The sequence below is a fragment of the Eptesicus fuscus genome, chromosome 15, assembly GCF_027574615.1.
Source record: "Eptesicus fuscus isolate TK198812 chromosome 15, DD_ASM_mEF_20220401, whole genome shotgun sequence".
NCBI classification, from domain to species: Eukaryota; Metazoa; Chordata; class Mammalia; order Chiroptera; family Vespertilionidae; genus Eptesicus; species Eptesicus fuscus.
In genome coordinates this window covers 50,655,110-50,760,143 of record NC_072487.1, presented here as the reverse complement: position 1 = coordinate 50,760,143, position 105,034 = coordinate 50,655,110, and the positions used below count along the sequence as shown (strand labels likewise).

The 105,034-nt window shown below is 46.4% G+C and overlaps 4 protein-coding genes and 1 pseudogene across 8 annotated transcripts; 1 reads left to right on the top strand and 4 right to left on the bottom strand.

Moving 5' to 3' along the window:
* The first annotated feature begins 240 nt into the window (after positions 1-240).
* Positions 241-36,650, top strand: GNE (glucosamine (UDP-N-acetyl)-2-epimerase/N-acetylmannosamine kinase). The gene is made up of 12 exons (XM_054727001.1): positions 241-394; positions 7,520-7,725; positions 12,798-13,249; positions 17,153-17,305; positions 19,851-20,063; positions 24,362-24,449; positions 25,697-25,907; positions 28,406-28,535; positions 28,874-29,095; positions 30,935-31,117; positions 34,026-34,142; positions 34,953-36,650. Exons 2-12 carry the CDS (start codon positions 7,562-7,564, stop codon positions 35,186-35,188), a joined length of 2,169 nt encoding a protein of 722 aa, XP_054582976.1. The 5' UTR covers positions 241-394; positions 7,520-7,561; the 3' UTR covers positions 35,189-36,650.
* LOC103286430 (zinc finger protein 42 homolog) lies at positions 8,120-9,053 on the bottom strand (annotated as a pseudogene).
* A 6,054-nt stretch (positions 36,651-42,704) lies between the features above and the next one.
* Positions 42,705-65,179, bottom strand: CLTA (clathrin light chain A). 4 transcript variants are annotated; one of them, XM_008141906.3, is made up of 7 exons: positions 64,849-65,179; positions 57,164-57,201; positions 54,994-55,111; positions 49,957-50,068; positions 45,268-45,321; positions 44,096-44,131; positions 42,705-43,152 (listed from the first exon to the last, which is right to left on the bottom strand). In XM_008141906.3, the coding sequence occupies exons 1-7, from the start codon at positions 65,057-65,059 to the stop codon at positions 42,981-42,983; spliced, it is 741 nt and encodes a 246-aa protein (XP_008140128.1). In that variant the 5' UTR covers positions 65,060-65,179; the 3' UTR covers positions 42,705-42,980. The 4 variants fall into 4 exon arrangements, with proteins under 4 accessions (XP_008140128.1, XP_008140129.1, XP_008140131.1 ...); XM_008141907.3 differs by lacking the exon at positions 44,096-44,131; XM_008141909.3 differs by lacking the exon at positions 45,268-45,321.
* Positions 65,180-74,965: 9,786 nt separating this feature from the next.
* CCIN (calicin) lies at positions 74,966-76,918 on the bottom strand. The gene has a single exon (XM_008141913.3). It carries the CDS (start codon positions 76,802-76,804, stop codon positions 75,038-75,040), a length of 1,767 nt encoding a protein of 588 aa, XP_008140135.1. The 5' UTR covers positions 76,805-76,918; the 3' UTR covers positions 74,966-75,037.
* A 7,924-nt stretch (positions 76,919-84,842) lies between these two features.
* GLIPR2 (GLI pathogenesis related 2) lies at positions 84,843-104,503 on the bottom strand. 2 transcript variants are annotated; one of them, XM_054727525.1, is made up of 5 exons: positions 104,396-104,503; positions 93,950-94,058; positions 93,542-93,645; positions 91,644-91,721; positions 84,843-85,502 (listed from the first exon to the last, which is right to left on the bottom strand). In XM_054727525.1, exons 1-5 carry the CDS (start codon positions 104,406-104,408, stop codon positions 85,342-85,344), a joined length of 465 nt encoding a protein of 154 aa, XP_054583500.1. In that variant the 5' UTR covers positions 104,409-104,503; the 3' UTR covers positions 84,843-85,341. The 2 variants fall into 2 exon arrangements, with proteins under 2 accessions (XP_054583500.1, XP_028001865.1); XM_028146064.2 differs by lacking the exon at positions 104,396-104,503 and adding an exon at positions 96,739-96,769.
* Positions 104,504-105,034: the final 531 nt, after the last annotated feature.

The window sequence follows — 105,034 nt, the reverse complement described above, 5'->3', positions numbered from 1 at the left end:
CGAGGACTCGGACGCCCAGACGTTCGGGGGGCCGGCGGGGCGAGAGCAGGGGCTGGCGGCTCCCACAGCGCCACGACCGCGGAAGGCCGGCCGCCCCGCCTCCCCAGAAACCTTTAGCGAAGGGGGTGGGGCGTCGGAGGGCCCAGCCAATCACGGGATCGCTCTCAGGTGACGTCAGGGCGCGCTCGCCGATTCGCGCCGGGGTGGGTGTGCAGGGGGTGCGAGGTGGGGTCCGGCGACGCGTCAGCGACCCGTGGGGCCCCGTGGCGGAAGCCGACGGCGGGCCGTGCACAGCCTGCGGGCGGGCGCTGCCTCTGGCTCTCCGCCTCGAGGCGCGGCGGCGGCGGCGGCGGCGGCGAAGGCGGCGCGGGAGGGAGCCGCGGACCAGCGACTGGTGAGAGCCACGCATCCGCCGGGGACGCGGGGCGCGGGCTCGGGAAGAGCATCCTCCCGGCTTCTAGGGCCTCCTCCTCCGGTCCCCAGCCCGCGGCTTCGCAGCCTTCCCCCCACTCTCCGGCCCACACCGGCCCGGGCTCGGCCCCTCGCCCGCGGGGCCTACGCGCCCGCGCCCCTCTTCAGTCCCGTTATAGGCCCCACCTGGCGGCGGCGGACGCAGGCAGGCAGGTTCCGCGCGGCCCCGGGCGAGGAGCCGTCCGGGAAGCTGTGAGTGTGGTGTGGGGATGGCGGCGGTGAGAGGGAGGCCCGCACGGCTGTCCCGGGGCCGTGCTGCCCAGTCAGAACACGGGCTGTCCTGGAAGACAATGCCCCGTTAACGGCGTCGGAGGGCGGAGAGCCGCTGGATAGGCACGTTGCCCTGGGTGTAAAGGTTGAAGTAAAAGATGCCTTGGAAGGTCGGCGCCCAGCCCTGACCGCATTCTGAGCCTGGGCTTCCTGGGAAGTTTGATAAGCGTTGTCACACACACCCGTGCACGCACAGACGCACGCCCCGTCCTGAGCACACTTTGTAAACTGGTTACGGCACGGAAAAGTGTGCCTTGCTCCTCTGATAGAGAGGGCCGGGGCGGGGTGCAGCTTAGCATTATAGACAACCGATGGACCGCACTGTAGAAGCTCTGGAAGAAGCCAAACAGAATTATGGCTCAGGAATAGGGTTCTGAATGTCAGAACACTTTTAGATAGCCCCGTCCCTTTTATTTCCGTGAGTCTCATCCTCTCTGCACTGAGGAAAGAGTAGTCTCCCCCTTATCCTTGGGGGACAGGTTCCAAGATCCTCAGCGGATGCCTGAAACCAGCCGTTAGCACGGAACCCTGTTTTTTCCCCTGTGTATACATATCTATGACGTTTAATGCCTTTACCATTGAACTAAGCACTTACGCACTGTGCCTTTACCTTTTGCAGTTTGAAGTGCGACAGCAAAGCTAGCATGAATTTTTTTTTTTCCTTCACCCACGGAAGATTCATTCTTATTGTAGATTTTAGCAACCGCAGTATGTATCTTCTTACTGAGTTGAGAACTTGCACGTTTTCCTTTAGAGGAAGCACTTGACTGCTTCTCTTGGGCATATTTGTACTGCCAGCATCACCACTCTTACTCTTTGGGACCAGTATTAAGTAAAATAAAGTTTATTTGAAGGGGAGCAGTGGGATGCCATGACAGTCAGTTAGGTAACCTAGACTGCTACTAAGTGCCTAAGGTTGGGGAGCATATATATCATGGATTCAGCACTGAACAAAGGGATGAGTCACGCTGGGACGGAGAGGGGTGAGGTGAGTTTTCATCACCCTACTGAGAGCATCGTGACATTTAAAATTTTAGAAAAAATAGTTTCTTTCCGGAATTTTCCATTTAATAGTCGCAGGTAACTGAAACCGGAAAAAGTGAAACCTGGGTGAGAGGTGCGCCTACAGTATCACGTTCTCTTGGCAGGAAGTTCTCACTCATAGATGTTTATGAAATGAACAGACACAAGGCAAACACTGGATGTGGGCAATGCTCTGAATGCTGGGTTTGATTGATTGATTTGAATGAGAGAGGAACATCGATTTGTCGTTCCACTTATTTATACATTCATTGGTTGATTCTTGTATGTGCCCTCACTGAGGATCGAACTTGCAACCTTGTCGTATCAGGATGATTCTCTAACCCGGCCAGGGCCTATTATTATTTTCTTTTTAAGGTTTAACTTCTTCCCTTAAAAAAGCTTTGACCTAAGTAACTTTTTTCCCCCAGGAAGTTATCTTTAATGTCTATGCTAAATAAATAACATTTACACACAAGACAAAACCATCATGGGCTTTTGTATGAATCCAAAGTATAAGAATCCAAGGTAGTGGGCACACGGGGCAATATTCAGGTTTTGTAACATAGAAACACACACCTGAAATCTATATGTTCGTGTTGACCAGTATCACCTCAATAAATTTAAAACACACACAAAAGAATCCAAGGTAAATGTGGAGGAGCATCAAGTATTTCAAAATCTAGAATCAAACATCTGCATATAAGAAATCACCTTGATTAGATTTTTCAAGCTTATTTATTCCTCAATTTTAAATTCTGCATTGGACAAAATGGATATGAATGTATTTGTGCAAATTAACTTTAAAAATATAGTATGGCTTAAAAATCATCAATTATTCCTGCAGCAACACACTAGATAAGCACACCTGAGCATTGCTCTACTTTAGCCATCATTCTTAAGTGAACACACTTTATACAGCTACAGGCAATAGCAACCTAATTACTTTGTCCCAAATAGTAATAAAGGATTAAAATGCTATTAAAACAAGTTAATTTCTAGGGATTTGGGTAAAGACAATAAACTTTAATGTAATTCAAGAAATAAGATTTGTACGTCTTATCTATTCCCTTTATATGCTAGACATTTCTTGTAGAAACCTTATCGGATTGGCCTAAGTAACTTTGTATTTTTCATAGTTTATTTATATAGCTAGTTTACTCTCAGTTTTGGTAGAATAACCTTTGAGTTACCTGGTAAATACTAAGCATCTTAGTGTTGCCAGATGTTTATTGTTCTTTTAAAATAAATACAAATTGACCAACCATGAACGATTTGCTTTGCCTCACCCAGCAAAGTAAATATCACCAACAGTGTACTCATCTTAAATGTAACGAGTAGAAAAGGATTATGTATAAGAACACCTAAGACAACCAGTTTTAGAAAAATATGTTTGTCTCTAATTATGAGGCAGTGCTTAGGTCTTATTAATACGGCAGCATTGTTTTCTTATAATGTTGATGAGATGCCATAGGCCAGTGATTTTCCACTGGTGTGTTGCAGGAATCTTTAAAACTTGAAATACCTGAGTAAATAAAAATTATACCAATTTTTTGTCAAATCGGCAAAAAATATATTTTTTTGTTGTGTTGCAGAATTTTAGTAGTTTATGTGTGCCATGAGTTGAAAATTGCTGGCCCATGGTAAAATTGGTTTTGTTTCACTTAGCCACAGAAACTATTGACAATATTAACTGTACAATTCTTGACAGAATGCTCATTATCTTATAAACTAGAGGCCCGGTGCATGACATTCGTGCATGGTGGGGGGTGTCCCTCAGCCCAGCCTGCACCCTCTCCAATCTGGGACCCCTCAAGGGATGTCCGACTGCCCATTTAGGCACAATCCCAGTGGGTGCACATCCCTCTCACAATCCAGGACTGCTGGCTCCCAACTGCTCGCCTGCCTACCTTCCTGATTGCCCCTAACCGCTTCTGCCTGCCAGCCTGATCACCCCCTAACCACTACCCTGCCAGCCTGATTGATGCCTAACTGCTCCCCTGCCAGCCTGGTCACCCCTAACTGCCCTCCCCTGAAGGCCTGGCCCCCCCCCCCCCCCACACACACACAAATGCTCTCCCCTGCAGGCCTGGGTCCCTCCCAACTGCCCTTCCCTGCAGGCCTGGTTGCCCCTAACTTCCCTCCTCTGCCAGCTTGGTCACCCCTAACTGCCCTCCCCTGCAGGCTTGATCACCCCCAACTGCCCTCCCTTGCAGGCCTGGTCCCTCCCAACTGCCCTCCCCTGCTGGCCATCTTGTGGTGGCCATGTTGTGTCCACATGGGGGAAGGATCTTTGACCACATGAGGGCAGCCATCTTGTATGTTGGAGTGATGGTCAATCTGCGTATTACTCTTTTATTAGATAGGATAGAGGCCTGGTGCACAGGTGGGGGCCGGCTGGTTTGCCCTGAAGGATGTCCCGGATCAGGGTGGGGGTTCCCTTGGGGTGTGGGGCGGCCTTGGCGAGGGGCCTGTGGTGGTTTGCAGGCCGGCCATGCCCCCTGGCGACCCAAGCGGAGGCCCTGGTATCTGGGGTTTATTTGTCTTCTACAATTGAAACTTTGTAGCCTGGAGCGGAGCCAAGCCTTCTGCTTGCTCCCTGGCGGCAGCCATTTCTGTTGGGATTTATGTAGCTTCTATAATTGAAACTTTGTAGCCTTACGCGGAGGCCTGGGCCGGCCAGGGTGTGCGGGAAGCTTGGCTTCCTCCATCGCTGGGGGCAACCCTAGCCTCCTGCTCTTTCCAACTCCGTGGCTGCCGCCATTTCTGTTTTGATTTATGTATCTTCTATCATTGAAACTTTGTAGCCTTGAGTGGAGGCCTAGGCCAGCAAGGGCAGGTGGAAAGCTTGGCTTACTCCATTGCCGGGGAAACCCAAGCCTCCCTCCTGCTCTCTGTGGCTGCAGCCATTTTGGTTGGGGTTAATTTGCATAATTGCTCCTGATTGGCTGGTGGGCGTGGCCTGTGGGGATGGCTGAGTGATGGTTAATTTGCATATTACCCTTTTATTAGATAGGATGCTTTCTATTAGGTGGAATTAGCTTTTACTGAGATTATAAATTCAGAATGGCCCAGTGATGGGCAATTTGTGTGATCACAGAAGTTCTAGCCTAAGAGAGATAAGATACCAACAACAGAGGGCTACTGATAGGATTTCCACTGAATTTCAGAGTTTTCCCTGATCTGAAGGGAGCTCCCTTTAAAAAAAATTTTTTTTATTGGTTTCAGAGAGGAAGGGAGATAGAAACATTAATGATGAGAGAAAATCATTGATCAGCTGTCTCCTGCACACTCCCCACTAGGGATTGAGCCCGCAACCAGGGCATGTGCCCTGACTAGGAATTGAACTGTGACCTCCTGGTTCATAGGTCAACGCTCAACCACTGAGCCACTCTGGCCAGTCATTTAATAGGTAGCTCCCTTTTTATTGGCATCTTTACTCAAGCTTTTCTGGATTCCTAAGTGCAAATTCTAAACATTGGTACACTTCCTGAAAGATCAACATTGAGATCAATCTGTGAAGTGAAATTTTATCCCTTGTCCCTGGTTTTTACTTTTTGAATGAAGGGTATAGAGTGGTAGGGAGACAGGAAGGCAGAGGACTAAAACGATAGTGTGTATCTGTATGGGAGGGCCACAGTGCTTGGAGGCAGGCAGCAACTAAAAGGGCTGGGGTGAGGAGGAGTGAGGTGTATGCGAAAGCTTTTCAGAGGAAGTGACACTTAGGCTGTTTTGAGGTATGAGGAAGAGTTCAGTCAAGAGGGAAAGGAAGTTTTAGGGAGAGGTACTTGCATCTAGAAAAGCACAGATACGGAGACCCACTGGCTGAACTTCAGGCTCTTCAGCCCAGAGTAAGGGCATTTGAAATGGATGGAAGGATGGGCTAGGTCAGGCATCCTCAAACTACAGCCCACAGGCCACATGCGGGTGTTTTTGCCGTTTTTTTTTTTTTTTGTGTGTTGTTTTTTTCAAAATAAGATATGTGCATTGTGCATAGGAATTTTTTCATAGTTTTTTTTTAACTATAGTCCGGCCCTCCAACGGTCTGAGGGACAGTGAACTGGCCCCCTGTTTAAAAAGTTTGAGGACCCCTGGGCTAGGTCCAAATTAGAAAATTGGGCTTTGTCCATAGGTGATGTATCCTGGTTAGCATGATGATCAGATTTATGAACTTTAGAAAGATCACTTGGAAAGTCTGTGGGAGGCAGGGCAAAGCTAGAGACAGGCAAACTACTTTGATAGCTGTTACCATAGTTCAGACCTAAGATGAGAGATTGGGATGGAGAGGAGAGAGATTTGAAAGATATTCAGGAGGTGTAATTGTTTGGGCTTTAGGAGGCACACTGTGACGAACAGAGGAGCCAAGAATATCAAAGCATTTGGATGAATGGAAGGCTCATAACTGAGTGAGAGAACAAGGAAGGAGAAACAAGTTTAGAAAAGAAAATGAGTTTGGTTTGTGCCAGTGACTTTGAGGTGCCTGTGGGACAGAAAATTCTGGTGGCCTTTGGAGTTGTGAAGTTTGTAATCACTGGCTACAGGTGCTAATTAGGCCTTAAAGGTAGTGTTGTTTTTTTCTTTTGTTGTTGTGTTTTAATCTTTGTCTTATTCATCTTTCTATTCCTCAGCACTGATCACAGTGCTTTGTATATCCAGGGGTGTATGGTGTGAAGTTGAATAGATATCATCCTATATAATAAAACCCTAATATGCAAATTGACTGAACACGATATGACCGGTCACTATGATGCACACTGACCACCAGGGGGCAGACACTCAATGCAGGAGCTGCCCCCCAGTGGTCAGTGCGCTCCCATTGGGTGAGCGCCACTCAGCCAGAAGCCAGGCTCACGGCTGATGAGTGCAGCGGTGGCGAGAGCCTCTCCTGCCTCTGTGGCAGCACTAAGGACCTCTCAGCAGATGCGGCAGTGCTAAGGACCCCACGGGGAGTGCACCTAAGCCAGCAGTCGGACATCCCCCGAGGGGTCCCAGACTGTGAGAGGGCGCAGGCTGGGCTGAGGGACCCTCCCCCCAGTGCACGAATGTTGTGCACCGGGGCTCTAGTCCCTTATAAGATGTGATACTGAATCTTGGGGAAGTAATTTCCCTCTCAAAACCTGTGTTTTCATTTTTGTTAGTGAAAGAGTTGAACTAGATCAGTAATTCTCAAAGTTTTGCAATAGTCTGGTATGTTGGGATTAATTGTGAGGTATGGCAAGTAATTTTTAACTACTAAAGAGCTGATGTTTGCTTGCCTTTTAAATATTTGATTTATGTCACTTTTTAAATTGCATTCTAGTATTTTTTCTTTTTTTTAATCCTCACCTGAGGACATGCTTAGAGGGAGGGAAAGAGGGAGAGAGATAAAGAAAGAGAAACATTGTTGGTTGCCTTCTCTATGCTCCCTGACTGGGGATCTGATGGAGCTCCCAACCCAGCTATGTGCCCTGACCGGGAATTGACTGGCAATCTTTCAGTGCATGGTGCACAGGATGATGCTCAACCAATTGAACCACTCTGGCCAGGTGTTTTCCAGTGTATTTTCTTAATTGTGAGAGAAAGGGGTGGAGTTATAATTAGTCAGCTGGAATTTCATAACTCTGGATATACCAGTGGCTGTGTCACACACAGTACGGTGGGAAGAAAGGTTAAAAATCACCATGCTAAACAGTGGATAAGGACTTACAATCGTAAAATTCTGTTTATATCTAGGACCTTTCATTCTGATCATAAATCGTTTTTATTTTTGTAACTTTAGGAACTCTATTTTAAGAACCTTTCAAAAAGAAAAAATCAAGTCATGGAGAAGAATGGGAATAATCGGAAGCTGCGGGTTTGTGTTGCTACTTGCAACCGTGCTGATTATTCTAAACTTGCACCGATCATGTTTGGCATTAAAACGGAACCTGAGTTCTTTGACCTGGACGTCGTGGTGCTTGGCTCTCACCTGATCGATGACTATGGGTAAGATGAAAGCATTTTCTTATGATACTCTTCGTTGCAGCATTGTGTACTGGAGAGAGCTTGGATCCAGGAACTACTATGTGGATCTAGCTTCAAATCCTAGTTCTACCACTTAGGTTTTTTGTTTTGTTTTGTTCTGTTTTACTCTTTTGAAATAAGTTTGTTACTGACCTTCCTGTTGGAAGCACACTATCATTTTGTACACAATGTTCTTAGAATGGTATCAAAATTAATAGGAGCATCTTAGTAACATTTAAAAATATGCCTTATAGGGTTGCAACATTGATTCAAATATTCTTTCCTGAAAATAATCAGTGAGGCATATTTGTCCCCAATCACTCTTTTGTTAAAATGCTTCCCCTGTTTAAAGATTTTTCCCCCATCTTTTTATTGATTATTTTTGTCTTGCATGAGTTAAGATGTGAGATTTCAGATTATTTGACTGGACAAAGCTCCTGTGACAGCCTTCATAGGAATACACAAAAGCCCTCTCCCCGGTGTGGATGCGCACATGTATATGCAAGTTGAAGGCTAGAGAAAAGCGTTTCCTGCACCCTTTAAAAGTGCACTGAAAAGGCCTCCTCCAGTATGAACCATAAAATGCCTTTTTAGTTTGGAGCTCTCAGGAAATGCTTTCCCACACATGTGGTTGCAGGGGCCATGAACCAGGTGGAGATGCTTTCTCAGGGAATTTCTCGTCTTCAACTCTCTTGCTCATCCACTCTGAGGACAAACAGATTTTTCTGGAGCATCACATTCTCTATTTTTTCTTGGCTTATTTCTAGCAAATTCTACAATCCGGGTAGGATCTACCAGGCCTAGTGTTGGGTGTTTCTCCAGGAGGAGGCTTCTTGCCTGTCATGTTGAGGAAATTCTTGTTTTGCCCCTTTTTCCATGTAATGCAAGGAACATTCAAAAAGTGAGTTTGCATTATCAAAAACCTGTTTAGAAAACTCTTGCTCTGACCCCTCCGCTCAGGAAGTTGAAGGACTTGAGAAATATGTCCTCTTCCAGGGTGGGTTCGGAAAACTCTCCTCGTATGATGCACTCTATGTAACAGTCAGAGGAGGGATCCTCTTCACCAACCTGATAGCTAATCTCGTGGTCCCCATCTTCATCCCACAAGGCCCTCATCACGATGAGGGGCTCCTGCTGGGCTGGCTCTGGTGTGGCTGGATTTGGCTTATTCCCACCGAGGGCCCTTCTGCCCTTGGTCCACGAGTCTTTGCCCTTGTGTGCAGTTGCTGCTCCATGCTGTCCTGTGGTTCCTCCTCCAAGGTTTGCACCAGGATATATCAACCACTTCCAGGTAGCAGTGATCTGGTAAGTCTTCAGCAGGCACCTGCAGAGTCAGAATATGAGAGCAAGGTCCTCTTCTGTCCTAGTCACAGGTCCCAGCACTTAGTACAGTTGTCCCTTGATACTGTGTCACTCACTCTACTTCCTGTTCCATTTCCTTTCAGAGCAAAGACGAGGAGGAAGGTACTTGTGCTCCCAACAGCATTTAAAATCTCTACCACTTAGTTTTTACGTGGCCTTAGAGAAGTAGCTTAGCATCTCTGAGCCTCAGATTCCTCAATTACAAAATGAAGTGAAAACTTGTGATGTAGGTTATTGTGAAGAATGGAGATAGTGATATACAGAATTCATCACAATGATGCTGCTTAATGGATGCTTGATAAATAGTTATTAATATTTGTTATTATATTAAGGAGAAATGGCACTTATATATTGTGTGACATAATAATGTGATTCCATGTTATATGTTTTGTGAGTTCTAATGGTAATTCGACATTAAAACTGGTATATAGATCAACAGCATATAAAGTAGTAGATATGGAACTAGATTTTAAAAATCTAATTTAATTACTAGGCTAAATAAAATGTTATATTACCATTACCATTGATACTTATTTTGATGACATTAGGTTTGTTGTTGATCAGAGGTGAAATATGAAAAATGAAAATTGGGGAATTTTTGAAGGAGCAGAGTATATAAACCAAAGGTGAACATTCATTTTGTTATATGCAATAAAGTAGCAGTTAGTGCACCCTTGTGGCATGAAAATGTTAATGCAATCTCCAAAGATGGTCAGAAATACAATATTAAATATGAAAACAGCTTGTGTTAAAGTAAAATTGTTTTTTTTTTCAGACTGTTCTTTAAAAACAAGATAATAACAATAGCAAAAACAAATAAATAAAAACCTGCCCGCAAAAACCAATTTAGCAATTTTCTCTAAGAACTTAGAGTAGAGAAGAAATTTATGGATGGCTCAAAATTTCATAGCTTTTAAAAATATGAAACTCTGCCTAAGAAAACCCACGTTAGGGTTCAATTTGGTGGTATAAATTATGTGGGTTTGGACAAATCTATAATGACATGACCCCATTGATACAGTATCATACAGAGTTGTTTCATTGCCTTAAAAATCTGCTCTACATATCCACCCTTCTTTACCCTCACCCCAGGAAACCACTGACTTTTTCTTTGCCATCTCCATAGATTTGCCTTTTCCAGGATGTCATAGAATTAGAATCATACAATATGTAGCCTTTACAGATTGGCTTCTTTCATTTAGCAATAAGCATTTAAGTTTCCTTTGTGTATTTTAATAGCTTGATAGTAATTTCTTTTTAGCGCTAAAGAAGATTACTATAAACATCTGTATTGCAGCTTTTTGGGTGGATTGTGGACATAAGTTTTCAGCTTCTTTGGGTAAACAGGAGCACGATTGCTGGGTTGTATGACTGGAGTACCTTTAGTTTTGTAAGGAACTGCCAAGCTGTCTTCCAAAGTGGCTGAATCGTTTTGTTTTCCCCCAACAACGAATGAGAGTTCCTGTTGCTCCAATTCCTCATCAGCATTTGGTGGTGTCAGTGTTCTGGATTTTGGCTAATATAATAGGTGTGTAGTGGTATCTCATTGTTTTAATTTGCATTTTCCTGACGACATAAGGTGTGAAGCATCTTTTCATATGCTTTTTTTTGGCCATCTTTATAACATCTTTGGTGAAGGGTCTGTTAAGATTTTTAGCCCTTGTTTTAATTGGTTGTTTTATTTGAGTTTTAAGCCATGGGCTAAATAAGAAATCCTAAGGGAAATTAGAAAATATTTTGGCTCTAGCCGGTTTGGCTCAGTGGATAGAGCGTCAGCCCTGGGGACTGAAGGGTTTCGATTCTGGTCAAGGACATGTACCTTGGATGCAGGTTTGATCCCCGGCCCTGGTCAGGGTGCATGTGGGAGGCAACCAATCAATGTTTCTTTCTCTCTGTCTCTCCCCCTCCCTTCCTCTCTCTTCTAAAAATCAGTGGAAAAATATCCTCAGGTGAGGATTAACAAAAATTAAAAATAAATGTTAAAAAAAGAAAATATTTTGAACTGTATAATAAATATTACAATATACCAAATCTGTGGTTGTAAATGAAGCAGTGCTTACAGGGAAATTTATAGCTTTAAATACTATATTAAAAAGAAGACAAGTTTAGAGTCAATGATCTGTTTCCACTGTAGTAAACAAGAAGGAAATAATAAAGAGTGGAAATCAATGAAATATAAAAATAGATTAAACAATAGAGAAAATTAACAGTCAAAAGTTATTTCTTTCAAAATATTACAGCCTTTAAAAGAATAAAAGAGGGGACATATGTAATACTTCCAATAATAAAGATTTAAGAAAGAGAATAAAAGGGGAATATTAGGCTAAGAAAATTGACAATCAATTTAGATGAAGTAGCAAACCGATAATACATTACCACCAAGTGGACTTATCTCAGAAATTTTAACATCTGAAAATCAATTATTATAATTCACATCTCAACAGAATAAAGGGGAAAACCCATACAGTCATATCAATACATATTAAAAAATATTTGATGAAATTAAACAGTTAGGATAAAAACTTGTAGTAAGCTTGGATAGAATGGATAAAGGGCACCTGTGAAAAACCTACAGCTAACATAAAATTTATGCTTTCCTCCTAAAATTGGGAACAAGGTAAGGACTTCCACTTTCACCACTTCTCTTCAACTGTACTAGATGTAACAGCCAGTACAATAAAGCAAGATATATAAAGACATAAAGATTGTCTTTATTTACAGGCAACATAGCTTTATAGGAAAATCAAAGGAATCTATGAAATGACTACTAGATGTCCATATATAATGTACAATGATGTATGTAAAGAAGCAGTTATGATCTGAGAAAATTAGTATTACATGAATACAAAATTGTATGTAATCTCAACCAGATTAAAATATTATGCATAAAATGGCTAGAAAGAAAATCAAAATGATAACACTGAGTGTAGGTTTATGAATGATAATTTTTAGTATTTTCCAATTTTTAAATAATAAATGTATTATATACTTAGAAAAAAAAAAAAGCCGTATCTTTTAGAATCTTACCATAACAGACAGGAAACGTTAAGGCATTGAGAATTACTGTTGTTACTGAAGCCTGAAACAAACTGAAACTGCATTTCACAGCCAGTTTAATGCTGTGAAACTTACATTTTTACTCCAGTCAGAACTATACTGCATTAATAGTACCATACAAGGAAAATTCAAGTGATAATTTCCATCATTCAGAAATTGGTATTGTTGTGATATGTCTGGTGTCCTGGATTCCTACTATATTTTTAAAATGAGCTTTGCTTTTATAAGTAACATTTTTTCCTATTAAGTAGCATATTTGTTTTTAAAAATTTATAAATATAGAAAAAAAAAAAAGAAAAAAGAAAATGTAATGACCAGTGTAAATTTTGGTCTCTTTTTTCCTAATAAAAAAAAATTCTCCCTCAGATAGTTTTCCCTCCAGGTACTCACTGAGAGGGGCACAAGTGAGATTTCCAAGATGCTGGATGGTTATGTCTTAATCTGGGTGGTGGCTACAGGGTAATGCAGGTAAAAAAATTAATCAAGTGATGAATGCATTTATGGTCTGTTTTTAATTTTTTGTAAGTTATACTTCAATTTATTTAACAAGGAAATTTTATAAAATATTTCTCCCTTCAGAGTTGATTTTAGATAGCTTTTCTCATGTTTTTGTCTTTATTTCTCTCTTGCTTCAGAAATACGTACCGCATGATTGAACAAGATGACTTTGACATTAACACCAGGCTACACACGATTGTTAGAGGGGAAGATGAGGCAGCTATGGTTGAGTCAGTAGGCCTGGCCCTAGTGAAGCTACCAGATGTCCTTAATCGCCTGAAGCCTGACATCATGATTGTCCATGGAGACAGGTTTGATGCCCTGGCACTGGCAACATCTGCTGCCTTGATGAACATCCGAATCCTTCACATTGAAGGCGGGGAAGTCAGTGGGACCATTGACGATTCCATTAGACATGCCATAACAAAACTGGCTCACTATCATGTGTGCTGCACCCGAAGCGCAGAGCAACACCTGATATCCATGTGTGAGGACCATGACCGCATCCTGCTGGCAGGCTGTCCTTCCTATGACAAACTTCTCTGTGCCAAGAACAAAGACTACATGAGCATCATTCGCATGTGGTTAGGTATGTATCAGTCTTAATGGTTATATTTGTCAGTATTGGGTATGTTTTAGCCCTTCCAGAAACTATCGTGGGTGGAATATTCCATTAGCAATCAGAAGGCTAAGGTTTTAGTTCATAGATCTTACTCTATGATATGACTTCACCTCTTGAGACTCACCTTTTCTATAAAATAGGCTTAATGGGTTGAATCTATGATATGTTTATACAATGGAATGTTTTTAATCCATTAGATATAATGTGATGGGTGAATATTTAGTTACAGAGATAGATCCTGACATAGCAAAAGGGGGGGAAGCAAGCTACAAAAGTTATGTATAATATGCCATTTTTATGAAAACAGTAACATAATGGAAAGTTCAAGAAAGTATGTACACCAAGTCATTTATAATATTTATTTTTGGTTAGTAGCATTATGGGTGTTTTTATTTTTGTTTTCCTTTATTTTGTTTTTTAGTACAATGAAAAATGTGTTATTTTTATTTCTAATGTCTTTGTTACATGATTGTTGGAATACTCATATGAGATAATGAATGTTGAAAGCAGTTACTAAGCCATAAGTACTTATGAAAAAGGATTATGGCCAAAACCGGTTTGGCTCAGTGGATAGAGTGTCGGCCTTTGGACTGAAAGGTCCCAGGTTCGATTCCGGTCAAGGGCATGTACCTTGGTTGCAGGCACATCCCCAGTAGGGAGTGTGCAGGAGGCAGCTGATCGATGTTTCTCTCTCATAGATGTTTCTAACTCTCTCTCCCTCTCTCTCCTTTTCTGTAAAAAATCAATAAAATATATTTTTAAAAAAGAAAAAGAAAAAGAATTATGATGATGATTAAAAGCAAAAGTCATAGTTGTACCACCAGTTTGTTATATCTGTAAATAACCATTAAGGTCTGAAGTCTTCAATGTTCATTGATCTAGCCTCCTGGAAATTACCTTTTGCTAATCAGAGGCAAAGAAAATAGGGTTACAAACAGAATTTCATTTGGTTAATTTATAGAGTACTATCTAGAGAACAAATCAGGATTAATTATCTGTTGAGATACTTAGGACTCTCCTTTTTAAAGAGGTAGAACTATTGAAAAATGAAGTTAATGAATAATAGGTGATTGTGTACTTAAAGTGATTATGTATATTTTAAATCATGTCATATTAAAACAGGAAAAGGATCAGGCTTTCCTTTATAGAAGTTAATCCATTCTATATATTTCTTATTCTTGGACAGATTTGTAGTTATCAAGGAACCTGTCTAGATAATGCTAGTGGAAGAAACTTGTCTCTTTAGTCTCTCCTTTTTATATGTTTCTAAGCAAACATTTTTTCATTCTGTTCTGATTACATTGTTAGCTCTTATATGTATTCTGACACACTTTGGATTTTTGAAAAACTTATAATAGAAAATAATCCTTATACAGCAGAATGTAGCAAGCTTGTACTTGTAGGGCTTAAGGTTCTATTTGGAACCACTTGAGCAGTTTATGAAAAGAAAGACGACAAAAGAGCCAAAACGATTAAAAAACAACAGTGTGTGTTTTGGGATAGGGGTGAGTGGTAAGACAATGAGCCCAAGCCACCTACCCCTAGCAATGATACCTTGTGCAATGTCTACACCTGCTTCTTCTGATGTCTGTCACCTTACTTACAGGAAAAAATAGTGTTGCAACTTTGTAACCAGAACATTAATAAATAACAGTCCTAATAAAAATTTAGCAAAGTTAAAAAGACATGTTAAATTCCCAATATTGAAAGAAATGCCACAGTAAATATAGAACTTGAACACAAAACAATATGATGGTACCTTAATGGAAAGGGTTGTGTGGAAGGATTGAAGCTGCTGACTGAGTTCTGTGGATAAAGGCAGAGTGAGAATGTCAGAAGTTGTGTGTTGAGAAGCTTTGCACAGAATGTATTATTGCCAGAGATGGGTAGCTCCAGCTTATTGTCCTGTGTTTTCTTTTTCACTAGTTTTTGCTCTGTAGCTATCCTTCTTTTATAAAGAAACTAGCTCCAGATAGAGTCTGGAGTTACAAAGTGCAATTTCGCATTATATGGTTATTTTCTATATAGTGCAGATGTTTCTTAATCACACTTAAAGGAGAAAATACTAGTAAATGAGAAATGGAAGCTTTCCTGGGGTTAACTGCTGGAATTTTTCTTCATCTCCCACTTGCCCCTTAGCAGTAAGTTGTAGCCATAAGTTATATAGAATGATCCTCTGCATGGGACCACAGAACCTCTCTAACATCTGCACTCTCAAAGTAAAATTGCCACACACACACACACACACACACACACACACACACACAGCCATGGTCAGAGACACTTGCCCCCAAAGTGTTCTCAAGACAGAGTACCTGGGCACACTGAACCAAGAGAAAGAATGTGGGGTGAAGGGGCCCTCTGACAGGTGCTGTCTTTCTCCTAACAAAAATATGAGCAATATTGTGTACATTTACATTAAGGTTCTTTGTATCCAGCCATGGGGAATCATGTATGAATAACTAAACTATACATTAAAGGCTGACATCATTCCTTTATTTACCAACCACAGATGAGCTAATTCACATTATAGAAATGTGCATTTTAGCGGGACCAACTTGTGCCATATCTTTTATCTTTCATTGCTGTTTCTCTTCCCATAGTTTGTTTTTTATTTATTTTTTTATTGATTTCAGAGAGGAAGGGAGAGGGAGAGAAAGATAGAAACATCAATGATGAGAGAGAATTGATTGGCTGCCTCATGCATGCCTCCCACTGGGGATTGAGCTTGCAACTTGGGCATGTGATCTGACCGAGAATTGAACCATGACCTCCTGGTTCATAGGTGGACGCTCAACCACTGAGCCACGCTGGTCCAGCTCTCCCCATAGTTTCTAAAGGCCCTGATCTATATCTAGCGAATTACTTAAATTTATGTTGACCTCATCTTCCTAGACTTGATTCTGATAGATTCTCTTAGACCTTTGCACACAAAAATTTCTACTTGCACAAAAATTTAATAATTATATCCTCCTAACCCTATTTTGGAACATAATATAGGATCAATAATTTTTTAAATATAATTTGGGAACCTATAGTCTTTTAAATCAGTTACTACTGAAAATTCTTAGTAAAAATTCTGTTACCATTAAATCATAAAAATAACTGCTATTTGAATTTGGAAATTAATAATAAATATATAATGCATTATAAAATTGATATTAAAATTAATATCACAAAGAAATGTACTCTCATTAAAAAATAAGTGACTGGAGCTCATTTTATGGGATAATATAGCCCCTATTGATAAATGTTCTGTGTTCTTTGGCATAGCACTGTCCATCTGACCCATTTACATTTTTAAATCTTTGCTGAGGAACTGTCCTTATGATCCCAGCATTGGGATAAGTGAAGCCATTCTAATCCTTTGAACAGAGTTAGAAATATTTGCCATTTGTTGAATCTGGTGGGTGATGGTATGAGGAAGCTCCTATGTATTATATGAAATATATTTAATGCACATCCAAACTCTCAATGTCCTGATTTGCAACATATTGTTATTCATTGATATTGCTGATAATTCATTAAAAACACTAGTTTGAAATTGGGAAAATTCACAGTTTTCTAATGCTTTGGAATATTTTGGACTTGAAACAATGAATTCTAGTTAGTGTCTTCTATTTAAAGTCATATATTTTGTTTATGGTAGCAAGTACCTTTGTAAAATGTTAAGTTTGTCGAATCCTTGGACTTTTTGCTGTAAGTTTTTATCATTTGAACCCAATTTGGATGACTGGCTTAAAATGTAACAAACTTTCTTCCTTTTCATTTGTAAAAGCACAGACTGGGATCTGCCTTTTGGAATTTTCTTCTTCCTCCTTTGAGATTTTTAACTAATGAAGCAATGTGGTTTGATTTTTCTTTAAACAGGTGATGATGTAAAACCTAAAGATTACATTGTTGCTCTTCAACACCCAGTGACCACTGACATTAAGCATTCCATTAAAATGTTTGAGTTAACATTGGATGCACTTATCTCATTTAACAAGCGGACCCTAGTTCTGTTTCCAAATATTGATGCAGGTAATTGGACTTAAAAATGAAAGTATGCCACCTAGCTTCCAGTTGTATGTTTCTGTTATGTCTTCTTTTGACTGCCCTTCCTATCTTGCCCATTTTATATTGAAGGCTGCTGTATTCTGAAATGCGCTCCAGTTTTCAAAGGATCACCAATTTTGTAGTAGATTGAAGATGTGATGTTTTTGTAAAGTCTAGTAGGAACTTAATACTAAAAAAAAAAAAATCTCTCTAATCTTCATTCTAGTTTTATATTAAACTAGCGTTCCCGTTGCAGGAAAAATCCTGCAATAGGATTTCCTGCTGCACTCTACCCCGCCTCCCCTCCGCCCTTGTCGCCTGCCCCGCCTTCTCCTCCAGCCCGCCTGCTTGTCCGTTAGCCCCCGGCCCAGCCTCCGCTCCGCCATTGTCACCCGCCCCGCCTTCTCCACCAGCCCGCCTGCTTTCCCCTTCGCCCCCAGCCCTGACTTCGCTCCGCCCTTGTCCCCCAGCCCGCCTTCTCCTCCAGCCCGCCTGCTTTTCCGTTCGCCCCCGGCCCCGCCTCCACTCCACCCTTGTCGCCCGCCCCGCCTTCTCCACCAGCCCGCCTGCTTTCCCCTTCGCCCCGGCCCTGACTTCACTCCTCCCTTCTCCTCCCCCCCCTCCCGGCTTGCTTCTTCGAAGCTTTACTCCCTTCTGCAGCTCTTGGCTTCTTTCGATGCTGTCTTGATATGCAAATTAGCCGCCATATTTGTTGGGGTAATTTGCATACTCGTCCTGATTGGCTGGTGGGCGTGGCTTGGCTGGTGGGCGTGGCTTAGGTGTAGCGAAGGTGCGGTCAATTTGCATATTTGTCTATTATTAGATTAGATATCTTCCCTCCAGTTTACACCAGTGAGAGAATGCAGTAGCAAAGAGACAAACCTTAGAAGTTGAAAGAGTGTCTTTATTAAAGTAATGATTCCACTGACCACAGTAAAATAGCCATATTATTATTTCTTCTCTTCTTTATATTAATTGTACCTTAAAGTAATCTTGAGCTTAAACAGTTTAGAGCTAGAGTCCCCAGTTGATCTTCAAGCCTGACCTGATTGATCACCTACCAGTGGATGGTACTGTAGGCTTTGGTGCTAGTGAGACCTTAACCATGTTAATGGGGATATGAGATATGAATGAGAAGTGCTAGAGCAGGGCCTGACACTAAGGAATTTTCAAATATTCATTATTAGTTGACACCACTCATTGCTGAGCTCTTAGGCACTTTGTGGAAAAGGAGGCAGGACTGTTTTCTGCAATGTCAAGATGTTATCTTTCTCTGAAAGAATCCTTGTCTTAGTGTTAATTAGAAAAAAAAAGGTAACCCACAACCCCGATTTTGTCCAGGTAATTTAACAATATTTCAAAAACCTTAATATTTCTTCTTTTATAATCCTTGAGACTTTTGTATAAATATTTGTAATTATATATCTCTCTTGTTTAATATTTATTGCCAGTTGTGTTTTGTTTGTAATATACTTTCCTGATTGTATATACCTTAAATTAGAAATATTTTTCCCCTCTGAAAGTAAAGGATCCCAAGAATGCCTAAATCATGCCTACCACTCCTTTTCCTTCTCACAGAGTTTTTGATAAAATATACACAAGGAACAATAGGGAAATAAGAATCAAGGCATCACTTTCTCATTATCTGTTGAGTGCCCAGCTCCCTAATATAGAACCCTCTGGAAAACACGATTAGTACCTGTAATCTAGGCCAAAAACAAGCCTTCAACTGAGTCCACACCACACCACACCACATTTGAATCTTGGAATAATAGCACCTTCTGGCATTCTACAATGACTATAGGCGTAGCTGGGCCTGTGCTAAAGAGTAGACCCTGACTCTATTATCTCACCACACAGAGAAAGTTAAAATGAGAGAGGACACTGGATTCCCAGCTTTTGTTAAATCAGCGGGGAACGCAGTGTGGTTGCTGTCCTGCCTTCTAACCAACCAGATTAGCACCTTTGTCTCCCTTGGTAGCTAGGAAAGGGTGACTAGAGAGGCAAGCAGAGAGGCCTCTCCCTCATATATCTGTAACATTTTTTTAATCACACATTTAAGATCAGCCACAGTATCAGAATCTGTCTGTATTTTCTTGGAGCTTAGTCCACATAAGTGGGAGTGCTATCCCACTGAGCTGTTGTCAGCTAGCTGGGTGGAGCCTGAGACCTTTCCATTTAGGAACACCCAGCTTCAGAGATAGAGACTAGTGGCCTGTCTTGAGCCTTTTAATTGTTGTTTAAGGTAAAGACTTTTACTGGGGCATTTATAAAAGGTATTTGCTTTGCTGAGTGCTGTTTGAAACATCCCAACTGTTGTTGTTTAAAGTTTCTAGATGAGTTGAAGCAGAAAGCTAACCAGACAACTAGTTAGTCATCACTCATGAAAAGATCAACCATTAAAATGACTATTTCCTGAATAACTGTTTTGAGTATTTATGGGAAGATTTCTTTAAGTGGGGTTAAACTTGCCAATGAAAATTGTTTCTCTCATAAACCATGTAATAGTCGGTTCTTTTCATTTTCACAGGGAGCAAAGAGATGGTTCGAGTGATGCGGAAGAAGGGCATCGAGCATCATCCTAATTTTCGGGCAGTTAAACATGTCCCATTTGAACAGTTTATACAGTTGGTTGCCCACGCTGGTTGTGTGATTGGGAATAGCAGTTGTGGGGTACGAGAGGTTGGAGCTTTTGGAACACCAGTGATCAATCTAGGAACACGGCAGATTGGAAGAGAAACAGGTATCTACCTTTGCTTTTTTTTCAGCTGACTAGGCTTAATAGATATGTATGAGTTATTATAAAATGTGTGATGACATTTTTATCAACAAGTGAATGAAGTTAATGACCAACTGTAGCTTAAAATCTACATAAAGCACACCGTGATTACCAAACTTTTTAAGGCTCTACTTAACATTTTTATTGTCTTTGTCTTTTTAAAAATATATAAATATTTTTTAATATATTTTTATTGATTTCAGAGAGGAAGGGTGAGAGAGGGACTTATATATATAAAAGCCTAAGTGACTGTTACGCCCAAATGACCTGAACGACTAGTCGCTATGACACGCACTGACCACCAGGGGGCAGATGCTTAATGCAAGAGCTGCCCCCTGATGGTCAGTGCACTCCCATAGCCAACCTCCTGCAGCTCCTCCCTGCAGCTGGCCAACCTCCTATGGCCTCCCTACTCCCCTCCATCAACTGGCCCCCCAAATAGGCCTCAATCACTGGCCATGCACGAATTTGTGCACCGGGCCTCTAGTAGAAATATAAACATCAATGATGAGAGAGAATCATTGATCAGATGCCTCCTGCATGCCCCACACTGGGGGTCGAGCCTACAACCTGGGCATGTGCCCTGACTGGGAATCGAATCATGATCTCCTGGTTCATAGGTCAACACTCAACCACTGAGCCACACTGGCTTGACTTTATTGTCTTTGTAATATCAGAGCTAAGAGTTTCTTAGTTAATTGTGGTCTTTGATGGCTGTGTTGAAGGGAGAATGTGTTATCAGTATATAAATGCTAGTCTTTCATTTTCTGGGGCTAGTAGAGTCCCTTTAGTCAGTACTTCAGACTAAATGGCAATTCTAAATAAGATGCCTCCTTAATAACTAAAGTATAAGTAGGATTATTAATGAATTTGCTAACCGGGCTTATCCTATCATTAATGATTTGTACGTCATAAGCATCTTATAGATGCAAGTGGCAGACCTTTTTAAATTAAATTCAAAATATCGTGGCAGTTAACTGGTTAACATTAGTCTGAGTTCTAATACTGTCTACATGCAAATATATTTCTATAGGTAATGGAAAAAATATATGTAGTTCATAGAAAAAGACTTGACTAGAATCAAGGACATTAGTTCCAGCTCTTTTTCCCATTCTTCATAATTGCCACCCTAACTGTATTATCTTCATTTTTTATTTTTATTTTTTGGCCTTTTTTGTATGTTTATTTGTAAAGCATTCTTGACCTATACTTAGTAGTAGTTTTTTTAAGTTTTATTTTAATTTAAATTATTTATTATTTAAAGCATTATTCTGTATTATCTTTTGATCTTCTTCCTTTTCATTCCCAAAGTATTATTTTGCTCCCTTCAGAGAGAAAATTGAAGCCACCAGATGAAAATTCTTTCAACTTCATTAATTCATTCATTAAGAAAACATTTAATAAGCACCTACTGTGTGTTGGGCATTAGGATTCAGTAGTAAACTAGTCTAAATTGGGTTGAGCTCTCATGTAACTTCCATTCTAGTGGGAGGAGTAATGATAGACCAAAAAATAAATAAATTCAGCTGTGTACTGTCCAGACTATAACAAAAGGTAATGTGTGGGCTACATTAGATTAGGTAAGGGAAGTCCTTGTTTAGGAAATGACACTTAAGCTGAGATATGAATGACAAGGAATTAGCTATGTGAGGATCAGGGCGAAGAAGAGGAAAACCCTACTATGAAGACCCTAAGATAGGAATAAGCTTAATGTACCTGAGAAAGATGGGCCAGGGTAGCTGTAGAGCATTGGGCAAGGAGAAGAGTGCCGGTAACAAGGTGATGTTACAGAAGGAGGCAGACCTAAATCAGGGTAAATAATTCGGATTTTTTTCTAAGTATGATGGGAAGTCATTTAAGAGAGAAGATGACAAAATGCTTCTTGCATTTTGGAAAGATCATCTGGTTGCTATATAGCGAGTGGAATGTGGTGGATGGGGTAGGAGTGGAAGCAGGGAGACCAGTTAAGAGGTTTTCAGTTCATATGCAAGATGATAGTGGCTTAGACTATGTGGTATCAGTGATGGAGAAAAGTTAGATTTGGGGTTTGCTATAGTACTTGCTGATGCTTGGATATGAGCAGTGAAAGGAAGAAAGGAATCGACAATAACTCTTAGGTTTTTGGATGAGTGTACCCTTCCTGATACGGGGACACTGAGGGAGGAGCAGATTTGGGAGGGGTGGAATTGAAACTTCTCTAATGGCCATGTTAAGTTTGAGAAGCCTAAATGGACATGGCCTGTAAGCAGCTAGATAGTTCCAGGGAGAGTTGGAGTTGAAGATATAAATTTGAGAGTGATTGGCATGCGGATGGTCTTTAGTTAGGATAACAGGTCAGCTGCTGAATCAGGGAGACCCAAAACAAGAGTGCCTTAAATAAGTCAGATTTTTGTTTATTTCTTACTGGTATGACAGAGACTTAGCCACCACCTATCTGTCAAGTTCACATTTTAGCCATTGGGAAAGGGGGAAGGGGAAGATGTCCCTACCTTTAAAAGCACAACCTGGAAGTTGCAAATATTTTTTCACTCATCCTATCAGAATGTAGTCACATGGCCATATCTATTTGCAAGGAGGCTGAAGAATATCCTCTTTAGCTGGATGATCAGATGCCCAGATAAAAATTGTATTGCTAGTACAGGGAAAGGATATGGAGGATAATGGCACACTCTACTTGAGATAGTATTTAAAACCAATGGGATTACCCAGGGAGAACATATAAATAGGAGAGTGGAGCCCAGGATCAACTCTAGAGCTCTTCAGCATTTAGTGTTCTGGTGAGGAAGGGAAAGCCCATCAAGGAAGACTGAAAAGAAACTGCCAATGAGGTCGAGGTAACCAAGAGTGGGGTATCATTGAAGCCCAGAAAAAAAAGTGTTTCCAGAAAATGCTGTTGAATGCTGCTGACAGTTCAAATAAGATGTGAACATATGGTTTGAGCAACATAGTCTTAGGTCAGAAGCAGTCTCTGTTCTTTCTGCCACCACACTTTATAAACACAGGCCCAGCCCTAGCCATTTTGGCTCAGTGGATAGAGCATCGGCCTGTGGACCAAAGGGGTCCAGGGTTCGATTCTGGTCAAGGGCACGTACCTTGGTTGCAGGATCCTCCCTGGCCGAGGCCCTGGGAGGCAACCAATTGATGTGTTTCTTTCACATCATTGTTTCTCTCTGTCTTACCCTCTCTCCTCCACTCTCCCTAAAAGTCAATGGAAAAATATTCTCGGGTGAGGATTAACAATAACAAAAACCACAGGCCCTTGCCCTAACCGGTTTGGCTCAGTGGATAGAGTGTCGGCCTGCGGACTCAAGGGTCCCAGGTTTGATTCTGGTCAAGGGCATGTACCTTGGTTGCGGGCACATCCCCACTAGAGGGTGTGCAGGAGGCAGCTGCTTGATGTTTCTCTCTCATTGATGTTTCTAACTCTATCCCTCTCCCTTCCTCTCTGTAAAAAAATCAATAAAATATATATTTTTTAAAATCCCACAGGCCCATCCATCCTTCCCTTCTTCATACTGGATGATGTGGAGTGTGGGGTTTCTCTTGCCTGTCCACTGCTAGCCTTGTGTGTTATAAATCACCCCTCCTGCCTTCTCAGGGACTTACCAGTTACCCTTTTCTCTTTCATGTATCTTTAGCTTCCTCATCATCTAAATATGCCTAAGCCTCGAATATCTTAAAATAAAACAATAAAAATACCGCTTCCTTGCCCCCATACCTCTCTCTCCAGCCACCACCCTTCTGCTCTTGTCTTCTTATCCAAGTTTATTGAAAAACATGGCATTTTCACTATATTTACTCCTTCATGTTGGTCAGAAAATACATGGAGAGGTGACTGCATGAATAGCTGATGGCTAACTGACTAACTGACCAACTTGTCCTGACCAGCTGATTGAACAACTGGCTAAGTAGATAGGAGGGAGGGCAGACTGAAAGAGTGGACATGCTAGATGACTAGATAAATGACTTGTGGATTCTAGATCAATCTACCTTATTTATTTCAAGAAACATACAAAAATTTGATTTATTTTATTTGGGAATGAAGGACACTAGTGCCCTTAAGTATTTGATATATGTATACTTTTGCTGAGAGAGCTTTAAAAGATAAACAGTAGAAAAGTTGATGTCTCTCTAAAAGAAGAAGACTTATTTGAGACCTCTGGGTTTCAGGGATAATTATGAGGGTAACATACTGCTAATTTCTTTATTCTTTGGCTATTCCTGCTTCTGAATCATTGTACTGTGTCACTGGATTTTCCTAGGGGAGAATGTTCTTCATGTCCGGGATGCTGATACCCAAGACAAAATATTGCAAGCACTGCACCTTCAGTTTGGTAAACAGTACCCTTGGTGAGTACATACCCTCTTTTTTAAAGGTGATTTAAAAGAGGAGATGCCTTGGGCACCATTTCCAAGCTGTGGTCACCGTTTAATCATCCAAATAGAGCTCTCATTCTCCATCCCAAGGATCCCTAGCTGGTGATGAGACAGAGCTTGCTAATATATACCCCCTATTACTGTACCAAGGATTCTGATGGAGAATAATTTTTTTTATTTGTCTCAGTTAACATAGCTAGGAAATACTTCTTTAGCTTACTTTGAATTTCCATAAGTAGTATATAGCAATATAACTGATTTTCTTCTAAAATAGTCTAGTTTAGCCTGACCAGTGTGGCTCAGCAGTTGAGTGTCAATCAAGAGGTCCTCGGTTCGATTAGATTCTATTCCAGGTCAGGACACACGCTGGGTTTTGATCCCCAGTAGGGGGCATGCAGGAGGCAGCCAATCGATGTTCCTCTCTTGTAGATGTTTCTATTTCCCTTCCTCTCTTCCTAAAAATCAATAAAAACATATTTAAAATAAAAATAATCTAGTTCTGCCCTAGCTGGTTTGGCTCAGTGGATAGAGCATCAGCCTGTGGACTGAAGGGTCCCAGGTTCAATTCTGGTCAAGGGCACATGCCTGGGTTGTCGGCTCAATTCCCAGTAGGGGGTGTGTAGGAGGCAGCCAATCAATGATTTTCTCTCATCATTGATGTTTCTATTTCTCTCTCCCTCTCCCTTCCTCTCTGAAATCAATAAAAAAATGTGTTTTTTAAAAAGTAAAAAAAAAATTAAAAATCTAGCTCACCCTGAAGGTACAAGTAAAAAAAAAAAAAAGGCTGGTTCAGCATTTTAATTTAGATTGCCCTCCTTTCTATTTTAAATTAATGAGTTGTCCCATGTATTTGAATGTTTTTTTCCTGAAAATAACTTTTCCCCATGAAGGTAAAGATAAAAACTAAAAACTAAAAAATTCATTGTCACAAACTGTTATATTCTGATATTGGCTTAACAAAACTAATTTTTCTTTGATAATACAGGTATTTTTTAATGGTACCTCAGGCTGGAAATAGTTGTATTGCAATCAACAATGGAATTCAACATTGCATTGGTGACATGTGCTTACTTACTGTGTTGCTAAAGAGATCCATATGTTGTTATTTTCAAAGGAAAAAGGACGAATTTTATTACCTCAAGTCTGAGATTCCATTAATATGTCTTCAATATGATTTATGTATGAGAGAAGCATTTAATTGGACTTTTTGGATATTGCAGCTCAAAGATATATGGGGATGGAAATGCTGTTCCAAGGATTTTGAAGTTTCTCAAATCTATCGATCTTCAAGAGCCACTACAAAAGAAATTCTGCTTTCCTCCTGTGAAGGACAATATCTCTCAAGACATTGACCATATTCTTGAAACTCTGAGTGCCTTGGCTGTTGATCTCGGCGGGACAAACCTCCGAGTTGCAATAGTCAGCATGAAGGTAAAAGAACTCCTAAGGTCTTAACTTTATATCTCATATGAGTAATTGATTTTTAAAAAGCATGGTCGGAAGGTAAGACTAGAAGCATACATGAAAGCTTGTAATCATTTGCCCACAGTATTGACTTTTTGGATCCATTACAGTATTTGTCATTATTTTACTAATCATTAACATTCAAAGAAGTAAAATTCTTGGGGAAGCCAAGTTAGGAGACTTAAGTTGACAATGGGAGACCACTTCAGCCCCAGACAAGGCTTTTGCCACCCAGGAGACCGGAAATTCTGTATTTGGTTAATAGCTGGGATTAAGGAGTATGCTGACTACTTACCTAAGGAGGGTGTCTGCAAATGTGATGGCAATGGTATCTCCTCTAGAATATGATTTTGGTTGAGTACAGCATACCTTCACTCCCTTAACCACACCATCACCACAGTGTTGACAGAGGTTGAGAGAGCCTTCATAAAAATACCAAATTGTCTGTGTTAAAATGATCTCTGATGATTTAACAAGGAAGAATAAACCTACCAGAAAAATATTTGTTTGAAATATTGTTGTTACATAAAGTTTCAGGAGTTTATTAGAAATAGCAAAGTTTTTTTTTTCTTTTTTTATTTGGAAATAGCAAAGATTTTAAACACAAAGTTGTTTAGGTCAGTAGAAAAAAACAAAATATGATTTTCTCAAAAGAAGCCAAAGGCCTCTTTTATTAATACTCTACAAAATTCTAATAAGAGAGTATTTTCTTAACATGAATATAATATATTCTACATCAGTGGCCAATACCCTTTGTCATGGTGAAATTCTAGAGGCATTATTACTGCAATCGAGGAAAAGAAGGATGTTTTCTATAACATTACTGAACATAATTCTGGAAATTATGAAGGGAATAAAACATGGAACAGACTGCAAAAATGGAGAATGTGGACAGGATAAAACGAAAATATTTGGCTCAGTGGATTGAGCGTTGGCCGGACTGAAGGGTCCCAGGTTCGATTCCAGTCAAGGGCATGTACCTTGGTTGCGGGCACATCCCCAGTGGGGGATGTGCAGGAAGCAGCTGCTTGATGTTTCTCTCTCAATGTTTTTGACTCTCTATCCTTCTCCCTTCCTCTCTGTAAAAAATCAATAAAATATTTTTTGAAAAATATTTTTTTCCATTATATGTTTACTAGTAGCCCTGCGCACGAATCCATGCGCCAGTAGCTCTCTGCCACCCTCCTGTAGCTCCCTCCTTCCAACTTCCCCCTCCTCATAGCTTGCTGCCCTTCCCCCTCCTGTAGCTCTCCGCCACCTGCTTGTAGTTCGCTGCTCCACCTCCTGCAGATCTGTGATCCGGTTGTTACATGGTCGGTCGTTACGCCTCATGGTGTAAGGGATAATTAGCATATTCCTCTCTTACTATATAGGATTTTATTTAGTTAGTTTTAAATATTTATTTAGTTTTAAAAATATTTTTTATTGATTTCAGAAAGGAAGGGAGGGGGAGAGAGAGATTGAAACATCAATGATGAGAGAGAATCATTGATTGGCTGCCTCCTGCACCCCCCCCACCGGGGATCGAGCCCACAACCCAGACATATGCCCTTGACCAGAATTGAACCTGGGACCCTTCAGTCCACAGGCCGATGCTCTATTCGCTATGCCAAACTGGCTAGAGCTAAATGAAATTTTTAAAAGTTTAACATCATTATTCTTAAATTTACTTAAAATAATGCCCAAGTGAGAACAAAGAAAATTTAAAAACAAGAATAATAAGGAGGGACTATCCCTGATGGTATTGAAGTATATCACAAAACACAGTAATTTAAACATCATGGTAGCATACCATTACTGGCTTCAGTTATGGGAGATGATTAAAGCTTAAGTACTTAAGGATATTTTCTTAGTTGCCTCAATATTTAAGCAAGGAAAATTTATCAACCTGAAAAAGTAAAATATGACCTTTTAATGAAGATTCAGATTAGCCAACATTGACTTTATGCTTAAGAGAGGGGCCCACCCTGACTGGTATGGCTCAGTGGTTGAGTGTTGACCCATGAACCAGGAGGACATGGTTTGATTTCCATTTAGGGCACATGCCTGGGTTTCAGGCTTGATCCTGGGGAGGCGGGGGGGGGGGGGGCGTGCGGGATGCAGCTGATTGATGATTCTCTGTCATCATTGATATTTCTATTTCCCTCTCCCTCACCCTTCCTCTCTGAAATCAATTTTTAAAAAATTTTAAAAAAGAGACGGGGGTGGGAGGAGGGTGTCATCTGGCTGGCTCTGGAGTTGTCATTACTTCAATAGTCATATTCCAGACTGACTTCCCAGGAAACGACTTCGGTGTATCCAAGGGCTGGCCCAAGCCAGACTGGCTCCCTTCTAAAGCAGTCATCGAAATCTGTAGAACTGTCCTATGGCGGAGTCTGATATATCGTGAAAAGGACAAAAGATTCACTGTGTATGCTCTTTAGTGAAGACGAGTGAGACAGAAGGTGTTGTTTTTTCTCTTTTAGGGTGAAATAGTTAAGAAGTATACTCAGTTCAATCCTAAAACCTATGAAGAGAGGATTAATTTAATCTTACAGATGTGTGTAGAAGCTGCAGCAGAAGCTGTAAAACTTAACTGCAGAATTTTGGGCGTAGGTAAGATTGTGAATTACATGTCTGAAATGTTCACTTTAATGTACAAAACTTACTGAGTCCTGCTGTATGACCGAGCATCAAATCCCTGTCTATAGATGGCTCCAGGCCCTGTCTGTGGCTACCAACCAGCGTTATGGGAAAAGCATTGTTAGTGCTGTATATCTGGGAACTATAGATTTAGCTCAGGACTGTTTGTCATTTCTTTGCAATCCTTGGTAATGTTTGTCTTAGGATATGTTGGGTGAATTAATTTGTGTTCTAAGCCCTGAAAGTCGGCACACTTTTCTAAGATTACTAATTAGTTATTTTGCTTTGTTTGTGTTTGTGGTGGAGCTCAGGTATTTCCACAGGTGGCCGTGTAAATCCTCGGGAAGGAGTTGTGCTGCATTCAACCAAACTGATCCAAGAATGGAACTCTGTGGACCTCAGGACTCCCCTGTCTGATACTTTGCATCTCCCCGTGTGGGTAGACAATGATGGCAACTGTGCCGCCATGGCGGAAAGGAAATTTGGTCAAGGAAAGGGCCTGGAAAACTTTGTGACATTTATTACAGGCACAGGTAAGAGTAGGCGACGGTTGCTTCAGGAGCTAGATGTGTGCTGGGGCACACCTTTAACACTTAGCCAGGCAGTTTGCAACTTGCTTTAGCCTGCTTGAGTAGGGCCTGAAAGTGAGCCACACGGGAGAGCTGAGGGTCTGCTCAGGTCATTTCTGAGCAGGTATGTGGCCTTCTAAAATCTCAGGAGCTTGTCAGCTATTCAAACCCCTTACTCCCAAGTTTCAACCCTTACTCCCCAAAGCTTCTCATTCCCCAGCTTTTCCTCCTAGTGTGTTTGGTTAGTATATTGTTTGACCGGTTACCCAGTTCCCTAAGCAGCAAAGACCTAGTATATTTTGCCTTTAAATGCCTTTGACAAATGCCCCTTGCACAGCCCGCGGGGCCCTGGGAGAGTTCTGAGGTAGGTAAGATAAAGGCAAGCCCTTTAAGCTGGTCAAAACAAACCAGCACAATTCTTTAAGAATAAGGTTTGTTCAGCTCCCTCCAGTACTGCCACCTGTACTGGGAACGTGGGCTGTTATTCAAGGCCACTGCCAACTTTGTGTGTGGCAGGCGGGTTGGGGGAGGGGAGGCGTGGGGGGGGGGGGCGGAGGCCGAGGGATTAATGGGACCAGAAAATGCCAGGAAGCTCGTACTAATATTCAGATAAAGCATTCCCCTGGTTGTTGCAAACTTTAGTTTCCAGAGTTCCAAAAAAGTTGCCAGTTTAGTCATTGCTTTAGTGGAGGGATGCACTTTTGGAGTTGCCTACTCTGCCATTTTTGCCGATGTCCCAATTTGTTTTTTAAATGAGGAAGCCTCAGCTAATACATGGTCTAGCCAGCATTTGATCCTAGATATGCTCAACTTCAACACTTGTGTGCTCTTAAACTTACATTATACTACCTCCCCTTTAAGCTGTTATACTTCTTCTCTTAGTCTTGAACACAGTTTCACAAGTCTGGCTATCATTTCCTAGCACAGAGCAGTTAAAAAGCTGCAAATGAGAGGGGTGGGAGTTGAAGAATAGGTGCCACCAGAAGTAATAGATGGCGGGAAAACTAATATGCAGAGCCTGCTAAGGCAGAATGACCTTTACTCCTCAGTAATTCCTAATCTCCATAACAAGACAGCAATTGATAGTCATAATTCCTGAATCAAAAATTTTTAGATACGATATTAAGAAGAGGCAAAATCATATTCATATTCTGTTTAAGAAAGCAGGAGTTATTTGATACCTTAGAAAGATTGCCCCCAAATAAGGGTCTGAGACAAGGATTTAGGCGTGGGTATTTTATTTTGGCAGTGATCCCGAGAAGGAGTGAGGGAGTGGGAAGAGAGTAGGAGGAGAGTCATTAGAGGAGACGTGATCAAAGTTGTCTTGAGGGCAGTGGGGGCTGAAATCTACTGGAACCTCCCCGAAAGCCTGCAGAATACCATCCAGAATTGTCCACTTGGATCTGCTGGCTCCTGTCTTGCCTTGGTTGAGGGTTGCCTGCGGGCACTGTGCCTACATGGTCGACTGAGTTCTTTAGTGTTGGAGAAGCCTTGGGGAGAACTGTGGACAGTGTGTACTTGAAGTGGTCTGTCATGACAGGGTGAGGCTGAGCTTGCACAGAACTGTCCGCTACAGCTGTGGTTGAAATCATGGTGAGTCAAGCAGATGCAACAGAGGGTATCAGAGGATCTGCTAAAATTATTCCAAATAAAGTTTTGGTACTTAGTAAGTTTCAGCTACTAGGAAAGTAGGCACTGTATAGAACCTCACGTTCCAAAGCTTTCCTTAACAGATGAGGCATTGCCACATCAGTATTCTGTCTCAAATGAAGAGCCACCTCAACGATTGCTGTCTCTCTCTAGGAATTGGCGGGGGAATCATCCATCAGCATGAATTGATCCATGGAAGTTCCTTCTGTGCTGCAGAACTTGGCCACCTTGTTGTGTCTCTAGATGGGCCTGATTGTTCCTGTGGAAGCCATGGGTGCATTGAAGCATATGCCTCTGGAATGGCCTTACAGAAGGAAGCAAAAAAGCTACATGATGGTTGGTTTCTTTCTTTTGAGGGATTAAAGAGCCGAATGGTAGAAAAATACTTCAGAGTAGGTATTCCTAAGAGGCTGAACACTGAAACCAGAGCTCTTACCCTTGTCCCTTCCTAGAAGACAAGTGGGGCTCTCTCATTCTGAAGCTCCAAAGCCTCCTTAGTCCTGACCCATGTCAACACTCTTCCTCTGCGGGGGTGGAGGTGGACAGGGGTCCTGAGCTCCAGGGGAGTGGGGAAGAGGTCTTTCATTTCAGAGAGGAAGGGAGAGGGAGAGAGAAAGAGAAACATCAATGATGAGAGAGAATCATTGATTGGCTGCCTCCTGCACACCCCCTACTTGGGACTGGGTCCACAACCCTGGCATGTGCCCTTGACCAGAATTGAACCCGGGATTCTTCAGTCTTCAGGCCAACGCTCTATCCACTGAGCTAACCAGCTAGGGCTGTCTTTCATTTTTGTTTTCTCAGCCCCTAGCACAGGGGCTTAATACATATCAATACACATTTTAATGAAGAATTAAATGGAGGAACATATTTTAGTTTTTTAATTCTAAAAGGTCTATTTGAACTAATGCTGTTTCTGGATGTTATAAAAAGATGGTTTCCATTCTAATGCAAGAGGGATTTAATATCATAATATAGTGTCTCAGGTGCAGAGAGAATGATGGCCAAGAAATGTAGATGCATATAAAGACACCAGCGTTCCCTCCACCTTCTCCATACAGTGAAGGGAGTATTAGGGTGCTGTCCTGAGAGGTCGAGAGTCAGAGGGTAAATAGCACTAGGGACGCAGGTTTGAATGGGCACAGGAACATTTCCAAGCTTGGGAAACAGTGGTGTTGGTGCATAAAGGCAGAGTATCATGTAGTAAGAGGTAAGCCAGAACTAGCAGCTAATGGAGAAGCCACTGGAAAATTTTAGGGAAAAGATAAAGTCAGATCTGAATTTTAGATTCTTCACTGAATTGTAAATTTTTGTTTCCTGGGAGGAAATGGTAGTTGAATAGAGGATAGCTTTAATGGGGCAGTTCTATAGAGTGATTTCCAGTTTTCTGGTTGGATAAGTTGGGGTTGTGGCTATAAGACATGCAACAGGTTTTGAAGGAAGGCAATGGTTGGGTACCAGTGGGACATCCATATGCAGGTGGAAATGCATAGGAGGCAGCGGCTACAGGGGCCTGATGCTCAAGAGAGAGGACTAGACTAGAGGTATGGATCAGCATGGAGGTGATAGTTAAACCTCTTAACGGGAATCAGCATGGAGGTGATAGTTAAACCTCTGAAAGGGAACTGAATGATGCAAGAGTCAAGAATGGAATCCTGCAAAACAGCATTGCGAGTAGGAGGAAAACCAGGAAAGGGTCACAGAAGCCAAAAGGGGAAGTGTTTTAGGGAGGTTGAAGTCTGTAGTGTCAAATGCTGCTCCTGAGTAAGAGAAAATCAGAAACGTTCTTTGGTTTTGGTCATGAGGACATCGCTTGAAGCCCTGAAATATTTTTTTCAACCTTGTTTTTATCACCCCTGACAGGGAACCTGCTTAGATGTTTTTCCTAATCATCTCACCCCATGAAATTGTAATACCACAGATATGTTCTTTGTTTATGTACTCTCTGTATAAAAAGACTCTTTGGCCCCAAGAATCAATTTCTGCTCCCTCTTCCCCCCGGGCGCAAATGCCTATCTTGAAGTTCAATCAAATAGTGGAGGCAGAAGCCTAACTACACTGAGGAAGAGGGAAGAAGTGGAATCTGTTAGCACGAGACAGGGAATGGAAGCAACAGCTGGGAATGCAGGGGAGAAAGGATGGTCCCTACAGAAAGGCCCTTGAAGAGGGGGGAAGAGATGAGTGCAAAGCCTGGCAGAGGACCCACAGAGGGAACGAAGGAATGAAGGTGTGCGTGTACAACCTGCTTATAGTTGGGGGCTGAAAAGTAAAGGGATTCCTGCCTGTCCTTTATCCAAGAGGTCAGGAATACGGAAATGTCTTAGGTGAGAGTGAGGGGTGGGCAGGGAAAGCAGGTCTGAGGTGAAGCCTTTGAAGAGGCAATTGTGAGGCCCCAGGAGATAGGAGGCCACCAGGTGATCTTTAGTAAGCAGTCCGCATGGTTTAGCTTTTCTCTCATCAGAGCCCATGTATAATAGAGAAGGAGGCAGGATGATCCGAGTTGGTGACTGGCAGAGTGAGGGGCAGAAAAACAAGAACTACAGATAACAGAAATACCTACTGTTGATTTAGCATTTAGTCTGGTCCCCATTTAACTAAACATACTTTATGGTCCATTGTGTCATTTAATCCCTTTATTGTAATAATAATAAATTTAATCCCATTATTGTAATACTGCTAGGATAGGTTTTATTATATTACCCAGTCTCACAGAGAAGAGAAACATATGGAGGTAACATGAAGTGGACAGGGTTGTGCAGCTCATAATGACAGAGCTGGCAGCTGAACCAGGTCTGTGCTATTTCTTAGGTGCTGCGCCTTCCTGCCATGGAAAGCGGGGCACTGGCCGGTTATGCCATATTGCATCTGAGCTGGATAAAGGAGGGAGAGGAGTGCAGAGTCTGATGAATTTGCTGGGGCGGGGGGGGGGGGGGGGAAGGGGCAGCACTTCAAGGACTCTGCTTCATATGGAAGTGAGAAGTGGGAATGCTGGAGGGGAGGAGGTGGTTCTGGTCAGAACTGAGGATTGGACAGTGAGGGACGTTTCGGGCAGTGTATAAGCGGGCAATGAGAGGGCAGCAGAGGCCTCTGGGGGATGCATATGGATGTTTATGAATGATGAGCTTTGTAAATGTGAAAATAGTGTCTTCTGACTTGGGGGCTCGCTGCCCATTGGCACCATTGTAGTCTTGGCCTCCCACAGCTCATTACTGACTGTCTCTCCTCCTCACCTCTGCTCAAACAGAAGACCTGCTCTTGGTGGAAGGGATGTCAGTGCCAAAAGACGAAGCTGTGGGTGCACTTCATCTTATCCAAGCTGCGAAACTTGGCAACGTGAAAGCCCAGAGCATCTTGAGAACAGGTGAGAGTCAGCTCCTGGCAGCTCTGCCCAAGGGGACAGAGCCTGAAACCGCCTGGGGCTCCCCAGAGGCTCAACCTCCCTCAGGACTGGGCTCTGGAGTGTTTATTCAGAGGGTTTTTCCTGTTCACTGAGAGAGAGAGAAAGGGACTTGCCTTCAAGGTATTTGGCAGCATTGTCTTTTTAAGTGGGTTTTGTTTCTTAGTTTAGTTTTACAACTTGTTCATGTTATAGGAAATTTAGAGAATACGAGTAAGGAAAAGTGTCACTTTCAGTTTTACTGTTTCAGAGATACCAACTATTACCAGTATTTCTATTTTTTTAATAGTTGAGACCATAAAGTACAGTACATATACCATTTTATACCCAGCTTTTTTCCAGAGTATACCATGATTATTTTCTCATAGTTAGAATAAATCATGAGCTTGGCCAGTATGGCTCAGTGGTTGAGCATCGACCCATGAACCAGGAGGTCTCGGTTCAATTCCTGTTCAGGGCACATGCCTGGGGTGTGGGCTCGAACACCAGTGTGTGTGTGTGGGGGGGGGCGGGGGGAGGGTTGCGGGGGGGGCAGGAGGCAGCTGACCAATGATTCTCTCTCATCATTGATGTTTCTATCCCTCTCTACCTCTCCCTTCCTCTCTCTGAAATAAAAAAAAAAAAAAGAAGTCATGAATAGCTTTAAAAGTACAGCTTCAGGTACTTTTTATTACATAGTGTGGATGTTCCTGGCTGCTGGCTCTTTTCCATCTTCCTCTTGGGCGTTTTTAACTTAGTTCTCTTCCTGAAACTTATTTTTTTATTTTTCTGTAGCTGGAACGGCTTTGGGTCTTGGGGTTGTGAACATCCTCCACACTGTGAATCCTTCCCTTGTGATCCTCTCTGGAGTCCTAGCCAGTCACTACATCCACACTGTCAAGGACGTCATCCGCCAGCAAGCCTTGTCCTCGGTTCAGGATGTGGATGTGGTGGTTTCGGATTTGGTGGATCCTGCCCTGCTCGGTGCCGCCAGCATGGTTCTGGACTACACAACACGCAGGATCTACTAGGCTTCCCAGGAGTGGCCACCGACAGAGACTATCAGGTTGTCTTTTAGATGTGCATTTCTTAAAAAGCAAATCTGAGATTTAAATTTGGTATTTGGCAGGTGACTTTGCAGAGAAGTTTGTGCTTTCAGTCTCCTCTTCCAAAGTCACCTTTCCCAACCCCCATTTTTGTAGATGCTCTTCCTGGGGTCATTTCAGCTCACACCCGATAAATATCACTCACAGTTTTCTGTGTCAAAAGGAGCTACAATAGCCTTAGACCTCTGCTTACTAGATGTACCCTCAGACCGGCAGGTCTTGCTTGGGAATGTGACTTTGATACTAGAGTTTGGATTATTAATCCTTCCTCCCTAAACTTAATGATTGAAAGGGATCTAGTCAGCACAGAAAGAAATCTTACTATGAAAGGCTTAAGTGAACTTTTTAAAAAAAGTTTTATTGAGGTGTTTTTAAAGTGCCCAGTTTGATAAGCTTCAGTATTATGTATGCACCTGTGAAACCATTACCACAATCATGATACTGGACATATTTGTCACCCCCAAAAATTATTTGTTACTACTCTCACAGAACCTTGAGCTGCTTAGACCAGGGATCTAAATTACAGCGGCCTTAGTGACCTTGTCTTCTTAAGGACAGCTGAGAAACCACTAGGACTTACAGTCTCTGAAGGAGATTAACCATCTCTAAAGGATTGTTGCTACTGACAAGCAGACACCTCTCCCTTCAGTATCCTTTCATACTACATTGAATATGGCCCTGGAGTGTCTTATCATGGCAGTGTTTGTGTCAGACCTAGAGCCCACGTCTGTGAATCTGGATTCCGGCTAAATAAGATTCCATGCTTTCACGATACAGAGGCCACGGTTCTTGCTGTCAGTTACATCCTGGAAGAAAAACTAATAGCCACCACTTATTAAGTGCCTACTGTATGCCAGGCTCTGAACTAGGTGTGCCTCAAACACATTATTCTAAATTCTTGCAGCCTGTGACATAGGTGTTTTAATTCCCATTTTAATAGAACCTCAAATTGTCTTAATGTTTAAACATACCTAAAACTATGTGGCTAGTGAGTCTTAAGAGACAGGGTTTGATCCCAGATCCCCTGTGCTTTTTCTGCTAAGCTATATAACCTCTCACATCAAAAAGCTTTCAAAATGTGAATATATTCTAATTTACTGCAGGCTATCAAAAGCTTTATTTAATAAGAATATCTCAGTAGTAGTAACTCGATTTATTCATGGCATTATGTGTAAGCAGTGAATTGAATCAAATATTCCTCTGTGCTGTGTACATTTTAGGAGCACAGTATTTGGACTAGTGATAGGTTTCATGGGTACTTTTAGATGAGCTAGAAAAGCATATACATATGTTTTTCAGATTGTTTTATTACTTTAGGAGAACTGCAAGGTTTCTATAATATATTGTTTCAGTATTAGCAATATGAAATAAAGTGAAGTAATCCATATTATATTTGTTCTCCTTCCTAGTGGGTTAATGTGAAAGAAAAAAAGTAGGTTGGTTAATTCTTAGAATTCTACCAGCCTCGAAATAGTCCAGGTCTTGGTTATTGTTGAAACATTCCCAGTGATTCCTGGGAGGGAAGTAGTCTGCTCAGTCATCAGTGTCTGGGGCAAGATGGTATACCGTGAACGGGCATCAGTCATTCCTTCGTGAGAGATGTAACCACTCTATACATCAGGCAATTGCATTGCTACCTAAATATATATGAAGGATGGTACTGAATCTAAAACCAAATCTTAGTTTTTATTAAATTCATGGGGAGCCTAATATATTCAACATAATTATTACGTATGGTTAATAATCATATCTTAATTTATTTTAATGTAAATATTTGTTACTGAGCCAAATTCTAAAGAAAAAATAAATACACGTCATTGTGGAAATCCTAGCACTTTTATTGTTTTGTTCTTAAATTAACTCACTACCTAAAGCACTTCCCTTCCCAGAAGAGATTTACATTTTTGCATTGCTTACTTTCTGAAGGCCATGTAACTTCTTTTAGTCATCTAATACAGATTTCCTAACCAAAAGAAAAATAACTTTGATAATAGAAAGCATTATTAGGTAACATTTTAAAAATATATTGTGAAATGATCATAGTCTGTCACCATATATAGTTATAGCATTTTTTTCCCTTGGGAAGAGAACTTTTAAGATCTACTCTCAGAAACTTTCAAATATGCGATACAGTTATTAACTACAGTCGCCACACTGTATATTACATCCCCAGTGAATTATTTTGTAACTGGAAATTTGTAACTTTTGACTCTCTTCACCTATTTCACCCACCATCTATCTACCCCCCACCCCTGGCAACCACCAATCTGTTCTCTATACCTATGAGCTTGGTTTGTTGTTATTTTTTAGATTCTACATGTGAGATTAGATAGTATTTTTCTTCTCAGTCTGATTTATTTCACTTAGCATAATACCTTCAAGGTTCATCCATGTTGTTGCAAATGGCATGATTTCATTTTTTATGGCCGAATAATAATCCATTATCCTATATAATAAAAGCCCAATATGCAAATTGTCCCCTTGGGCGGTCGTTTGACTGGGAGTTCGACCACTCGCTATGACGTGTGCTGACCACCAGGGGGCGGCACGGAACATGGCAGGTGTCACGGTGCTGGTAGCGGGCGGCAGTGGAGGTGCTGCCGGTCCCAATGGGCCCCGCCGAGAGTGGGACTGCAGCGGGATGGTGGAGAAGGTGAGCGGGCAGCACCAGGCCAACACAGGTGCGAGCGGGCCCCGCTGATCACCCCACAGATGGCGACCAGCGGCAGTGGCGGGGGTTGGGGACCAGCTCCCCGGCGCTGAGGGAGCTGGGCGGGGGGAGGGGGGGGGGCCAGGAGGGGACGACCCCAATGAATTGCCCTGCAGGCAGAATGGTGGAGCAGGTGATGGGCAATGCCAGGCCAAGGCAGGGTGCCAGGCAGGGCTGCAAGGTTGGGGACATAAGCTGGGGCCCATTCTCCACAGGCCTGCCCAAGGGACCCCACCTGTGCACGAATTTGTGCACTGGGCCTCTAGTATGTATTATGTGTGTGTGTGTGTATACTGAGTGGCCAGATTATGCGTTCAGAGATCATAATAATCTGGCTACTCAGAGAGAGAGAGTGTGTGTGTGTATCTATCTATCTCCATATATATATATATATATTTTAGAGGCCCGATGCATGAATTCATGCATGGGTGGGGTCCGGCCAGCCTAGCCAGGGGGAGGGGACATGGGTGGTTGGCCGGCCTGCCTGCTGGTTGAACTCCTGGTCGAGGGGACAATTTGCATATTAGCCTTTATTATATAGGATATACACTGAGTGGCCAGATTATTATGCGTTCAGAGATCATCATAATCTGGCCACTCAGTGTATATTCAGCACAATTTCTTTATCCATTCATCTGTCAATGCACACTTAGGTTGTTTCCATATTTTGGCTATCTATAATAATAAAAGGGTAATGTGCTAATTAGACCGACCGTCATTCTGTATGTCCTTCCTGATGAAGCCAGGGCGGGAGGGAAGCCAGCTCAGGTCCCGGGTGCCCACAGGCGCCCTACTCTTACATGAATTTTCATGCATCAGGGCTCTAGTAAATGATGCAGTGGACACAGGATGCATGTATATTTTTGAGTTAGTTTTCTTTGGACACTCAAAAGTGGAATTGCTGATTTATGATTGTTCTATTTTTAATGTTTTGAGGAATCTGTACTGTTTTCCAAGTGGCTGCACCAACAGTGCATAAGGGTTCTTTGCTTTATATCCTCTCCAACACTCAGTATTTGTCTTTTTGATAATTGCCATTCTAATAGGTGTAAGGTGGTATCTCATTATGGGTTTGATTTGTATTTCCCTGATGGTTAGTGATATTGAGTATCTTTTCATGTACCTGTTGGCTATCTGTATGTTTTCTTTGGAAAAATATTTATTCCGATCCTCTTCTCATTTTTTAATCAGATTGGCTTTTTTTTGCTATGGAGTTCTATGAGTTCTTTAAACTCGGTTTTGGATATTAACACTATCTTATATGATTTGTAAATATTTTCTACCACTCAGTAGGAAGCCTTTTTATTTGGTTGATGGTTTCCTTTGCTGTGTGGAAGCTTTTCAATTTGATGTAGTCCCACATGTTTAGTTTTGCTTTTGTGACCTCTGCTTTTGGTGTCAAAAAAAAAAATCATCCCTCACTAAGACAGATGTCAAGGAGCTTAACTGCGTATGTTTCCTAGGAGTTCTGTGGTGTCAGGTCTTATATTCAAGTCATTAATCCATTTTGAGTTAATTATTGTGGTGTATGGTATAAGATAGTGGTTCAGTTTGCTTGTCAACACAATTTATGAAAGAGACTGTCCTTTATTGAATATTGTTGGCTCCTCTGATGTAGGTTAATTGACCATACATGTGTGGGTTTATTTCTGGGCTTTCTATTCTGTTCCATTGATGTATGTGTCTGTTTTTATGCCAGTACCATACTGTTTTGATTATAATAGCTTTGTAATATAGTTTGAAATCAGGGAGCTTGATGTCTCCAGCGTTGTTCTTTCTCAAGATGATCGCTTTGCCTATTCAGGATCTTTTGTAGTTCCAAGTAAATTTTAGAGTTGTTCGATTTCTGTAAAAAATGCCAGTGCAATTTTGATAGGGTTTGCACTGAATCTATAGAATGCATTGGGTTAATGTTAAGTTTTCCAAACCATGAGCACAGATTATCTTTCCTCCCTAGCTGGTTTGCTCAGTGGTTAGGTTAGCCCGCAGACTGAAGGGTCTCAGGTTTGGTTCCTGGCACCAGTTGAGGCATGTGCGGTAGGCAATCAACCGATGTGTCTCTATCCCATCAATGTTTCTCTCTCTCCCCCTTTCCACTCTCTCTAAAAATCAATGGGAAAACTATACTCTGGTAAGGATTAACAAAAAAAAAAAAAGTATCTTTCCATTTATTTGTATCTTCTTCAATTTCTTTCACCAGTGTCTGTTAATTTTCAACGTACAGGTCTTTTACTTCCTTGATTAAATGCCTAGGTATTTTATTCTTTTTAATATTGTTGTAAATGGGATTGTTTTCTTCTCTGGTAATTTATTAGTATATAGAAACAAATTTCTGTATATTGATTTTGTATCCTACAATTTTACTGAATTCATTTATTGTAACAATTTTTTGGTGGACTCTTTAGGGTTTTCTATATATATCATGTCATTTACAAATAGTGACAGTTTTAGTTTTTCCTTTCCAATTTGGATGAAGCCTTTTCTTTTTCTTGCCTAATTGTTCTAGCTATGACTTTCAGTACTATGTTGAATAACATTTAAAATTTGACATAAAAAGCAAAGTGGCCCCAAGAAAGCGGTTTGCAACTAAATGTTGAGCACTCGATGAGACCATGGGAACAACTTCTTCCTTTTTATGTAGCCACATGTGGGTAATGTAGGCTTTAGAAGCAATCCCAACTTACTATTGATTCTGTGTCACAAGCCACCTCAAAACTTAAAGAGGCTTAAACAATAATCGCTCTGTCATGGTTTCTAAGGGTCAGGAATTTGGGAAAGGCTCTACTTGGCAATTTTAATGCAGGGTGTCTGATGCACTTACAGTTAGTACCTGGAGGTGGAATAGCAGGAAGCTGGAATACTAGCCACTGGCCAGGCACCTCTCTCTGCTTATAGTTTCAGGGCCTCTCCATGTAGGTTGATTTGGGCTTCCTTACAGCATGGCAGCCTCGGGGGTGATGCTCAAGGACTACCAGAGCTTGTGTGTTCCAACAAACCAGCTGGCAAGCTGCATGCCTATTATGACCTAGCCTTGGAAGTCACATGCCATTACTTTTGTCATATTATCCAGTCACCTCTTGATCTGAAGAATGTCAGAGACTTTACTGACATTTTACAACTGTCACATCCACCTTAAGAAGCCCATTTGGTATGGAAGGCAAGACCAGTCCAGATGGCACCACCAGAATAACACCAAAGGTAAGCTGTGGGCATAGAGGGCCATGGGAGCTCAGGGGAAGGAGTAAGGGAAGGCATTGTAGAGGTGTCCTTTAAGCTAATTCTTAACCTGGATTTTGACATGTTGAATGGCATTAACAAGGCCCAGAAATAACAAATGGTTGGTGAACAACAGTGAGTGATTGCTTGATTGCAATCCAGGGTGGCTAATGGGAAGAAATGAGGAAAGAGGCCAGGTGGGAAAGATGAAGAATGCCCAACTAAGAAGCTTGGAAAGGGGGAGGTAGGCAGAAAAGTAATGACGGTTCCTCTCCCCTTCAGACATAATTACAATAGGAGTGTTGGTGGACTTTCCTTCTTGGCAATGGCAAGACTACCCCCTCCTGAGTGTGGTAATAACAGGAGTTTATGTCAATCTCCAACTTGGAAATAATATCAGGTAAATAAGCAGATTTCTGTAATATGGCTTTATTGGTTACTTGAATCACCACCTAAAACAGGGGTGGGGAACCTTTTTTCTGCCAAGAGTCATTTAGATATTTATAACATCATCCACAGGCCATACAGAATTATTGGCTGGTGTGGCTCAGTTGGTTGAGCATCACCCCACACACCAAGAGGTCACGGGTTCCATTCCCAGGCAGGGCACATGCCCAGATTGCAAGCCTGATCCCCAGTAGGGGGAGTGCACGAGGCAGCCCATCAGCGTTTCTCTCTTCTCTCGCCCTTCCTCTCGTTCTAAAATAAAAAATATATACATTTTAAAAATTAGCTTGTTAAATTTGATCAAACATTTAATTAACTCACCCCTAATGCCTTGGCAGGGCCTGACTAAATGACCTCTCGGGCCTTATACAGCCTGCAGGCTGGACGTTCCCCACCCCTGACCTAAAATGTGGCAGATTCTGAGGGCACATAACAAATGTGTTGATGCTTGAATAGAACACTGTCTCCTGAGGCATCTGTTGTGTTGATCAGTGTGGTCTAGAACTTTCTGTGCTGGAAATATTCTATAATCTGTGCTGTCCCATACGGATAATACCTAAGCACATGTGCCCCTGAGCATATGAAATATACTAGGATTAGAATGTGTTTTTAATTAACTCTAATTTAAATAGTCACATTATCTACTGTATTAGCCAGCAATTAGATAAGTATTTGACACGAGAGATATGAGCAAAGTGCTAGGGGGATCCAGAGTAACGGGGCTAGTCTGACTCAGGTTTACCGGCTGGAGTAAAAGGTCTCACTACAGTCTATGTACCCCCAGAGACACCGCCACTGAAATATACCATCCAAGACCCTAAGTAAGGGACTGACAAGAGCCATCTGGGAGAAAATATATAGATTGGTGAGGGGTTAACTTTTAGCCCTGGAACTCCCTCTCCAAATGGAAACTTCCAAAGACAATAGAAACCTGGAGCTATTTCAGTTGAAAGCAGGGTTGAAGGCCCAATGACTGCTGCCTCGGCCCTAGAAATGACAGAATTCCTCATTCCTTTGAACCTCACTCCAAACTGCAGCACATCTTGAGATCAATAATGAGGCTCCATGTTTATTGTTTGAAACAAATTTATTCCCAGAATAATGCACAAAAAGCACAGGTTGAGGCTACCGTGGGAGGCTTCCCTCTCCCTGCTGCCACCTCCCCCTCCTGTCTGCCCGGGAGAACACAGTTGAAGGAAGAAACATGCAATCACAAACAATGAGTAACTCTAAAGACAAAAGGTTTGGTCCAAAAGAACTCAACATGATTAATCCAATTAGGTGAAGAGCTTCACTGAGTAGGATTAAGATATTGCAGATGTAGTGTTTCCACAGCGTGGCTCTTCAGTGCACCAGGGGGGCCTGCTTGAGGGAGATGAGGACAGAGCGCATGCGGGAGACGTCTTTGGCCTGCTTGCTGGACTTAGGGTTAAAGTCACACAGCCGGGCCACCCGTTCCCACTCAGTGCCTGGGGATGACTCGTCAATGTCATTTACAAAGGCTTCTTCTGCTGCCCTGGAAGCAACAACAAAATATGTTGGTTTAATGTAGAACCCCATGAGCTACCTGGTGGCTGCCTTGTTCTAGAAGCGACTGCATCTTCATGCCTGACTTAATGGCATTCTGGTTTTCTAAAGAATCACAGCCCTTGGCCCAGGTCAGAGTCAAGAGCAGACACGTGGCCAGCTCTCCTAGGCACAGGGTGCCTGGACTGCTGTGTAAAATGTTGGAATACAGGTGTTTGGTTTCAGGGCTCTCTCTCTCTGTCTCTGCTGATGCAGAGCATTAAAAAAGCAAGTCCTCAGCCAGCTACACAATGCCTTCTTTAACAAAAGCAAAGCAGCAGGCTTGTCAAGAACTTGAACAGTTTATGTTGGGCTGTGCTAAGTTTCAAGTAAATTTAGACTTCTAAAAAGCCCACAACTGATTGTGCTACAGCTTCTGGATTTATTCCTAAGCCTGGAGAGAAACAGGGTAGATCAGAGGGAATTCAAAACAAGCTCCCATGCTAGCAGGCATTGGAGACTAGAGCCATTCTGGAAGGGGTTTTGTTAGGACATTCTCCAGTTCAGCCATTTCCCTCCAGCCAGGTGCCTCGGGGCACACGTGGCAGGGGTGGGCACCCAGGGGCTGGAGAGCCAATCAATGTTAGGTGCTTTTTGGTAGGATGCTGCTCCAACATTCTTTCAGTCAAGGTCAACCCACCCCCACTTGGAAACCTGCTGGTGGAAGCTGTAGCCCAAAAGGACAGTGGTTAAGAAGAGGGAAGACACACTATCTTCATCTACTTCAACAAGCATCACGGGCAAAGCAAAAGCAATGGAGATGACTGGTCTGTGGGGACAAAGGGTTGCACTCACAGGGATGGCCGTGGCAAACACTGCTGAAGCCAGAGCCACTACAAGACTGCAACTGCAGAGCACACACAGTTAGGGGCAGTGAGAAAGGTTTACTTAACTGTTCTAGGCTGTAGCAAGGATGGCTTATGTTTGTGCTTAAAGGTGAAGAGAAGAAAAGAAACGAGAGAAACTTTAAGTCAGATATAGAAAATGAGAATGAGCTCAATGCAGATGGTCAGTAAGCTAGACATGCCCTTGCCACTCTATGATTGGGAACGTGCAGCTGGCTTTGCTGGGCCACCCTGCTGCCCAGCAAACCCAGATTCAACCTTTCTAGTCTCCATTTCTACTCCAGAGAGAATGTGCAAAAATCAAATCCAACACCACCTGTAAGTCCAGCATTTCACAAGTCTCATTGCAAATACATCTGGGGGCCCAGGAAACCCTGTTTTGTCTTCTACCAGGATGAACATCTCAAGGCTCTGGGCCTCTCAGCCTGTTGTCCACCCTTCTCACAAAGTCCTCTCTTCCTCCATTTCACTTTCATGTTTCTTCACTCAAAATCTAGTCCTAATATTTAAGGAGGAAACAGCAAGAACAGTTTCCAAGTCTTCAGCAACACTGCTTTGATAACATGAACCCCTAAAAAAAACACTTCCAGAGAAGATGCAATTTTCTTTGGGGAGCAAAGCCAAAGTGGCTCATATCAGACAGCTTTGGCTATCTTGATCTCGAAGCTGGGGCCTCTCTGTGCAAGGTTGAGGGAACAGGGCATCACAAGTTGGCCACAAACAATTTCTGACCTATAAGACCATAGAGAAACCATTACAGGCCCCCATCGGAGACAACCCCCTCTGCCCAAGGGAGAGGCAACCAACTCCACATTCTTCGAAGAAACCAAGTGTAGAAAAGCTGCCCCAACTGGTTCCTAACCAGGACATCCACCTCTCTTTCCCACCAAGGGCAGGGGCATAGTGGTGGCAGCAAGAGGTCAGAGCCCTCCAGTCCCAAAGCCTTCCCAGACAAGAACACAAATGACCCACATTTTGAAAGGGAGTCAGCTTCCTTCCATCCAAAACCCCGAATATGAAAAATGGCAATCAGAGTTGTAGGAAGTAATGATTCTGCAAGACAATCAACGGATCATACCCCCAGGTTTATCACCTATTAGCCCCCAAAGTGCCAGTTTGAAATAATTTAAAAAGCAAAGCAACTTGTGGCATAAAAGGTGCATTAACTCTAAATGAGAAGTAGAATCGAAAAAAGAAAAGGAATTAGTTTTGCAACATACACATAACCAATCACGTCAGCGAAGGGTTGTTTGTAGAAAGCTTCATCTGCCACCCTAGACAGCAAGAGATCCAAAAGGCAGGCAAGCAGGCAGGAAAAAAGAGAGAACATTGAGAAGCAGAAACATCTCAAATCCACAATCGAGGCACAACTTCTCTGGGAAAGCTGTTCCCAAGGCTCTGTCCTAACCCAGCAAGGGTTCCAGCGCTGGAGATCCCAGCAGGCACTGTTTTCTGCTGGCCTGCTCCACGGGGATTCTCCCCTCGCCTTACCTCAGCCACAACGAGCACTTCTTAACGTATTTATGGGTTAAGCCCTTTTACAGTCACTATGTTGGTTCAGTTCTCAACCCAGCAACCCAGGACACACTAAGTGTTCTCACCTCACTTTACGATGAGGTAACGGAAGCCTACAGATGAAGCAGCTTATTCAGCAGTAAGAGGCAACGGGCAGGACCCCCAACCAAAGCTGCCTGGCTCTTTTCACTGCATATTAATACTTTCCAGCTGATGTGAGCCATGTCACCCTTCTGCCAGCCTCAGTAACTATCGCTGGGTGTACTAGACAAGCTAGGTCCAAAAGCCAGTTTTCTTGGATTATCCAATTACTGCTTCCCCACACTGGCTGGGTGGGATCAATTTCCAGTATCCTAGGAACCCATATGGCCACTTCAAAATTCCCACCTTGAGAGAAAAAAGCAGCTGGTGGAAAGAACTGCAGATTAGGGTTCTGGCTCTGGGTTACTGTGTCCCTGAACAGACTGTCTGCCTGTTCAGTCCATGCCAGACTTGACTGCTTTAACAAGGTGAGGCCCAGAAGCCAGCACTTCATTCTTGCTTAACTCTCACATCAGGAATGTGTCAGAGTGGCAGGGTTCTGGAACAAAAAGGAAAAGGCAGGATGCTGAGTGGAGGAGTTTACACCACAGAGGACAGGCTGGCCTTCGATTCTGTTGTCCCAAGCTGCCCATTTTGTCCACTGAGGGTGGGCGGGGAACCTCCCTCGAGGAGCCTTACCCTGTCTTTTGCCAGGTCAGTTTGGGACACAGGAGTGGAAGGGAGTTTTTTTTAAAAGGACAATCATGCCTGGTTATTAAACTCTCATTTATTTGAAGGGAAATGCTAGTGATTTCAGTTTATTTTTAAACTCACACATACTCTTTCTTACCATTTTGGTTTATGCATAGGAAGTGTTCTGTGGAAATTTAAAGAAAGCAAAAATATCAGCCTGATTGTAACTCACAGTGAGTCAGTAGGAAAACAGCGAATTGTTTATGGGCAAAATGAGTGGGAGGGAAAGGAAAGGCAGGCCAGCTTGTAAACCCATAATCCTTTGTTTACACAAGGACTAAACCTAATCAATTTCAACTTGTGTTTTGCTTCTGCTGGAAGAAAATAAAGATTTAATGACTCCTGTCCAAGCTTCACTAAGATATCAAAAGCCTGAGAGGCTTTTGCTCCTTTGCAGCTAGCCCCAAAAGAGCTGGTCTGTGACAGCACTGCTCCCTCATGACTACAGACCCAGGACAAATGGAAAATCGCATACAACAAACACAGACGGCCCTCCACCTGTTTGTTCTTCACCCCCCAGATAGAGGGGCCTGAGAGCAGCAATCCTCAGGCAGGAAGGGGCTCAGGGAAGCCTGGGAGAGGGGAGGAGGAATGCTTTCAGGCACCTTAGGAGGCTGATACACACGAGGGCATGGAAAAAATGTTTGCCTCACTGAGCATCATGGATTCCCCAAACTTTTATAAGCCTTGAGAAAAATGAAAGTCAGCATCAAAGCTACCTGTAAAAGGGGAAATGTTTCTGTAATGGTTTAGGAAGGGACATGATCTGGGGTTGTTCTACAGGAATCAACTCCTCTGACTGGCTCCTATGAAAAGAGAATTATTTTCCATGTGTTGTCCCTTAATTCATGGCTCTTGTGCAGTGACATTTAGGCCCCAACTCAAGATAAAAGGAGGAAGATGCAGTCTGAGGACTGACAGACTAGAGATGCTGTGACAAGGTCTGTTGACTGTTGTCTGCCCCCAGCACAGTGCCTGGCACAGATGTGCTCTGAAGGCTTCAATGGAGGGCATCTGGAAGCAGGAAGTCTGAGATACTCTCATTAAAATAGATCCTTGTTATCCCCACGTCTCTTTCAAACTTTCCTGCCTTATCTTTGTGGTCCCCCTTAAAACATCCAGTTGCTGCAAGAATCACCCAGTAAGAATGACATTGCTTGAATTGAGCGCCCTCATTTTATTTCCTCAAAATATTCACTATTTAGACAGACAATGAGAAAGATAAGTCATTTAAAATAGATAATTGGGACTTATTTAGTCCTATGGGACTCTAATGTTTGAGTCAAACTTAAATGGGAGAGGGAGAACCATAAGCAATGTCGAAATCTCCAGGGGAGGGTGTATGCCATTGGAAGAAATCCCAAAAGTGGTTCTATAATGGCTTCCACCTCAGCCACTGAAGAATTGGCATGAAGTGTAAAAACCATCCCTGGATCCTTGATGACAGTGGCTAGTGTGGCACTAGCTTTACACACTCAGAGTCAGCCCTGTTTGTGCTGCAAGGTTTCTACAAGGCAAGTGATCTGCTTTCTAAACAAGTTCTACATTTTCAATGAGTGGTAAGTTTAACTCTCTTCTCCTCTCCGGTACTTGATGTTCATCTCTGAGACTATCCAACCCAACATCCTCAAATTCTACATAAAGAAAAGTACACCAAGCCCTAAATCAATGCCCAGGCAGACGAAACCTTTAAGACCCAGCTCCTAAAAACAGGGATTCAGTTTAGCAAAGCTGGCTTGAAAAAATTTCTGCAATGGGAAACCTATCCCCAACATAATATTTTAAGTCTGAGAATCTGAATGTCAACTTGCTTAAGCCTCAGGGACCCTGAACAGGGAGGGTCAGCCCAGTTTTACCAAGTACTTCAGAGCAGACTTATAGGCTAAGGCAACACAACACTAGGGCAGTGATGGGCAACCTTTTGAGCTTGGTGTGTCAAACTTCGCCAAAAAACTGAGCATAACTCGGGTAGTGTGTCACGTTGAGGAAAAAACATTATTTCGCAAATGTTTCATCCTCAGGAGCAGCAAATGTTTCATCCTCGGCATGCGGCTGCCTCAGCGGCCGCGTGTCATCAGAAATGGCTACGCGTGTCAGTGCTGACACGCGTATCATAGGTTCGCCATCACTGCACTAGGGTAAACAGTGTTTTATACAAAGCATCCACTCATCTTTCTTTAGAGCTGGGAACTCACAGCTGGGGAAACCATCTTAAATAAGCAAAAGATAAAGAAGCCTGGCCTATCAGCACTTCAGAGCGATCACAAGCTCAGCAGAAGCCCTGGACCTGAGAGCAGCCCTCACCATACTTATCATAGAACTTTAAATGGAACCAGTAAGCACAGAGAATGCATCCACCACAGCAAACTGGCCAGAACAGAGGCTCAAACCTGGCATCTGAGGGGCAGCTGGCAGAACCAAGGATGGCCAACAGGAGATCACTGAAGACTGCTATATAACAGTCCATCTGTTCTATCAGGGTTGCCCCACAATGGCACAGGCTGGCTGGAAAAGCCATCAGCTCCCTCTTTTCTGGCAAATTTCCATATAATAGAGCTGACAGAGAGAATGGCACTTAAACCCACTTCTGCCTCTGAGGATAGAAGCCTAAGGCTCTTTACCCTGAAAATTAAAACTATCCCCAAGAGCCCTAACCGGTTTGGCTCAGTGGATAGAGCTTCGGCCTGCGGACTGAAGGGTCCCAGGTTCGATTCCAGTCAAGGGCATGTACCTTGGTTGCGGGCACATCCCCAGTGGGGGGTGTGCAGGAGGCAGGTGATCGATGTTTCCCTCTCATCGATGTTTCTAACTCTCTATCCCTCTCTCGTCCGCTCTGTAAAACATCAATCTGTCTTTATACTGAAGTGAGTAAAGTCAATCCAGCAGAGAAAGCAAGCCCACGGACATCCATGCAAGCAGCGTTGCCTCTGCCTGTCTGAGCTAATTCCACAGGGACGCTAGGCATGCAGCATTAAGGAACACAGCTACTGATACAAGAATGTTTCCTGCCACGACTATTTCGCCTTCAGTAAGTGAGCAAATTCTGAAAAGAGCATTTTTAAAAAAATCAACTCAAGATCTTTTTAGACACAGATGCATCCCCAGAGGACCCTTACTTCTGAAGTCGCCGTGTTGGACGACCTTCTTTGGCTGCCTAATTACAAATCGCATTTCCCTGCTAACATGCCCCTCTGTGAAGCAGCTTTCAGAGGGCAGGGTTGTAGTTAGGGGATACAACATGACGAAATTTATAATCGATGCGGACTGAGATCCTGGTATTATAGTCATGAAACAGCCTTTCATTTCAGGGTTACATCTTATACATGGACTTGATCCATGAAATAATTTTTCCTTTGCTGTATCATACCGTTACAGGTGGTACCTGTGAATCAAACTCTTGGTTGAAGAGCTAAACTCACTAGCACTGGGAAGGCTAACAGGCTATAAATTATGCTCACATGAACCAAGAGACTTGCAAACCTTGTTTCAAGCACTTTTTCGAAAGCCTGCAAACACATTTCACACTGAAAGAGTTAGCAGCTGAGAACCTATCCTGACTGTTGGAAATGGATGACTCAATCTTGGAATACAAGCTGTGCCAAGAAGCACCATGGACTGACCTGTTGTTTGCTTTTGTTTTCTGTAGCTGCTCATCCTGCCTCGCATACCACTCTTCCAGCTCCTTTATTGCTTTTTCTTTCCACTCTGCTTCTTGCTTCCGAGAGTTGGCATCTGAAAGAAAGGAAAAACTATACAAATGAAACAAAACCTGTGTAAATGTATATTGGGAGAATAGTCAGGAGGGAAGAAAAAATTGTTTTTCCTTGTTTGTACATCCAGCTTTTGACCTCAGCGATTCTATCCAAGGTGTTTCACCACATTTTATCCCAATCCACTGACACTTTTGTAATCACTAGTTGGTAGTTTGTTTTTTATTTTTCTTTAGGAGGGGCGGGCAGGGGGGCACAAGAGTGCAAATACTAACTTTTAATAGAAACAAGCCTTTGGGGGCACCAACTAGGGAAACAGCAATTACAAATTTTTTGTTGTTGTTGTTCATCCTCATGGAGGATATTTTTTCCAGTGATTTTTGTGCGAGAGAGAGAGGGAGGGGGACTGAGAGAAAGAGAGAGAGACATTGCTGTGAGAAAGACACATCAATTGGTTGCCTCCCACAGAAGCCCTAAAACCAGGATTGGGGATCGAAACCACAACCCAGGTAGGCACGCCTGACCAGGAATCCAACCCACGACCCTCCGGTGTGCAGGCAGACACTGTAACCACTGAGGCATACCAGCCAGGGCTACAGATGATGCTTTAACAATGCTGCCAATATCAGTTCAGGGTTGGCTATTCATATTAGATAATCCTTTTTTTACATTTTTTATTTCAGAGAAGAAGGGGGAGAGAGGGAGAGAGAGATAGACACATCAATGATGAGAGAGAATCCTTGCTCAGCTGCCTCCTGCACGCCCCACACTGGAGAACGAGCCTGCAACCCAGGCATGTGCCCTGACCAGGAATCGAGGCATGCCCTCCTGGTTCACAGGTTGACGCTCAACCACTGAGCCATGCCAGCCGGGTCATCCTATATAATAAAAGCCTAGCAACTGAACAGTGGAATGACCAGAATGACTGGTCAACCAGTCACTATGACATGCACTGACCACTAGGGGGCAGATGCTCAATGCAGGAGCTGCCCTCTGGTGGTCAGTGTGCTCCCACAGTGGGAGCTCCGCTCGGCTGACCAGGATGAGCAGCTGCTCCCGCTGTGGGCTGATCCCCACAGGCCACGCCCCCCACCAGTGCATGAATCCCATGCACTGGGCCTCTAGTATTAGATAATCTTTTAACAAAATCTCAAATTTATAGTCCACACCTCAGGTTGACAATTAATGGTTCCATAAAACACAAGATGGCACTCTCTTAACTACATATGATAGAAGCACCTCTATGAAGCAGGATGCTATTCGGAAAATTACCAGAGGTAGAGAAGATTCAGGAACCAGGGAACAGAATATAGATGTTTGAGTTAGGAGGACTGCAAAATATTTACCCCTGCTTAGACTGCACAGTGAGTTTGTGACAGAGCTAAAGAGACACTCCAGTGGAGGGAACTGCAGGGCGTTGGGGATCATTATTAGCAGCTATTCACAAAGGTTCCAGAAATTAGAGAAAATGCACACCCAGCATGAAGTTTTTCGGGTTTAAATATGGGTTTTCCTAAGACATTTAACTAAAATAGACACGTCAGTAGATAGTGGGAGAAAAGGCAGCACGTCCCAGCCACTGCTGCAGTTGACACCTCAAGTTACCCTGATACTTCACTTGAAATATGCTCTTAAGGACATCCATTCTGGTATCCTTTCTCACTTAATCTTTACAACAATCCCAAGAAGGTAAACTGTAGTCTCCTAGCAGTGAGAAAAACTACCGCTCAGAAAGTGAGACATCTGTATAAAGGTTACAGTGAGTGACAGAACCAATACTCAAACCCAGGTCTGGCTGTAAAGCTCACATATTCTTACTTTACTAGAGGCCTGGTGCACAAAATTCGTGCACGGGCGAGTGTGTCCCTCAGCCCAGCCTGCACCCTCTCCAATCAGGGACCCCTTGAGGAATGTCCGACTGCCCGTTTCCTCTCACAATCCAGGACTGCTGGCTCCCAACTGCTGGCTCCCAACTGCTGACCTGCCTGCCTTCCTGATTGCCCCTAACCGCTTCTGCCTGCCAGCCTGATCATCCCCTAACCACTCCCCTGCCAGCCTGATTGCCCCTAACTGCCCTCCCCTGCAGGCCTGGGTCCCCCCCAACTGCCCTCCCTTGCAGGCCTGGTCCCTCCCAACTGCCCTCCCCTGCTGGCCTGATCACTCACAACTGCCCTCCCCTGCTGGCCTGATCCCTCCCAACTGCCCTCCTCTGCTGGCCATCTTGTGTCCACATGAGGGCAGCCATCTTGTGTGTTAAAGTGATGGTCAATCTGCATATTACTCTTTTATTAGATAGGATTATGCTGCCTCCAAGGGTGGGACAGAAAGGGAAGCAAGCCTAGAATTAATCGTAAGATGTGACTGAAGGTGGTAGCCATTGGTCCAGACTAGAGTTTGGGCAGTGTAGAGCCAGAGCCCACCCTGTAATTAGTATCCTCAAGGGAAAGAGTATAAAGCAGTGGCGACGACAACCATTCAAAGGAAGAAATGAAGCATTTGAGGGCATTTTAGGGACTCTGCAAAAAAATTGTCTTGTAGAAACAACCTGCAGAAAGCTGTCTGTAACTGCTAGAAACAGACTAAGAACATCTAAAAACTTCAAGTTTCACATCATAAAAGAACTTTTACCCTGTTATCTAACTTATCAGAAGGTGACCTATTGCTCAGAGGATAATTATTTTACTCAGATTTCCCACTGATGACTCAAGTATATAGAGTAAACTTCTGTGCATGTCTGTCCACGTCACTAAGTGTATGCAGAATGGAGGGCACTATGATGCAATGGGAGATGCTGAGGGTTACCAGTGCCATGTGGGCAAGAAACTGGAAAATTCTATTTTCAAAATGTAAGGTTTCCTTTTTAAGACTGGTGAAATTACTTCCAAAAAATTACCCTTTGATCGAAGAGTATTTTCTTTCTGTGTAGTCTGATAACTTTTTAAATGTTATCATATAATAGGAACAAAATATCATGGAAATTTACTCAAATTTTTGTCTAAATAAAAATTGTTACCATCTGTACAAACTAGGTTCTGCATAAAGTCTCTTTAAATTGTCTTCTTTTACAGATTTATGAAGTGACACGGGCAATAAGAATTTAGAGTTCTTAAACGTTTAGCTTGATGAGACAACTATCCAAGTCATAATACAATCTCTTTGATTATGGAAGGGAGAAGGGGGGAAGGGGGAGGAAAGGAGGGATGAAGAGTCCCCTTAGAAAGCAGGGCACACTGACAGCTGTCTCCTCTGGCCATCCTCATTACTGTTCACAGAAAAGCAAATTATTTAAGAACAGCCAGTAGCTAAGCTGCAAACCACTGACACTGGTTCTCTATTCTTAGCATTTTGTGCTTTCTCACAGTTCTTGCAAAGAAAAAAGGTGAAACTGAAGAAACACCTAGTTCAGGATCAATTTAATTCCATTCAGTTAGAATGTAAGGTCAAATGTTTGACTTCCCTCAGAGAGATATCTTGAGTTAAGAAGACAATACTTCATGGAATATTTCCCAAATGTTTAGTCTGATAATTGAAGAAGAAAATTTAGTATCAATTTTCACAGATACTAAAGTGAACTCTCTCCACAAACAAGACAACTTTGCTAAACTTATGGAAAAGAGAAAGATAAAGTTGGGTTCTGTAACATGAAAAATATCTAGTAGTAGTAATACCAGTTAAGTCCTGCCTCTAAGCCTCCTAAGAAGTCATATACAAAGAATAAGCAAGGCCTGAGGCTGCTGGCACCATGAAGACCTATTTTCATCTATCTAAAGCTGTACTCTCCAGTAGAGTAGCTACTAGCCACATGTGGCTATTTAAGTTTATTAAAATTAAATGAAGTTTAAAATTCAGTTTCTCAGTCATACAAGCCACATTTAAAGTGCTCTAGGGCTACATGTGGCTAGTGGCTGCCACACTGGACAGCACAGATACAGAATATTTCCATCACTGCAGAAATAACTAGTGGATAGTGCTGTAAAGGTTCAAACCCAAGTGTGCCCAGTATTTTGAAAGTCACATAAATTGGGCTGGAGAGGCAACAGATTTTACATTAATTGGCTGTTATCAGGGTCACGTCCTTCCTATTACTAGGTGTCAGTTACCCCATCTGAAAAATGAGAGTCATATTTTTACTAGGTCAGTGGTGTCTAAGAAGGAATAATGCTGACACTGGTTATAGAGAAGAATGTTATATTTCTAGATTTACAATAAAATATTTAGGCATGAAGTATACGATGTCTGTCTCTTAAAATGGACCAAAAAAAGTGACTGCCCAACGAGATGGTGCATACTAAATGCAACGTGGCTGAAGCGATGGGTATGGGCTCTGAAGCAGGACCAACTTAACCTGAAATTCGGACTCTACTTCTTAGCTGTGTGATTAAAAAACTTACTCTACCTGTGCTGTTCACTTTCCTCACCCATAAAAGTGTAAAAACTTACCTTTCAAGGGTATCAGGGTAAGAAAAATAAATGGTATGTTTTCTAACAGCTCACATTTTCCTCTTAAGCACTACTTCAAGTTTACAAAGCGCTCCCATAAATACCACCGCAGAATTCCCGGGGGGTTGGTAACACTGATCTTACTCCTCTCAGATGAACAGACTCTGCAAGGTTTGTGCAAGCAGTGTGCACAGTTGGTAAGGGCTGAGCCTTGAACCCAGTCTTCTCACTCCAAGTCCACGGCTCCTTTCCATAGCACCACTCTGCTCTTCTTGAGAGGAGAGGATATACTTGGTGGTTTTCTGGGCTGCCCTAATCCTTACACAATGGCCTGTGATTAAGTATCTCCTCATTAGTAGCCTTGTGACCTTCAGGTTGAGATGATTATTGTCCCAAACACCAGACAAGGGCATAATGGCTAACTCAAGTGAAAAAGGAATAAAAGGAGAGTCAAGGTCAACTATTCCACTGAAAACAGATACCCAAAGACAAAAAGGGATTCCTTACCAAGGGCTTCCAAGCGTTCCGTTTGCTCTTCTCTCCATTTACGGATACTTTCAGGCTCTGATTGCAATCGATCCACTTGTGAAATAGCTGCGTAACTGTCTGTTGGGCCATTACTCTCCTTAACACAAAACACAATTGTACTCTATCAGTACCAAAAACTCCTTCCTGAAATGCACTTCATCCAAGTTAGAACCCCTGAGTATGTACAGCACTGAAGATTGTTAAAATGTTGAAGGATGACCTTAATAGCAATATCACAACCTGATAGGGAGCTTTCAGCATTACCACACTTAATCCTTACAGCCCAGGAAGAGGCAGAGTGGTTGTTACCCTATCTGTTAATAAATGGGACATGAGTGGGAGATAGGAAAGTCAGGGAGGTGAGTAATGGAGTTACTAGGAAACTTATCAGTTTTGGTTTCCTCACTTGACAAAGAGATTATGTGATATTTTCAAAGTAACAAAGGTGAGTACACAGTAGAGCAAGGCTTAGAACTTAAGACCTAAATGCTATTATATAATGCAGGAAGTAGGTCACTTAATACCACCTTATCAAAATATACTGAATTTGAGGAGAGTCCAAAAGAAAATGTATAGTTACACATCAAGAAAAAAAATAAAAAGGCAGGCAATCGTGAGGCATGCGTGCGTGTGTGTGCATGCACCCGTGCAGACTGCTCTTTATAGTGGGTTAGATTTGGGAGCTAACAAACAAACTGACAAAGACTCAAACAGAACTTAATCTTTAGAGAATTATTTCACCGCTTGAACTAGGGATTACCAGTTTAACCTAACTAGACTATCTACAAAGGTGGAAAAAATTATTTAAATTATTAGTAACTAACTTACTAGCATTTTTTATGTATCAGGCACATAAAAGCTCTCTCCCCCAAACACCTTGCAAAGCAAGTTTTTATTCCCATTTCACAGCTAGGGAATTAAACTGAGGCACAGAGAGATGACAGGCCCAAATTCATAGCTAGTAAAGCAGGGGTGGGGAATGTTTTTTCTGCCAAGGGCCATTTGGATATTTATAACATCATTCACAGCCCATACAGAATTATCAACTTAAAAATTAGCCTGCTGCCTGGCTGGTGTGGCTCAGTTGGCTGAGCACTGCCCCATGCACCAAGAGGTCACAGGTTCCATTCCTAGTCAGGGCACATGCCCAGATTGCCAGCCTGATCCCCAGTAGGGGGAGTACATGAGGCAGCCCATCAGCGTTTCTCTCTCTCCCTCTCCCTTCCTCTCGCTCTAAAATAAAAACATATTTTTAAAAATCAGCCAGCTATATTTGGTCAAACAATTAACTCACCCCTAATGCTTTGGCAGTGCCATCTCGGGCCTTATATGGCCCGCTGGCAGGATGTTCCCCATCCCTCTAGTGAGGATAAAGCCAGGATCTAAGCCCCATTCTGTTTCACTCTAAAGGCCAATCTCTAAACCAGGGATCGGAAACTACAAATCAGGAGGCCTGCCACTTGTTTTGTAATTCAATTTTACTAAAACACAGCTAAGCCCATTCGTTCATGTACTGTCCATGGATGCTTTCATATTGCAGCAACAGAGTAGTTTGACAGACCTTATAACTCAGAGAGCTTAATATCTTTACTATGTGGCCTTTTATAGAAAAAGTAAGTTAGTTCACCCTTGGTTTAAAAGGTTATGCTGGCCCCACCACATACTTACTGCCTTTGTTACTTTAGACCAGGGGTCGCCAACCTTTCGGACCTCGCGGACCACCAGTTGGTGACCGCTGCTTTAAACTACTGATTCAACCTGTGTGCCTCAATTTACTTCAATTTATTCATCTGTAACACAGGAATAACAACAGGACAGGTCCCTGAGGTTGTTGTGAGAATTAAATAAGTATAAACAGTGCTTCACAGCAGAGTGTTTAAATTCGCCTCCATCATCATCATCATCATCATCGGTCATTTCCTGAGAATAAAGCTGGTTAACACTAGGCCTGGTCAAAAACATTTTAAAAGAAAGCTCTATAAGTGTCACTTCTCTTCAAATCCTTCTACTTTGGCAGGTAACATATCAGCTACTAATATATCCAGGAAAATCAAGGGAATGGGGTCCTTCCTAAATCCGTCCATTCAAATCACAGGAAAGGAAGACTCTTGACCACTATCATTCAACATAATTAAAGAGTATTCTGTACCTGGTAGTACTCGCCATTCATCACTCCATCAACAGCATCTGCAAGACATAAGATTGCAATTTGTCAATCAGGGCTGATCAAATGCTGAGCCAAAGGTTTACAGAGTAAAATATAGCATTGTATGCAGTAGGTATTTTAAGTTATTCAACGTTTTATATATATATAAAGAGGTAGGGAGAGAGAAAGGGAGAGAAAGAAACAATGATGAGAATCATTGATCAGTTGCCTCCTGCACTCCCCACACTGGGGATCCAACCTGCAACCAAGGCATGTGCCCTGACTGGGAATCGAACCATGACCTCCTGGTTCATAGGATGATGCTCAACCACTGAGCCACAATGGCCAGGCTACAATCCAGTCTTACTGACACAATTATTCATAACCAAATGAGGAAGTCTACCTCAGAAATATAAAAAATGCCTAAGTAAGACCTAGAGACTATCAAATCCACATAGTACAAAATGGTGGCCCACATGCTGAGCATACTTTATTTAAAATATAAAGTACTAAGTTAAAAAATTCCACAAAATCAGGATTTCCATGTTTGGGGGAAGGGGCAGAGAGACAGAAGATATGGCAATAATGGGTCTGCATTCCTGAATTGGTAACACTGTTGGAAATGAGGGTAGCCTTCATATGGAGCATGCTCTGGACAATTTGCCAGTCCTCCCTAGCCCCAATTTTTTTTTAAAGATATCCAAATTGATTTTAGAGAAAGGGAGAGGGAGAAACACTGATGTGATAGTGAAACATCGATCAGCTGCCTCCTGCATGCCTCCTACTAGGGATGGAGCCCAGGATCAAACAGGCAACCTTCAGGTGCATGGGGAGGTGCCCAACCAACTGAGCCACACTGGCCAGGGCAAGCCCCACAAACCCATTCTGTGTTTCACTAATTTAATTACCTGACTAGTCTGATAAGCATGTGTTCCTAACCTAACCTAACCATGAGGCAGTCTCTACAGGGTTGCACACCATTACTCTGGAGTAGCTGCTCTAATTTACTTCAAAAGCCTCAAAAAAAATTTAGCTTCCACCTACATAATCTGTATTCTGTATCTGTTGGCTGACCCATGTTTACTAGCTAACTAGAGGCCCAGTGCACAAATTTGAGCACCGGTGGGGTCCGATCAGGCTGGGCAAGCTGGAGGCGGGGGAGGCGCAAGAGGTCGGCCGTCTGGCCCTGCCCCCGATTGGGCAGGTTGACTGGCTGCAGTGCGCATCATAATGACTGGTCACTTGAGCTTTTATATATATAGATTATGTAGAACTTCCATTATTTTGACCAATTTTTTTCAAACTGCAATGACATTTTATTGCATGGAGTAGGAGAGGAAAGCTGAAAGAAGAGATGAACCTAAATGACTTAAGAACTCAAGTAATAAAAGGAATGCCAAGCACTTAGTATGGGCCACCATTAGGAGGCCCTCAGGGGAAATATATGAAAATATTTTGCACAGCTTTCCTCTAGGGCAGTGATGGCGAACCTATGACACGCATGTCAGCACTGACACGCGTAGCCATTTCTGATGACAATGACACGCATGTCAGCACTGACACGTGAAGCCATTTCATGCCGAGGATGAAACATTTGCGAAATAATGTTTTTTCCTCAAAGTGACACACTACCCGAGTTATGCTCAGTTTTTTGGCGAAGTTTGACACACCAAGCTCAAAAGGTTGCCCATCACTGCTCTAGGGGCAGGTGCTCTCAGCCTCATTTTTTCCTTTTAACAGGCAAAGATTTCATCAAACCACTCCTCTGGTCTTGGTTCCTAACTAATTACAGGCATACCTCTTTTTTATTGCACTTCACAAATATAGTGTTTTTTACAAATAGAAGGCAAGACCCTCAACCATAATAAAAAAGATTATGACTCTCTTTATTGTAATACTTGCTTTATTGCAGTGGTCTGGAATCAAACTGGCAATATCTTCGGGGAATGCCCATAAACCCAACTTTAACTGCCCATTTTCCAAATCAACACTAACATTTTATCCATTCTTTTAGTTCTCTTGCTTCTCCCAATTACCATCCCCTTGGCTTTGAGAGTACTGAAAACTTTTATAGATCATTTCCCCAGCATGTCTTCCTGATACCAAAGCATTCTGTTTTTTAAAAAAGGAAAATGGAGAAAGAAAATACCATGTAATTTCATTACTCAACCCCTTGGTTTCTATCCTGTTAGTTTATCTAATGTGCATAGATGAAAAATTTCAGGAAAACTGGACTTCTAAAACATAACCTACTTCTTATTTTTATTTTTTACTAATCCATTCTTCTATATCATTAAATTCTCAACTTTATTAGGAAGACATGTACTACTTATCACTTCCAATGTGCCAGGCACAGTATTAAACACCTTATATACATTAAGTTTTAATCCTCACACAAACTTACATGTATCAGCACTTTACAAATGACCTTAGAATATGCATAGGGTTCCTTGAAGTCAATAAGGTATTCTTGAAGGGCCAGATAATTGGTGACACTATTTTCTCTTAAATTTATTTTTATGTTTAAAGATTTAAGAAAAATATTAAATGCACGTATTATGAAATAACCAGCCTTTAAAAAGTGGTGCAATACCTAAGCAAGCCAGGAAGTCAGAGGAAAGATCATCTGATAATTTGATACAGGAACACAAACTGCAGGATCTAAGCATTTACCAACACACTTCAGCTTTACTCTGTTTCAACTGCTGGCTATGAATCTGTAGGAGGAGGGCGAGGGAGACATTGATGTGAGAGAGAAACATCCATCCTCTGTAAACGCCCTGACTGGGAACCGAACCAGTAACCTAATTCTTTTACTCCTATGCTTTATTTATGATAGTACAAAAATCAGTTTCTCATAGTTTTTGTCATGGCTTTTTATACTCCAAGCTGTTTGTGAGTCCACCTACCCATATAATTTTTAAAAATACTCTATAGCCCAGGCAGCATGGCTTGCTCAGTGGTTGAGCATCAACCTATGAACCAGGAGGTCATGGTTCAATTCTCAGTCAGGGCACATGCCTGGGTTGTGGGCCGATCTCCAGAGTGGGGTGTGCATGAGGCAGCTGATCAATGATTCTCTTTCATCATTGCTGTTTCTCTCTCTCTCCCTTCCTCTCTGAAATCAATAAATAATAATAATAATAATGATGATAAATAATAAAAGTACTCTATAAACTTTTGGAAATATAAACTTCACCAAAAAACTAATCAAAGTATTTGGGAGGGGGTGGGAGAATATTAAACTAAACCTCAGTAATAAATTTACTGATGTAGAATTGCTGGGACACAGGATATACATTTAAAATTTTAAAGGTTTCTAAACACCAATCAGGTGCCCCATTTTTCTCAGACCTTCACTGAGAGTTTTATAATGTTTTAAAATTTTTGCTAATTTGATAGCAAAAACACACACACACACACACACACACAAAAAAACACCTTAAGGTGGCTTTATTGTGCCAATCTTATTTCCTATGAGGTAATTAAAAATCTGACACTTGATTTTCTTCTTTACTGGTCTGTTTTGCCCATTTTTATCTCTTAAATATTCTCTCTGGATGTATTCCTCTCATACTACGTGTTTTCCCCACTTACTTTTTATATGGTTTATGATATTTAACACCTAAAACTTAACTTGTGCCGAAACCGGTTTGGCTCAGTGGATAGAGCGTCGGCCTGCGGACTGAAGGGTCCCGGGTTCGATTCCGGTCAAGGGCCTGTACCTTGGTTGCGGGCGCATCCCCAGTAGAGGATGTGCAGGAGGCAGCTGATCAATGTTTCTCTCTCATCGATGTTTCTAACTCTCTGTCCCTCTCCCTTCCTCTCTGTAAAAATAATCAATAAAATAAAAAAACAAAAACAAAAAAAAAACGTAACTTGTATGTAGACAATATCCATTTTCCCTTTATGATTTCTGTATCTGCTTTTATGCTAAAGGCCTTTCCTATTCCAAGATAAATATTCACTTTTCTCCTGGTATTTGGGGGGGGAATCCTCTCTTTAATCCACCCAGAATTTATTTTTGTGTAAGACAGGAAAGAGATAATTTTAAATCCTAGAGCCTACAAGCCAGATGGACATTCTGGTTAATAAATTACAGCTAACATACCAACTACTCAGTTAATATATTCTAGCCCAGGGCCATTCCCAATAGGAAAGTCTTTGATCACTATTCCATCACAAAACTAGAAGCAGTTCTCATCCCTTACCTCCTAAGTCACATGCTATCTGTCCTTTGGGTCTGAAGACTCTTCGAGACCCACTGGAAAATGCTTTGAACTCTGATACCTTACCATTGTACTTATATTCAACTAGTCCAAGTCAAAGAATCGTCTGTGGCTACAGAAACATGCAGAAAGGACATTAGGGCGCCTGACTTATTAGGACAACTAAGCTGAGCAGCCTGACGCTTCAGAAGGAAACTGTCTAGGGCAGCGGTCGCCAACCGTTCGGACCTCAGGGACCACCAGTGGTCTGCCAACACCAGTTGGTCATCCAAACAGAAACAAGGGTCAGAATATGATTCCAGAGATGAAAAACTCTTTGTCCCAAACCCACCTTCAACCTCCCCAACCTTTCAAGTCAAGCAGACCAGGGTTGGATTCCAGTGGAGCTATGTATTAGCTTAAATGCTGTTAGGATCATTGTTTAAATTCCATGATAAGTTTTCATCTGAAATAGGAGGACACTAACACTTAGAACCTGGCATACAGTAAATGGGTAGTACTACTAAATACCATGCATGAGATTTCCTTGAACTTAGCTTCACCACTACCAAGAAAATTATTCTCCCTTCTCCAGCTTTCCTTTAAAATTCATGTACCTCCATTTCCTTCTCCTCCAGGAACCTGACAGAAACATACCAAATAGTGCCTTACTGCCATACTCCTTTAGTAGCTCCTTAATCACCTCTTATTTTCCTCCCTCCTGACTGCAGGTTTTCAACAGCTCTAGAATTAGGCTGCCTCTTTCCTAACCACCTGTTCTTCATCAATATCCCTGGAGCCACTTCACCAGGCTGGTTACCCCCCATCTTTAAATCTATGTAGGTATCTTTCCACCTCTCCTAATAACTAAGGGAATCATCCAGGGTTCAAGCCTAATCTCTCTGGTTTCTGCCTACCCCCATCCTCCATGGGCCTTTCCCCCAAGGCTGGGAGGAGTTTAGGTGTGCTCCTCTGTTAAGGGACACAGAGCTCCCTCCTAAAATCTGTTTCCTCAATACACTCCCTGAAAGCCCACAGGCCTGTAACACCCTCCTCTCCCTACTCCCAAAAAATAGTAGTAGCTAGGTACTGTGTGTAGTAATAATATACTGTGTGTAAGCACCTTACAGGTGTTTTCTAATGTAATCCTAGCAACCCTATGTGGTGTATATTTTGCAACTTTTACAGAAGAAAAAACTCAGGCAAGGCAGTGGCGGCTATATAAGCTGCCAGAAAAGCTATACCCACACAAGCAGTCTAGGACAGCACAGAATCTTGAGAGAGGCAGTGGGAGAGGAAAGAAGGAGGGAGAGAGGGCAAAAGAGGGGTGAAAGAGAGAGGAAAAGAAAGGGAAAAAGAGGGTGAGGAAGAGAGAAAAGGGAAAAAAAAGTCTAACTTTTTTCTAGTTCTCTAATCCCCCAAGGAAGTGCTGACGGCTGCACTATTACCAACTCCAACTACACTGTCAGATCAGGCTTTAAATCACTAAATGCTTAGTTCACTAAGAAAGTCCTTCCTAGGAACTAAGTCAGCAATCATCCCTTCCTTCCCTTTGCTGAAAGCTTAACACACAAAAGACCCATGAGTCTAACTATTTTCTCCCTTTTACCTTTCAAACTGCCAATCACCAAGAATGGACATTTTTGCCCATTTTTCTGTGAGTATCTATGTCCAGACGCCCTGCTAGGCATTGTGGATACAACAGTGAGCAAGAGGTAACACTGTCCTTGAATCAGGACAGTCTTCTAACTATGGGTCCTAATTCTCCCAACATTGTCCTACCCAGGGCAGCCACAACTGCTTTTCAGAAATGACAATTTCTTATCCCAGGACATCCCTGATGAAACTGCAACAGAATATTATACAGTGAAAGAGTGGGGAAAGGGTTCAGCTATTAATTTGCCCTTAAGCAAGTAATTTCTCTGTAAGACTCATTTTCTCTTCTATTAAATGAGGAAGGTAAACTAAGGACCTAAAAAAAAAAAGTACATTTTATGATTCTTAGGCAAATGTTAAAGACCACACAATAACAAAAGAACACCTGTATTACTTAAAGCCAACTTCACCTCCCAGCCACAACCCAGTTCAGTCTAACCTTCTAGCTATAAATTGCATTTTCAGGTATATTACACATTATCACATATTGGGACAGATCCCAGAGACTGCAAACTAGTGGTCTCCCCACGTCCACTCCCCCCCCCAAAGATTCTGCTTGGTTGGCATAGTAATTTGAGATTTCTGAGTCTGAACGCTTTTCTGAAAAGCACCATTCTAATGCACCAAAGCCTCAGTCTCCAACACTCATTATCTCACACCAGCATGTTTTTCTCATTTATGTTAATTGCGTGGCCCCTTAAAGTAGCTCCCATTTGCCCCACGAGTGCCTTATTCTCCTTCAATAAGAATTTTAAAAAAGTAAATGAAAGCCCTGACCACGTAGCTCAGTTGGTTAGTGTGTCCTCCTGATATACCAAGGTTGCAGGTTCGATCCCTGCCTCAGGACAAATACAAGAATCAACCAATGAACGTATAAATGGAACAACAATCAATGTTTCTTTCTCTAAAACCAATCAATTAAAAAGTAAATGAAAAGCCACGTCTCACTTCTAGCTAATTTCCTCTTTCCCTATATAACTGAAAAGATTTCTGCCACTCATCCTTTCCTCCCACCATGACAATCCTAAACATCACACAGATGAGGCATTAAATTAAAAGGTCAAATTGGCATACCGCTTTTTGCTTGTTTGTTTGTTTTTCCTTGAGCTTGGCTGGGGAAAGCCCACACATCACTCTCTATTCGCCTCCTTCTAATCTTTCGTTCTGCTTAGGCAACACTGCCTGTCAAAGCCATTTCCAGAGGAAGCCGAGTTCCTGCAGTCCTACCGTAATACATTCGAAAAAATGGCAAAACTCTCATCCCTCGTTGGCCGGCTTCTTTCTCCAAGGCTAGATCATCTTCCTCGAGTTTCCTATTCACTCCTTCTTTCCTCCCCATAGCCCAACATTCTGTACACCTTCAGTGCTTAAATGCATCACTGCCATTTTTGTCTGTGTCTAAAACGGCACTATTTTTTTTCTGCCCTCCTTTCCTAATAACTGGCCCCGTGCTGGGCTCAGACTTGCCTGTAAGTCTGCCCAAACTGCGCCAATGCGGCTGTGCTTCCGAGGCCAGGCTCACAGCAGAGCCAGTGCTCAATGAAAAGTTCCGGAATTGAACGAGCTTCTTCGGGCCCCTCAGCGTGACCGTCACCCTATTTGCTTTGCTTTCTTCCCAGCTCGCGCCCAGGAGCGCTCAAACACACCCACCGATCGGAGTAAGCGTCTCAAGCCTAGGTTTCTTGCATGACTGGGCCGGGGTCTCGTTTCCTCTCTGCACTCAACCTCCCGGTTCAGCAAAGAACAAGTCACACGGAGCTCAGAGCCACTTAGGGCCGAGCTTCCAGACAAGTCCGCCCGCCCCCAAACGCGCCGCACTCTCACCCGGACTCCCCGGCGGCTCGCCGTGTGGCTGGGGTCCAGGGGCGCCGCCGTCAAGGATGGCGAAGGCCTCGTCGTTCTCGATGCCCGCAATCTCGCTCTCCTGCTGCGCCAAGAAGGCCGCGGCCGGGTCTTCTTCGCCGGCCACCCCGTTCCCCAGAGCGGGGCCGCCGGGAGTGCCGGCAGGGGCGCCGAACGGATCTAGTTCAGCCATGGCGGGCAGTTCAACGGCACAGACACCGGCGCTGAGAGACACACCAGCAAACCCACGGACACCGCTCCCGGCAGCAGCCTCTGCGGTGGCGTCTACGCTCGGAGGACAAGCTGGAGTGAGAAGGCGGAAGCGGAAATCCTTCCCCTATATCCGGTTGGTCTAGACATGGTTGGAGAGCCGAAAAGGTAACAACCAATCAAAGGACGGAAATCGCTCACGAGCTACCCAATCAGCAGAAGGAGGGGCGGGCCTCCGAGGAAAACTCGTGACTTGAGCAGCTCGGGAGAGGGGCGTGAGTGTGTGAGAGCTGTAAGCCCCGTGGGCTCAAGAAAGGCGGAAGTAGCGCTGGACTTAAAGCAGCCATTAAGACTTCACCGACCTGGCGCCTACACCTCTGAGGGGACGCTAGTGCTGAACCCGACGTGAGGTGAAGTTAGGACAGCGATGCTATTAGACAGAACTTTCTGGAGCTGTGAAGTTCTGTAGCGATCACCTGGTTCATAAGGAAACTGAAGCCGAAACCGGTGTGGCTCAGTGGATAGAGCTTCGGCCTGCGGACTGAAGGGTCCCGGGTTCCATTCCGGTCAAGGGCATGTACCTTGGTTACAGGCACTTCCCCAGTAGGGGGCGTGCAGGAGGCAGCTGATCGATGTTTCTAACTAACTATCTCCCCTCTCTGTAAAAAATCAATATTATATATATTTTTTAAAAAAAGGAAACTGAAGCCCCTGTGTGGCAAGGGAGTCAGTGGTCAGGAAACCCAGGGCTCCCGGCTCCTCCCTAATGGTAGTAGCCACGACTCTTACATGGACACACCTTTCCCAGCTAGGGACTTGTTTTAGACGTCCCTTCCGTGTTTTAGACCAGGGACATGTTTATAGCATGGTTAGTTCATCTTGTCTACACCATAGGAACGATATAGAGTGGTTCCGGTTTATCCTGCTCATGTTGAGGAGGGAAGCTTATGCAGGTGCCTACACTCCGCTACCACCGCCACCCCAGAGGGCGGAAATCGAACACCCACCACACAGAGGCCAAAGAGGTCTCCAGAAGTAGTCAGCAAGGGACAAGAAACTGGCTTTTAAAAATACTCATGCATTTTTTTGTTTTTATCTAAAGGTAACAACGCTATTATAGTTACTACACACCAAGAAGCTAAATTACAGATAATAGTCATGTGCCTCTGTGAGAGGTGAGAGGGAGGGGAAGAGAGGCAGAGGGTGGTGCTGTGCTCTGGGAAGTGACTTGGCTCGGTAATGGAAGAATCAGGAAAAGTACACGCATATACTAGCAGGTGAAGAAAGTGTGGTGTAGTCAGCTCATGGAGGGCCTGAGTGTCCAGGTGAGGATTATTCCTTAATTGCAGAGGCTTCCAGGAGCCTTTGAAGGACTTGAAACGGGCAATGACTTGATGAACCTTGTTCTGGAAGAATCTCCTGGCAGTGAAAGCGGGTTCTGAACGGAGGAAGGACAGTTAGGAAAGACACAGCTGCAGTCATTCAGGAGGGAGATGGGGGAGGGGGACAAGGATAATATTCAGGGCACGGAGCATTGGGCTCAGGTGGAAGGAAAATAATGGAGGGAATGTACACAGTACTTGGTAAGTGATAGCATTTAGGAGGCAGAGAGAGAGAGGAGTTACAGATAACATTTATAGCTTGGAAACCCCTGGACAGAAATAGCCACAACAGTAAAAACCAGATGAGTAGAACGGGGCAGGAGAGAAAGGAAGAATTCCATGTGGACATATTGAACCCAGGGACCTGTGGGATAGTCAGAAGACACTCGAACAGGCTATTGGAAATCTAAGTCTGAAGTTCAGGAGAGAGGAGGTTTAATTCCACCAATGGTGGGCAAAGTTGTGTAGGGCCGACTGTTCTGCTGAAAACAACTAGAAGAGCTGGTGGAAAAGGTTTTTAAAATCTCTTTGAAGGCATCAGAGGATGAACAAAGCAGTGAGGAATTGTGGGCCCAAGTTCTAGGAGAGCTGGAGGGAAGCCAACACCAGTGAGCCTACTATTTGGAGCCACTTTTCCTCTCAAGGTGATTAGTATTTCTAAAAGCAGAACCTGAGCCCTAGCTGGTTTGGCTCAGTGGATGGAGCGCTGGCCTGGGGATTGAAGGGTCCTGGGTTCGATTCCGGCCCAGGGCACACACCTGGGTCACGGGCTTGATCCCCAGTGTGGGGTGTGCAGGAGGCAGCCAATCAATGATTCTCTCTCATCATTGATGTTTCTATCTCTCTCCCTCCCTCTTCCTTCCTCTCTGAAATCAATCAATCAATAACATAAAAAGCAGAATCTGAGAAGCTGAATAGAGAATTCAATAAACAAGGCTGGGGAGAAGAAAATAGTTGAGGACCTACCAAGGAGGGGCCCTGATAAAATACCAGGCTTTTTGTTGGAACCCTGAAGGCTACTGCACTAGGAATAAAGGTGAAAATAGACTAAAGCCCAATTTTAACTACTATAGATCCTTGATTGAAGTGATTCCAGCTTTCTAGTGCCCTTAGCCTAGCACTGCCTGCCAAAAGCAAAGGTAAATTCTCTCTGACGGAAAAGAAAAAATGTCATGCAAAAAATAACCAAGCATGTAAAGACAAAACATACTCAGAAACATTCTCAGGGACAGACACAGAGTAGAAATCCCAGGGGATTCAGATAATGGAGTTAACAGACCTAGACTTTAAAATAGCTATGATTAATGAGTTCAATTAAAAGCAAATGAGGATTTCAGCAGCTTGAAAATTTGAGAACTAAAATTTAGCTCATATTAAGAATTCAGTGGATGAATTTTAATAATGGATTAGACATAGCCGAAAAGAGAATTAGTGAACCAGGAGGTAGAGCAGAAAAATATCCAAGTTGAAACACAGACTCAAAAAGCTGAAAAACACACAGAAAAGAGCATTAAAAAAAACATATGGGATATGAAGAATACGATTTATAAACATGTAATTTTAGCTAGGAGAGGAGAAAGAGAATGAAGCAATGTTAGGAGAGAAAATAGCTAAGAACTTCCCAAAACTGATTAAATAAATCAAGCTTAATATTTTAGAATCACCATAAATTCCAAGCAATATAAAACATACCCTCCCTAAATGAATATTTAAAAAAAATGTGTCTCTTGTGCACTTTTAAATTGGCATCTAAATTTTTCATAATAATTAGTTGCCAGGGATGCAATTTCTAGTATATTGTAAATATTGATCATTTTAAATAAACTTGTTTCATTGCTGTTTTCAATGTATCCAATGGCTTCAAAAACATAGTGATTTGATACTATCCATTTAAGAAATACACGACAGCTTTTCATTAACCTTAAGAAATTTGAGATTCTTACTTTTGATCCATGAATATATACTACCATTCCAATACTTGCCCCCTAAGTTCTATCATATTATAATTTTTGTACTTGAAAGACTTATTGATCACCATAATACAGTAGCATCAACAAAAATCACTGATATAAAATCCATAGGGAGAATGTGTATATTTCTAGGGCTGAAATTCATGAATTTCAAAAGCAATTCTGTTGGGGTGTATATATAACCTTTTGTAATAACCAAGTGTTGTCAATTATAATTTACAGAATGCTATAATTAAAATTTTTCTTTCAATATGTGAAAAAAGACAATTTATACTTCTTTGTAACAAAAATATGTAATATAAATATAATTGACTTTTAAAAATATTCCATGATCATATGATTCTGAATATTAAAAATTTGTCTTGGATTGACATCATTGTAATTATTAACAGTATAAGCAACAAAAATACACCTGAACACTTTGTAATTATTAAATATAAAAGGTAAAATTTTATTAGAAATTCCTGTCTTAATGAGATAGGCTTGTATTATATATTGCTGTGTAATAAATTATCTTGAACTTATCATCTTAAAATAACAGACATTTATTATTTCAGTTTCTGAAAGTCAGGAATCTGGAAGGGCTTAACTGGATGTTCCTCACTGTGTTTTTAAATATATATATATTTTATTAATTTTTTACAGAGAGGAAGGGAGAGAAATAGAGAGTTAGAAACATCGATGAGAGAGAAACATCAATCAGCTGCTTCCTGCATAACCCCTACTGGGGATGTGCTTACAACCAAGGTACATGCCCTTGACTGGAATCGAACCTGGGACCCTTCAGTCCGCAGGCCGACAACCAGCTAGGGCCTCACTGTGGTTTTGATGTCCATTTCACTGATGACTAATGATATGGAGCATCTTTTTAAAATATATATATTTTATTGATTTTTTTCACAGAGAGGAAGGGAGAGGGATAGAGAGTTAGAAACATTGATGAGAGAGAAACATCAATCAGCTGCCTTCTGCACACCTCCTACTGGGTATGTGCCTGCAATCAAGGTACATGCCCTTGACCGGAATCGAACCTGGGACCTTTCAGTCCAAAGGCCGATGCTCTATCCACTGAGCCAAACCAGTTAGGGCTGGAGCATCTTTTTATATGATTTTTGGTCATGTGGTTCTTGTCTCAGATCCTTTGCCCATCTTTTAATTGTGGGGGGTTTTATTTTGCCTTTTATTGTTGAGTTGTAAGAGTTCTTTATATATTCTAATACAAGTACCTTGTCAGAAATGTGGTTTTCAAATATTTCCTCAATTTGTGTCATTTCACTTTAATGGTGTCCTTTGAAGAACAAAAGTTTTAAATTTGAATGATAGTTACTTATGTTTTTGGAATAATATCTAAGGAACTATTGCCTATTTGGAGTCATAAAGACTTACACTTGTGTGAGACTGATAAAAGTTTTCTAAAAATTCAAAATCAGAAATAAAAAAGGTCATGGACAATAGGGGGGTTGGGGGCATACGTGGGGAGGGGTTCGGGATGGGAATAGGGGGATGAGGACAATTATGTGATACCATAACCAATAAAGAAATTTAAAAAAAAGAAATAAAAATGGGATCACTGAAATTTTTAAAGACATTATAAAGATCCTAAGAGAATATATGTTAGTGACTTTGAACATTTTAATGAAACAGAGAAATTCCTAGAAAAATACAACTTAAAAATAACAGGAGACATAGAAGTGAATATTCCTAAGAGTAGTAAAAACAATTTAATAAACTAAAATCTTCCTACAGCCCTTGCTGGTGTGGCTCAGTTGGTTGAAGTGCTGTCTGGTACACCAAAAGGTGTTTTGCTTCCTGGTCAGGGCACATACCCACATTGTGGGTTCGATTCCTGGTTGAGATGTGTGCTGGAGGCAACCAATCAATGTTTCTCTGTCACATCAATGTCTTTCTCTCCTTCTCCCTCCCCCCTCTCTCCCAGCCCCTCTCTGAAATCAATTAAAAAACAAAAAAACAAAACACCTTCCCACACACACACACAAAAACTCCATTTGGTTTCGTTAGTGAAAATTCCAGTCTTTACAGATTCTTCCAGATAATTTTAAAAAGGAGGATATACTCCTCGACTCATTTTATGGGAAGCATCGTCTTGTCATAAAACTTAACAAAAACAACAAGAGAAAGGAAAATTATTGGCAAGCTTATTCCTGAGTACGGTTGTAAACCCCTGAGTGGGAGTGGGACGGATCAGCACTTTCCTCCCGGTCTTTCCCAGCGAGTGCAGCAGTGAAGCCTCGCCAGAGTGCAGGAAGCAGAAGCTATCTGAGAACTTTGAGAAGTACACCGTGGCAGGTGAATTGGGGAAGAGCCCCAAAATATGAAGCACTGAACTGGTAATGAGTTCACCATATTTTTATCCTCCTGCCCCTTGGCCTCAGACACGGGCAAGGTTATGAAAGTACATGGCAGAGTGGGCTAAGGAAAGCTCTAGCTTTCTGGCTAGAGAACTAAGAAGAGGAGCCCCAGGGAACTGAATAAATAGTATAAGGGAGATCATAGAATAAATCACATAATATTTTTTATAAACTCCTTTAGAACTTTACACCTTTAGGTTGATCTGGTCTTCATCAGCATATGAAAGACTTGGAGAACTGAATTTACCGTCATCCAGGTCCCAGACTAGCCACTAGGGGGCGCACACATGGGACAGGGCGGAACCCCATTGCAAAATCTTGGAAAACTGAAATGAAATTCTAACCACAGCTAACAAAAAGTCAGTTGGAACTACAGTAATGGCCTGAAGCTAATTAGGTCAGTTGCATACTAATACAAAAATATCAACATTCTTCACAGGATTTAAACAAGACCCCAAGGCCGAAACCGGTTTGGCTCAGTGGATAGAGCGTCGGCCTGCGGACTGAAAGGTCCCAGGTTCGATTCCGGTCAAGGGCATGTACCTTGGTTGCGGGCACATCCCCAGTAGGCGGTGTGCAAGAGGCAGCTGATTGATGTTTCTCTATCATCGATGTTTCTAACTCTCTATCCCTCTCTCTTCCTCTCTGTAAAAAAATCAATAAAATATATTTAAAAAAATAAAATAAAATAAACAAGACCCCAAGTCTCATGTCATAATGTTCAAAAATGTTTAAGATGCAATCTAGAATTACTTGGCATATGAATAACCAGTAAAATTTCCATTCACAAATAAAGAGACAACACATGTCAATACCAAGATGACTTATATATTGGAATTATCTGACAAAGACTTTAACGCAGCCATTATAAAAAATGCTCTAACAAATAATTGCAAACACCCTTGGAACAAATGGAAAACTAGAAAGTTTCAGCAAATAAATAGGAAATATTTTCTATGGAAATGTTAGAACTAGAAAATAAATAAATAAATATATAAATAACTGGATAGACCCCAGGAAAATGGAGATGTCAGCTAAGCCTGGAAAGCTGGGGACTGGGGCAGCTGGGAGGAAGAGGAGGTGTGTTGGGGAGGGGCGGGGGGAGAGGGAGTGGGAGGAGGAGGAGAAGGAGGAGGAGAAAAGAAAAGGAATAAGTGGGAATACAAATAATAAACTAGAAAGCTTAAATCCAAATATATCAATAATTGCATTAAATGTAACTGTTTTAAACATACCAATAAAAAAACAGAGGTAGTTAGAATGAATAACAAAACATAAAACAATTATATTCTGCCTACAAGAAACTCACTTCAAATGTAATGCTACTAGTATAGATAGGGTAAAAGTAAAAGAATAGAAACATTAATATCAGACAAAGTAGACTCAAAGCAAGGAAAATTATAAGGGATAAAGGCATATATTACATAATAATTAAACTATCAAATCACCAAGAAAACATTACAATCCTAAATGTATATGTAAGTAGCAACAATGATCTCAAAATACATGAAGCAAAAACTGACAGAACTTAAAAGAGAAACACACAAATCCACAATTATAATTGGGGACTTTACCTCTCCTATGACAAAAATCTATAGAACTAGCCCTGGCCGGGTAGCTCAATGAGTTGGAGGAAAAGGAGGAAGGAAGGACTACATTGGTAAATATATCAAATTATAATTCCACTGTGCTAAAGATCTATTTTAGCAAGCACCCCAGTGATTCTGCTGCAGGTGGGCATGGTCAGTATTGCCTGGTATGGCAAGGAAAAGAAATAATACCGAGAAAAGGCCACAAAGCACAGTGTCATCATTAGGCAATCTGGTTGCATGGTGGGAACAGAAGCCATCCTGAGTGGGTTAGAGACCGGACTGGAGCCAGAGAGCATAGACAACATTTAGGAAGCTCAGCTGGGGAAAGAGATGGGCAAATAGCAAAAGGTAGACCTCAGAGCTGAAGTGGGTTTGTTGTCAGCATCAGAGAAACATGAGAATAGGTATGGGACGGAGAGAAGAAATCAGGAAGGGGTGGAGACAGGGAATTGAGGAGCCTGAGAAGTTGTTAGGGGACAGAATGAGGAGACAGGAGGGATCAACATCGAACTGGGGAAGGAAAAGAAGCCAAAGCTCTGAGAGATTTATGGTGCACATGGGATTGTTCACGGAGATAGGTCATCAGAGCTCTCTCTGGAGTTCTGGTGGCAGGATGAGAGCTAAGCGGCTGAGAAAGAAGAGAGGGAAGCCGTGGGGCTCCAGGACACCAGAGGGTGGGAGAATCAGCTGTGGGGAATGGCATCCAGAGTCAGTAAGAGGCGACTCCGGGGTCAGCTAAGCCTAGTGGGCTGGGGACTGGGGCAGCTGGGCTTAGTTGCATGGATCTATAAGACCCCATTCCTCTACCTGGGGGGATGCAGTGAGGTGAGCAGAGATGGGGGCTTGCCAGGATTGGAGAACTGAGAAGTGTAGGGCAAGTTCCAGGGGAGAGGGGGTCAGCAGTGAAGTCCAAGGTTCTGGCCTGGAAAGAGGACTCACTGAAAGTGCGTGTGTGTGTGTGTGTGTGTGTGTGTGTGTGTGTGTGTGTGTGTGAATTGAGTGGCTAAGTAAATTCATGAATGGATGAGGTGAATGGATGAATGAGGATTGTATATGGTATTCAAGGACTTGGTCAGTTTCTTCTAAATTGTTGAGGATTATATGTAAGTACATAAATGAATGAAAGGGAAACAGAGGTAGTTTGAATTGAAGGAAGCTCACCAAGGCTTTGAGGTAGGAAGTTTCAAAAAGCATTTTATGGAACCTAACTTAATATAAGGGCCCAAGAACATGGACCCTTGTCTCACTCCTTTATAGAAGCAGGAAACAGACTGACAAATCTCAGAAGGAAGGTGGCAATGGCGGGGTGGGGGGGGGGGGGAAGATTAACCAAAGAACTTACATGAATATATGCATAACTTATGAACATAGACAATAGTGGTGGTGAAGGCCTGGTGGGGGCAGGAGTATGGTGGAGGGGGTCAATGGGGGGGGAAAGGGGACTGTAATACTTTCAACAATAAAGATAATTTTTTAAAGTCCTGCTGTAGCACTTTTTAATATATGCCAGGGACTGTCCTAAGCATTTTGCATGTTGTAACTCACTTAAACTTCACATCATCCTGTGAAGCTGGCACGCCTATTATCTGCCTTGTACAGATAAGGAAACTAAGGCATAGAGATGTTAAGTAACTTGCCCAGGATTACCCAGTAAGTGATGGAACTGGTATTTGAACTAGCCCATCTGTCCCCAGCGACCATAACCAACTGCTATACCATCCTGTCTCTCACAGCCTGTCATTTCGCCTCTTCCCCAAGCTTTTCTCCAATGGATATGTTTCTTTCTTCTCCCTTTACTGACTTCTCTTCTGAGTCCCTCAGACCTCATATTTCTGGAGAAAGTTTTCAATGAACCTTGCTTACTGTAAATAATTGTAAGTAACCCCCAACTTTCCCCCCAAATGATACCCAGACATACCATAACTTCCTAGTAAAAAACCCTGCCTCCCCCTCCCTCATCTTCTACACTTCATCTGCCCCCCCAACCCATTTCCTGTGCCCCATCCCTGAGCCAGACCCATATCACCTTCTTCTTCCCTAGCCCAGGAGGCTATTCTCCCTGAGCTGGGATTGGATCCCCCTGCCTTCCTGGGCAGACTCTACGGAAGTGAGTGTTGGAGGAGTCTAAGACCTTCCAACTAAACAAATGCTTTACCTGTCAGTCTAGCACAGCGGTCGCCAACCGTTCGGACCTCAGGGACCACCAGTGGCCCGCGGACCCCCCGTTGGCGACCGCTGGTCTAGCAGATGCCTGCAAGTTGACTACAGGGTTCTAGAACAGGGGGCTTTCCAGATACCATCTTGGCCAGTTCCCAGGAGCTGTCTCAATCTCACCCCCTAGCCTCAGGTTGGAAACCCCCAGTGACAAAGTGACCCTGAATTTCCACCCCCTGGGAGCCAGTGCCCAGGACATGCCTCCATGCTACCCGCCAGGGACTCCTTCTCAGCCTCAGCTTGCATCCCTCCAGGGACACAGTGGTCCTGAATTTCTACCCACTGGGAGCAGCCCTAACCCAGAATCTCCACCTTCAGGATGAACACAGACTGGAACACAAAGAAGGAACCAACAGGCCATCTTCCTTTCTTTCCCTCTCTCATTAAATTGCGAATAATAATGCATTTACGTATTCTCCCACTTAGAAAGTGGTTTAAATCCTTTGAAGAATCTTGCAAGGTAGCTTGGCTAGACAGCAGGCAGGACAGTCCAGGGCCTCCGGTGGGGGGGCCACGATCTTCCACTCGCCCGTCTTTTGGTCCAGCAAGTAGGCATTTGGATTGATGGTGTAGTCCTTCGTCTGGACGTCGCTGGCTGTGGTGATGCCCCCACATACAAAGACTTTGCTGTCTCCAATGGAGCATATAGCATGGGACACATCCAAGGGACAGCAGTTCGGCAAGAGAGGCACTGTGGTGGTCGTCTTGTTGGCCTTTATCTTCTGCAGGTTGATTTCCACACTCTGCCGGTGGCTGTGCACACAGAGGTTGTTGTCTTGATCAAAGGAGAGCAGGGGCCGGTGGTTGAACTCGATGGGGAAGGTGATGCACTGGACGACGTCCCCAGTGTTGGTGTCAAAGCAGTCCACCACCCCGACCCGAGAAATGTAGCCCTTCACCAAGCACCGCCCAGTGACGATGTACAGGTTCCGGTCGCCCTTGGTGATCACGGCTGTACCGTCCATCGGAATGCTCATCTTTCCTGCCAGGTACCAGGCCTCCTTGCGCTCATCATAGCGATAGATGTTCGAGACATACCGCCTTGGGGCGATGCTTCCACCCACTGAGTACACTGTCCCCCCGCAAGTCACCATGGTGTGGAAAACAAGCCCGATTGGGAGGTCAGGCAACTTGGTCCAGGAGTTGTCATCCATGTCATACCTCCAGGCTGTCTTCAGCCCTGAAATCTGCTCAGTGGTGCCACCAGAGATGTAGATGTAGCGACCAGCAGAGGTGGCGCTAAGTGCTGCTGCCCGGTAGGGCATCTCTGAGAGCTTCAACCACAGGTTCTCCTGTATGATATAGGCAAATACCCCATCATTGAACTTGCCCTGGGCCTTTTGGCCACCTAGGATGACCACTGAGTCAAGCAGGGCCCCTTTCCGCTGGTAGCTCAGCAGGCTGCATGGTTTCTCCTGCTTGCGGTCCACAAGGACACTCTCAATCATGGTGGCGTGAGCTGAGCTGTTCTCCATTCCCATCAATTTGTTGCAGGCAAATGTCAGTGTCTTGTTGGAGACGGCGTTAAGGTTGATGTACATGAAGAACTTCTTGAAATACTTCTCCCGCTCGTCCTTTCGAAAGTACACCCAATTGATGAGTGCGCTGAGAGCCTGGTCCTCATTGAGCACGTGCAAGTTTTCATCTCGAAGTAGGCGGCCAAAGATGATAGGCGGACAGCGCATGAAGTGCATGGAGCCCTCAGGACTAACCCAGTAGTGGAAGTTGTCACGAATGCCAGAGTAGGCCAAGTCTGATACCTCTTTGAGCTCAAACAACTCGGCCAAGAAGAGGTAGTGCAAGCAGTTGGCTCGACGGATGGACTTAATCAGAAAGTCACTGCAGTGGATTCGGAGGCGTGGAGTGTTGAAATACTGGGCCCCTCGAAGGAGTTCCTCCACATTCTGCTCTGAGATCACCACCTTGCCACTGTAGAAGTAGTCCAGGAGCTGCTCCACGGTGGTTGGACTCAGGTAGTTGGGGTCAATGGTGATAAAGAGCTCATTGGTGGTCTTCATGTCGTTGCTGGAGATGAGGCTCTTCACCAGTGGAGACACAGCAGCCAGCACGTTTTGATGTGCAAAGAAGACGTGGTGATCCACAGTCAGGGCCATGTCCCAGTACTCTTTGCGTTTCCTCTGTTTGTTCAGGTTCTGCAGCACAAAGCTGTTGTAGTTTTTCTCAGTGAATTCCAATTTCATGGTGCTTTCTTGCTGTCTGAGGCAGAAGAGCAGCAGCAGGTACTGGAGAACAGACTTTCTCAGGCCTTTGGGATTCAAATTGATGGTTGTTTGTAGAGCAGCTGGTCAGGGAGGAGTGGGTGTGGGAGAGAGGATGATGTCATAGAGTGCATGAGGTCATCACAATGCAGGTCCCCCCTGAGGCCTTTCTCAGAGGCACACCGCCTTTCTTCCCTCTTAAGGCTCCAACCTGCCACGAGTAAATACCCTTCTAGGACCTGGTGCCGAGGGCCCAGTGCTCAGAAGGAAACCAGGGTTGCAACTCCTACCTGGGACCTTTAAACCTCAATTTAAGGCTGCTTCTGGAATGTCAGAGCCACTTTGGATGGGGGTGGTGTAGGGAGGGATAAGGGAAGTTGGGGGAAGGAAAAGGATTATTAGATCGTCTAGAACAGTGGTTCTCAACCTTTCTAATGCCAAGACCCTTTAATACAGTTCCTCATGTTGTGGTGACCCCCAACCATGAAATTATTTTCGTTGCTACTTCATAACTGTAATTTTGCTACTGTTAATGAATCGTAATATAAATATCTGTGTTTTCTGATGGTCTTAGGCGACCCTGCTAGCGACCCACAGGTTGAGAACTGCTAGCAGGGTCTCATTAGAAAGGTTGAGAACCACTGGTCTAGACCAGGCGTCCTCAAACTACGGCCCGTGGGCCACATGCGGCCCTCCGAGGACATTTATCCAGCCCGCCGGGTGTTATAGCCGTTTTGTTTTTTTACTTCAAAATAAGGTATGTGCAGTGTGCATAGGAATTTGTTCATAGTTTGTTTGTTTTTTAAACTATAGTCCGGCCCTCCAACGGTCTGAGGGACAGTGAACTGGCCCCCTGTTTAAAAAGTTTGAGGACCCCTGGCCTAGAAGCATCCTCCCATTGTACCGAGGGAAAAGGCCCAGAGGAGAGAGGGGACTTGCCCAAGATTAAGAGCGAGTTGGAAGCAGAGCAGGACCCAGACCGCATCCTCTGTACTTAGGACTCTTTCCACTCTTCCAGGCAGCTCCTGACTACTCAGCTGTCCCCGTCTCTGGGTCTTAGGCCTCGAAGTGTCTTTCGTGGGCAAGGCTCCTGGGCATCAGAGAGGAAAAGCTCTGACGTCTGTGGCCTGGGATGCCATTCCTTAAAATAGAGGAAGAGCCCAAACCGGTTTGGCTCAGTGGATAGAGCTTCGGCCTGAGGACTGAAGGGTCCCAGGTTCGATTCCGGTCAGGGGCATGTACCTTGGTTGTGGGCACATCCCCAGTAGGGGGTGTGCAGGAGGCAGCTGATCGATGTTTCTCTCTCATCGATGTTTCTAACTCTCTATCCCTCTCCCTTCCTCTCTGTAAAAAATCAATAAAATATATTTTAAAAATAAAATAAAATAGAGGAAGAGATGGAGGCCGCTCACTGGGTGCAGGAGTTGGCCAGGTACTGGGGGATGGGAGGGCCTCTGAAGCCCTGATTATCTCAGCTCCACAGCAAACTGGGACATTCACCCCACATTTCCAAGCCTCCAGTTGTAAGATGTTGGGGTCTGTAATGGGTCAGCTCTTCCCAAGTTGCCCATTCATGTGAGATGGGAATAAGAGTACCGAGTTAAAACGAGAAACTCATTTAAATGAGAATACTAAGCACGGGGTTTGGCTGGCAGCAAACGTTCAATAAACGCTAGCCGTCGTTATTTTATTCCTGTTACGTTAGTCCAGCCAAGCACGGCACTCCTGGCTCCTTCCTGCATGAAGGCCGTCAGGAAGTCTGGAAAGTGCCCATCCTTTGGGGCAGGCGCCCTGAGCCGCCTGTGGCCACACGGTGGGGCTGGAGGGTCATCTCCCGCCTGTGTGGGCTCCGCTGCACCCCTCTCCGCGGTGCGAAGAGGCGTGGGGGTCCCCTCTTCCGCTGGGCTGCCAGGCGCCCGCATCCCCCAGGACAGAGGCGCAGGGCAGGTCCGTCTGCTCCGACCCTGGAATGGAAATGCCTGCGCCTCCTCCGCTCACCGCACACAGACCTGCGCCCCCGTTACAGACGGGCCCCCAGCCGCGGACCGCGTGCCGGACCGCGAGGCCAGAGAGGGGCCGTCTCGGGTCGGGCGTCCACCCTCCATACCCCGCCGCCCGGCGCGCGTGTTGAGCGGGGAACCCCCCAGGGCTGGTCCGGGTGCGGCCCGCAGAAGGCTCTGCTGACACGGACTCCTCCTCGGTACAGATGCTGCGGGAACTCGGGGAGCCCCACTCCAGCCCGGGGGCGGGGCGCCGAGCTGGCCGAGGCTGCGAGATGGCGCAGAGAGGACCTGGGCTCGCGCCCCGCCTCGGACCTCCTCCCACCCGGGCCCGAGCCCCACTCCTGACCCTCGGCGCGTCCTCAGCGCCCCCGCCGCCGGGAAAACGGTGTGGCCGGGAGCCTGGGGGTGTGGGCAGGCCAGCCCTCCCTCTGCCGGGCGCAGTCCAGGTCTCAGCATTCACGGCCTCTCCCTCATCCCCTCATTCCAGACCTGGCCTTTTCTTCGTTTTGGCACTTGGTCATTTGAAAATGACTTAAAAGTACCTGCCTTTTCACGCCGAATTCGTTCGCCTCGACCCCTGGCGGGGACACAGGCACGCCGTCTCCTGAGACACCCGTCTGCACAAGGCTGGGCACCTCTGGTTTCCGAGGGGAAGGCGGCTGAGACCTCAGCCCCGTAGGGAGCTCCTCCTGGCTCCGTTCTCTCCCTGTGAGACGAATGGAGCTCTAATTGTTTCTCCAGCCCGGATCTCGCAAGACTTGGGCGGAGGATGAGGCCTCTTGGTGTTAATTGATAGATCCTCCCTTCCCCCAACTGATGGACGGAGCATGACGTAAACTCTACCTGCAGCCTGACATTCCTGAACACCTTATATGGACTGTACATTGAACCACCAATCAGCACCTGCCATATACCCTAAGCCCCCGATTCCTAATTCCCTAGGCCCCTAACCATGTACCTTACATGAAACCACCAATCAGCATGTGCTGAGTGCCCTAAGCCCCGTCCCCTCTTTTCCTCCCCTAAAAAGGCACTCTCACCCTGGCAAGCTCTCTCGGCAGGGTGATCTCCAATAAAGCCTGTGTCCTGGTATCTCATGGTCTCCGGCCCTCTGTTTCATCTTTCATTAATGACAAACACCTTCTCATGCCCATGGGCCCGCAGGCCTGCCCTGACCTCCTGGGGCATTTGTACCCAAGAGTAGGGGTTGGGAGGGTCAGGTCCTACTGCCTCACCTGCTGCTTTGCCCCCCCCCCTACCCTGCAGCCTTGGGGGCATTTGGGTGGAGGTGGTGGTTCGCCTTTGCTTTTGTTTCAGGCCCCCTGAACACCAGGACAGGTAGGTCTCTCATCAAATGCTTCCATCCACTAAAGAAAGCTGGGCCTCGGAACGTGCCGTGGAGACCTCAGTCCATGTTCCAGATGTCGTACAGCTGGACAACCTGCGGCCCAGAGAGGACAAGGACCCTGATCACCTCAGGCTGCACAGCGCTCGGCTTGGAGCCAGGGTTCCCCACTCCTTCGGCTGCCCTCTGGCTACAAAGGAGAACCGGAATCTGGCTTCTCTTCCACTTTTATTGACCTTGTGGGAGTTGTCATCTTTAAGAAATCCAATAAAAGGCGTGAGGTTAGTGCCCATCTGCTCAGTCAGCTTTTTTTGTCCGGCTTTTCTTCACTCTGGAGAGCTCCTCTGGTCAGCTGTTTCCTGACTCCAGCCATCTGAGGACTGGGGCCCGCCGGGGCTGGCCGCGTGCCAGCGTCCACGCCTGGTTATAGATGTGTATGCGCTGGGCGGAGGGTGTTTCTTAGGAAGTTCAATAACTTCCTAAGAAATAACTTCCTAGGAAGTTCAGTAACTTCTCAGGGAGTCCCTGTTGCTCGTGGTGGCTGCCTACAGGTGGCCTGAAAAGGACCTCAGCCCAAGGCCTTCCCTCCATCTTTAGCTTCCTGCCCAGCTCAGCATTTTCTGTTCATGAAGGCTCCCTAGAGGAGGGGACCCTAATATTTTAACTTTCTGGGACCATCAGTTGATATATCCATTTGTTGGGAAGCCCTGAAGAAAATGAGGTCCATGTTTTAAAGATACACAGACCTGACCTGGGAATAGAAAGCTCAGGAACAGGCTTCAGTATCTCTACCTCTTTCGTACTTTTAACAACTGGCCTTTTCACTCCTTTATTCCGTGTTTCCAACTCATAATTTGGCTTGCATATATAACGAACTTTGGCTTGCCATGGCCCTAATTCAAACTCATGGCATCCTTATTTTTTCAGTTCCACTGGTAAATTCTGTCATATTTCTTTCCAAATTCCTGGTCCATGACCAGTCCAGGGATTGGCTGCTTTGGGATCACATATCCACTCTAGTCCAATCAGCTGTGTGATGGTCGGTCACATGGTTCACACCATGGCAGCCTAAGGAGACAATCTACAGGGGAGAGGTTGGAAATATTCAGAAGCTTGAATTACAGGAACTCCTTAGCCATCGATTCAGAATAGGGCGTGATTCACAGAGAGAAAAATTTACCACAAAAGAAAAAGATTTTATATTTGTCTTCATCAATACCCCTGACTGAAATGCAGGGCACAGCATGAAACTGTGTTCACAGTGCAACATAGGCCTTCAGGAAACGTGTTTCAAAGACTGGCCTGCTCAGACTCCAGTCTCTACGCAGGCAACCCCTAACTCCTGCCCCTGCGGTCTTACCACCTAGCGATGCCATGATTTCAGGGACACTCAGCTTGGCATCTGGGTTGATCCCTCCCACACGGGCCGTGAAGTTGTTATCTAGCACATCCACTGACCACGTGGCCCCGCCGCCTGATCACGTGCACACAGCCGCTGTCCACGTGGCCCCGCCCCCCCTGTGCACCTGCCCACAGGGTAAGCTACGGCAGCACAGAGAGGGCGAGGGGCTTCTTGCCCCGAGGGTACACAGCAGTAAAAGGACAGAGATGGAAATGGAAGCCTCGGCTGCCCAGAGCCTCTGTCCCCTTGACCTGTGACCTCTGGGGAAGCGTCCCTTCACCCTGTGGCCATTTGCTCTGATGGGCTTCACCCTTCCCCTCACCCCCCTCCTCCACCGCAGCAGACGGGTCCTGTCATGGCACCAGTGCCTCCGGGCGGCGGCTGCTCTCTCTTGCCCCACGGTCCCTCCCAGCTGGGAACCTTGGCGGAGTCCCGCTGCATTGGGGCGAGGGCCTTGCGTGGAGAGCATCCCGCCTCCCCTCGCCACCTGTGGCTTCGATTACAGAGTGCCATTCTTCCCCCCTCTCCCCCCAGTCTGGCTTACGCCGCCAGATTTTGTTTTACCTCGAAATGAAATTGATTCGGGTCCGAAAACCAGCAGACTTCCTGCATTCGCTCTGTGAGACGTGGCTCTGCCCCGGCGCCTCCTGGTCCAAGTCCCCGATGCCACCCCACCTCCGTGGCAGCATCTCGCATCCCCTGGGCCCCAGTCAGCACACGGCACCCTCAGCGCTCCCCTGCAGCTCCAGGGACCTGCTGAGCCCGGGCCCCAGCGGGTCACCAGTTCCCCAGGTCCTGCCTGCAGCCCCAGGTCCTCAAACCAGTCTGGGAGGGGCGGAGCGGGGAGGGTGACCCAGCTCCTGGAGGGCTCAGCCTGAGCACTGGGGCCACCAGAGGAGACCCGTCTGCGGGGTGGTTAGGCAAGAACAGGCCTCCCAGGGCAGCTGGATGCCCAGCTGGCTCCAAAGCCATCCTTCAGCCTCCCCCTGACCCCTCCTGAAGGGGCACCAGGTGTGGTTTCCGCCCAGCCTAGCTGCCTGCCTTGGGAGGCGGCAGGGGCTGTCGCCCTCTGCTGGCCAGTTCATGTTACTGCAGAAAGTAAGAGGCACCCTGCCTGACCCAGCCCCTGCCCACCGGGAGCCAGCCCAGCACATCGTTCCCATGTCACAGGTCAGAACCAGGCCTCGGCGCTTCCCTCAGCCGGGATGGAGCAGAGCTGGATGGGCAGTCAGGACGGTCTCTGCAGCGGATGTGTGTGTCCCCATTTTCAGGAACCCAGGAGGCTCCAGGGCCCTCTGTGCATCTGTAACTGTCATTGTATTACCAGAGATCCCTTCGGGGCACAAGCCGGGACCTGGTGGCCAGGACCTGTGCGCAGCCTCTAGGATCGGAGTCCTCTGCTCTTTCCTCCACGTGCTGTGGGGACACCCTGCCAGGCACTCCACTCAGAAGAGGGTGCCTTGCCTCCAAAGGGGCAGCCGACTCAGGCCTGCGGGTATGGAGACGGACTCTGAGCCGGCTCCAATGGGATGGGATGAGGCAGCGGGTGCTGGAGCCCAGGCTCAAGAGGAGGCGGCAGGAAGGGAGTGGGCTTGGCTGTGCCATCTCCCCGGGACCCGGAGCTACAGGGGAAAGGGGACTCTGGTGCCCTCTCCCAGGCGCCCTCCACAAACACCACTTTGCCCCACGCAGCTTAGTTTCCACCTGTTTTATGTCATGGCCATCAGGTAAGGCATTGTTTGCAGAAAGTACTCACTGTGGAAAACCTTTGAACAAGTCCCCTGCTCAAGGTCAGCCCTCAGGCCCTCGCACACATGCACGGTCATGGTCCTGGATTTCGGAGAATGGAGGCCTTTCTCCCAAACACACAAAGCTCCTTATGAAGTCAAGGGCCCTGCCTGCATCCCGGGGTGATTACCTTGCCTCCAAAGGGACAACAGACACAGGCCTGCGGGTACAGAGAGGACCCCTGAGCCGGCTGCAGGTGGGATGAGGCAGCAGGTGCTGGAGCCCAGGCTCAGGTGGAGGCGGCAGGAAGGGAGTGGGCTTTGCTCCGTGCCCAGGCCTGTGCCAGGTGCTCACGGTCCAGATCGTCTCCAATCCTAGGAGAGGTGTTTCTTTGCTTCCTTCCCTCCCTCCCTCCTTCCCTTCCTTCTGGCTTTACTGAGCACCTGTCTGTGCCAGGCGCTGGGGTACAAAGGCAAAGCTAGCATCCCCAAGACCTCACCACCCATGAGAGCATCATCAAGAAAATGGCTGTGACCGCGGTGGGTGCAGGATGCAGGGGAGCCCTGAGGGACTCGGGGAAGATTCTCCAGTGGAGGTCAAGCCGGCCGGGACCTGAAGGCTGAGGAAGGGCATTCCAGATGGAGGGAACTGCATGTGCGAAGGCAGGGAGGCAGGAAAGAGCCCGCCTGGCCTGGGAACTGTGGGAGGGCGATGGAGCCCAGGTCCAGGGAATCTGCTGGGTGAGGTTGGGGTCCCAGAACCCACTCCCTGGACCCTCTGCCTTCTTGGCCTCCTTTGCTCCCGCCTAGGGACAGGCCCCGGCCCAGCTGCACAAATGGATGCTTTGACATCAGAGAGAAGGAATGAGGATTGTGAAAAGTTTCTCTGAACAAGTGACATTAAGACTGAGGCCTAAGGGACAAGAGAATGTTGGTCATCAGAACCAAATTATCGACTCTAAGCCCCGCATGGGATATCTCCCAGGAACATTGGGGCCTGTCACACATTCCAGGAAGGAGCAGCCGCACAGCTGCAGCCACAGCTGCCAGGAACAGCCTGGCTCCCGCCCTGTGTGTCGGGGAGGGCAGGGGCTGGAGGGTTTCCTCTGGGGGCCCTGAGTGAGCTCACCCTCACCCGAACGCTGACTTCATCCATCCAAGGCTGTTTGGCTTAGAGCCCAGGCAAGTGAGGGGCTCCCTCCCATAATAGGCCCTTGGCCACCTAGCAGATTTGGGGCGGGGGGTGGGGAATGTGTTTCAGGCCTAACCCAGCTCCCCAGAAATCAGGGGATGCATATTGAGCTATGAAATGTCAGGGGGCTTTAAGAAAAAAAGATGGGGGGGAGGGGTGTCAAGGGGTGGTGGGGGCAGGGGAGAACTTTGTTTTTTTAAGGTAGAAAAATGCAAGGAAGTGAAGTTTTTTTTCTCCATTTGTTCTTTGGCAATCCCATCCGAGAATCTCAGGGGCCATGCAGATGACATCATGCCTTATAACAAAGAACTCTCAGTAGTTCTGTGAAATGGAACCCCTGCCTGCACCATGTCTCTGATGGAAGCTGCTTTATTATTTATGTGTTTAAAGCTGTGTTTTAGGTCACATTTAAATGAGGGTTTAATAGTCTTCCATATCTACCACAAGTAGATTCTAAGGCATGAAGATCACAGGAAATGAATTTCACTTCTCAGCGTCACAAACATTTGGAGTACAAGAAGTTCAGGGATGGATATTATAAGTAAGAAAGGTACAAAAGAAGTTTGCTTTAAAAATAACCCCCAAAAGTTTAAAACTTGATTTCCCCCCAAAGTCCAAATAATTGTGGTCTAACCATCAGAGTAAAGGCTTCATTGGCTCCATCCTTTGGTAGGAATTAGTTCATGGACAACTGTATATCAGATCCAGGGTGTGTGCAAGAGACACGCACATGCATCACACACGCAAGCACATACACCCGCAAAGACAGACACACAGCTGAGTTTCTGATGTCCTCGGCACTTCGTATCCATGTTCTTAAGTCTGCCGCCGGCCCAGTGCATTGGGCAAGTTACTTCTTTGGAGGCAGGACATTTTCTTCAAAGAAGCCCTGGTTGACGACATTCCCTGCTGGGAAGTATCTGGCCACCACGAAGGAGGACCCATCACTTGCAGATGCCTTTCCCACTCCCATCTTCTTTGTATTCTTCCATACCATGGCCGTGAAGTGCCCTGTAGGGGAGCAGATTGGGGGGGGGGGGAGGGAGAGGGACACAGGTTAGTTAACAACGTCTGGAGAAGGATGTTGCAAGAGATTCTTCGGCTCCTGCACCATCTTGCCAGGCTCAGGGAAGCTTGATCTTCTTCACGGACACCAATCAGAGACATGGGTCACGAAACATACCAACTGCCTGATTTTCTATTGCATCAGGTCCTCTCTGCTCACCTCACCACGTACCGATGCCCAAAGGTTTCGTGGCCTCCCAGAGATCGTGACAAATCCAAGTTACCCCAACAATTAGGATACCACCCTGCCTTGAACCTGCCTTCAGCCCTCCCCTGAACTGCACTCTTCAAAGTCACCAACGATCTCCATGTTCTTCTCCAATGGTCCCTTTTTATCTTCATCTTACTCAACATCTCAGGAACATTTAATTAGGGTGACTCCTCTCCTTTTCAAAGCACTCCCCTCTTGGGGGTTCCATGATGCTACCTCTTGCCATTATCCCCATCTCACTGCCTCTTCCTCCTCCTCTTGGTCTCACTTGTACATGTTGGAGGACTTGCACTTCCCTAGACTCAAATCTGGGCTCACTGTTCTTGCTGCACTCCTTAGGCAATGTCATCTTTCCCTGGCTCCTAAATTTATTTCTCCAGCCCAAACCTCTCCTCTGTGTTCCAAACACAACTACTTACTTGACATTTCCACTTGGATGACTCACAGACATCTCAAATTTAACCTCACTCTTGATTTTGGTCCGCCCCAAGTTATCCTTCTCCCTACCCTCCCATTTCCTTTCAGGACAATTCTATACACGCATTCCTAGGGATAGGTCTGTATTCCTCACCCCACGTCCTTTCCCCGCAACAACCCAATCCTGACAAATCTAACTGTAAAGGACACCTCAAGTCCATCCACTCCCAAAACTTTGGTCGCATCCACAAACTTTTCTCACTTGGACCCTGGCTGGTTCCCCAGCTTCCACCTTTGTCTTCTCCAATTCACTTTTTGCTTAAGTAGCCAGAGTGATCATTCTGTGACTAAGCCAGATCTGTTCCTTCCCTGCTTAACAATCCTTTGAGTGCTTCCAACTGCACCTAGAATGAAAGTGAATGCTTTGGATCAGCGGCCTCTCTTCCATTCCTTGAACACCCCGGGTTACTTCCCACCATGGAGCATGGCACACACTGGTGTGGAATACGCTTCTGATGACCAACGTTTTCTTGTCCCTTAGGCCTCAGTCTTAATGCCACTTGTCCAGAGAAACCTTTCACAATCACTTTGATTTCCTGAACACCTCCCTCCCAACACAGTCTTATCACACCTGTTTTTTCCCTTCCTAACATTCTTACCATTTGCAATGTTAGATTTGATTACTGGCTTATTGCTTGGCTTCTTCATGAGGCCAGAGAGCCCCACATGGGTAGATACCAAATTGTTTTTTTTCACCAAAGTATACCCAGTACCCTGGCACAGCCTGCACATGCCACTTTTACTAAATGAGTGAATGGAATGAGTGAGGGAATGAATGAATGAAAGGCATAGGAAAGAATCCTCTTGGACTCAGGCTCTGCTTTCACTAGAAGTGCAGGCCTGCTATGAACTCTTTGAGACCTTAACGAAGTAGAGCCTCCTTCAATTCCCTCTGCTCTCAGTCCAACAGACCAGATCTTTCTCAAGGACTGAATAGCCAATAGGGGTAGTGGGGGGATTAAATGTCCATCAATAAATGAATAGATAAATAAAATGTTGCCTATACATACAATGGAATATTATTCAGCCTTAAAAAGGAATGAAATTCTAACATGTGCTAAACCTGGATGAACTTGAGGACATTATGCTAAGTGAAATAAGCCACACAAAAGAACAGATATTGAAGGATTCCCACTTATATAAGGTTCCTAGAATAGTCAAATGCATAAAGACAGAAAATAGGATAGTAGTTACTAGGGGAGGAGGAAGGGACAGGAGTCATTGTTTAATGGGTTCAGAATTTCAATATGAGATGATGAAAAAGTTCTGGAGATGAGGAGTAGCGGTGGTGGCACAACACTAGGAATGTACTTAGTCCCGCTGAACTCTACACTTACAAATGGTTATGATGATAAAGTTTACGTTAAATATATTCTACCACAAAATTAAAGCAAGAAAGAAAGGAGTAAATGAACGAATAAATAGATAAATAAATAAATAATGGTAGTGACACCTTTCCAATTCTCCAGGGACGAGAAAACATTGATCTCGCCCTGTGTATCAGAAATGGTAAGGACTGAATCAATAAATGTGCACTGATTAAACTGTGTGTTTCCCCCTACAGTGGAACCCTATTTTTAAATTGAGGTATACTGCCCTAACCGGTTTGGCTCACTGGATAGAGCGTCGGACTGAAGGGTCCCAGGTTCGATTCCGGTCAAGGGCATGTACCTTGGTTGCGGGCACATCCCCAGTAGGAGGTGCGCAGGAGGCAGCTGATTGATGTTTCTAACTCTCTATCCCTCTCCCTTCCTCTCTGTAAAAAATCAATAAAATATATTTTAAAAATAAATAAATAAATTTAGGTATACCAGTAGTTTATTTATTTGTCTACATACAAAAAAGATGTCCTTTCTGAAAATAACCAAACATAAACACCAATCAATAGCGTTGATGTGATACGGTCAACGCAGGAATGAAAAGAAAGAAAGCCGTAAGTACCACTATGCATCTTTTCTGCTAGTCCTTCCACTTGTATTAACCATCGCCCAACAAAACTCTGATTTCCACCTCAGAACAGAGAAACACGTCTTGCCGATTCACCCTGGTCCTGACAGTTGTGAGCCGCAGGTCCAGGCTTTTGGCAGCTTTGCCAGGAGTCACCGCTTCTGTGGGCTGTCTTTCCATCAAGGCTCAAGTCCTTTCCCATCCCAGCCTTTTCTCTCCACAGACCACATGCTTTGGCCACAGACCCACCCACTCTCTCTGTCACCCAGAAAAGGAAGAAAGAGCTGCTGTTTACCCACTGGTTGCCAAGAATCTGATTACAGACACAACATGAGCTTCGGCAGCATTGAACGCCTGCGGCAGCCTTTTGCAAACAGATGAGACTAAGTTATCTTCCTTCTGGCCGGGGAGGTTTCTGTCCACACAGAGATAACGGAGTATGGTATTCAGAGATGAATTAAAGGACACGACTTCCTTAGCAACCATCAGATACACACTGGTTTCTAACTCTAAACTACTCACAGCTTGCTTTTTCTTTTTCTCCTAAATAGATCACATCCTCTTTCCTGTTCTGGACCCAGACTTCCTAAAATATACACTTGAAAAACACACTAAGTCCCAGTGTCGCTGTGCAAGGGAATCATGTGCAGCAGTGAGGAAGAAGGAGAAAGCTCTCTTTGTATCGACAGGGAACAATCTCTGCCAATCTGCGGTGTGAAGAAAGGCGGTGCAAAACAGGTCACGTATCTGACACCAGAGCATAAAAAAAGAAAAAAAACAACCCACACGTATTCACACAAGTGCCGGCATAAGCTCCCAACAGCTCTAGAACGATGCCTAGGAAACTGGCGTCACGGGTTGGCCAGGGACGGCAGGAAGGCTCTTCCCCTTACAGAGCTTACACACATCATGCCCTGTGGAAGCATTACTAATTCAGAATACACCAACAAACAGACCTGCTCATCAAAACAGAATATAACCAAGGAATTGCAAGAAACCATTTCCCTCCACTCAGCCCTTGGCATAGAACTGTGTTCTTTCTTCTTCTTCTTCTTCTTTTTTATTGTTTGAAGTATTACAAATAGTAGTACACATGTCTCCTTTTTTGTGTTCTTTACCACAAGATGCTGACAGGGGTGGGGTGGCTGGGGGGAGATTATAGATATTTCAAAGTTTTTCTTTCACCTACACCATGATCGTAGGTCAGGGGATCCCAGAACAAAGGTGCATCTCCGGGGGGAGGCTGGGGTGGGAGACGGGCCTGCAGATCTTTAAGGGTCTTGGAGCCCTGATTGTAACTCCCCACAAACCTGTGCTCCTGTCCCAGGATCAGGCTCTGCCTATGCCCAGGCATTGCCCACGGACACCTGGGATGACACAGGGACTAGTTCTTCTGGGGCTTCCCCTTGAGGGGTGGGAAGTCTGGAGCTACGGGAGAGACAGGTGGTCCGTGACCACGGGAAGCCGCGTCCCGTTCCTGGCTCAGCTTTGGTATTCCGTATCGATACAAGAAGAGCTTCCTCAGTCTTCCTTACTATTGCTCGTTATTCCCTGGCAAAGATCTACTAGGTCCCGGGCGCGGCTCCTGCCTTGGAGCAGGGGCCGTGGAAAGAGCATCGGACTGAGGACGGAAGGTGTGAAGAGGTCTCTCCCGGTTCCCGGGGCTCAGGGTCCTCCTCTGCAAAGAGTGGAGGAAGCCCCACCTCCAAACGGTGTTGCAAGGCTTCCGCTGCCGAGGACGGTAGCAGAGCGAATCCCTCGCTCTGACACATGTCCAATTGCCCGTGAGTCTTGCTCACGGCGGAAGCGGATCCAGACGCTATAAAATATCAAACGGCTCGCCGAAACCGGTGTGGCTCAGTGGGTAGAGCATCAGCCTGCGGACTTGAAAGGTCCCAGGTTCGATCCGGTCAAGGGCATGTACCTTGGTTGCGGGCACATCCCCAGTAGGGGGTGTGCAGGAGGCAGCTGGTCGATGTTTCTAACTCTCTATCCCTCTCCCTTCCTCTCTGTAAAAAATCAATAAAATATATTTTAAAAAATAAATAAAAATAAAATATCAAACGGCTCCTAGACACAGATCTTCGTGAAAAGGACACCGGGTTCTGCCAACACTTGCGATCACTGGGAGGAGGTGGTGGTTACTATCCCCTCCCTCATGGAGGGAGCTGGGTTGCCACAGAGCCATCACTTCTCCCTGCGGCCTGGCAGCCGCCTCCTCGGGCCCGAGTGCCCCGGGGAGAAGCACTGGGGCAGATGTTTCCATCCCTGCCCCGTGGTCCTGCCCACAAGGTTGCAAGAACTCCTGCCTGAAAGGGCGAGCAGAAAACCACAGGAAACAGTGACTGGTTCTGAGAACAGGTCACTTCCTGCTTCTGAAGAACCTCCAGAGGGTAGGAGGCCGTATGCGGCTCCACCCATGGGTGGGGTGGGGAGGAGTAGAGGGATAGGGTGGGTAGAGAATCCCTTTTTCAGTTTTTCTGGTGCCTTCTGATCAGAGAAACTCACAGCCCCTTCCAACCCATCCTGGGCCGCCTCAGGTGCACCTAGGTGGTTCTGAGGAAAGACGGGAGCCTGGGGAGGCCTGGGGAGGGGCCAGCGGGAGCCCGGAGCTCAGAGATGCTGACAGGGGTGGGGTGGGGCTTGAGTGAGTTAAACGTTGACCACTCACAGTGGAGGCCTAGGAGAAAGGCTGGATGGTCCCCAGTCAGCTCCTCCTGCATCTAAACTCCACCTCCAGAATGTCCGGTGGAGACCTCCACCTTGTCCCTCTCCCCCTAAGACCGGGAAGGACGGGACGTGGACCCACGTTCACACAAACAGCAGTGCCAGGGCGGAGACTAGCTCCAGGGGCTCTGCGGCCCAAGCTCACCGGCACCTCCAACTGCAGCGTGAAGGGGAAAGGAGAAGGCCTGGGAGGCCATGGGGCCTGGGGCCGGGGCAGGAAGGAAGCGGGCGTGAAGGGAGGAGGGGGTTAAAGGGTTAAAGCCCAGAGACGAGCGAGCGTGGCCCTTTCCCTGAAGGCCCCAGGAGAGCAACATGGGCAGAGAGGGTCTGGGAACATTCTGGGTGCTCGGGAGCAGGCTGGATGCAGGGAGCAAGACCAGCAGTAGGATGGCCGGATACAAGTGCCGAAGCTCCACTTCTGGAAAGAAGCACTCGGCAGCTTCTAGAATGCACAGCCCCTTACGACACACGCCAGTCATCCGAAGAACTTGGAGCTGGCGGGGCAGACAGCATCCGCCTGGGAGCTTAGCTGGAGGGCGTGTGTGTGTGTGTGTGTGTGTGTGTGTGTGTGCTGGGGAAACAGGGTTCTACCCTTTGGGCAAAGTCAGATCAGAGAAATATGGGAGAGGTAAAACAGGAGGGAATCGATTGGTTTTCCGAGGGTTCGTTCCTCTCCGACACCCAACTGTCCAGGGCGAGGCCAGTGGTGCGACCCAGTCACTCACCCGTCCCAGAGGTGAAGCCAGGCTGCTGGAAGTTGTAGTTCTTAATTTCATTGTACCACCTATCGGCCACCTCCTGTCCTGTATGGGGAAGACACTGAGACTCAATAGCAACATCAACCCCCGCCCTGCTCCTTCCACCTGCTCCCACCAACCGCAAGCCACGCACCCACGAGAGGTCTGATAGAGCACCCCGGAGCTGAAACAGGACTCGGGCCCGCGGGCACACCCAAGCTGAAGAAGAGGTGGCCTTGGGGGTGGGAGGAGCCCTGGCCTGGGATCACCCGCATCTGCTCCTCGCCAGGCCACGACCTCGCTGTGGAATCCTAGGCAAGGCCTTCCCCGCCCTGGGCCTCCGTAAAGAGGGTTAAGTGCAATGTACTCCACGGGCTTCTGATGATGCTAATAGTCTTCCAGAGCCCCCCCCCTCCCCATCCCACCCCAAGCCTGGCCCCTGGAGTAGCCACAGGAGGAAAGGCAATGGGCTGCTGGGCCTGGGTCTCCACGGCTGCAGAAGGGTCCTCACTTGGAGCATCCCGGGCCTAGACGTGCTGACGGGAGAAAGCGCGCCGCGTTTCCCTGGGAGCTGCGGATCTCAGGGCCAGAGTCAGAAGGAGCCTCGGAGCTCAGAGCAGAACCGCAGGCTCGAATGTGTGCACGTGTCACCTGGGGCTCTTGCTAAAATGCAGGAGGTCCCGGGGGCAGCCTAGGAGTCTGCATTCCTGACGAGTGCCCAGAGGCGGCTGCGGCCCGTGCTCCACGCTTTGGGCGGCAAGGAAGGCCTTGGAGAGCAGCGGCCACACCCTGGCCTCGTTGGGGAACATGGGAAACTGCTGACGCCTGGGGCCGGCCGCGGACGGAAGGTACATGGATCTCTGGGGGAGGGACCCGGCACTGGTGTTTTTAAAAAGTACCACAAGATCCCAATGTGCAGCCGGTGTGGGGAGCCACGGCCTTCGCGACCCCTTACCCAGCCCCCTCTCTGTAGAGGTGGGAAACTGAGGCCAGAGAGGGGGAGGCCTTGCTCAAGGCTCCCCAGGGAGCCAGTTCAAGAATGGGCGGGAACCAGCTCTCCGACTGGCTCTTTCCCATCCCTCTCCCTCCTCCCCTGGGCCCGCCAGGCCCAAAACCAGGCCTGGGGGGCGGCTGCTGGCTGTGGACTCCTGCCTTGGGGTGGGGCGGGGGGGAGGGGGCCACGCACACCCCTCTCCTGGAGCGGCGGGAGCTGGGGAAACCAAGAGGACACTTGGGCCTCCCCAGGGAAGTCCCAGGAATGTGAGGCCGGGCGGGAGGAGGCATTCTCCACTGGGTCTGGAGAAGGCTTCGGAGGGAGGCCGTGCCGCCAGCACTTTTCCTAAAAAGCCAGGGCAGGCTGTCAGACCAGGAAGCTGCATGTCTGGTCAGTGCGGCGGGTGGCCACGCCCGGCCGAGCCCTCGGATGAAGGGTTGTCTTGCCCGTGATTATGATTTTCTTTCCGACATGTTAAAAGCTCTATTGCGCTTTTCCGGTGCAGAAGTCAATACACCAGCTCTGTACAACAGCTGTTTCAGAGGAGTGTGACAAAAGTGAGATTCCTCTGTAGCTGGGGGGGCCGGGGAGCAGGGTCAGGCTGGGCCTGCACAGAGGCCTGGGGCCCGCACCCTGCTCCTGGGCTGGGAGCTCCTGCGAAAGGGGGTCCGGGCAGTCCGGCCCTTCCCTGTGCCCCTGGCAGCAGCACAGGCCTGGCCCTATCGGGGCCGCTGCGGTGGGAGCTCGGGGTTCCTCTCGGCTCTGCTCTGCGCCTGCGGCCGGGCCACCGCATGGCCACACACGGAGGGCGAGGGCCCAGGAGGGGCTTGAATGTGGCTGCCGAGGGCAGGGGAGGCCGGGCCGAGGGCAGGGGAGCCGAGAAAGCACCCACCTGGCTGATCGTAGGACGCCCAGGCCAGGTTCTCCCCGCACTGGCCGCGGCTGGACTCGGGGCTGTGCTTGAGGATCCTCGTGCTGGCCAGCGCCTCCGAATACCTGCGGGATGACGGTGTCACCTCAGCGGGACGCCGCCCAGGGAGGCCCCGAGCCTGAGCCCTACACCGGCGTGGCCACCCGTCCTTCCCTGGGCTCGCAGCGCAAACTGGGAGCAGCTCTCCTGAGCCCCAAACAGCCCACTTTACAGAGGGGCAAGCGGAGGTTCAGAGGAGCATAGGGACCTGCAGGGTCGTTATTCTGGCCTGACCGATTCTGCCCCCGAAACTCCTGCCCCTCCAGCCCCCCCAGGGCCCCTCTGACTGCGGCCGCCGCCCGGGGAGGGCGCCCCGGGACGGGCACTCACTGCTGAGCCTCCCGGTTGAGCTTCTTGCACAGCTTCAGCGGGGGGACACCATGCTGCCGCCGGTACTCGTTGTGGGCCCGCAGGACCTCGTTATTGAACTGCTTGGAAGCTGTAACGATTCCAGAGCGGAGACCATCTCAGTGCAGGGAGAGGACCACCCAGACCCCAGCCAGTGGCCGGTGCCCCTCAGGGCCCCAGCCCAGTGGTCGGCAAACTCCTCAGTCAACAGAGCCAGATATCAACAGTGCAGCGACGGAAATTTCTTTTCAGAGCTGAAAACCGACTTCTGCGCATGGGCCACGAAGTTTCAATCGCTCTGTATGTTTCAATCGCACAGATATTTTGTGGAAGAGCCACACTCCAGGGGCCAAAGCGCCGCATGTGGCTCGCGAGCCGCGGTTTGCCGTCCACTGGCCTAGCCAAATGGACAAGTGATGGAGTGCTCCACACCTCTGCCCGCCCCGTCTCCGTCCCTCACACCTCTGCCCGCCCCGTCTCCGTCCCTCACACCTCTGCCCGCCCCGTCTCCGTCCCTCACACCTCTGCCCGCCCCGTCTCCGTCCCTCACACCTCTGCCCGCCCCGTCTCCGTCCCTCCACACCTCTGCCCACCCCATCTCCGTCCCTCACACCTCTGCCCACCCCATCTCCGTCCCTCCACACCTCTGCCCACCCCATCTCCGTCCCTCCACACCTCTGCCCACCCCATCTCCGTCCCTCACACCTCTGCCCACCCCATCTCCGTCCCTCCACACCTCTGCCCACCCCATCTCCGTCCCTCACACCTCTGCCCACCCCATCTCCGTCCCTCACACCTCTGCCCACCCCATCTCCGTCCATCACACCTCTGCCCGCCCCATCTCCGTCCCTCACACCTCTGCCCACCCCGTCTCCGTCCCTCACACCTCTGCCCGCCCCATCTCCGTCCCTCCACACCTCTGCCCGCCCCGTCTCCATCCCTCCACACCTCTGCCCGCCCCATCTCCGTCCCTCCACACCTCTGCCCGCCCCATCTCCATCCCTCACACCTCTGCCCACCCCATCTCCGTCCCTCCACACCTCTGCCCGCCCCGTCTCCATCCCTCCACACCTCTGCCCACCCCATCTCCGTCCCTCCACACCTCTGCCCGCCCCGTCTCCATCCCTCCACACCTCTGCCCGCCCCATCTCCGTCCCTCCACACCTCTGCCCGCCCCATCTCCATCCCTCCACACCTCTGCCCGCCCCGTCTCCGTCCCTCACACCTCTGCCCGCCCCGTCTCCGTCCCTCACACCTCTGCCCGCCCCGTCTCCGTCCCTCACACCTCTGCCCGTCTCCGTCCCTCACACCTCTGCCCGCCCTGTCTCCGTCCCTCACACCTCTGCCCGTCTCCGTCCCTCACACCTCTGCCTACCCCGTCTCCATCCCTCACACCTCTGCCCGTCTCCGTCCCTCACACCTCTGCCTACCCCGTCTCCGTCCCTCACACCTCTGCCCGCCCCGTCTCCGTCCCTCACACCTCTGCCCGCCCCGTCTCCGTCCCTCACACCTCTGCCCGCCCCGTCTCCGTCCCTCACACCTCTGCCCGCCCTGTCTCCGTCCCTCCACACCTCTGCACCTCTGCACCCATGGATTATGCAGGGCCCATATGCAGGGATCTGGGTCTTTATCCAAAGCAATGGGAAGCAACTGATTGGGGGCAGAGGAGTGAGCTGGTGAGATCGGTGTTTCCGAAAGATCCTGCTGGCTGCTGAGTGGAGGATGGGCCAGGGGTGCAGAGCACATGTTGGGGTGGGGGTAGGGGTGCTGGGCAGTGAGCAATGGGACTTCTGAAGAAAATGTTTGAGGGAGACTGGATATCTCAGGCTGGACCTATGGTGCCTGGCGGCGGGGACTGGACCGGACTGGAGGTGGGTGCTCAGAGGGAACACACCTGGCTGGGTGGAGAGGTCCCCACACTGGGCTGGTAAAATCAAGAAGACAGAGGGACAGATGAAGAAAAAAGGACCAGGAAGGACAGCATTGGGAAGTGAATGAGGGGAGGGTGTGGAAAAGAATGTGTTGGTGTTGGGTTCAGAGATGCACTGAGGGATGAAATGGAGCCCGTGCTCAATGGGGTCATGGCCTTAGAAAGGGCAAGGTCCGGGGGCTAGGATTAGGGAAAGAATAAGTGGGTGAAGCCAGGTCAGGCAAGGTCAATAGTGGACAGAAGTCACATCAATTTGGATCTGAAATGGAACCCCATCCATCCAACACCCCCCCGCTCATCTCTCCACCATTCATTCATCCATCTATTGCTCCATCCTCTCTGCAGCAGCAGCATCCACCCAACCGCAGCCCATCCCCCTGTTCCTGTGCTCTCCGAGCACCTCCTGTGCCAGGTCCCGCATGGCGTGCGCGGTGCCCAGGGACAAAGCAGCCACGTCCTGCCTCAAAGAGCTCACACACGGAGGGAGACCGCCTGCAAACAGGGTGACGGAGCACAGGTGCCAGAGGAACTTGAAAAGCAACCTCACATGGTCTGGGGACTCAGGAAGGAGGTGACCCCAGGTAGGAGGCCCCAAAGATGTCTGGACGCAGCAAGCCGAACTTGGATGGTGAAGGCACTGAGTGACGGCTGCAGGAATCTGCGGGTGCCCCTCCGTGGAAATGGGGTGAACTGGGTGAGTTAGGAGTGAGGGCTACAGAGAACCCTTAAACTGAGCTAGTTCCATGGGGCAGGAGCCTGTCCCCAAGGCCCGGCTGAGGGCAGGAAGGGAGTAAACTGGAGAATGAAAGCATCAAGAAGCATCGGTTACTCCTGCCATTACCCCAGGTCACACTCATCCGCTGTCCTTCTCGCTGTCTTTTCACCCCAGGCGCGGAGCAGATAAGCCATCAGAGAATCCCTTCCCCTCTCTCAGCCAGATCCCCGTGTCTCCTGGGCCTTCAAATCAAACTCTCTGGACCTGGGAGTGGACTGGAGGGGAAGAAGGCCAGGACTTGCCCTCGGGAGCTTTTGGCCAGATGCCACCCCAGGGGAGGTGACGGCAACTGCCAGCTGTGGGGGCAGAGCTGTCCAAGGGGCTTTCGATGAGCTGAAGAATGAGTGGTGCCGACCCCGAGGACGGCGGAGCCCAGCAGGGCAGTCCGGTGAGGTCCAGGCACAGGCATGTGGGCAGGACAGGGACGCCAAGCCCGTGGACAGGCAGCGCTGAGAGCCAGGGCCAGGCTCTCCTTGGCAGAGGGGTATGTACGAGGCTGCTGAAAACTAGGTCACTGCACTCCCAGAACATGGGAAGTTCAGAGAAATAAAAGTGAAAGTTCCTGTGCTCAGCCTAAGCTTGCTGCCCAAGTCATCGTCCCCACCAGGGCCAGTTCCCTGGGGCAGGGTTCCCAGGAAGGGGTCAGGAGGACTTCCTGGTAATCAGGATGGGAGCCCTGCCTCCCCACCCTCTGGGAGGCATCCCCCACCCCCTCCCAGGAGTCCCCTCCCAGCACGGCAGCCTGTCCCAGCCCAGGTGGCTCCTCACAGCAGGGCCTCGGCCTCAGGGAGGCAAGATATCACCGGTGTCCACACCCAGCACGAGGCACACCCCACTTCTGCAGAAAAGCCCAAGGACAAAGATAAACAGAAGGGAAAAAAGGTCAGAGGAAACCTACCCATCCCTGCACTAGGCAGGGAGAGCTCACAGCCAGCCCACAATGGGGAGAGGGATTATGTCCTCATAGGAGGGCCCTCGGAGGCTTTTGGGGTGCCGGCCCGGAATGAGGGAGGTCCTTTCTCCTGCATGTTGGCCAGCCACTGCTGGGTGCCGGGCTGTGCACCGTCTCCTTTACTTCTCACCACCATGTGTGGGAGCTGTCCATTTATTAAAATGGGGAAACTGAGGCTCAGGAAGGGCGGTAACCTGTACACATTCCCACAACTGGTTCCGGGGTGAAAACACTGTCCTTCACCCCACACCCCCTCCAAGGGATACAAGTCAAAGGAAGTCACCGAGACAGAGGGATTGACCAGACCCGGAGAAGGGCCGGGCTCAGTGAGGTGGGCAGCTGCCTTCAGGTCTCTGAAGGGAGAGAGGAAGGGGAAGAGAACAGAACTAAGGTTTCAGACCTGCCTAAGGGGCCCCAGAGGAGAATCTGGGGCTGCCGGGGTAGAAGCTCCAGGGGCAGGTCTGGGGCTCAAGGTCAGAGCTGCTGGAAGGTGGAGGGGCTGTCTGGGCTGGCTCCCTGGGGCTGAGGGGAGAGAAGGGGCTGGCTCCCTGGGGCTGAGGGGAGAGGGAAGGGGCTGGCTCCCTGGGGCTGAGGGGAGAGGGAAGGGGCTGGCTCCCTGGGGCTGAGGGGAGAGGGAAGGGGCTGGCTCCCTGGGGCTGAGGGGAGAGGGAAGGGGCTGGCTCCCTGGGGCTGAGGGGAGAGGGAAGGGGCTGGCTCCCTGGGGCTGAGGGGAGAGGGAAGGGGCTGGCTCCCTGGGGCTGAGGGGAGAGGGAAGGGGCTGGCTCCCTGGGGCTGAGGGGAGAGGGAAGGGGCTGGCTCCCTGGGGCTGAGGGGAGAGGGAAGGGGCTGGCTCCCTGGGGCTGAGGAGAGAGGGAAGGGGCAGGGCTAAGCTGCCCGAGGGAGTGGAGGGCACAGGCCTCTCAGGTGGGGCTGACCTGGGGGCTCCAGAAGGTCCTTTGGGGCCTGGGCTTCTAAGTGCCAAAGACTCCAGGAGGTCTGTGCCCCTCCTCCCCTCCGGCTGGCACAGGCTCCTCCCTCAGCATCTGTCCTCATCTGAGGCCTCGCAGAGCCCAGCCCGACTCATTTCTTTCCGCCCAGGGGCCCAGGACGCCCAGGGGCCGGGCAGGATTTGTAGACAGGCCCCTTCTGCCTCTTGGCAGGAAGCTGGTGTTAAACACTTTGGCCCAGTCCCCTCACCAAACCAAAACTTAGCAACTAACCCAACTGCAGTGTCAGCCTCTCCCAGGAGTGGAATTTTAAACCAATCATTCTCGAATTTCCTGATCACTAATGAGGCAAACTGTCCGATAAGACCTGCTGCTTCCCTAAGGGGAGATGACCCTGCCTAAAATAACCCACCCTTTTAACTTCTTAGTCTCACCTCGTTCTGCCTAGAAAAACCTTCCGTTTGTACACCTCATCGGAGCACCCTTCCAATTGCTAGAAAGCAACGAACCCCATGAACTGCTGACTAAAGCCAATTAGATCTTCAAATGTACTCGGATGAATATTGTTCTTTAACACTGGAAACTGCCCTGGTCCCACCTTTGGGGTAAAACTGGTTTATCAGGAAGAAAGAATAAAAAGTTGAGGGGGGAAAAAAAGAAAGAAAGAGCAGTTTCTGTTCCAGGGTTCCAGGAAATTCAAGAGGCAAATACCAGCTCTGCTTCTGACTAGCTGTGTGATTCTGGTCAAGTTGCTTAATCACTCAATGCCTCATTCCCCCACCTCCACCCCCACCCCCGCATAGAAAAATGGAGATAGCAGTATCTACCTCACAGGGCTGTTGTGAGAATTAAAAGAATTAATCTATGTCATTGCTTTAGAAGAGTTCTGGAACACAGTGAACAGCTATTCAGTGTCGATTATAATTATATCGTTACCAACAAAGCCTCTGGCTTTGGGAGACATGGTCCCATCGGATCCCATCCCTGACTTCCATGGGAGCAGGACTGCTGGTATTTGTATCAATCTTTTTTTTTTTTTTTTTAAGTATTTTTATTGATTTCAGAGAGGAAGGGAAAAGGAGAGAAAGATAGAAACATCAATGATGAGAGAGAATCCTTGCTCGGCTGCCTCCTGCACGCCCCACACAGAGTTTCGAGCTTGCAACCCGGGCATGTGCCCTGACCAGGAATTGAACCGTGACCTCCTGGTTCATAGTTTGACGCTCAACCACTGAGCCAGGGCTATATCCATCTTCGATGACCTCTTTCAAGCACCTCTGAGCTCAGATATTTGCTGAGTGAATGAGTAAGCAAATGAATTGGACCATAGTCTTCTCTTGACAGATGAGGAAGCTCTAGTCTTTGGGAGGACATGTGAATTTCACAATTTCACACAGTGAGTCCACATTCGAGCTAGACCTAAGAGCAGCCTCCTCTGTGTCAAATCTCTCACACTTTCCACTTTACGTGTACTTCCCTTTCCCTAAGCAGATGCTGGTGAACGGTTCCAGGCTGATCCTTTGCAGATAACCGTCACCGAGGGATTGAAGGAGGCAGGGCAGCCAGTGTCCATTCTCCAGCCCTGCCTGTGGCCGGCCACGCAGGCCCGCCTGGAGCACTGGGCAAGTCCCTGCCTCTCGGGGTTCCACATCCCCATCTGTGTGAGAAGGAAGTATGACATCTGTTTGTTTCAAAAAAGCAGGGAAACCCTTTCTTTGAACTTCCCCCCCACAGCAAAATCAACAGATGAAAATGGAACAGCTGGAACTGATGTGGCCCCCACAGCCACACCCTGCAGAGGTGTCAGGCCCCGCTCAGTAGAAAATTCCTGGGCTAGCTGGTCCCTAAATGCTTTCTGCTCTCATGGCAGAGGTGGATGGAGGGGACATTAAGATTTTCAGAGCCGAAGCCGGTTTGACTCAGTGGATAGAGCGTCGGCCTGAGGACTGAAGGGTCCCAGGTTCGATTCCGGTCAAGGGCATGTACCTTGGTTACGGGCACATCCCCAGTAGGGGGTGTGCAAGAGGCAGCTGGTCGATGTTTCTCTCTCATCGATGTTTCTAACTCTCTATCCCTCTCTCTTCCTCACTGTAATAAATCAATAAAATATATTTTAAAAAAAAAAGATTTTCAGAGGTGCCCTAACCGATTTGGCTCAGTGGATAGAGCCTCGGCCTGAGGACTGAGGGGTCCTGGGTTCGATTCCGGTCAAGGGCATGTATCTTGGTTGCGGGCACATCCCCAATAAGGGGTGTGCAGGAGGCAGCTGATGGATGTTCTCTCTCATCAATGTTTCTAACTCTCTAAAAAAATCAATAAAATATATTAAAAAAAAATATTTTCAGAGGTAATCAGAGGGGTGCAGAAGTCCCTACTGAGCCAGAGCCCAGGCTGAGGAGGAGAGGGAGCAGGCGGCAAGTGATCAGTGTGGTAGGGGAGAAAGCCCACATTCGGGAAGTCAGAGAGCTGGCTTCAAATCCCAGTTTGCCCACTTACGGGTCAAGGTCTGAGTTTGGGCATGGTGCTCAACCTCTAAAAACCTTTACAATTGATAGTAAGTAGCTCCAAGCCTGGCATGCACCAGGAGCTTAACGACTGGTGGTCACCATATTAGGGACCAGAGGTTTCCCCTGAGCCCAAGGCCTGCGCTGAAGGCCCCCTGTCTTCCTCTGCCCCCATCACAGTTGCTGCAAACTGAAGCCCAGCAAGGTGGGCGATGGACCTGAAGTCTCTGAACACTGGGCTGAGCACCTCCTGGAATTAGAGCTGTGTTAGCTCAGTAACAGTTTTCCAGCAATGCCTACCAACCCCAAGTAGCTCTGCGGTTTCTCTGAGGTTTAAGGTTAAAAAGAGTCGAGCTCCTATGAGGACATGAAGGCTCAGAAGAGGCAGGGACTAGCTCCTTACAATGGTCTTTATGAAACCACATCAAGCCCCTTATGGCTACACAAGTGTGAGCGCTACCGGCCCTGCAGCGCAGACCTCCGGCTGGTGGCCTGGAGCCTCAGGGTTGGGCCTGCACTGAAGGCCCATTGGGCCTGGGTTACCCAGAAAGGTCACTGTCTCTTGGAGACCCTTAGGGGAGCCAGCACTGTCCTGGGGGCTTCCAGTCTTCGGGAGAGACAAATACAATGCCTGTGGCTATGAGGGAGGGAGGCCTGAGCCAGCATTCTGGAAGGTCCTTGGTTGTGTGTGTATATGTGTGTGTGTGTGGGGGGGGGAAGAGGGGGTGGCACCTGCCTGAACCAGCTCTAACCTGCCCTCTGCCACTGTCCCCTTCCTCGGAAACCTGCTTGATTCTGTATCTTCAGTCCTAGACGGTGTCACCACCATCTTGCACCCAGGCATACCTGTGGCGCTTGGCTCTCATGTACAAGTTAGTCACCAAAATTGGCTTGAGGGTACCACCTCCCAAACCCATCCTTCCTCCTCTCCAGTTCCTTAGAGCCTCTGTCATCGATTGCCTGAATAACTGCAGCACCCTCTTCCTGACCCCCCACCTCTGCCCTCTTCCCCCTGACCCACTCTCCTGCCACTTTCAGTTAACACCTTTCTGTGGCACTCCAGGTCTCAGGGGTAAAGTCCAAATTCCCAAGACTCTCTGGGATCTGAGCACCTCCTCCAGGAGCCTCCAACAGCCCCTCTGCAAAAGAGATCTCTCCTTCCCCTGAGCTCCCACTGTGCTTCACCTCACCTGCCTAGTGGTTTCCCATCTCTCTCTTTTTTTTTTTTTTTTAATATATTTTATTGATTTTTTACAGAGAGGAAGAGAGAGGGATAGAGAGTTAGAAACATCGATGAGAGAGAAAAATCGATTAGCTGCCTCCTGCACAACCCCTACTGGGGATGTGCCCGCAACCAAGGTACATGCCCTTGACCGGAATCAAACCCGGGATCCTTCAGTCCACAGGCCAATGCTCTATCCACTGAGCCAAACCGGTTTCGGCGGTTTCCCATCTCTTATTGAAGCATGTGATGGCTGTCTCTCGTCCCCAGAGGATTTGAGTCATTGATTCATTTCACAATCCAAATAAACACTCCTGAGGACCAGGCTCATGCCCTCCACAGCATTGAGTCCACAGTACAGAGCTGACAGACGGTGGAGTGGATGGAAAAAAGGGAGGGAGAGAAGGGAGCAAGAAGGCAGGGAGAGATGGATAGATGAGTGAACAGATAGAAGAAGGAGCACTCCGCTGATAGCAGGGCAGGAGAATTGCTCCTCAGGGGAGGAGCTAGCAACAACTGATTAAAATGTGGCTTTAGAGAATTTGTGGATTTTCTCTTAATCTACAGAAGAAAGGAATTGATTCCTTAAAATGCTTGCTCACATCTGCCATGCTCTTGCCCCATCACCTCCTACCGTCATTTTAGCTTCATGACAACTCCTTCTGTCACCTTTCCACACTGTGAAGGACCCAGGGGATCACTTGAGCCACCTCATTGTCCAGATGGGGAAAGAGCTTTGCTCAAGATCACACAGCAAGTGGTGAGCACAGCCAGGCTGAAGGCCAGACCTGTCACTACGCCGAAGGCAGTGTCAGACCGATGCCAGGGGGAGGCATGCTCCCAGCGCGGGGGGGGGGGGGGGGGGGGTGGGGGGGGGGGGGGGGGGGGGCCATGAGTCTGGATCTGAAGGACAGATTCAAGAAGGGACCCAGCTTCACCCTCCTCAGGCTGCCACCCCCGCTGCCACGAAGCAGGACTTCTGGCTTCTGGCCAAGCTGTTCACTAAGGGCCTCCTGTGAGGCAGTGGCCATGCCCAGGTCGTCAGGGCCCCTGTCTGGCGGCCAGGAGTGAGGGGTCTGTGGGAAGCAGGTCTATAGCTGGGCAGTGTCCCAAGCTGACTGTTTAGGGGAGGGGGGCTGCAGCCAAGAAGAGACCTGCCCTCCTTCTGGGGGCGGGGGGGGGGGGCGGGGGACGGGGGAAAGCCAGGGGTGGCCTCTCAGCCCAGAAGTTGAGTCTACAAGGATGGGGAAGATTTTAAACCTCAGAGAAGTGGAAGAGGCAGAGTGAGTGATGGTGCTGGGTGCTGGGAAGGGAGCCGGGGATGGGACCGGCGTGCTGGCCTCAGGATGGCTGAGTGGAGGTGAGAGGTGAAGAACACCCACTCCCAGGGGACTCCAAGCTGGGGCTGAAGAAGGTACCCTCTCTCACCTGCAGGCAATGGAATGGAAGGTGTTGGGAGGGGCAGGGTAAGATCTGCATTTTAGAAAGTTCACCTGGGGCAGCCGCAGCGCTGAGCACGGGCCACCAACAGGTCGGAGAAAAAGGGGAAGCGGGACTCTGTGCCCTGGTGGAGCCTGACAGCCTGGCACACACAGCCTGGCCCAGAGGGGGCCTCCAGGGAGGAGGCACAACGACAGAAGGATGCTCGGCTGTTCCGAGGGCTGGTCGGACGGAGCACGCCGCTCTGCAGGGAAGGATGCTGTCACAGCTTGGCTTTTCCCAACTTCTAACTCTGTCCGCCAGAAACAAAGCAGCGGCCACGCCTTGGCCGGACCCTGAGCGCCGGGAAGCCCTCCCAGCCGCAGTCTCCGGCTCCCAGGCCGGGGGTCCCTCCCGCAGTCTCGCCTTCCCTCCCCCTCTCCGGTGGCCCCACGGCCGCCCCGGCTTCCTGGCTGCCCCGGAAACTGCCCTGGACGCGCCTCCGGGCGCTTCGCCCCCAGCGCCGCTCCATCCCCGCCCGGGTCCCCGCGTGGCAGCCGGAGCCGCATCCCCGCGCCGAGGCGGCCGCCCAGCTCGGGAGATCCCGCCGCGGGGGCGGGGACGGCGAGCATCCCAGAGCCCGCGGCTCCGAGCCATCCCGCCCGCCCGGCGGCCTCACCTGATTTGCCCATGGCCGGCTCGGCACGCTCCGGGGCTCCCGCTGCCTCTGCGCTCCGGGGCCCGCGAGCCGCAAGGGTAGCCTAGGAGGGGCCGGCCCTCCGCAGCCCCTCCCCGGCGCCGCCCGGCCCCGCCTTATAAGGCAGCGGCCGCCGCAGGCCACGGCGCCCGGGGCCACCCGCCGGCGGCCCGGAGGAGGCGCTGCGCGCCCTGCGCCCCGCGAGCCTCCCCCACCGGCTCCGGAGGACGCGCCCCGCGCGGGGACTCTGGGGACAGCCCCAGGCTCTCCAGCTGCGGAGCCGGGGCCCGGGGCCTGGGGGGCCTCCGCCCCGAGCTGTACCCTCACGGGACTCGGCATCACGCGCCTCCGGGCAGGTTCTCAGCAGCTATTCAGCGGCGGACGGGCTGCCAGGACCCCGGTGCTCACCCTTGTGCGGAGTTGGAGCTCTCCCGCCTCCTCCCCGAGTGTGCCGCCCTGCCGGGTCCGGGTCCGGGGACACCGGGCATGGCCGTCCTCTCCCCGGGACACACCCGCTGGTGCGAATCCGGGTTGGAGTTGGAGTGCATGCTCATCTCTGCCGGTTCAAGGCCTACCCATCCCTCAGGGCCTTTCGTCCCTTCACCTTCTTGACCTTGGGGG

What these genes read in the sequence shown, in the direction of transcription:
- GLIPR2 (XM_028146064.2), bottom strand. An exon ending in GGCGTCCTACGATCAGCCAG is followed by an intron (nt 91,722 to 93,541) that starts GTGGGTGCTTTC and finishes TTCCCCATACAG; the next exon opens with GACAGGAGGTGGCCGATAGG. An exon ending in TGGCTTCACCTCTGGGACGG is followed by an intron (nt 85,503 to 91,643) that starts GTGAGTGACTGG and finishes GCTCCCCTACAG; the next exon opens with GGCACTTCACGGCCATGGTA.
- CCIN (XM_008141913.3), bottom strand. Translation starts at nt 76,804, where the DNA reads ATGAAATTGGAATTCACTGAGAAAAACTACAACAGCTTTGTGCTGCAG.
- GNE (XM_054727001.1), top strand. Translation starts at nt 7,562, where the DNA reads ATGGAGAAGAATGGGAATAATCGGAAGCTGCGGGTTTGTGTTGCTACT. An exon ending in CATCATTCGCATGTGGTTAG is followed by an intron (nt 13,250 to 17,152) that starts GTATGTATCAGT and finishes TTCTTTAAACAG; the next exon opens with GTGATGATGTAAAACCTAAA. An exon ending in TTGCAATAGTCAGCATGAAG is followed by an intron (nt 25,908 to 28,405) that starts GTAAAAGAACTC and finishes TTTCTCTTTTAG; the next exon opens with GGTGAAATAGTTAAGAAGTA.
- CLTA (XM_008141906.3), bottom strand. Translation starts at nt 65,059, where the DNA reads ATGGCTGAACTAGATCCGTTCGGCGCCCCTGCCGGCACTCCCGGCGGC. An exon ending in GGAACGCTTGGAAGCCCTTG is followed by an intron (nt 50,069 to 54,993) that starts GTAAGGAATCCC and finishes CCTTTCTTTCAG; the next exon opens with ATGCCAACTCTCGGAAGCAA. An exon ending in AAAACAAAAGCAAACAACAG is followed by an intron (nt 45,322 to 49,956) that starts GTCAGTCCATGG and finishes CTTGCTGTCTAG; the next exon opens with GGTGGCAGATGAAGCTTTCT.